The 144,179-nt window shown below is 45.9% G+C and overlaps 5 protein-coding genes and 3 long non-coding RNA genes across 8 annotated transcripts; 3 read left to right on the top strand and 5 right to left on the bottom strand.

The window, feature by feature from the left end:
• Positions 1 to 3,995: 3,995 nt before the first annotated feature.
• Positions 3,996 to 5,728, bottom strand: LOC125721576 (uncharacterized). Its single transcript, XR_007385839.1, has 3 exons — positions 5,716 to 5,728; positions 5,131 to 5,167; positions 3,996 to 4,095 (listed from the first exon to the last, which is right to left on the bottom strand). It is a non-coding gene; the product is annotated as an uncharacterized LOC125721576 (long non-coding RNA).
• Positions 5,729 to 6,026: 298 nt separating this feature from the next.
• Positions 6,027 to 6,933, bottom strand: LOC125721572 (uncharacterized). The gene is made up of 4 exons (XR_007385835.1): positions 6,860 to 6,933; positions 6,712 to 6,783; positions 6,303 to 6,536; positions 6,027 to 6,094 (listed from the first exon to the last, which is right to left on the bottom strand). It is a non-coding gene; the product is annotated as an uncharacterized LOC125721572 (long non-coding RNA).
• A 6,746-nt stretch (positions 6,934 to 13,679) lies between these two features.
• On the top strand, positions 13,680 to 15,226 carry LOC125721549 (uncharacterized). The gene is made up of 2 exons (XM_048997517.1): positions 13,680 to 13,758; positions 14,084 to 15,226. The coding sequence occupies exon 2, from the start codon at positions 14,091 to 14,093 to the stop codon at positions 15,120 to 15,122; it is 1,032 nt and encodes a 343-aa protein (XP_048853474.1). The 5' UTR covers positions 13,680 to 13,758; positions 14,084 to 14,090; the 3' UTR covers positions 15,123 to 15,226.
• Positions 15,227 to 53,211: 37,985 nt separating this feature from the next.
• On the top strand, positions 53,212 to 93,379 carry LOC125721537 (NACHT, LRR and PYD domains-containing protein 12-like). The gene is made up of 13 exons (XM_048997463.1): positions 53,212 to 53,323; positions 68,763 to 68,876; positions 69,992 to 70,105; positions 80,160 to 80,223; positions 80,407 to 80,635; positions 80,804 to 82,586; positions 87,072 to 87,245; positions 88,040 to 88,213; positions 89,769 to 89,942; positions 91,276 to 91,449; positions 91,597 to 91,770; positions 91,885 to 91,931; positions 92,607 to 93,379. The coding sequence occupies exons 2-13, from the start codon at positions 68,770 to 68,772 to the stop codon at positions 93,146 to 93,148; spliced, it is 3,756 nt and encodes a 1,251-aa protein (XP_048853420.1). The 5' UTR covers positions 53,212 to 53,323; positions 68,763 to 68,769; the 3' UTR covers positions 93,149 to 93,379.
• LOC125721578 (uncharacterized) lies at positions 59,015 to 65,244 on the bottom strand. Its single transcript, XM_048997536.1, has 3 exons — positions 65,151 to 65,244; positions 64,472 to 64,708; positions 59,015 to 64,388 (listed from the first exon to the last, which is right to left on the bottom strand). Exons 1-3 carry the CDS (start codon positions 65,242 to 65,244, stop codon positions 60,259 to 60,261), a joined length of 4,461 nt encoding a protein of 1,486 aa, XP_048853493.1. The 3' UTR covers positions 59,015 to 60,258.
• Positions 93,380 to 102,188: 8,809 nt separating the features above from the next.
• On the bottom strand, positions 102,189 to 103,494 carry LOC125721562 (uncharacterized). The gene is made up of 4 exons (XR_007385819.1): positions 103,325 to 103,494; positions 103,025 to 103,198; positions 102,861 to 102,907; positions 102,189 to 102,379 (listed from the first exon to the last, which is right to left on the bottom strand). It is a non-coding gene; the product is annotated as an uncharacterized LOC125721562 (long non-coding RNA).
• Positions 103,495 to 103,865: 371 nt separating this feature from the next.
• Positions 103,866 to 109,400, bottom strand: LOC125721577 (uncharacterized). Its single transcript, XM_048997535.1, has 4 exons — positions 109,027 to 109,400; positions 105,936 to 108,823; positions 105,340 to 105,521; positions 103,866 to 103,931 (listed from the first exon to the last, which is right to left on the bottom strand). The coding sequence occupies exons 1-4, from the start codon at positions 109,398 to 109,400 to the stop codon at positions 103,866 to 103,868; spliced, it is 3,510 nt and encodes a 1,169-aa protein (XP_048853492.1).
• A 4,850-nt stretch (positions 109,401 to 114,250) lies between these two features.
• On the top strand, positions 114,251 to 115,214 carry LOC125721553 (G-protein coupled receptor family C group 5 member B-like). Its single transcript, XM_048997524.1, has one exon. It carries the CDS (start codon positions 114,291 to 114,293, stop codon positions 115,200 to 115,202), a length of 912 nt encoding a protein of 303 aa, XP_048853481.1. The 5' UTR covers positions 114,251 to 114,290; the 3' UTR covers positions 115,203 to 115,214.
• The last annotated feature ends 28,965 nt before the right edge of the window (positions 115,215 to 144,179 follow it).

Genomic DNA, 144,179 nt, shown 5'->3' with positions numbered 1-144,179 from the left:
CCTGGGGTCCTGCCTGGTGTGGTAGACCCCAGCCTCTATTGATCTTGTACTTAGAGCTTGTTCCTGTGCTGCCATGATTAATGCCTCTGTGCTGTCTTTCAGTCCAGCTTTGTCCAGCCACTGGTAGGATTTTTCAATGTCAGCCACTTCCTCTATCTGCCGGTGGTACATGCCGTGCAGGGGTTTATCTTTCCATGATGGTTCCTGCTCTTGCTCCTCTTCCTTCTTGGGTTTCTGTTGCCTGAGGTATTCACTGAGCACGTCATCAGTCGGGGCCATCTTCCTGATGTAATCATGGATCTTCGATGTTTCATCCTGGATAGTGGCTTTGACGCTCACTAGTCCTCTGCCTCCTTTGCATGTATAGTCTCAGTGTGCTGGATTTGGGGTGAAACCCACCATGCATTGTGAGGAGCTTCCTTGTCTTGATGTCAGTGGCTTCCATCTCCTCCTTTGGCCAGCTTATAACGCCAGCGGGGTATCTGATGACTGGTAGGGCGTAGGTATTGATTGCCCGGATCTTGTTCCTCCCATTCAGCTGACTTCTCAGGACTTGCCTTACTCGTTGCAGGTATTTGGTTGTTGCTGCTTTCCTTGTGGCCTCTTCATGGTTCCTGTTTGCCTGCGGGATTCCAAGGTACTTGTAGCTATCCTCAATGTCTGCTATGTTGCCCTCTGGCAGTACGATCCCCTCGGTTCTGACTACTTTCCCCCTCTTTGTTACCATTCGACTACACTTATCCAGCCCGAATGACATTCCGATGTCATTGCTGTAGATCCTGGTGGTGTGGATCAGTGAATCGATGTCTCGTTCACTCTTGGCATACAGCTTGATGTCATCCATGTAGAGGAGGTGGCTGATGTTCGCCCCATTCCGTAGTCGGTATCCGTAGCCAGTCTTGTTGATGATCTGGCTGAGAGGGTTAAGGCCTATGCAGAACAGCAACGGGGACAGGGCATCTCCTTGGTAAATCCCGCACTTAATGGTAACCTGTGCTATTGGCTTGAAGTTGGCCTCTAGAGTTGTTTTCCACAGCCCCATTGAATTCCTGATGAAGGCTCTTAGAGTCCTGTTGATCTTGTACAGTTCCAAGCATTCTAGGATCCATGTGTGAGGCATTGAGTCATAGGCTTTCTTGTAATCAATCCAGGCGGTGCTCAGGTTGGTATGTCTGGTCTTACAGTCTTGAGTGACTGCTCTATCTACCAGTAGCTGGTGTTTTGCTCCTCTGGTATCTCTACCAATTCCTTTCTGGGTCCCGCTCATGTATTGATCCATGTGCCTATTCATCTTAGCCGCTATGATGCCTGATAGGAGCTTCCATGTTGTGCAGAGGCAGGTTATTGGCCGGTAGTTGGATGGGACCGGTCCCTTCTGGGGGTCCTTCGGTATCAGGACTGTCCTACCTTTGGTCAGCCATTCCGGGTGGGTCCCATCCATTAGCAGCTGGTTCATCTGTGCTGCCAGGCGCTCATGGAGTGCAGTTAACTTCTTTAGCCAGTAGGCGTGGATCATGTCAGGACCTGGTGCTTTCCAGTTCTTCATGTTTGAGACTCTTTCTTGGATGTCTGCCAATGTGATGGTTACTGGGGCTTGTTCAGGGAGGTTGCTGTGGTCTGCTCTTAGTTCCACAAGCCACTGTGCATTGTTGTTATGTGATGCCTCTTTCTCCCATATGTTCTTCCAGTATTGCTCAGTCTCCAGCCTTGGTGGGTCTATCTTCATGCTATTACCCTGCCACTGAGAGTACACCTTGGATGGTTCAGTGGAGAAGGTCCGGTTTATTCTCCTGGCTTCTATATCTCTGGTGTACCTCTTCAGATGGGTAGCCAAGGCTGTGAGTCTTTGCTTGGCAGTTTCTAAGGCCTCAGCTATGGACAGCTTGTTATACTTCTTAGGTACCTCTTTTTTCTACACACCTTTCTGTAATTCCGATAGCTGGCTAACTTCCCTCCGTGCTGCCTTGATTTTAGCCTCTAACCTTCTCTTCCATGGGGGATACTGCTCCTTGCGGCTGTTGTTCATCTTATAGCCAAGCACCTCAAGGATCACTGTTGCTGTGGTGTAGATCAGCTGGTTGGTGTCAGTGATGGTTGTAGTAGGGATTGTCCGTAGTGCTGCATTCACATCTTCTAGTAGACCTTCTGAGGGTACTTCACGCATTCTTGGTAATCGGTGTCGGAGGGTCCAGGTTTCCAGCTTAGCCATGATCTTATTTCTCAGGTCAGCTGCTCTTGTATTCAGCCTACTAGGGCTTGTAGTTCTTGGGGCTTGGTACCCAATTCGGAATGTGGGGATGATGATGATGATATCTCCCCCCTGACCTGTCGTCCTGGCTCCCCCTTGCCGTAACATTCGTGTTGTACCTCATCAATCTCTAGTTGTGATAGCAGTTGTTTCTTGCGGATGTTGGAACATTGAGCTACGACAAAAATGTACCATGACCTGCAAAAATGTACCATTTCAATTAGTCAATTAGCTTTTGTCAGCATCGCCTTCCAACATGGAGCAAATGACACAGTAGTCCAATGCCTTGCCTACACACACAGAAGTTCCCATAAGCTTTTTGTGCTTTTATTATGAAATGTGTATGACTGAAGCAACACAGTTAGATGATTATTGTGGATATTTAATTACTCTAGAACCCACCCTGATATTCCAGGAGGGAACAGGCTATTTCCAATCGGGCATTTGTCACGAAATCTGAAGTCGTCTGAACTCGACTGATGTCTCCCTCTGAAAGGAGATGTTCAGCAAACTGCAAAAAAGAATAAACAAGTATATCAATATCACTATAAATTTGTCACAATATGAGTACATATCCTCAACTCTAAACTGAGGTTCAGCATAAATCTTTTCATGTCAGCATATGCAATACACCATGAAATGCAATGCTGGTGGCATAGAACTAAAGCTGAAGAAATCAATAGAACAACTACAAATATTTATTTAAATGTGCTTTTTGGGTATTGCAAGGTCACTGTACACAACAACAAATAAATAACACACAGCAGTGATAGCTGTCTCATTATTATTCCTTCTGCAAAACCAACACCTGTATACAACAAATTGCGTAAAAACTGGAATAGGTTTACAAGCATCAATGAAAAGTTTTTAAAACATTTACCTTCAAAATGAAAACGCCACAACTGCTACCATCTCTCTGCTTGTTGTGTTGCAGGGTTGCTACTGTCCATGTTGCTCTGTTCTCATCATCCCCTCTCTGTTTCATAAAATTCCTAAAACATAAAGGTCATTACATTCACATATAACAAGGTAAAGACATTATAATTTTTCCAAAAGAAAATATTCAATATACTTGAACTGTGATACCTCCAGTTGCGCAAAATTCTCCTCTCATAGGAGGCTTCATTTCCAAATGGGTCCATCAGAATGATTTTTTTGAGGGGAATGTCGACAACCTAGAAATATTTGGATGCAATCAAACATACATAATATTAGTTATGATATTTTTAATAATATAAAAAATATGTAATTGTAATATTTATTGTTTCAGAATGATATAGTGTTCCTAATTCCCACTCACAAGTATCCAATGGGCTCCAACATTCACGGGGCATGCCCACTTCTCCACCACAGGAAATTTCATCTGTGGTAAGTGGTAAGAGTAAGTTAGTAATACTTAATCATGCAAGATATAAAATGTTACACTATGTTATGTTATGATGATGGTAACCTTCATGAGAGTTCGGAATTTGCCAGTAAACAAAGATGTTGCCACAACTGCACACATCTGGTGTATTGGTTTCTGTAAAAAAGAAATAATCTTGTCTTTTATAGATTGAATATGTAGTTTAAAAATGGACAAATGTTAACTGTTGTCATAATTGATACTTGCCTGTTGTTTCTCCAAAATGTAGTGCACATATGCATCAATAACCTGTAGACAGCAGGTTTATAAGCAACATGCTAAACTACAGTATTAATATGTTGGACAACTTATTTTCCTTCTCTTACTTCATCCAAAAGCCACTCATTCCCCTGCAGGGTGCGAAAAGAATGATCATACAGTTTGTTTGGGCCAACAACTGCTTCAACTCTCCCAGTGTCCTTTGCAGCCCAAAGCATCATCACTAAAAAGCAAATGTAAAACAGTTAGTGTTACAATAAAGAGGTCCATCAGACCAACAGTCAAAAGCAAGAAATATCTAAAGAATTTGTAATGAAGCAGACAAACTGAACTCATGCAAACATAAAACATGGAATATACGGAGGGTGGACTAAATAGTCAGTTGGGCTGCTCACCCTTTCCTAATTTTTAAAACTGTTTATACATAAACATATTTTTGGCATTGTTTAGAGATTAACTATTTTGTGTATAGTTATCTGATCATGCTGTTATTTTGTTCACCGATCTGTAATTCAAGCAACAAACTTGTGACCAACCGGTCAAACAGGCAAAAAGTAAATGTAACACACAAAACGATGGACAGGGCTATACTGGCCAACTGGACAGGGCCAAACTGGCCAACTGGGAGCTTTGTAGTTACAAGACAAGACCTTCTTCTTGGGGTGTTCTCTTTGATATAGGGTTTTTGTCCCGTGTTGGTATTTTGCCTGTGGTGCCTGTGTTCTTTTTGTCAGGGGGAGGGGTGCTGTCATCTGAGCCATCAATATGTTTTTGGCAAAAACAATAACAGAGGGTCTCTTCAAGTTGTGCTTGATTACCTCTGGGTCATTGTCCTTGTCCAAAGACTGCTGAGGTCTTAGCGTGGGCTTGACTCGTTCCACACAAGGAGGGTCGTTGGATGGATCAGTGGGTTGTGTAGTGGGTTGTGAGCTCCTTCTGTATGGCTTCAGGTGGCTGATGTTATATTTGTTTCTCAATATTGCTCCTTCGCGATTTTTTAGTGTTACAATTTTCCCACTGATTTCTCTGGACCATACACTATAGAGACAATCAGGTTCCATTCTGCCACCCTTCCTTCCATATTTTCTTATGTTGGCCAAAAGAACTTCATCTCCAACTTTGTACACAACATTTTTGTATTTCTTTTGCACCCTTTTCACATAAGCTGCCTGTTGCTTTTCCTGTGATTTCTTTATATTTTCTTCTGTGGTAGCTTTAATGCCCTCCATTGTTTTGTTTTTCAACTGTTTGAACTCACCGTAACTTGCTTCATCAGGGAGGATGATTGTGGAAAGCTAACAAGTAAGACCACAATGGAAAGACAGAAATCACAATTTATGATTAACATTTTCCCTGTCCTGCATGGCCTTAACATGAAGTGAAATAAAACAGGTTGAAAAGTCATACAAATTATAACAATTGTGCACAGGGAGAACAAACTCCCCAAAGAAAGGCCCCATTCAAACGGATTTGAAACCAGGACCTTATTGCTGTGAGGCAACAGTGCCAACCACTAACCCATCGTGCTGCCCCTAAATGTAAACAATTTAAGAAATAAAAAGGTGAAAACATCTACACCCCCTGTATGTACATAGAAAGCTGTGGAAAACTTTCAAGACATAGTTCTACCACAGGACAGTTTGCAAAAACAGCACAAACACCTGCATTGAAACTACAAGACCTTATATGTGATTATAAAATAGATATATAAAAAACGGAACATGTCGTAGCTGTTTTCAGAAGCAATTGCCATGGCTGTTCAAGCCCCAATTCATTAGCTTGCAATCACCTTGTCACAAGAAACTATGCTAAACTATGTCAAGATATGAGTAATTGTACTTACTGGCAATTTAATGGGAACCTGTGAAGGAAACACTGCCTCTCTTCCGTACACAAGCAGAAATGGTGAATGTTTAGTGGTTCTATGGACCTTTGACCTTAAATAAAATAATGTTGCATCCAGATAGATGTCCCAGTCATTCTGCTGGTTGTTAACCAGTTTCTTCAGAGCTCTTAACAGATAATTTAAAGTAAAAAAATAATAAAATTAGTAAATATAACAAATCTGGTCACAACACACAAAAAATAAAACATCCAAAAAAATAAAACACCAACCATTTTATATTGTCGTTTGTTTTTTCATCCAGTCCATCTGTTTGTGGATGGTAGGCTGCAGTTACACTTCTCTCAATGTGCAACATCTCACACAGGCTGCGGTTGAGCTTTAAAAGAAAAACAAAGTTATTAAATACTAAATAAATAAATTTGTGAATAAACAAAGAAAGAAATGTGTTCTCAATGGTACTGAATAAAGCTTAGTTACAGTGATAATACTACTTTTTGGTCATAAACATCTTAAAGCTACTGGTCTACTCCAAACCCAATATCTGACTGCCTGCACTTTAAAAGGACACTTCATTACTTCATTACTTCATTGACAAATTCTCTTCCTTGATCTGACAGAATTCTTTTCGGACATCCGTGTCTGTAAATCATGGAACAGAGATGCCTTCCAACTTCAGTTGCAGACTTTCCTTTCAAAGGAAATGCTTCAACCCATTTAGAGAAGTAATCTGTCGCTGTAAGGATATACTGGTAGCCATCAGTGGTTTTGGGCAATGGTCCAGTCAAATCTATTCCAACCAGCTCCCACACAGCAGATACCTACATTATCACTATGTTTGTGTGTATTTACTCTTGGGGTAAATACTAGTAAATACAATTTGAAATTTGTAAAAGTACATGTAGAGATTGGAGTATGAACTGTATATACATACTGCATGCATTTATTTATAGCCATTTAGCATCTTAATGTCTCTAAAAAAAATTTACGGATTACCTTAATACACTCCAGTGTCTGTACAGCTGTCAAAGGCCTCCCTACCTTTTGGCACTCATCACATTCCAAGATCTAAAGGATATAAAAACATTTCATGCCTGTAGAGTCTTCACATTCATTTGAAGAAAATACATCAACTCATACATACCCAGTTTTCAATGTCCACTGACATGCCATACCAGTAGAATCTGGAACATATGGCATTCCGTGTCTTGTTGATCCTGGTGTGCCCTCCCAAAGGTGATGAATGGAACTCACTGAAGATTGACCTGGTCTCCTCCTTTGTTTTGATCACTCTCCTTGTTCCATATTGAAGTTCTCCATCTAGGTTTGCACAGTAACATTGGTTATAGGGACATGGTTAAAACGGGGGCAAGGGGTTCACGACTGCAGGTTCAATTCCCCACCTGGGGCTCTGTGTGCAGAGTTTGCATGTTGTCCCTGTGTTTGGTGGGTTTACTCAAAGTGCTATGGTTTTCTCCTATAGTCACATGCATTGTAGCCTGACTGGTGGCCAAACTGATAATAGTGTGTGAATGTGACCATTAAAATTAAGTTTTATTTAACCTTCCTATTATCTACAGAATCATATGAACACTTAAGTATCATTTGATTGTCTTTGGTGCATTGATTTTTAGAGTCTAGGTGTTTTCGCTGCCATGAAAACTAGTTAGGTAGCTAGTTAAATTGTTAGTAATTATTTGTATAGCGAAAACAATATAAAATAAATCCACACAAACGGTAAAAATGTGTACAACGTGTACGACTAGGACAAGCTACTACAGGTTAGCATAAAAAATAACGTTATACATGTGTTCTGTCATAAAATATACTAATAGTATATTCATAAACTGTTACAGTTACATTATATGTACAATCAAAGTTAACATAAAATCACTCAAACAAGAAAACGTTACCATAAAATCTGACAAACAAGAAAAAAATATATATATACTCACCGCAGGTAACGTTAACCACAAGAGCAGCACGGATTTATGGGCGTTCCGCAAAAGTGGAAAAATATTCAGAAGCGCATGCGCGGTGAGTGTAAGTAGGACGGATTCACAGGTAGGATGAATTTATAGAACACCGGTCTGAATGCATTTCATACTGCAACGTCATACTGTATCTACTGATCCGGGAGAAACACTGCAGTGTCAAGCGGGGCGGAATAGGTGCCGCGCAAAGCCGGCAAACTAATGATAATACCATCTACAAACCATCAATAAAAGCGGATTAAACTACACAGATCGTGCATCATGAAAAACAGAAAGGATTCATTAACTCAGAAAAATATTGCTCAGAAAAACGGGATTATTATCTCATTAACTCGGAAAAACAGAACTGATTTCTTCTCAGATGAATGCAATACGCTTCCATAGAGAACCGCTTACCGCGCGCGTGACTGTAGATGCGGCGCCGCTGCCGCGAGCTTGAGCCCCGCATCTCGCGCACGCACGCGGCCGCTCTAATCTGTTAACATGGGCGCCGAAATGAAATTTTATATTTTCCGCCTCACTTCCAGTGCGTCCAGGGTGCAAATTTAACAAGGTGGATCAGGAGAATCTTTTAATATTCATGAGTGAAGCCCTACATGATTGGCTGGCTGATTAATATTTATGAGAAAGGCACTACCTGATTGGCCAGTTAACATCAACATGTGCTGCCTGTTTCTTCTGCCTAAGGAAGGGGTGTCCAAATCCAGTCCTGGGGGGTCGGAGCCCTGTGCAGCTTAGTTCTTTCCCTGATCCACCATAAATGATTCAGTTCAAGAGCTGTGTGGTTATTAGCACAAGGAGATGAATCAGGTGTGTTAAATGAGGGGAAACCCAAAAATGTGCAGGACTCTGGCCCCCCAGGATTGGATTTGGGCTCCCCTGGTTTAAGGCATTCAGTGACTAATCAGTAATATTCTCTCATGAATATTAATGATGGTTCCAGAACAACCCTGTAAAAGTGCAAATTCACATTTTGCACTTGAGGAGAGAGTCCGGTCTCACTGCATACAGGTGCCTCCTTAGGACAATACTAACGAATCTCGCACAGAAAACACATACACTCACGGCATCTGTCACGCCTAGCTCGTCCGCTCCTCCTGTGTGCCACGCCCCCTGCTTACCCACGTGTGTTTCCCGAATCGTACCCAGCTGGTTCCGTTTATTTTCAATCAGTCCTGTGTATTTCAGTCAGTGTCTTACCCGAGTCCAGTGTCCGTCATTGATGTTTGTATGCGTGAGATGTTTCCCCGTCCGCGCTTCCTAATTAAACTCCCGTTTTGCCCCGTTTTTGCCTGTCCGCTTGCTTTTTCCACACCTGCCAGCACGATCGCCGCTTGCCTCCGCGACCTATCGTGACAGAATGACGGACCTCAAAAAGAAAAGCAAGCGGGCAAGACGGATCACGAAGGAGCCGGAGATCTGCCTGGGAGCCTGCGCGCTAGCCAGGCTATGGCTCCCGTCTGAAGACGAGGAGGAGGAACCCCTCCTACTCGCGGACTCCGAGCGGAGAAGTCCAGTCCTCCTACCGCCCCTAGAGCGGTGCACCTACCGGCCGGAACGCCTGGACAATTGGGGAGGAATCCGGACGGGAAGAGACGCTATTCCGCGAGTACCCCGGCGCCTTAAAGGGGCCAAGCCTGTCTCGCCTGCGCGCGACCTGCCCGCCCCGCCGCCTGCGGCAGCGGCGCTCCCGCAGGAGGTGATCGCTACGCCCCTTAACCTCGCCACCCAGTTCTTCACCCTCCAGGGGTTATACTGGAGGGTGATGGATGAACTGGCCGGGCAGGGGTCGCCTGAGGTGGACCAGCTCGCCAGGCAGCTTGGGGAGGAGTTCGCCGCGTTCACTCCCGCTTCCCCTCCAGCTGACCTGGAGAAACTAACAGAGGATCTCCGGAGGCTGATCCAGCTCCGGAGAGCTGCGGACCCCGCTCCCGTGCGACCGCCGCCGCCCTCGGACTTTGCTCCCGAGCAGCCGCCTACGCCGCTCGTGCAGCCGCCTTCGCAGCCGCTCCCCTCTCCTCTTGCTGCAGCCGCTCCTGAGGCGCTCCCGTCTTCGCCTGCTGCAGCTGATCCTGAGGCGCTCCTGTCTTCGCCTGCTGCAGCCGCTCCCGAGGCGCCCCCACTGCAGTCACCTGCAGTTCCCGGGCCGGCGCCCCCTCTGCAGCCACCTGCAGCTCCCGGGCCGGCGCCCCCACTGCAGCCACCTGCAGCTCCTGTCCCGGCGCCCCCGCAGCCTGACCGTGTTCCTGTCCCGGCGCCCCCTCTCCCTGCTGCAGCTCCAGTGGCGCCCCCTCTCCCTGCTGCAGCTCCAGTGGCGCCCCCTCTCCCTGCTGCAGCTCCAGAGGCGCCCCCTCCGCCTGTTGACCCTATTCGGGTCCCTGTCCCTGGCCCCGCTACTGTCCCTGGCCCCGCTACTGTCCGTGGCCCCGCTCCTGTGACCCCTTGTCCCTCGCTCCGGCGAACTCGACCCCGACCGAGGGTCATAATGTCTGTGTCCCGTAAGGGGAGGGGACACAGACGCAGGACGGGGGTCCTGCCCGCCCTGCCCCCTGGCTCGCCCTCCGTCGCCTGCGCTGGGGCTCGGGGGGCGCCTGCGGTTCCTGGCCCTCCGGGTCGGCTGTCGCCTGCGGGTCCCCCTCCGATGCCTCGTCGCCCTGCCTCGCTCCCCCCTCCGGTGCCTGGTCGGTCGCCTGGGGGTTCCCCGACGGCGGCTCCTCGGTCGCCTGCGGGGCCCCTACCTGCGGCCCGTCGGAGGACGTCGCCGCCTGCAGCGGCTCCCCCCCTCGCCTTGCCTTTGCCATGGCCCCTTCCAGCTCCCTCGTCCCCTTCCCTGGTGCTCCCTCCTGCTCCCTCCCTGGCCCCTCCGCGGGTCCCTCGCCCTGTCTCCTCGGCCCCTCCGAGGTCCCCTCCGGCTCCGGCCTCCCGGCCGCCTGCGGCCCCTCCGGCTGCCTCCCGTCGCCCACTTGGGCTCCCTCGGGCTCCCCTTAATTCCCCCTCCTTCTCTCCCTTTCCTGCCCCGGTCCCGCCAGTGTTTGTCCCTCCTCCTGCCTCTGTCCCGCTGTCCTCTGTTCTTGGTCCCTTTGTTCTGCCCCGCTCCGCTCCTGGTTTCCTGTCGTTCCCTCCCATCACTCCCGCTCCTTTTGTTCCTCCTGTTCCCTCTGTTTCTCCCTTCCTGATCTGTCTCTCTGCCTTTCCTGTCCTGTGTCGTGTCTTGTCCTGGCTTCTGCCTCTGTGTCAGTTTTGCCTGTCTGTCTTGTTCCCTGTCCCTTGATGGTTTTGGTTCTTGTTTTTCAGGTTTTGGTTCCCCGGTCTCGTCCCGTCCTTCGCCTCCTCCCGGGCGCGCCCGGTGAAGCGCGCCTTTGGGGGGGGGGTTCTGTCACGCCCGGCTCGTCCGCTCCTCCTGTGTGCCACGCCCCCTGCTTACCCACGTGTGTTTCCCGAATCGTACCCAGCTGGTTCCGTTTATTTTCAATCAGTCCTGTGTATTTCAGTCAGTGTCTTACCCGAGTCCAGTGTCCGTCATTGATGTTTGTATGCGTGAGATGTTTCCCCGTCCGCGCTTCCTAATTAAACTCCCGTTTTGCCCCGTTTTTGCCTGTCCGCTTACTTTTTCCACACCTGCCAGCCGCTTGCCTCCGCGACCTATCGTGACAGCATCCGCAAAAAGAACAAATGCAAAGCAATCTTTTTTTTGTGAAATTAAAGATGTATAACTAATTCAGAATATATTTTCACCATCCTACACTCCCACACAAACACAAAGACAATATGAGAAGCTATAAAGCATTTGTAAAAAAGATTGTTTTGAATGATTAATTGAAATGATAGTGTTTTTGGTGATGATTTTGATATTTCGTGTTTGTTGTCTAAATGTTGTCTAAAATTACATGAAACTGTAAGGACATAAAACTTATAGGCCCCGCAGGCGCCAACTCTGATCAGCCTGCATCAGTCCATTTCAGAGTCTAAGAAAAGGATCCGTGACCCTGACCAGACTGGACTCCACTCATCAGACCTCCCCTTTTAAGGAAGGCAAAGGCCTGCCGGCTCCTGAGAGACTGGATAAAAATAACTGGAGCAACACAGGAAAAGCAAGACCTTTCACCCCTGGAGTGGCCGGAGCCCTACAGTCAACTCACAGCAACAACAGCCGTCAGCCTCAAGACACAGACACCTGAATGGGCATGAGGCGGCGAGTATTATACTCTCAAAGTTAAGGAATATAGACAAATTTGGCTAAACCCACCAAAATGAGAGAACCTCTCACATGGTAGAACAAGGGAATTATAACCGCCCCCTAAAGTGATCTGATTGGGTGGGGACTTGAGAACCAAGGTCAGCAATGTCCCTAAAATTAACCATTGACCGAAATTGGTCAGTCTTCAGAGACATGCCATCACCTGGTTTGGATACTTAAGGAAGGGCCTCAGAAGAGGTCAGGGAGTCACTCTGTAATCAGAGCTCCCACAGAGAACTGTGCGAAAGTCCATCTGTAGTCTGTAGACTTTCCGGGCTGCCCCCCGGCTGAGCCCCTGAGAACTTTGTGCACTCTCAGCTGAGATATGTGATTGTTTAATATTGTATGTGTCCTAATGTATTTCAGAATATGTGGCCACATGTCAATGATTGTATATTGTAGTATGTTTAATAAATGTTCTGATTACTTTACGACTGTCTGATTTGCTAACTTCTTTATAAACTTTACAGATTGGATTTCTATCCTGATTAGGACTAAAGTGGTAAATACTATCTTGCAGCCTCTGGGTTAAATTCCCTTTATCCGGGTCCCAAACTCGACTGCCCAGGTTAAGTTAGGTGGATACCAAAACTACACCTCTGGAGTTCGCACAAGCTCAGTTATGGGCCGACGTAACCTCTGAGGTCAACACATGCTGATGAAAGGTTCGGTATCTACCCTCTGAGGGGCGTACACACTATGTTCCTAGGCACCGGGCATAGTCCCTGAGACGCTCACAAGGTAGATACCGGGTAGCATCGGTGGAGTCCCTGAGACAGGCCCAAAGTAAGCCTCGTACAAACTACCTATTCGAAACGTGCGCCTTCACAGCCGCTGAGGTTGACACATGTTATGATATGGGCTGCCCCCGGCTGAGCCTCTGAGGTGGACGTACATGTGGTTTGGGTAAACATCGGCTTAATCTCCAAGGCGCCCACAAGCTCAGTGATTGGCGGATACTGAGCCTTTGGGTAATTATATAGATCGAGGGACCCGAATAATCAGAGGCTGACATTGTCTTAAATGGTGGCGATTTCCATACCTCTAAGACAAACCCTGTGGAACAGGTCCGCGGATCGCCCTGTCGGCCGAGGCGAATCTGGCGGACTCCTCCGTCAGGGGTAAATTAGAGTTGGTAATATAAAGGAGAGTCCCTAAGTAATCCGAACAACATAAACATCATGACTACAATATACTGAAATAAGGTCTTTAATAAAATGGAGTCAGATATGTGTCTAATAGAATACTTTATATAGTAAAAAGGGTAAGTAATTTCCAGGAGCGCTCGGAAGAAACAACACGCATTCATAGCCTTCGGCTGCGCCATTGGATTCCGCCATTGGGCCAGTGGGCGGCTCCCTATACCCCACAGTCCAAATACATGCTGAAGCTAATTGTACTTGCTAAATTGCCCGTAGGTGTGCATGTGTGAGTGAATGGTGTGTGAGTGTGTAATGCGATGGGCTGGCCCCCCATCCTGGGTTGTTCCCTGGCTCGTGCCCATTGCTTCCGGGATAGGCTCCAGACCCCCCGTGACCCAGTAGGATAAGCGGTTTAGAAAATGGATGGATGGATAGATGAATATTTTGCTGAATAAGAAATAACTCTACAGATAAAGGTCCAGTCAGCCCAACCCATACCCTCCCTCATGCAAAGGCCATGAGGAAACATTTTTCAAAAGAATTTCGCAATGGTATCACAATTGTGAAATCATTTCCCTATACAGTATATATAGAGGCTCTTCTAATCATCTATCACTGCTTATTCTTGTAGAACACTGTGCTTCACTGTATTTTGCAGTCCAGCTTAACTGTAAGTATCCTTGTGAATTTTATTGCCTTGTTTTCTGTTAAAGCCACTTAATTCTATGTCATTTAATTTCACTTTGACATATGATGAATATTACTTTCTCAGAATGGCTCACCTTCATGCTGCTTAACTGTGTGACCATGCCTCAGTCAGTGAAAGTGTGTTTCCTACTCCAAGACCCCAGAGGGTTAACCAATGTTTCATTTTTATTTGTTTCCTTATGTATAACTCTCTGTAGTTTGTTCCAATTTCCTCCCGTCCGGTGCTGTAGAATGCATGAAAATACTGATGCTTTTGATGACAACCATCCTGTTAACTCATTTTTCAGAAAAAAGATGGCCGATATCCTCCCAAAGACCAAAGCCAAAGGGGTTGATTTCTGTGCTGTAGATAAGAATTATTATATAATTCGCTCTGATCTTGGCTGTTTCATGTACTCAACAGATTTCCACGGAGGCTCTGACCTCACGATTTACAGCTTGCACCCCTGCTGTCAGGGTGGAGACCACTATCTGGCCACTCACAATAACAAATTTTACGTCATCAAAGGCAACACTTACCGATGTGTGTCCGATATGAGCAAAGATCTTAATGCTGTGGTGTATAACCTGCACCCAAACTGTCAAGGGGGTGATCACTATCTGTCTGCTAATGGTGATTTCTACATAATATTTAAGAGCAAAGGTGTGTATCACAAAACATCCAATATGAACAAGGATAGTGATGCAGCTGAATACCAACTGCCTCCCAACTGCAAGGATGGCCTGTTCTACTGGGGCACAAAGAGCTACTCCTACTTTCTCAAGCCAAAAGATGAGTGGGGGATCCAGTATCACAAAACTGATAATCTTAACAAAGATACCCATGCAGACACATTCTCAGTTCATCCAGATGTTCTTAACTTCCTTCCTGGAGGGCTTGGTCAGACACATGGCCCAGCCTTTGGAAAATGGGATCTCATTAAGATGATTTCCAATGATTTAGAAATTCCCGTAACCTGGGAAAAGAAGATAACCCGGAAAGTGGGCTTTACCAAATCCAAGTCATCGAGTATTGAGCACAACTGGAAAGTGAATATAAGCAGCACATATGAGTCAGGTGCTCTGACAGCGGCGATTGCCAAATACCAGTTCTCTCTGTCAGCAGAATATGGAGGGATCAGCGTCAACACAGAAAGTGAAAACTGGGAAGAAGCAACTCAGGTGGCAGAGACCATGACCCTGACTCTGCAGCCCCACACTAAAATGTACATCTGGCAGTACAAGCTCGGCCTTGGCAAGGAAGATGTCCTCTTCTGCCGTGACATGGTACTTAATGACAATCCTAACCCCCCTTCCATCATTCCACTTCCACCTACTAACAAGTAGTGTGTTGATTCTATGGATGAGATGTATTTTGTTGGCTAGGCATGTTATATTTTACATGGGCTTGAATCAATAGCAAATATGATTATGTAATAGAAATGCTTTTGGGTACTACATCATTTTTTTACTTGTTTGTCTTTCTTATTTTAATTTGGGAAGTTACAGTACAACAAAGAAAAACACAATAATCTTATCAAGAACTAAATCAACCTCTATAACGATATACTGATTTTTAAACCGGATCATATGCCAGATTTGATAAATCCATAAATACTGTATAAGATCCATGTACTCAAATATGATTTTTCCATGTCAGTATTCTTCAATAAAATTTGATTTTATATAAACATTTAAAATAATTTCAAATGAATAAATAATAGACATGAGGACTTATTTGTTGTAAAATATACCATTTCAGCTCCTCCACTTTGCTGAATTGAATGCATTGTTTTGTAGACATGTGGATGAATAAATAAAAAAGTTTTTAAATGATTCTGAAACTATTCTGTGTGTCTAAGGAAGATAATAGGCACAGCCAATATGTGTTTTATGTGTTTTAACTTTATGGCTACAATGCATGACTCCATTATTTAATTCACATCAGCATGTGACTCCAAAGTCACTCAAAAATGTAGATATTGTAGATATTGGAAGTATCAGTCCCAAGGTTCAGTTATGCCTTTACTCTAAAACTGCTTCCTTACTGAGCATTCAGTAGAAAGTATGTTTTTATAGACCCTGCTTACTGAACAGCTTTCCCATTAGCTCAGAGGTTTCTATAGACATGCAAGCCCAGCCTTTCCTATTTACACATCGGAGGCTTTTATTTATAAGTATTATCCTTTAATCTAAAACAGCTTCCTTACTGAGCGTTCAGTAGAAAGTATGTTTTTATAGACCCTGCTTACTGAACAGCTTTCCCATTAACTCAGAGGTTTCTATAGACATGCAAGCCCAGCCTTTCCTATTTACATATCAGAGGCTTTTATTTATAAGTATTATCCTTTTCTGCTTGCTAGTCACATTTCACATGGATATTTCTTCTTCCTTTATTTCATTTGCATTACTGTTAAGTCTCGACCATTTTACATCTTATTTTCCGCATTTTAAGGCAAACAATACAAAGAAGTATCAATATAAACAATACAAACAAGGAAAATTCATGTAATTTTTTAGGTACACGCTGAAATTCTGAGCATATCTGACCCAAGGTAGATAGTTGGGCGACATTGTCATGCTTTCTGCTTCATGTTGAAAAGAACTGTCTCTGATGCAAGAGTTAAATGTTAAGTTCTGAGCACAATGATATACATACTGTCACGATCACAGCAGAGGTATGCGGCGATCGTGCGGGTAAACAGGCAAGCATGAAGCAGGAAGGCAGGATACGAGGCAAAACGGGAGTTTAATTTGGAAGTCCAGGAAACGGGGATACAGGACGGCAACAGACATCATACGACATCAATGACGGACGAAGGACTCAGGTAAGACACGGACTGAAATACACAGGACTGAGCAAATGAACTAGACACAGCTGGGTACAATCGGGAGAAAACACGTGGGTAGGCAGGGGGCGTGGCACACAGGAGGAGCGGACGAGCCGGGCATGACTCATACATAATATATACATATTAATTCTATGGCAGTTTAAAAATGAACTTTTCTTTTAAAAATAACACTATTATAATTGTTTTAATAATCTTATAGACACACAAAAACTGTTAGATCTATATCTATCTTTAGATAAAAAAAGCACACATACAGTATATGTCAGAGTGTGGGATACGCAGGCGGGCTGGGAGGACGGTACAGACATCTACTGACGCTAACCAACATCAATGACGGCAAAAACCAGGGGAAGACACGGACTGAAATAGACAAGACTGGGCGAAAATAATCAGACACAACTGGGCGAAGGTCTGGTCACGTGACGCTCGTCGCTAATGGCTGCCTAACTCTGCTCGTCCGCGCGTCCCATCCACCTATTTGCCCTTTAGTCAGTCCCCTTGCCACTTACCCGTTCGCAATTCTATACGAATTCGGCGCTCATTCTTTTATGCTTCCTGATGGCTGCTAATCAGCGCAGACCTCGCCCAGCTCTTCCCAGTCCGGAGCAGAAAGTGCCTCGCTCTGATGGCGGCGCTTCTGAAGAGGCCCTTTCCCCTCTCCTGGCACCTTTTCTTGAGGAAATGAAGAACTTCCTTTCCGAACAGGTGAACTCCTTAAATGGCACGCTCCAGCAACACCATTCGGAGCTCCGCGCTGACCTGAACTCGCTGAGGGCGGACCTTAAATCTATTCAAAAAGAAGTCGCCTCTGTGAAGTCTGTGACCGATCGACACTCCAGGGAGCTGGCTGATTTTAATAAGGGCCTACTTTCCCTGGATGATAAAATCACTGAGATTGAGGACCGCAGCCCCATCGCCTCAATCTTAAAGTAGTTGGGATTAAACTAGGGCGCGAAGGGGGCGATATGCGGTCTTTTCTTAACAGCCTCTGGCCAGCTATTTTCCCCCATCTCCCTAATTTCCAGCCAGCCATTGACCGTGCCCACAGGCTGTATGGCCGGTCCGATACCTCTTCTTGTTCGCCTCCCATCCTCATGCACTTCATCGACTTCCGTGACCGGCAGGCTGTGGTGCGTGAAGCCCACAAAGTCCAGGACCTCAGCTTTGAAGGTGGGAGAATTTTCTTCTTTCAAGACTTTAGCGCCAAGACGGCTGCAGCCAGGAAGGCGATGAACGCGCCGATCCGGAGAGCGAAGGAGTTGGGTCTTTCTCCTTTCCTGATTTTCCCTGCGCGCCTGAAGCTGTCTTTTGGAAGCCAGCAGGTCATGTCCGCTACTCCGGAGGACGTGAACACCGCCATGGATCATTTCCAGTCTCTTGGGACTCTTCCCGTATAATTATTTCGCTCCCCTTTGGGTTTGCCGGTTTCTTTTTTTAATATATGTATTATTATTATTATTATTATTCATTTATTTTTATTTTTTCATTTATTTTAATTTTTCTGCGATCACTGTGGGTCCTGTGTATTGTAATGTACTGTTATGGGATGCTTTTGTTTTTGTTTACTTTGCACTTTTCGCCTGCTTCTATTAGTTTATTAATTGGATGTCTGCTTTAGTGCTATTGCCTGACTACTCCCATTTGCCGTTTTTCCTGCTCTGTACACGGGGCAGCAGCAGTGGCACGGGGTCTGTTTTATCTGTGTCTCTGTTACTCAGAATGGGCTGGGGGACGTGTGCGCGGAGTTAGTGTGTTTTGTGGCTTAGCTTCGGGCGCCACATGCGCGCAGTTTCTGACTTCGGTCGGAGGGGGCGGGAGGGTGGTTGTTCTGGACCTGGCCGCAGTCCCGATTACTTTTTTAATGTCTTCTATGTTACTGCTGCGTTGCCTGTCCGGAGCATGGGTCTGGGGGATTTTTGTGTCTGCTTGGGGGGGTGGGAAGGGGTTTTTCCCTGAGACTTACTTCCTGAAGTCACGGTTCACCGACCGGCACATTCAGCTTCTGGTTCATGTCTGGTATATTGAGACTTTGTTTTTTTCCCTTGTTTACTCCTTACTGTCTGTTTTGTTTTGATCATGGCCAATATAAATATAGCTTCCTGGAATGTTAGGGCTCTGAATACTCCCAAAAAACGGTCCAGTGTGACAGATTTTTTGAAGAGGCAGCACGTTGACCTTGCCTTTTTAATTGAGACCCACCTTCTCCAGCGAGATGCACTGCGGGCGGCCTCCAGGTTCTACAGGGTTATCTCCACTTCATCAGCTTCCTCACGTAGATGTGGAGTAGCCATATTAGTCAAGCGGTCCCTTCAGATTCATATTCTTAACTCAGGGGGGGATGCTGACGGCAGGTACTGTTACGCCCTCTCTGACCTGGGGGGTAGGAAGGTCTGCTTTGTTGCCGCATACGCTCCCACTCCCCCACGCGCCTCATTCTTTCGGGATCTTTCTGACCACCTTCTTAAATTTCAGGAATTTGACCTTGTTATTGGGACTGATGCTAACGCTGTCCACAACCCTGTCCTTGATAAATCTCCCTCTCTCGTGGGTAGCCGGGTGCCTCCCTCCACACGTTCCCTGTGTAAATTCGTGGAGGACTTGAATTTGGTCGACTCATTCCGCCTAATTAACCCCTCCGCCAGAGGATTTTCCTTCTTCTCACCTCGCTTCAAATCCCAGTCTCGCATAGACTACATCTTTGTTTCTCACTCTCTTGCCTCTGCTGTTTCTAATGCTTCTCTGATTTCTTCCTCTGTGTCTGACCACAAGTGTGCTCTCCTCCACTTAGCTGTACTTTCTGTCTCTCCTCAGGCCCCACGATGGAAGCTCAATACTTCTTTGCTTCAAAACTCTAAATATATAGCCTATCTGACTCCTAGACTTGAAGAATTTATTTCAATTAATACAGGCTCAACTGATGACCCAGTCTACTGCTGGATGGCAATAAAGGGCTTTCTCCACGATGCCACGGTTGCTTTTGCCAGTAGCCTACTTAGCGAACGTCACCGGAAGATCTGTGATCACGAAAGGCGGCTAGCTCACTTAGAGAGTGCTCGTCCTGTAGTGGTTGATCTGGATCATGAGACCCTCATTTTAAACATCAGGGCGGAGCTAAATGTCCTTCTGTCACACCGCGCTGAGTTTATGGTTCATCGCACTAGGTCACGATATTATGTCTCGGGTGCTAGGCCCAGTAAGTTGTTGGCTCTCAGACTTCAGCAATGTGACTCTTTCTCCACAATTTCTGTTAGAACCAAGGACGGAGCTCTCACCACTGACCCAGAGGAAATTAACAGTAGCTTTTTTCAATTTTGCTCAGATGTATTCTCCCCTCCCACTGTCTTTCCACCCTCTGACCCTGATTCGATTCTTGACTCTGTACCACTTTCTTGTCTCTCAGGCCCAGAAGCCTCTATGCTCGAGGCTCCCCTTTCAATGTCAGAACTTAAAGAGGCTCTGGACTCCATGAGCCTGGGAAGACTCCAGGGCCCGATGGCCTCCCCCCTGAACTCCTTTCTGCCTTCTGGAAGCAGCTCTCTACTCCTCTCTTCCACATGCTGAATTCTGCCATTTCTGCCTCCCATCTCCATCCTTCTCTTAATCAGTCCTTGATGACTTTGTTGCTCAAAGAAGGTAAGGACCCTACAGATTGCTCCAGCTATCGCCCGTTGTCCCTTATGAATTCAGACATCAAAGTGCTAGCCAAGGTGCTTGCCCGTCGACTGCAGGCGGTGATTTCCAAATTGATTCACCCAGACCAACCTGGTTTCATTAAATCCCGTCATGCGGCTGACAACATCCGTCGCCTCCTCCATGTACTTCACACTGCTCCTTCCTTTCCCTTCCCTGCCGCCCTTCTCTCTTTAGACGCAGAGAAGGCTTTCGATAGGATGAATTGGTCATTTTTGTGGAGGGTCCTGCATAGAATGGGTTTTGGCTCTTATTTTATCAACCTAGTCCAGACCCTTTACTCCTCCCCCTCTTCTGTCCTTTTGACTAATGCCAACATTTCTCCTCCTTTTCGGCTTCTTCAGGGGGCCAGGCAGGGCTGTCCCCTCTCCCCCCTACTCTTTAATCTGTCGTTGGAGCCTCTGGCTGCCGCTCTCCGTCACTCAGATGTTATTTCCCCCATCCTAGTGAAAGGTGTCCCTCAGTCAGTTTCTTTATATGCTGATGATCTGCTTCTTTACCTCGGCAATGCTCCTGTGGATCTCCCTCATGTCCTTAACCTGTTTCAATCATATGAATCCCTGTCTGGCTATTGGATTAACTGGGCAAAATCTTCTCTCCTTCCGTTGAATCCTACCTGCCGCTCCTCTTCACTTCCTCCTTCTATTCCTCAGGCAGGGTCTTTCAGATACCTGGGGTTGGACATTTACCCATCAGTTGCAGAGCTCACAGCTGCTGGCTTCCGCTGCACTCTCGAGGGCATTAAAGCCTCGATCTCCTCGTGGTCTTCTCTTCCCCTCTCATTTCGGGCTAGGCTGGCTGTTATTTTATGAGTTCCATGCTTCCCCTCTCCCCTCCACCTGGGTACTGGGCCTGTCAAGTCTACTATTTCTGTTTTTCTTTGGGATGGCAAGAGACCCTCCGTCAGACACTCTACCCTAATCCGTGACCGGTTGGATGGGGTCGTCTCTCTCCCGGACTTCGAAATTTACCACCTTGCTTTTACTCTAAGGCCGGTTTGGAGCTGGATCAGTCCTCCCCAGCATCCCCCTGCCTGGCTTCCTATCGAAGCAGAATATGTTCTCCCCCATCATCTAGCCTCGCTTCCTTTCCTCCCTGTTAAATTCAAATCCATCTCTGCCTCCGTCGGTCTGATTATCTGTCAGGCCCTTCGCACATGGAGAAGGGTTGAGAAATTGTTGGGCCCCTTCCCAAAATGGCACCCCAGTGTTCCGTTGCTCCACAATCCTGTCCTGAACATTGGAGGCCGTCCCATCTCTTCCTCGCCGTGGTCTCAGTCAGGTATCTCCACCCTGGGTGACATTTTTGATAACTCAGGTCTCAAATCGTTCCAGTCTCTTAAGGTCACGTTTAATCTTCCCTCTTCTTCATATTTTTTCTACCTCCAGCTGAGGTCCATGCTTAGGACCTGTAATATCTCCTTTTATAATAAATATAATAATAAATCATAAATCTAATAAAAATTTGGTCACAAAAAAAAAACACCTTAACAGGTAATATAAATATGTCCACACTGAGAGTCACATGGAATGTATGTGGAATTGGTTCCAGGAAAAAGAGGCTAAAAATTGCTAATCAGTTAAATAACTTGTAGGCAGACATTGTCTTTTTACAAGAGACTCATATGGCCAAAACATCTGAATATATGCATACCTTCCCACAGTTCCCTCACACGTACTCAGCCTGTTACAACTCAAAACAAAGAGGAGTAACCATATTGATTAACAAAAGGATTCACTTCACCATTAGCAACACTATAATAGATGCAGAAGGTAGATTTATAATATTAAATTTATATATTCAAAATATGGATTTCTGCATTGCTAGTGTATATGGACGGAACATTGACAACCCCTCCTTTTTCATGCTCTCTTCACTTCACTTTCTGATCACTCGGACACCACTCTCATTATAGGAGGAGACTTCAACTTGGTATTGAACCGAGAAATGGACAGGCTCAGCACGGCAGTGAACCAAAGGAATTGGCTATCTGTAGATATTCTTAAACAATACATGAATGATTTTGGTCTTTATGATGCCTGTCGTTCACATCACCCCACTTCCAGGGATTACACCTTCTTTTCTCCAGTACATCACTCACATTCTCGCTTAGATTATTTTTTAATTAGCAGCTCCATGATGAGGCACGTCACAGAAACTCAGATACATTCTATCCTTATCAGTGATCACTCACCGGTGTCTTTGGTTAAGGACAGAGTCACACCAACGAGCAGGAACTGGAGACTCAATACATCTTTACTTAAAGATCAAGATTTTATTAATTATTTAAAAAATGAATGGGCAATGTATCTGGATAACAATGATCTACCAGAAATCTCACCATGTGTTATCTGGGAAGCAGGAAAGGCACTAATGAGAGGAAAAATAATATCTTATTGCTCACATAAAAAAATAAAGAAAAAGCACATTTAGCAGAATTAGAACAGAATATTAAATCATTAGAAACAGCTTATGCTTCCTCACCGCAAGAGCATATAATTAGCAACTTGAGGAAACTCAAATTGGAATTTAATGGAAAACGTTGAACAAGGTAATAAATCTGGAAGATTCCTGGCTAACCAGTTAAAACTAAATAAAGAAAAATCAACAATTTGTTCTATTAAAAACTCGAGGGGGAATATAACGATCCCCAACAAATTAATAAATCCATCCATCCATTTTCCAAACCGTTTATCCTACTGGGTCGCGGGGGTCCGGAGCCTATCCCGGAAACAATGGGCATGAGGCAGGGAACAAGCCTGGATGGGGGGCCAGCCCATCGCGGGGCACACTCACACACCAGTCACTCACGCATGCACACCTACGGGCAATTTAGCAACTCCAATCAGCCTCAGCATGTTATAATGACATAAAACGTATAGGTCCTGCAGGCCCCAACTCTGATCAGCCTGCATCAGTCCATTTCAGAGCTCCGCTGGCCCAGGCAAGACTGGACTCCACTCATCAGACCTCCCCTTTTAAGGAAGGCAAAGGCCTGCCAGCTCCTGAGAGACTGGACAGGAATAACTGGAGCAACACAGGAAAAGCAAGACCTTTCACCCCCGGAGTGACCGGAGTTCCACAGTCAATCCACAGCAACAACAGCTGTCAGTCTCCATACACAGACACCTTTTCCACTATAAACAGGATAACTCACCACACATAGATGTTAGGGACAAATACACGCATGTTTGGTCTCGTTTGAATAGGCATGAGACGGCGAGTGTTATACTCTCAGATTTAAGGCAGTATAACTTTCCCTAAGAGAACTACAGAAACTTCGGCTAAACCCACCAAAATGAGAGAGCCTCTCACATGGTAGTACAAGGGAATTACAACAACCCCCTAAAGTGATCTGATTGGCTGGGGACCTGAGAACCAAGGCCAACATCCATCCATCCATCCAATATCCAAACCGCTTATCCTAGTGGGTCACGGGTGGTCTGGAGCCTATCCTGGAAGCAATGGGCACGAGGCAGGGAACAACCCAGGATGGGGGGCCAGCCCATCGCAGGGCACACTCACACACCATTCACTCACACATGCACACCTATGGGCAATTTAGCGACTCCAATTAGCCTCAGCATGTTTTTGGACTGTGGGGGGAAACCGGAGTACCCGGAGGAAACCCCACGATGACATGGGGAGAACATGCAAACTCCACACACATGTGACCCAGGCGGAGACTCGAACCCAGGTCCCAGAGGTGTGAGGCAACAGTGCTAACCACTACACCACCATGCCGCCCCAAATTAATAAATCTTTTGCAGAATTTTATGAAGCTTTATAATCATCACAGAATAATATATCTGATGCTGACATCAACACATTTCTTAGCAATATAAATCTGCCAGAGCTCGATATTGGAAGAGATTACTGTTTTAGACTCTCCTCTATCAGTATCTGAATTCAATGAAGCCATACAGCATCTTCCAAATAATAAAGTCCCAGGTCCCGATGGTTTCCCAGCAGAATTCTACAAAGTATTTTGGCCAACGCTAGCACCCGTTTTTATCAGAATGGTTACTCAAATTCAGAATGATCACTCGCTATCTCCAAACATGAACTATTAGCCTGCTTCTGAAACCTGGTAAAGACCCAACGCTGACATTCAGTTACCGCCCAATCTCCCTCATAAATGTAGATCTTAAAATAATTTGCAAAGTCATTGCCAAAAGATTAGAGAAAGTTCGTCCATTTCTTATACATCCTGACCAAACAGGTTTTATCAAGGGTAGGCACTCAGCCAATAATACACGTAGACTACTGAATGTTATAGACTACAGCTCCATTAACAAATTAGAAACCACGATTATATCTCTAGGTGCAGAGAAAGCATTTGACAAAGTAAATTGGAAATTTCTATTTGCAGTTCTACATAAATTTGGATTTGGTTCATCCTTCATAAACTGGATTAAAACACTATACAGCTCTCCAGATGCACGTGTTAGGACAAATGAACTAATTTCTCGAAGCCTCCGTTTGCAGAGGGGCACCAGGCAGGGCTGCCCGCTCTCTCCCTCGCTTTTTGTTATCTTCATTCAGCCACTAGCAGCGGCGATTACACAAAATGTACATATTAAAGGAATTCAAACAGAAAAAATAGACCATAAGATAAGCCTGTATGCAGATGACGTATTACTCTTTCTTAGGAACTCACCAGCCTCTCTTCTTAAGACAATATCACTTATAGATAAGTTCTCACCTATATCAGACTACTCCGTCAACTGGAGCAGATCAACAGTTCTGCCTTTGAATTGTAATTTCCAAAACACAAGTGCTACTCCGTTGCAGTCAGGTAACCTCAGATACTTAGGCATACATTTTTCCACCAGGCTCTCAGACTTGGTACAGATGAATCACATTCCAGTATTAAAAAAGGTAGAAGATGATTTCATGCGATGGAAAACTCTACCTGTATCACTCATGGGTAGAATTGCAACCATTAAAATGAAGATCCTGCCTAAAATCAATTACTTGTTCTCAATGATCCCCAATAAACCCTCTATTGCTTGGTTTATATCACTAGACTCAAGCATCTCATCATTTTTATGGAAGAATAAACCATCGCGACTAAGATTAAAAACCCTACAAAAAGCTAAAGGTAATGGTAGTCTAGAACTACCAAATTTCTTTCACTACTTCTTAGTCAACAGATTGCAGTATGTATCAAATTGGATTAAATCAAGCCCAGTAGACAGTCCATGGCTGGACTTAGAACAATCAATCAGTGGAGAAGTAAAAATCTCCGAACTACCCTTTATACTGTAAGTCCTAGCATTAAGCATTATAACTGTTTTAAAAGCCTTAGTATTAACACCTCATTGACAGCCTGGTGGGAATTTTTTAAAATAACCAGGTCTGCACTTACCCCTGCAATCTAACATTTGGAACAATCCAGATATTAGCCAAAAAAAGAAAGCATTGAACTTTCCCATATGGCGCGATAAAGGGATTATAAATCTATAAATAGATGACTCAATTTCCCTCGCAACCTCAAAATGGGAGCAGGATCTATGCATTCATCCAGAGCAAAACTTTTGGAATCAAATATGTTTAAACACTTTCAAAATTACTAAAAGTTCCAACTTGCAACTTGTACAATACAAAACTCTCCATAGAATACACTACACAGGACAAAGGATGTTCCAAATGGGCCTTATACACTCAAACTTATGTTCCCACTGCTCAGGTAACTTTGTGGAGAACTACAGTACATGCATGCAATATGGTCCTGCACACCGGTGCAGAAGTTCTGGCAGATGATATGTGAAGATCTATCAGTATGGTTTAACTGTCATATCCAAACCTCACCCACACTGTATATTTTAGGAGATTTATTTATTTAGGAGTGAATTAGATATGGAAGAAAATAAGGCACACATAATCCTTACTGGGGCGGCATGGTGGTGCAGTGGTTAGCACTGTTGCCTCACACCTCTGGGACCCGGGTTCGAGTCTCCGCCTGGGTCACATGTGTGCGGAGTTTGCATGTTCTCCCCATGTCGTCGTGGGGTTTCCTCCGGGTACTCCGGTTTCCCCCCACAGTCCAAAAAAAACATGCTGAGGCTAATTGGAGTCGCTAAATTGCCCATAGGTGTGAATGTGTGAGTGGATGGTGTGTGAGTGTGCCCTGCGATGGGCTGGCCCCCCATCCTGGGTTGTTCCCTGCCTCGTGCCCATTGCTTCCGGGATAGGCTCCGGACCCCCCGCGACCCAATAGGATAAGCGGTTTGGAAAATGGATGGATGGATGGATAATCCTTACTGCCTTAGGCATTGCAAAGAAAATCTTCATGAACTGGAAATCAAAAAATAATTCTTGTATTACTCAGTATAGGGGGCGGCATGGTGGTGCAGTGGTTAGCACTGTTGCCTCACACCTCTGGGACCCGGGTTCGAATCTCCGCCTGGGTCACATGTGTGTGGAGTTTGCATGTTCTCCCCATGTCGTCGTGGGGTTTCCTCCGGGTACTCCGGTTTCCCCCCACAGTCTAAAAACATGCTGAGTCTACTTGGGCTTGCTAAATTGCCCGTAGGAATGCATGTGAGAGTGCATGGTGTGTGAGTGTGCCCTGCGATGGGCTGGCCCCCCATCCTGGGTTGTTCCCAGCCTCGTGCCCATTGCTTCCGGGATAGGCTCCGGACCTCCCGCGACCCGGTAGGATAAGCGGTTTGGAAAATGGATGGATGGATGGATTACTCAGTATAGAAATTTACTGTTTGACCACTTAAGTATGGAGAGAATATCTGCTCCCATCCGAAATAAACAATTAGGTGAATTGGATTCTCTCTGTTCCACTCTGACCAATTCCGTTATATAGGAGGGGTGGTCGGATGTGGTCTCATCTCCTCGGGATCCTGGCGGGTGACGGGGTTGGGCCCTCGAGCTATGGGCGTCTAGTAGCTTTTTGGGGCTGGGGGGCTGTGGCTGCAGTCTTATGATGTCTGGGTGTTTGCCCTGGCTGTGGGTGGTGGAGGGGAGCTTGGGCTGGTGCTGCCTGGTGGGCGTGGGGTCTGGAGTGCTGGTGGTGGCGGGGGCTGGCCCTGGGAGGGGCGGTTGGCCTCTTCGGTGCGGGCCTGGGTATGGGGTCCGAGGCTGTGGCGCCCGGGGCCTGGCCATCTCCTTGGTGGGTGCCTCCCTGCGCCGGGGTGGCCTGTGCTTCCCCCGGGCTGCCGCGGGTGGGTGGCTTTTGGTGCTGGCGGTGCCCTGGGGGCCCCGGGTCCGCTCCTTCCCGCTCCGCGTTGGGGGGCTGGGGTGTCTACTGAGCCAGCTGGTTAGCTCATTAGCCCCTCATTCACAACATGCCACACACACACACGTAGGACCTCTGGGGGGGGGGGGGGCGTATGCCATGCATACTACGGTGGGGAGGGCCATTTACGTGGCCTTACTCACTGTGCTGTGCGGCCTTCTGCCTCCCCCTGTTTTAATTGCACTTTAGTCATCACATGCCAGTATACACACAGGGCCTTGGGGGCCGGGGGCACTACTCAGAGGCTGTTGGTATCACTCGCCTCTGTGTAGCTGACGCCCCCCAATTTTACTCACATCATATACATTGAGGGTCTTGATGGGGAGGAGATGTGGAGGAGAGCTGTTCACAAGCAGCGCTGCTCTACGCTTCCCCCGTCAATTTTAAATTCATCTTAGTTTCTCAACAGTCATACTCACCCCTACACTACATACAGTCTCATACATCTCCACACGCATCCAACACTCTACCTTTCACACAGGTGCATGGGGGAGGAGAGTGGGAGTGTCTTCCTACACCCCTGCTTCCTGCCGAGGGTTGGGGGGGGTGCGCTTGTGTAGTCGCTCGGCTGGTGGCGCCCTGGGGTCGCGGCTGGTTGCATTCTCCCGCACGTCGGAGGGCAGTTCGGAGTGAATGGGCCTATGTCTCTGTGTCTCTGTGTGTGGGTGTCTGTGTATGTTGTGGGGATGTGTGTATGGTGTATATGCATGGCTGCGAGGTGTGTTTGCGGAGTGTCTGTGTGGATGGTGGCGGCCTGGGTCCGTGATTGCTGCTCCGTCCTGGGTGCGGTTGGTCTCCTGGGCATGGTTGCTGGCCCCTTTCCTCTGGCTGGTGGCCCAGGTGGGGGGGGCTCGGGCCTCTCTGGTGTGGGTGGGGCTCTCTACTGGGGGCTGGTCGGCCCCCGGCCGCCTGGGGTCCTAGGGGCCCTGGCCTTGGCTCATACAGTAGCGGCCACGCCCTCGCATATGGGAACCCACCTCTGGTTCCTTGGGGCTCATGCCCTTTTGGCTGCGGGGGCTGCGTCTGGGACCTCCCTCCCCCCCCCCGGCTGGAGTGGAGGCACAGCTGTGCATTCAGACCATGATTCTGCTAAAGCTGCCGGACAGGAGAAGGGGGGAAAAATGGATAAAGAAGTTGCCAAACAAGTGTTGAAACAACGTTGAATCCTTATCACAAATGGCTGATTTTCCAGCATTGGATAGACGGCCTTTTCAACAAGCAAGATCAATGCTAAATCAACATTGAAGATCAACGTTGTTTAATATGGAATCAATGTCATTTCAACATATGTGTGCTATCTGGGACCTATGAGTTATGGGTCAAAAAATGGGTAATTCTTAACTCCTGTGAAATAACCAAGACGTTTGTGTGTCATTTTTATATACAGGCAGTAATGAGCACATGAACAAGGCTGCAGTGAATTTGTATTTATTTCATTTATTGTGGAAGTTGTGAGTGATGATAATTTGCAGTAATGATCCTAAGAACTCTGAGGTCAGCAAATTGAGGGGGGTGGTGGTGGTGTTGTCCATCCTTTGGCTCAGTGTGTGGTACAGCAGGATAGGACTCTAAATTTAACCTTTTAATAAAATTTGCTTCATCTCCTCGGGATCCTGACGGGTGGTGGGGTTGGGCCCTCGAGCTATGGGCGTCTAGTGGCTTCTTGGGGCTGGGGGGCTGTGGCTGCAGTCTTATGATGTCTGGGTGTTTGCCCTGGCTGGGGGTGGTGGGGGGGAGCTTGGGCGGGTGCTGCCTGGTGGTCATGGGGCGTGGGGTCTGGAGTGCTGGTGGTGGCAGGGGCTGGCCCTGGGAGGGGCGGTTGGCCTCTTCGGTGCAGACCTGGGTACGGGGTCCGAGGCTGTGGCGCCCGGGGCTTGGCCATCTCCTCGGTGGGTGCCTCCCTGCGCCGGGGTGGCCTGTGCTTCCCCCGGGCTGCCGCGGGTGGGTGGCTTTTGGTGCTGGCGGTGCCCTGGGGGCCCCGGGTCCGCTCCTTCCCGCTCCGCGTTGGGGGGCTGGGGTGTCTACTGAGCCAGCTGGTTAGCTCATTAGCCCCTCATTCACAACATGCCACATACACACACATAGGACCTCTGGGGGGGGGGGGGGGGGCGTATGCCATGCATACTACGGTGGGGAGGGCCATTTACGTGGCCTTACTCACTGTGCTGTGCGGCCTTCTGCCTCCCCCTGTTTTAATTGCACTTTAGTCATCACATGCCAGTATACACACAGGGCCTTGGGGGGCGGGGGCACTACTCAGAGGCTGGTGGTATCACTCGCCTCTGTGCTGCTGCCACCCCCCAATTTTACTCAGACCATATACATTCAGGGTCTTGATGGGGGAGTGATGTGGAGGAGAGCTGTTCACAAGCAGCGCCCGTCAATTTTAAATTCATCTTAGTTTCTCAACAGTCATACTCACCCCTACACTACATACAGTCTCATACATCTCCACACGCATCCAACACTCTACCTTTCACACAGGTGCATGGGGGAGGAGAGTGGGAGGGTCTTCCTACACCCCTGCTTCCTGCCGGGGGTGGGGGGGCGCTTGTGTGGTCGCTCGGCTGGTGGCGCCCTGGGGTCGCGGCTGGTTGCATCCGTTCTCCCGCACGTTGTAGGGCAGTTCGGAGTGAATGGGCCTATGTCCTTTTGTCTGTGTGTGTGGGTGTCTGTGTATGTTGTGGGGATGTGTGTATGGTGTATGTGCATGGCTGCGCATATGGGAACCCACCTCTGGTTCCTTGGGGCTCATGCCCTTTTGGCTGCGGGGGCTGCGTCTGGGACCTCCCTCCCCCCCCCGGCTGGAGTGGAGGCACAGCTGTGCATTCAGACCATGATTCTGCTAAAGCTGCCGGACAGGAGAAGGGGGGAAAAAATGGATAAAGAAGTTGCCAAACAAGTGTTGAAACAACGTTGAATCCTTATCACAAATGGCTGATTTTCCAGCATTGGATAGACGGCCTTTTCAACAAGCAAGATCAATGCTAAATCAACATTGAAGATCAACGTTGTTTAATATGGAATCAATGTCATTTCAACATATGTGTGCTATCTGGGACCTATGAGTTATGGGTCAAAAAATGGGTAATTCTTAACTCCTGTGAAATAACCAAGACGTTTGTGTGTCATTTTTATATACAGGCAGTATAGAGCACATGAACAAGGCTGCAGTGAATTTGTATTTATTTCATTTACTGTGGAAGTTGTGAGTGATGATAATTTGCAGTAATGATCCTAAGAACTCTGAGGTCAGCAAAGTGGGGGGGGGTGGTGGTGTTGTCCATCCTTTGGCTCAGTGTGTGGTACAGCAGGATAGGGGGGGTGGTGATGTTGTCCATCCTTTGGCTCAGTGTGTGGTACAGCAGGATAGGGGGGGTGGTGATGTTGTCCATCCTTTGGCTCAGTGTGTGGTACAGCAGGATAGGGGGTGTGGTGGTGATGTTGTCCATCCTTTGGCTCAGTGTGTGGTACAGCAGGATAGGACTCTAAATTTAACCTTTTAATAAAATTTGCTTCATCTCCTCGGGATCCTGACGGGTGGTGGGGTTGGGCCCTCGAGCTATGGGCGTCTAGTGGCTTCTTGGGGCTGGGGGGCTGTGGCTGCAGTCTTATGATGTCTGGGTGTTTGCCCTGGTTTATGTCCTTTTGTCTCTGTGTGTGGGTGTCTGTGTATGTTGTGGGGATGTGTGTATGGTGTATGTGCATGGCTGCGCATATGGGAACCCACCTCTGGTTCTTTGGGGCTCATGCCCTTTTGGCTGCGGGGGCTGCGTCTGGGACCTCCCTCCCCCCCCGGCTGGAGTGGAGGCACAGCTGTGCATTCAGACCATGATTCTGCTAAAGCTGCCGGACAGGAGAAGGGGGGAAAAAATGGATAAAGAAGTTGCCAAACAACGTTGAATCCTTATCATTAAATTTAACCTTTTAATAAAATTTGCTTGGACATTGAATATCATTTGTGTGTCTTCATAGTGGACACAGGTAGGCCCCATTAAGTTATCACACATTGGGAATATAAAACTTTGAACTGTAATAAAGTGTACCGACACTACCTGCACATTAATGCTGCAAGAAGATCTCACAATGCAGTGAGCCAACTTTAAACAGTTTCATTATTTCCCCCCTAAATGACTGTAGTGCAACAGGCAAAGTTATGTAATAACTGGGAATAATCATCAGTGCCATCTTCAGGTCTTGGTTTTTTTTTATCCAGTTAAGGGTCCAGGTGAGTCATCTGCTCTGCATCAGCACCAAAATGGGGGGAGCTGCTTCTGAAATGAGTCTCTCTGTGGACTGTAATGAGAAAGGAGCTGTTTCTGAAATGAGCCCTGTTCTGCAGTGTAAGGAGAGAGGAGCTGCTTCTGAAATGAGTCTCTCTGTGGACTGTAATGAGAAAGGAGCTGTTTCTGAAATGAGCCCTGTTCTGCAGTGTAAGGAGAGAGGAGCTGCTTCTGAAATGAGTCCCTCTGTGGACTGTAATGAGAAAGGAGCTGTTTCTGAAATGAGCCCTGTTCTGCAGTGTAAGGAGAGAGGAGCTGTTTCTGAAATGAGTCCCTCTGTGGACTGTAATGAGAAAGGAGCTGTTTCTGAAATGAGCCCTGTTCTGCAGTGTAAGGAGAGAGGAGCTGCTTCTGAAATGAGTCCCTCTGTGGACTGTAATGAGAAAGGAGCTGTTTCTGAAATGAGCCCTGTTCTGCAGTGTAAGGAGAGAGGAGCTGCTTCTGAAATGAGTCCCTCTGTGGACTGTAATGAGAAAGGAGCTGTTTCTGAAATGAGCCCTGTTCTGCAGTGTAAGGAGAGAGGAGCTGCTTCTGAAATGAGTCCCTCTGTGGACTGTAATGAGAAAGGAGCTGTTTCTGAAATGAGCCCTGTTCTGCAGTGTAAGGAGAGAGGAGCTGTTTCTGAAATGAGTCCCTCTGTGGACTGTAATGAGAAAGGAGCTGTTTCTGAAATGAGCCCTGTTCTGCAGTGTAAGGAGAGAGGAGCTGCTTCTGAAATGAATCCCTCTGTGGACTGTAAGGACAAAGGAGCTGTTTCTGAAATGAGCCCTGTTCTGTAGTGTAAGGAGAGAAGAGCTGCTTCTGAAATGAGTCCCTCTGTGGACTGTAAGGACAAAGGAGCTGTTTCTGAAATGAGCCCTGTTCTGCAGTGTAAGGAGAGAGGAGCTGCTTCTGAAATAATCCTCACGGTGGAGATTAAGGAGACAGCAATTGTTTCTGAAATGAACCCCCTGAGGAGTGTAAGGAGGGAGGAGCTGCATCTGAAATGATCCCCTCTGTGGACTGTAAGGAGGGAGGAGTTGTGAGCCCCCCTGTGGAGTGAAAGGAGAGAGGAGCTGCATCTGAAATGATCCCCTCTGTGGAGTGTAAGGAGAGAGGAGCTGCATCTGAAATTATCCCCTCTGTGGACTGTAAGGAGAGAGGAGCTGCATCTGAAATTATCCCCTCTGTGGACTGTAAGGAGAGAGGAGCTGCATCTGAACTGAGCCTCACTATGGAGATTAAGGAGAGAAGAGCTGTTTCTGAAATGAGCCCCCTGTGGAGTGTAAGGAGAGAGGAGCTGCATCTGAAATTATCCCCTCTGTGGACTGTAAGGAGAGAGGAGCTGCATCTGAACTGAGCCTCACTATGGAGATTAAGGAGAGAAGAGCTGTTTCTGAAATGAGCCCCCCTGTGGAGTGAAAGGAGAGAGAAGCTGCATCTGAAATGATCCCCTCTGTGGACTGTAAGGAGGGAGGAGCTGCATCTGAAATGATCCCCTCTGTGGAGTGTAAGGAGAGAGGAGCTGCATCTGAAATTATCCCCTCTGTGGACTGTAAGGAGAGAGGAGCTGCATCTGAACTGAGCCTCACTATGCAGATTAAGGAGAGAAGAGCTGTTTCTGAAATGAGCCCCCTGTGGAGTGTAAGGAGAGAGGAGCTGCATCTGAAATTATCCCCTCTGTGGACTGTAAGGAGAGAGGAGCTGCATCTGAACTGAGCCTCACTATGGAGATTAAGGAGAGAGTAGCTGCATCTGAATGAGCCCCCTGTGGAGTGTTAAAGCCAGTTTACTTTACTTTTCCATGTGTAGTTTTGATTGTGCAAAGGAAGTGACGTAAACTACATCACCAGGGTTGGCTGCAGACAGCTGCAGACAGCTGCAGTCAGTGTGTGTGAAGCTCTGATATTTATGTCTACTGGAAACCGTACACATCCACTGCACATGTGCTAAATAACTGATTAGGTATATCCAGTAGGTGGCAGCACCAACTTCACAGATCAGCAGATTAGCGTTCAATGAAGACAAGGTTCTGGTAGTTAGTAGTAGTCATGGACACTTTCAATGAGCAGCATATACATAATTTGACGCAGAGACATCTTTAGGTTTTCATATTCATGGAAAGAAATTGCGAAAACACTAGGCAAAGAAGATCATGTATGCAGGCAAAGATGTAAATATCAGCAGGACAGATACATAAAGGCAAAACGAAAGATGGTTGGAAGGTGCGTTGATGTGGGTGGGAGTGGTAATGACTTCTCCTTTGGAAAATATGTAGGCCAGATACTAGTAAGAATGTGCACAGACCTAGAGCTCAGCTGAAGGTCGAGCTCACTGAGGTGCTGTTCAAGTGGAACACAGAGAGCCACCATGAGGATTTTGCTCGTGAGGATATTGTTTGATGTGCTGCTGAGGTACTTTTCATACACCTTTGACAGTTATACTTGTTATACTTGTACTGCTATTTGTGGCACTGACAATTTTAACATTCAATAAAAAAATTCTATTTCATTCTTTTCTGTCTACTATCTATAATGATGCACACATACACACAGGGAGTTCAATTGCAAAGTTGCTGTTTTATTGACATTAAAACCCTTGTTTTCAATCTTTCTTTAAAAAAAATCAAAGCAGATTACTTTGCCAGCCTGGGATTCATTGTCCTTGGCCCATTCTCTATAAAGAGCATGTTAAGCTGATATCATTTGGTTGTTGTTCTAGTGCTCTAAACACATGTAGCAAGAAGACTTGAAACTTGAATGCTCTTCCTGCTTTTGCATAAACTTCATTCAGATCAAGTGCACATCTGCCCTCTGCTGGAGGAATATTATTGCAGGTACACATGCGTCGACCGCAACCATGCTCATCCACAGCAAATGTAGTATGAACACGAGAGATATGAAAACCTAGATGCCTTATTGGGAAATTTGGAGTTACGTCATCAGGGCCACCATATTGGAGCGGTAATTGTGAAGTATAACACTCTTAGAGAGAGAGAGTATTAGAGAGAGTTAGTAAACTGAGTATTTTTGAGGCAAACGTGAAAAATTGCCTAATACTGTGCAGCCTCTGGCTGCAACAACGTGATATTACAGCTAGAAAACAGGGAATCACATTTCACAGGTAAATAAAATGTATATTTTCTTAAGTTCCCATGATGTCTGTCAGTCTAATGCAGTGGTTCTCAAACTCGGTCCTCAGGACCCACTGCCCTGCTTGTTTTCCAGCTATTCCTGCCCTACACACTGCTGATTACCTGGATCAGGTGTGTTCAGTCAATCAGAAGCTGAAAGACAGCTGGAGATCAAGCAGGGCAGTGGGTCCCGAGGACAGAGTTTGAGAACCCCTGGTCTAATGCATACCATACCAGCCTGTGACACTGACGGGATACTAGCATCACTCATCATATTTGCATTAATGCAAGAAGTACATTAATAAAACAATTTATATGATGGTTTTCATAATAGGGGGCGGCATGGTGGTGCAGTGGTTAGCACTGTCGCCTCACACCTCTGGGACCCAGGTTCGAGTCTCCGCCTGGGTCACATGTGTGCGGAGTTTGCATGTTCTCCCCGTGTCGTCGTGGGGTTTCCTCCGGGTACTCCGGTTTCCCCCCACAGTCCAAAAACATGCTGAGGCTAATTGGAGTTGCTGAATTGCCCATAGGTGTGCATGTGTGAGTGACTGGTGTGTGAGTGTGCCCTGCGATGGGCTGGCCCCCCATCCTGGGTTGTTCCCTGCCTCGTGCCCATTGATTCCGGGATAGGCTCCGGACCCCCCGCGACCCAATAGGATAAGCGGTTTGGAAAATGGATGGATGGATGGATGGATTTTCATAATACATCATTATTTTTCACAGTCAAATGAAAGTACTGTGGCTATGAACGTTGAATATTGTCTTCTACACCAATGTGACATCAGACTTGAAATGTCAGAATGATCAATTCTAATATGACTGCACAATAATATTCATCATTTTAATGTAGGTTTCCATGTGGGAAGGAGATCAGGAGAAAGTGGCAGGTTGCTTCGAAGCCATGGACCATTCAGCTTCACTGTGAAGCAGCATCTATATGAGTAACTGGAATTAAAGTCCATATAGGTACAGAAGATACCTGTTATTTATGTGCTTTATTTATTCATTTAAATTAATTTATTTGTACCTTATGTTCTCTGTTGATGCTGATTTTCATTACTGATATTTGAGAGAATAGTGTCAACAGCACAATATACATGGGTGGGGGGGTAGGAATAAATTGTGGGCTGTGATGGTGGGCTTGCTTAATTAACATGTTTAATAAAAATGTATTTAACAGCCTAATGTATTGACTTCTTGTACATCAATGACTACAAATGTATTGATTATTCCAGTACTGCACAATGCAGTAGTAATGATAACAAAGGTACCAACAGCACTAAAGTGCATGTGTTTGAATGCTGGATGTTACAAATGAATTATCCATCCATCCATTATTGGAACCACTTATTCCCCACTGGAGTCGCGGGGGGCCCTGAGCCTAACCCGGGAACGATGGGTGCAGGCGGGAACCAACTCTGGGGGGTCGCCAAGACACCACAGGGCGCAAATGAATTATCCATCCATCCATCCATCCATCCATCCATCCATCCATTATTGAAGCTGCTTATTCCCCACTGGGGTCACAGGGGGCCCTGAGCCTAACCCGGGAATGATGGGCGCAGGCGGGAACCAACTCTGGGCGAGCGCCAACACACCACAGGGCGCAAATGAATTATAACCATGATATGAAAGTAATGATATTTAAGCTTAATTGTTGTCATTGAACAAACATGTTATTTAAAATGTTAATGTGCTTGACACGATTATTAACTACAAAAAATAATGATGTCTAATGTTTCTAAGACAATCATCATAAAAAAAAAAAAAACCTCATGTAATACTTCTCTTGACCTATATTGAGTTTTAACCTCAGGATTCATTAATTCTACTGCTGTTAAAAAGGTAGTTTTTATTGCTAATCAAATCATTGTTTCATAGTGCCTGGCTATGTTACAATAAAGACCATTTGTGGTGCCATTGAGCTTTAAATTGAGTCGCTACATAAGAAAATATGTTTATTATTAAGGACGTTGTGGCCAAAATATGCCTGGCATGTTGTTTGTTTACAACTTGAATTCCGCTCCAAGATGGTGGCGCTGCTGACGCGTGGTCACAGTAAGCGAACAGCAGGATGGCATCTTTCATATCTATGGGTGAATCGGAATACCAAGAACCCAAATACCGTACTTGCCCTGGTGAGACCGGTCTTGCTGTCTTGTCTTTTAAGAATGAACTTCGGCCAAAATGACTCATGGGCCTTATCTCCTTTGGTGAGGATGCAACCAGTGCATCCTTGATATTTGGGGTGAAGCAAGACCAACATCTGCTATGCGTGCCTGGCTGCAGGAGTGGCCTGAGAGTACGTGCTGTCTGTCAGGACCCAGATTACTATCAAGCCACAATATGTCATTCTATGACGCCATTTTGACTTCTTATTGTGTCTTGGTCGCTCTAAGAGCAATCTTGTTTTTGTATCTGTCATGCTATTATTCTGAGACTGCAAGATGAAGTAACAACATGTCGTCACTGTTCTGAAGGGTAGATGTAGCCATGTATTTACTGTCAGTTATGATTGTGACTTTATCATACTTCTAAAAAATGGAATGTGCCATGGAATGGCAACAAAATATAGCCTATGTATATTTTTTTTATTGTTTTCTTGTCTCGTATTTATAAAAAGTGCAATTCAGTCTTACCAGCATTTAAATATTTGTATGGAGACTATAAACAGTAAAAATATAATAAAAAATATTCTATAAATATATAAATTGTGCATATTACCTGGTAAACAACAAAATGTATTTGTTTCATCCAAGATGTGCCATGTAATAACTTCATTTTTAAATCACAAAATAAATCTAGAGTATAATGTAGTAAGTAAATCTATTATACAACCAATCTGGTCTTTATTTATATTACATTATACTGAAATAAAAAATTTGTAATTATTTAAATTTATGACTACATAGTAATTCATTTTTAATCAATTACAACATGGCACGTGTTTAGCTTTAATCACACTGTGAACCTCTCAAGAATTATAATATAATGATAAGATACACAAGCAATAGTGATACAGGCGACAGCACGTGCTGCGTCCGTTTATTTCAGGCAATGATACAGGCGACAGCATGTGCTGCATCCGTTTATTTTAGGCAGTGATACAGGCGACAGCACGTGCTGCATCCGTTTATTTCAGGCAGTGATACAGGCGACAGCACGTGCTGCATCCGTTTATTTCAGGCAGTGATACAGGCGACAGCATGTGCTGCATCCTTTTATTTCAGGCAGTATTACAGGCGACAGCACGTGCTGCGTCCGTTTATTTCAGGCAATGATACAGGCGACAGCATGTGCTGCATCCGTTTATTTTAGGCAGTGATACAGGCGACAGCACGTGCTGCATCCGTTTATTTCAGGCAGTGATACAGGCGACAGCACGTGCTGCATCCGTTTATTTCAGGCAGTGATACAGGCGACAGCACGTGCTGCATCCTTTTATTTCAGGCAGTGATACAGGCGACAGCATGTGCTGCATCCTTTTATTTCAGGCAGTGATACAGGCAACAGCATGTGCTGCATCCGTTTATTTTAGGCAGTGATACAGGCGACAGCACGTGCTGCATCCGTTTATTTCAGGCAGTGATACAGGCGACAGCACGTGCTGCATCCGTTTATTTCAGGCAGTGATACAGGCGACAGCATGTGCTGCATCCTTTTATTTCAGGCAGTATTACAGGCGACAGCATGTGCTGCGTCCGTTTATTTCAGGCAATGATACAGGCGACAGCATGTGCTGCATCCGTTTATTTTAGGCAGTGATACAGGCGACAGCACGTGCTGCATCCGTTTATTTCAGGCAGTGATACAGGCGACAGCACGTGCTGCATCCGTTTATTTCAGGCAGTGATACAGGCGACAGCACGTGCTGCGTCCGTTTATTTCAGGCAATGATACAGGCGACAGCACGTGCTGCATCCATTTATTTCAGGCAGTGATACAGGCGACAGCACGTGCTGCATCCGTTTATTTCAGGCAGTGATACAGGCGACAGCACGTGCTGCATCCGTTTATTTCAGGCAATGATACAGGCGACATCACATGTTGTATCCGTTTATTTTCAGGTGGCCTGAGACAAGGCTTACCCTGGTATGAGAGGTACACATTGGTCTAGGCACAGAAGGGGGGTTAGTGACCCCAAACACACAAACATACTTAAACACACAGATAATAAGGCAGGTCAGCACTCCAACTTTTATGGCCCTAAGATTTAGGGGCCTACAGACAGCACAGTGGACCTCAAGGACAGGGGTGCCTCAACTTGGCACACAACCCCCTCCCCAGACATCTTGCCTTTCTTACCACTCTACCAAAAGACCAACACCCTAAAGAAAGTTTCTTCTAAGTCAGCTTGTGTATCCCCTGTATATTTCTTTGCTTATGATTGCTAGTCTAAATATACAGGTCATCTGTGTGTGTGTGTCCTTAGACAGTCTTAGTTTTGTGTGCCACCCTTATAACCATGTTTACAGAGTATCAACTATTTTACCCCTCACACTTAAACACTTATATAAATTTGAATAAACAAACATATATGTTTTCATGGTTATACCAGAAGAATCTTGAAAATTAAATAGTGTAACCAGGTATCTTAGGGTGTTCTAACTTTCAGAAGTTTGTCTTTCTTTGTTTAACAACCAACTCGTCTTTCCACATTCCTCTGTGGGCCTTAACTGATCTTTGTGGCCCGTTAACAAGCTCTTTGTGTTCTACCATGCTACATTAAAATAACTGAATTAAGGTGTACATTATCCATTCTGGAGAGCATACCAATTGGGATAAGCCACACCAACCAAAATATGTTGTTCCCAGATGTGCAATTTAAATTGGTATGACCACAGACTAATGGCCAAGCCTATCTAAGGGTAAGATACATCCATCCATCCATCCATCCATCCATCCATCCATCCATCATCTCCCGCTTAATCCGAGGTCGGGTTGCGGGGGCAGCAGTCTCAGCAGGGAGGCCCAGACTTCCCTCTCCCCAGCAACTTCATCCAGCTCCTCTGGGGGGATCCCGAGGCGTTCCCAGGCCAGCCGAGAGACATAGTCCCTCCAGCGTGTCCTGGGTCTTCCCCGGGGCCTCCCCCAAGTGGGACATGCCCGGAACACCTCACCAGGGAGGCATCCAGGGGGCATCCTAATTAAATGCCCAAGCCACCTCATCTGGCTCTTCTCAATGCGGAGGAGCAGCAGCTCTACTCTCTCTAGTCCCTCCCGAATGACTGACCTCCTCACCCTATCTCTAAGGGAGAGCCCAGCCACCCTGCGGAGGAAACCCATTTCGGCCGCTTGCACTCGCGATCTTGTTCTTTCGGTCACTACCCATAGCTCGTGACCATAGGTGGGGGTAGGAATGTAGATCGACTGGTAAATCGAGAGCTTTGCCTTTTGGCTCAGCTCTTTCTTCACCATGACAGACCGATGCAGCGCCCACATCACTGCTGACGCTGCACCGATCCGCCAGTCGACCTCCCGTTCCATCGTTCCCTCACTCGTGAACAAGACCCCGAGATACTTAAACTCCTCCACTTGGGAGAGGACCCCATCCCCAACCCAGAGAGAGCACTCCACCCTTTTCCGGCTGAGGACCATGGTCTCGGATTTGGAGGTGCTGATTCTCATCCCAGCCGCTTCACACTCGGCTGCGAACTGTCCCAGTGAGAGCCGAAGGTCACGGTCCGATGAAGCCAACAGAACCACATCATCTGCAAAAAGCAGAGACCTAATCCTGAGGTCACCAAACTGGACACCCTCAATGCCCTGGCTGCGCCTAGAAATTCTGTCCATAAAAACTATGAACAGAATCGGTGACCATAAACAGTGTTGATGTTGCACCGCTTTCCCGCCCTGAGCCGCCGGATGGTGGACCAGAATCTCCTCAAAGCCGTCTGGAAGTTGTTTTCCATGGCCTCACCAAACTCCTCCCACACCCGAGTTTTTCCTTCAGCAACCGCCAAAGCTGTATCCCGCTTGGCCTGCCGGTACCTATCAGCTGCCTCCAGAGTCCCACAGGCCAAAAAGGCCCGATAAGACTCCTTCTTCAGCTTGACGGCATCCTTCACCACTGGTTCCACCAGCGGGTTCGGGGATTACCGCCGCGACAGGCACCGACCACCTTACGGCCGCAGCTCCGGTCAGCCGCCTCCACAATGGAGGCACGGAACATGGCCCTTTCGGACTCAATGTCCCCCGCCTCCCCCGGGATATGGGAGAAGTTCTGCTGGAGGTAGGAGTTGAAACTCCTCTTGACAGGGGATTCCGCCAGACGTTCCCAGCAGACCCTCACTATACGCTTGGGCCTGCCAGTCCTGGCCGGCTTCCTCCCCCACCAGCGGAGCCAACCCACCACCAGGTAGTGATCAGTTGACAGCTCCGCCCCTCTCTTCACCTGAGTGTCCAAGAAAGACATGCGGCCGCAAGTCCGACGACACGACTACAAAGTTGATCATCAAACTGTGGTCTAGGGTGTCCTGGTGCCAAGTGCACATATGGACACCCTTATGCTTGAACATGGTGTTCATTATGGACAGTCCGTGACGAGCACAGAAGTCCAATAATAAAGCACCGCTCGGGTTCAGATCGGGGGGGCCGTTCCTCCCGATCACGCCACTCCAGGTCTCACTGTCATTGCCCACGTGAGCATTGAAGTCCCCCAGCAGAACAAGAGAGTCCCCAGGAGGAGCTCTCTCCAACACCCCTTCCAAGGACTCCAAAAAGGGTGGGTATTCTGAACTGCCGTTTGGCGCATAAGCGCAAACAACAGTCAGGACCCGTCCCCCCACCCGAAGGCGGAGGGAGGCTACCCTCTCGTCTACTGCGGTAAACCCCAACGTACAGGCCCCCAGCCAGGGGGCAATAAGTATGCCCACCCCCACTCGGGCGCCTCTCCCCATGGGCAACTCCAGAGTGGAAAAGGGTCCAACCCCCCTCAAGGAGACTGGTTCCAGAGCCCAAGCTGTGTGTCGAGGTGAGTCCGACTATATCTAGCCGGAACTTCACAACCTCGCGCACCAGCTCAGGGTCCTTCCCCATCAGAGAGGTGACATTCCATGTGCCTAGAGCTAGCTTCTGCAGCCGAGAATCAGACCGCCAAGGTCCCCGCCTTTGGCTGCTGCCCAACTCACATTGCACCCGACCCCTATGGCCTCTCCTATAGGTGGTGAGCCTATTGGAGGGCGACCCCACGTGCCTTGTTCGGGTTGTGCCCGACCAGGCCCCATGAGTGTAGGCCTGGCCACCATGCGCACACCATCGAGCCCCACCTCCAGGCCTGGCTCCAGGGGGGGGGCCCGGTGACCCGCGTCCGGGCAAGGGAAACCGCAGATTCAAAATGTTGTCCATCATTAAAGGTCTTGTGAACCGTACTTTGTCTGGTTCCTCACCCAGGACCTGTTTGCCTTGAGTGACCCTACCAGGGGCATAAAGCCCCGGGCAACGTAGCTCCTGGGATCATTGGAACATGCAAACCCCTCTACCACGATAAGGTGTCGGCTCCAGGAGAGGTCTAAGGGTAAGATGTGCTATTTAAATGTGAATATGTCATGTAATGTCTGTATAAAGTGTAACATCTGTGGAGGTGCAACCCAAACCACTTATACCATATACTGATGTGAGTTAGTAACATACAACATATAAATAATTGTTAATTAATTATTACAGATGGTATGAGGTGAGGGTGGTGCAGTGATTAGCACTGTTGCCTCACACCTCTGGGACCCGGGTTCGAGTCTCCGCCTGGGTCACATGTGTGTGGAGTTTGCATTTTCTCCCCATGTCATCGTGGGGTTTCCCCCGGGTACTCCGGTTTCCCCCCCACAGTCCAAATACATGCTGAGGATAATTGGACTTGCTAAATTGCCCGTAGGTGTGCATGTGTGGTTGAATGGTGTGTGAGTGTGCCCTGCGATGGGCTGCTCCCCATCCTGGGTCGTTCCCTGCCTCGTGCCCATTGCTTCCGGGATAGGCTCCGGACCCTCCGCGGCCCAGTAGGAAAATGGATGGATGGATGGGTATGAGGTGTGACCCCCCAGGCTGGTATGGCATGTTTGGTGTCAAACTGATGGAAAATCACTGCTGATTCCAAATATGGTCAGTGGTTACTATGAAAGTGTATGTATCAAAAGTTACACCAACTTAATGAAAATCATCAGTAAAGGGAGCATCAGTCTGGTCATAAATCCCAAATGGACTGATACAGACCCCCTTCCGAAAGCCCGCCAAATGGATGGGCAGCCATTGGTTCAGGAGCCGAATTCCTGGTCATCCCTATTCATGAACTTTAGACCATAAAACCTGGCACCTCAGAATAAGGGAGGAGCAGAAAACACATCAGCCCGAAGAAAGAGGCAGAGAACATCAGCCCAGGAGAAGAGAAGCCCACAAGAAGCCCTCCTGAAGCCTGCCAGCGAAGGCCCAGCTGGACAGAGAACTGCAACCAAGTCAAAGCTTCACAAGGAGAGAGAATCAGAGGGGCTCCACTCCAACAACTGCTGCAAACGCCACGCCTCCCTGAATGCCATCACCCGTCAGCTCATCAGCCTCTGCAACCAACTGCCAAGACCTCCCCCCCACTCCTCACTCTGCAACCAAGTAAACCAACTTCCATTCATTCTAGGAACCATAGTTGTTCTGTTAACCTGCACTACGACTTTAGGTTTCTGTTTCCACAAACTGCTTGCTTTGCAGAACAGTATTTCCCTTTTAAGTTAACTAATTTAAATCCGGTCATTGCATTTCCATTGTAGGATCACACATGCACATATCACAGAGCTTAAATTCCAGGGCCAGCACTCCAACTTTCATTGCCCAAAGATTTAGGGACCTTCAGACAGCAGAGTGGACCTCAAGGACAGGGGTCCCTCGACTTGGCACACAACCCCCTCCCCAGACATCCTGCCTTACATATCACTCACCCAATAGACCAACACCCTAAAGAAAGTTTCTTTTAAGTTTGGCTTTTGTATATCTGTATATTTATTTACTCATGACTACTAGTCTCAATATACAGATTGTTATGTCAGGTTATGTTTGTAATGTGTCCTAACTTTCAGAGATTCTTTCTTTGTTTGACAAACACCCCCCCCCCCCTTTTCTCTTCCACATTCCTCAGTGGCCTTTCTGTATCTGATCTTTGTGGCCGTTAGCAAGCTCTTTGTGTTCTACATGCTATATTAACAGAACTGAATTAAGGTGTACATTATCCACTCGGAGGAGAGGATCAATTGGGATAATCCACACCAAGCAAAATATGTTGTTCCCAGATGTGCAATTTAAATTGGTATGACCACAGACTAACGGCCACGTCTGTCTAAGGGTAAGATGTGCTGTTGGAATGTGAATATGTCATGTAATATCTGTATAAAGTGTAACATCTGTTGAGATGCAACCTAAACACTTATACTATATACTGATGTCAGTCAGTAACACACATGATATAAGTGATTGTTAATTCATTAATACAGATGGTATGAGGTGTGAACCGCCAGGCTGGTATGGCATGTTTGGTATCAAACTGATGGAAAATCACTCCTGATTCCAAATATGGTCAGTGGTTACCATGAAAGTGGATGTATCAAAATTTACACCAGCTTAACGAAAATCATCAACAAAGGGGAAATCAGTTTGGTCATAAATCCCGAAAGGACTGATACAGACCCCCTTCCGCACCTCCCTGAATGCCATCATCCGCAACCCACTTCCAAGACCCCCCCCCCCCCCCCCCCCCCCCCCCCCGCTACTCTACAACCAAGTAAACCAACTTCCTTTCATTTCTAACAACCTAAGCTGTTCTGTTAACCTGCTATATGACTTTAGGGTCGTGCTTCCACAAACTGCTTGCTTTGCAGAACAGTATTTCCCTTTTAAGGTTACTCATTTAAATCAGGTCATTGCATTTCCATAATTACATTGTTTGTGTCTATTCCGTTATTCTGTGTTTGTTGTTTATGTTAAGTGTAATGTCTGTCTTAGTTGTAGGAATAAATGCATGTCTTTCACACAACGTCAGCCTCCGTTCACTGAGTGCTCACAATAGTCCCTGACTCTGTGCAATCTGGCTACTAAGCTCTGAAACCTCAAACTCGCCTGAAATATCGGGAGACTCCCTCTCATTGGCCGTGAGGGGAGCTTCGCTACTAATCGTTTACATTACCTGGTGATGCAGCTCGCTGGACGAGCCTACTAACCCAGGTTACTAAGCGATACTGGTAACTAGTGAATCCCATGTAAGTCTCACATTAACAGACTCACAGGTATTCGCAATTGAGTTTGGAGGAGCCAACCATTCGGCATGACAATTGGTTAATAATCAGCATTAAATAATAATTAATTAAAAGTTAATTAATTTCAAAACATATTGGTGGAGATATTAAAATTTACCTGAGCTAATAATTCCTGATTCCGTGATTCTAATGTGAGACTTATCCACAAACTTGTCCATCAGTTTTACACCAAACATGCCATACCAGCTTCACAGGTTCACACCTCATACCATCTGTATTAATTGATTAACAATAACTTATATTATGTATGTTACTGACTCATGTATGATATCAGTATACAGTAGGTGTTTTGGGTGGCACCTCAACAGATGTTACACTTTATTCAGACATTACCTGACATATTCACATTCCAACAGCACATCTTACCCTTAGATAGTTGTGGCCGTTAGTCTGTGGTCATGCCAATTTACATTGCACATCTGGGAACAACATATTTTGCTTGGTGTGGATTATCTCAATTCAGTTCTATTAATATAGCATGTAGAACACAAAGAGCTTGCAAACAGGCCACAAAGATCAGATAAGGGCCACAGAGGAATGTGGAAGAGAAGGGGGGGGTTGTTAAACAAAGAAGAATCTCTGAAACTTAGAACACACTGGTTGCACTATTTAATTAAGATTCTTCTGGTATAACCCTGAGAACACAGATGCAGGGGTAGCTATATATATTTGTTTATTCAAATTTATATAAGTGTTCAAGTGTAAAGGGGTAAAATAGGTGATACTCTGTGAACATGGTTATAAGGGTGGCACACAAAACTAAGACTGTCTAAGGACACACACAAACATGACCTGTATATCGAGACTAGCAATCATAAGCAAAGAAATATACAGGGGATACACAAGCCGACTTAGGAGAAACTTTCTTTAGGGTGTTGGTCTATTGGGTGAGTGATATGTAAGGCAGGATGTCTGGGGAGGGGGTTGTGTGCCAAGTCGAGGGACCCCTGTCCTTGAGGTCCACTCTGCTGTCTGTAGGCCCCTAAATATTTGGGCAATGAAAGTTGGAGTGCTGGCCTCCCTTGTTATCTGTGTGTGTGTGTGTGTGTGTGTGTGCGTGTGTGCGTGTGTTTGTGTGTCTGGGGTCACTAACCCCCCTTGTGTGCCTAGGCCAACGTGTACCTCTCGTACCAGCGTAGGCCTTGTCTCAGGGCACCTGGAATTTAAGCTCTGTCATATCTGCATGTGTGATCCTACACGGGGATACCGCAATTGAGTTTGGAGGAACCAACCATTCAGCATAACAATTAGATAATAATCAGTATTAAATAATAATTAATTAAAAAACATATTGGTGGAGATATAAAAATTTACCTGAGCTAATAATTCCTACAACATTTTAAATTTAAGATGTGTTTTCTGGAGTGGGGAGAGCTGTTCGACATGTAAAATATGATATGATGATTTATTTAATAAATTATTAAGCCAGACATCTCACACACATTTAAAGAATGTCAGGCACGACAGGTATAGTGGCAAAACATAAACAACATATCTTCTTTAAGTCTTTCGGAATGACGTATTGGAACTTGAGAGTGTTCCATCCATCCATCCATCATCTTCCGCTTATCCAAGGTCGAGTCGCGGGGGCAGCAGTCTCAGCAGGGAAACCCAGACTTCCCTCTCCCCGGCCACTTCATCTAGCTCCTCCAGGGGAATCCCGAGGCGTTCCCAGGCCAGCCGGGAGACATAGTCCCTCCAGCGTGTCCTGGGTCTTCCCCGTGGCCTCCTCCCAGTGGAACATGCCCAGAACACCTCACCAGGGAGACATCCAGGAGGCATCCTAAGTAGATGCCCGAGCCACCTCATCTGACTCCTCTCAATGCGGAGGAGCAGCGGCTCTACTCTGAGTCCCTCCCGAATGACCGAGCCTAGCCACCCTGCGGAGGAAACCCATTTCGGCTGCTTGTACTCGCAATCTCATTCTTTCGGTCACAGCTCATGGCTCATTACCAGAGGTGAGGAACGTAGATCAACTGGTAAATCGAGAGCTTTGCCTTTTGGCTCAGCTCCTTCTTCTCCATGACAGACTGATGCAGCGCCCGCATCACTGGTGATGGCGCATCGATCCGCCTGTCAATCTCACACTCCATCCTTCCCTCAATCGTGAACAAGACCCCAAGATACTTAAATTCCTCAACTTGGGGAAGGACCTCCTCCCTGACCCGGAGAGAACACTCCACCCTTTTCTGGCTGAGGACCAAGATCTCGGATTTGGAGGTGCTGATTTTTATCCCAGCCGCTTCATACTCAGCTGTGAACTGCTCCAGTGAGAGCTGAATATCACGGTCTGAAGAGGCCATACTCCTGGAGCACTCCCCACAGGACTCCCCGAGGGATGCGGTCGAATGCCTTCTCCAAGTCCACAAAGCAGGTGTAGACTGGTTGGGCAAACTCCCATGCACCCTCCAGGACCCTGCCGAGAGTATAGAGTTGGTCCACTGTTCCACGACCAGGGCGAAAACCACACTGCTCCACCTGAATCCGACGTTCGACTAGCTGGCGAACCCTCCTCTCCAACACCCCCGAATAGACCTTACCAGGGAGGCTGAGGAGTATGATCCCTCTATAGTTGGAATACACCCTCCTTTCCGCTTTCTTGAAGAGGGGGACCACCACCCCGGTCTGCCAATCCAGAGACACCGCCCCTGTCAACCAAGACAGCTCCGCAACATCCAGATCCTTGAGGAACTCCGGGTGGATCTCATCCACCCCTGGGGCCTGGCCACCAAGGAGCTTTTTAACAGTTCAAACAACAGTCAGGACCCGTCCCCCCACCTGAGGGCGAAGGGAGGCTACCCTCTCGTCCACTGTGGTAAACCTCGATGTACAGGCACCCAGCCAGGGGGCAATAAGTATGCCCACCCCTGCTCACCGCCTCTCCCCGTGAGCAACTCCAGAGTGGAAGAGGGTCCAACCCCCTTCAAGGAGACTGGTTCCAGAGCCGAAGCCGTGTGTCGAGGTGAGCCTGACTATATTTAGTCAGAATCTCGCAACCTCGCACACCAGTTTGGGTTCCTTCCCCACCAGAGAGATGACATTCCATGTCCCTAGAGCCAGCTTCTGCAGTCGAGGATCAGACCGCCAAGGTCCCCACCTTTGGTCACTGCCCAACTCGCACTGCACCCGACCTCTTTGGCCCCTCCTACAGGTGGTGAGCCCATTGGAGGGGGGACCCATGTGCCTTCTTCAGGCTGTGCCTGACCAGGGCATAAAGGCCCAGGCAACTGGGATCCCTCCAGCGTGTCCTGGGTCTTCCCCGTGGCCTCCTCCCAGTGGGAGCTCCTGGGATCATTGGAACAAGCAAACCCCTCCACCACGATAAGGTGTCGCTCCATGAGAGGTTCAGAGTCTTTTGGGAGTAAATATCAATATGCGTACTACACAGTACTAGTGTTCTTGTCTACTAGTGTTACATCATCTTCCATTGCCAAAGACCAGTTCCAATAATAAGAACAGAGGATGGTACATGTTCCTGGATGTTGGTCTTGCTCTGCCCCAACTATCAAGTATACATTGATTGCATCCTCACCAAACGCGACCAATACCATGCTTCATTGCATCCGAAGTTCATTCTTGGAAGGTAAGACCACAAGTATGGTCTTTATATTTGGCATTGAGATTCACCCTGGATGCTGTCAGAGAACACACGCTTTCAGGTTCCTACTGCAGCCATATGCCTCTCACATCTGGGGATGTTTACTCTCTGTAGTACTTATGTCCTTGAGTACTGGAAATGGTCTTTGGCAATGGAAGATTATGAAAAATTGGTACACGAGAACACAAGTACGCATATGGATATTCATCCTATGATATATCAATATTATATCGCACATGCGTAATAATCACCAGGGCTTCAGATGACAGCCGAAACATTTGCTAGCTTTTTGGTACTATATGGACGTTTATTTATTTATATAGAGAACCGTCCACTGGCCCAATGGCACAATACAATTGGACAGCCAAAGGCTTGGAAAGCGTGTGGGTCCTTCCAAACGCTCCTGTAAAGTTACCCTATTTAGGTTAAACCGAATTATACCTGACTCCTATTTTATTAAAGATTTTTTATGGCATTTTAGTCATGACATTTATGTTATTCAGATTACTCCTGGGCTGTGTCTTCTATTGCTGAACTCCCACTAATCCCGGACGGTGGGGTACACCAGATTCGCCTCGGCCGATAGGGCGATACGCGGATCTGCTACTGTAAGTAACGACTCGGTTCAGAAGTTGGGAAATCACTACAATGTAATACAGTGTCAGCCTGGACAACCGTCAGGACCCGGTGACCCATAACGCCTCAGAGGCTCAGCTGAAACTTGCCAAATCTGAGCTAGTGAGGGCCACAGAGGTTAAGTCAGTGTTCGCCATAACACCACGAGTGCGCGGCTCAGAGGCTGGGCCTGCCTTTTTCCGTAACCCAGTATGTGGGCGTCTCAGAGACTGGCCCGGACTTTATGCCGTAACTCAGCGTGTGCGCGCCTCAGAGGCTGGGCCGGACTTTGCTGTAACCCAGTGTGTGCACGCCTCAGAGGCTGGGCCGGACTTTGTTGTAACCCAGTGTGTGCCTCAGAGGCTGAGCAGGTATTCACCATAACTCAACTTGGGCAGTCACATTGAGTCTCAGAGAAACGGGGGTCGAGCCAGAGGTTGCAAGAGAGTGTTAGAATAACCCCAGTCTATGAGAAACATGCAGAGGTTAGCAAAGTCAGATAGCCAAGAAGTAATCAAAAACAGTTTATTCACAATTAATACATGACACATCAATTTAACCAAATATAGCATTAAGGTACTTTTAACATGTGGTCACAAGTCCTAAACTATGTCATCCAGTCAAAACAGTGCAACAATTCCATACCTCAGCTGAGTGGACACAGAATGACTGCAGAAAATATCTCATTACAGATGTAGATTCACACAGCACTATGTGGGAGCTCCGATTACAGAGTATCTCCCCTTGCTACTCTGGAGCTCTTCCTTAAGTATTCCATGTCAAGTGACAGAATGTCACTTGGAAGTCCTGAGAATAAATCCCCGTTTACCCCGAGATTTGCCTGCCTGTGTGCTCCTTGCCCACTTACCTGCCCGAATGGCCGCCCGCTTCACCCAGCGAGAGCGGCAATTGTGACAATCAGTAGTACAGCTGAAAAAATAATGTGTTTTGTGAAATGTGTTTATAAAAGGTTTACAAGTTGTGAAATGTTCACTCTGTTCCCAATAGCGATATAAAACAAAAATGATACAGCTGAATTCTGTTAAGGCATTACCAATGTGATCTTCCATGTTGTGGTTTACATATTGCAGAGGTGTTTACGTTGATATGATAATCAAAACATTTTCCTCAATAATATAGTGAAACAACTGAGACAGTTACCTTGCAAGCTAAATTCACTTTGGGATTGCTGAAGTTAGCATTATTCATAAATATTGTGACGCCAGTGAGAGATTGCTCCACTGAGCATGCTGGAAGATATTGTAAATAGCCTTTGTGTTATTGTTAGGGAAATTCCACACAAATATTAACACTTGTGTACTTTTACCTGTGTTGTATATGTGAGCAGGAGGAGATGTGTTGCAGCTGGGAGGCCTGGCTAGTTCAGAAGCACCACCAGTGGGGCCAGCAGGACCGGGAGCAGCTGTGGAAGTCCTATAGGCAGGAGTGACAGGACCCGGAGCAGCTGTGGAAGTCCTATAGGCAGGAGTGACAGGACCCGGAGCAGCTGTGGAAGTCCTATAGGCAGGAGTGACAGGACCCGGAGCAGCTGTGGAAGTCCTATAGGCAGGAGTGACAGGACCGGGAGCAGCTGTGGAAGTCCTATAAGCAGGAGTGACAGGACCAGGAGCAGCTATGGAAGTCCTATAGGCAGGAGTGACAGGACCTGGAGCAGCTGCACATCGAGCTGGCCAGCTAGGAGCAAGAACACAACCACCAGAAGTGTCTGGCTGAGGCAGCTTGGAAGCCCAGCTGGCCCAGGAGGACTGGAAGCTGACCAGGAGCATAGAAAAGCTGCGCCAGCAGACAGCCCATGTGTGCAACCTCCAGAAGCAGGCAGAGGAGTCTGCAGTGCACGACTACAAGGAGGCGTGTTATGAATGGGAGGTTGCACTTGCCAGAAGTGCATCAGGCTGGAGAAGCGCACGTGAACTCCGGAATCCCAGCTGGCACAGAAGCACCACAAGCAGGCAGCCTGTGGGGAGCGGCGGCGCAAGGCCACCCGTTCCAGGGAGCAGGAGGGGCAGAAGGTGCCCTTTAAGTCACGTAAAGGAAAGGGTCAGCAGCCAGGGGGGACCTGTGAAACCAACAACCACCAGCAGCCCAGTGTCCAATAACTTCAACAGCATTTCCAAGCGGCAAGCTCCCCACTCCGTTTGGAGATGGCGCTGTGCAGTCCTCGGACCAAAGAGCAGCTTTATGTCAATCTGCCTTCACCTCATCTTTACTCACCAACACTGCGATGCCTCCATCTGCTCAGCGCAACAATATGAATGGTAGCTGGGTTACATGTTACGCCTATGTTTTGGTTTTCAAAAGAAAGAGGGTGTAATATCATGAGGACATTTGAGTAATAAATGCACCTCAGTGTGTAAAGCAGAATTCAAGTAAAAAAAGTTGGCAGTACCGAGTTCAGTAAGCCTACTAATATGTATACTATTTACTATCGATAATGCAAAGAACATTATACACAGGATTTATTTTCAGTGCACCCTTAAAATAAGTCAAAGTGAAACACTTAACTGTAAATACTTTCTAAAAGTTGGCATATACTTCACTAAAAAACGTTTGAATTTACCTCCAAAAGTGACTGCAAATTCTTGCCTCCTTTTGAGTAAATTCTATAGTTTTTTTCCGTGTACAGAAATAGAGGGATCTGTTTATAGCAGCTGTAGCATAACGACAAATGTGAACAGTGAATCGTGATTAAGACCGTGTTAATGATTTAAATGTCACTGTAGTCCGGCTTTTTATATGAACAAATACAATGCCGAATATGCGCTATAACATATACTTCTTGGCGGAGGGAGGTTGTCTCCTTTCTCTTATTGTTACAGTAATTTTTAAGTCATATGAATAATATTCCACAAAATCATACGCGGTGCCTTAGACCGCTTCCGCGTTTGGTACTGCAATATGTTTAGCGTATTCTGAATAGTATAGGTAACACTACAACTTATTTTGGAGGCTACAGTGGTAACTACTTCCACCACCTTTTTATAATTTCTCTGGGGAGGTACAGACAAAGGAGACAGGGATAAAAATAGGAAATATTTATAATGAATACATGCAGCTGGGGGGCTACAGCCTTTGCTAAAGGGCAGTAGCAAATATCGAGAGATATTATACGTGACCACACACGTATACACAAATCACAACATTACGTATCACACCCGAAACGTATACAATTAACACTACGAACTCTAGTCAATTAAATAAGCCCTACATACTATTAAAAGTTACCCCCGTAACTATCCTTCCCCGTCCTGAGCACACGCTGCCGCAGCCTAAAAACCTCATCAACGCCCAGCCACATACACATCCACAATAAAGTCCGACTTCATGAAGGACGCTTACTTCCCTGTACTGTGGCAACACCAGACTCCCCGTCCTCCTCCAGAGAAGGGAGAGGATCCGCCCCGCTGTGTCGTACCGACCACAAGCCCCGGCATCAGAGCTCGACCCGCCCCGCTGCCAGTCCTACCGACAACACGGAGCCCATCTTCCCTACACATTTACCGCCCCCCGCTATCTTCGTCTTCCACACTGCATCCCCCACTTCGAATCGGCAACCAGTGAAAGGGGGGGTCGCTGTGTTAAACACCCACGCTTCCTATTTCGCATGGTCCCGAAACCCCCCTCTTATCTGTCTCAGAATCCTCATTCCTCCGCCCCCTCCAGGTGCAGCTCGTCAGTTACCGGAGGGCAGGTAATCTCCACAACCCCCACCACAGGGCGAAGCTGATAATGCCGACTCTGTCCGTAAATGAAAGTGAAAGATTTAAAGCCAGAGTTGGCAGTTCAGCAAGAAACACGAATAGGATTCTGGAATAATAAGATATTTACATTGCAAGGTAAGACTAAATCCAACAGATGCAATTAATAATATGATAAACGTGTTTTACCCGTGGCGTATGCAGAAACATTTGATGGGGGTGGCCATCAGGGGACAGTTATATTTATAGGGTTATGGTTAGCACCGCACCGTATCTGCTATATGGTTTCACTTAGAAAATAAAATAATCCATATTCAGTTTTTTATTATTTTGATGTGAGGTGGCGGCTCCTTAAACCCGCCCCTGTTTAACACACATACAGGGATTTGACAGCATAATTCTCAGCACAATTCGACGTTTTTTTGTAATTCGATACACTGTAATTAAGTGCATGGAGTAAATGCCATAGAATATTTTGCCTAATGTTAATTAAGTGAATTAACACGTTTATATAGACTAATATTTAATAACTTAAGCACAATTATGAGTTCCCCTTAAACAGAATATTGCCTAAACATGGAGCGTGGGACACTACGGGAATAAACTAGACAGTATTTGAAGCTGTACGGTAAGGAGCCCCATAGGGTGACTTCTTTCTTGTGCAAAAAAGTTGTAACTGCCCTTTGGTTTGGACGAAATGACTAATCCGGAGAGTCTCAATGGGTGATCCATCCATCCATCCATTTTCCAAACCGCTTATCCTACTGGGACGAGGGGGTCCGGAGCCTATGGGTGATATGAGCGTTTATTGCTTCCGTGTTGAAAACCGTGAAAACAGCAGAAAAGAAAAGAAAATGAATAAACAAAAATAAAACCAAACGCTCAAATGCAAATATGCTCAGTTGCAGCTTCACAGAAAACAATTAATATTTACATTTCAATAATAAAGGAATCCACTCATACATACAGTATTAGAGTCTCATACCTCGCTCCGCTCTCCCAAAGGTGCAGTCAAGTAATTTAGCCAAGGATGTGAATTCACAGTCTTTAAACCTTAAAAACGATCCTCACAGAAGGTCAGCGAGTAATACACAGGATAATCTAGTAGAATAACTTAAATTCTCATTAAAGAAATAAGGAAATATTCTGGGAACAAGATAAATAACTTGTGCACACAAGGAAATCTGTATGCGTCTCTAACGGTTTCAGATACATACTGAGATCGTATAATGGACAGAATTCAGATAATAAAGGTTCATTTTCATTAGCCTCTTAGCAGGAGTGTTAGTGTAAAAGCAGTGCTTATTGACACAGGTAATAAAGCTTGTTAGACTGCATATCATAATTATTAGCAGGGCTCAGAGAAGGTGAGGGCTCCCCTAGTGGCTACAGGAGTGCATTTTCCCCAAAGCAGATATAATGGGTGGTGGCCTTACTGCTGTTAGAGTACAACTTGGGATAGAAGAACAAATCAAATTATTTCGCTCATTTAATATTCAGATTTTTATTGGGCTTAAATTTTAGAACACGCCGTGGTCTAGGATGGTATGTCATGGATATTAGTCTCCCTGACTTTACCTGAAGGTGGGCCTTTTTTATGCTTTAGTGTACCTGTTCAGTGACAGGTTGCTTCTCCCAAAGACAAGAACCAACAGACTTAAAAACTCCTTTGTCCCATACGCCATCAAGCTGTTTAACTCCTCTCTGGAGGGGAGAGGGAGGGGAAACAGGTGGACAAAGGAGGGGGGGACAACTAAGCTGTAGTGCCTCTTCACTTCACTGTGCAATACTCTTGTGCAATACCTTTGGTTTTTGGTTCAATACTGGAAATGTGCAATACTTTTGGTCTTTTTGGTTCAATACTGGGAATGTGCAATTCCCTTGTATTCTCTTATTCCTATTTATTCTATTTATCCCTTTGTATTTTATTTTTCTTGTATCTATATATGTATATATATGTATATATATAACATTTGCTCACGTTGTTATTTTTATTTTTTGTAACTTCTGTCGGTGCTGTGCTCTTGGAATCCGAATTTCCCAGAGGAATCTACCCGAGGGATTAATAAAGTTTTCTATCTATCTATCTATCTATCTACATATGCCATGTTGGTTATAACTGATGTGTGATGCCAAAGGAGCTTATGTCTGTTGCATTTTCACTAGCTCAAGCAAACCCTATTGCTGTCTTTGTACCGGAAGCTGATTTTACTAAGGTTACTTATACTTGCCTTATTTGACACTGTCAGGGTGAATTAATAAGAAAAAGAAAAAAAAAGCTAGAGCTCTGTTAAAGGTCATGATATGCAAATAAACATCCAGCATCATTGGTTTACAAGGTAGTGGGCGGTACCAGGAGCTGCATCGCAAAGGTGCCACAACTCTTATAACACATACAAAACCCAACCAAGGTCATAAAAGGCAACCAAAATGGCATTAGGTCAACAAATACACACCACCACCCATTAAAATATATACAATTATATTTTTAAAAAATACATGCAAGACATGGCTTTGTTTAACTTATTAACACACAGTTAGCTAATCATCAAAAAATAATCAAAATTCTGGTATGCAGTAAGAAAAGGCTGAGAGATCCTTTTTGGTCAGAGTCTTTCTCGTGATGTTTGGTAAATCGGGATGGCTCTTATGGTCCTTATACACAGCGAATGTGCCAGTGTGAAATTAACACTGTATGGTGTTTATGCAGATGTAGCCACTTGAATTTTCCCCAGTTTCCATGATGGGGCCTTGGCTGGTCCTTGCTGGTCCATGACAGGTCCCTGCTGGGTTCTGGTTGGGACCTTGACTCTAATGAGATGATGTAATGAACAAGGGTGCCGGCATGATCTGCCCCTTACCTCTCTGTGTGTAAAGTATTTGCAGTGATTTATCCATCCACCAGGGAGAGCAGTGATTATGAAAGCTGAAGTGACTTACCTGAAATCAGGTATTGTAGCTCCACTCCAAAAAATGAAAATCTAAGCAAGTATAATTTTGTTATATTTAGACAAAATTCCAATTCCATTAATAAACTGACTACACTGCAATAAATGGCCTGTGAAATTTAAGAAATTGTTTCTGTTGTGAGGCAAATATGGCCTAAAACTAGCAATATGTGTTTTAGTCAGTTTACTGATGAAATTAGAATTTTGTATTTTACTTCCCCTTTTGGAGATGAGGTGGACCCAAGATGTGTGCAATACAATAATTACAGGCCTAACCAAAGTAATAAGACTGATATTGTCAAGCAATAAGGGACAGTGGTATATGACAATTAAATATGTTTGAAGCCCATCGAGCTTGTTTGGCACATGATGAAATACTTCATCCGCAAGGAGGCAAAGCCAGGTACAAAGCAGCAGCGTGTCCAAGCAATAGAGTTATTTTGGGAGAGGAGAGTGACCCTAGATGTGTGTAACAGACTAATTACAGGTCTAATATGGTTCTGTACTGTGCTTGAATAAAACAGACACATTCCTTAGTGTGTTCTGTCTGGCTAACATTCTGAAAGGCTGCTGATGGCTCCACATTCACAAGGGGGGTGGGGGGGGGGGCAGTCACGTGTGAATGTGTCATTAACTTCTCTGCTTGGCCACAATGAAAAGAGATATGTTTGCAGGGTTCAAGGTGAGATTGTCTTCTAAACCTAAGAACACTGAACCAACGGTCAAGCAGGGTGGTGGTAGGATCATGCTGTTTTGCTGACAGTACTGTACATCAGTACATTACACAAAGAGGATGGAATAATGTATATTAGAAATTGAAAGATTATAGTAAAAAAAAGTATGGTCATCTACCAAAAATTTTTGTATACTGCACGGTTATGACTAATAACTAATATGTAACAGAGTCACGGAAGAATATTCATTCTGCCTCATCACCAGGTCTCAGGGCTGGGACTAGTGATTCTATCCCTTGTTGGGTGATGCAAAAAGAATCCTCTGTGTGGCTCATTTGTACCTTGATGTTGAAATTCAGCTCCTATTCACCTGTGGCACGTATTCTATGTTCTAGTCACTCTGACTTCTTCAAATGTTTAGAAATGTGTATGAACAATATTTAAATAACTACTGTGTGCTGGCTGCGCTTAACCTCTGTGGCCTGTGTTTTCCATTTTCACCAAAGTTCACCAAAGCGCAAAATGTGTTTTGATGAATGAGAATGTATTTCAAGTTTTGCAAAAAAGATGACTGAGATCTGCAAGTTGTGTCTAACTAGGTGAGCATGGTTTAAAGTTTCACCAAACAAGTGACTGATTCAATAAATGACTTTTGGAAATTGGCAGTTTTGTTCCCAAAATGATTTTTAATATTTCAACAATTTGGAAAAACTGTAAAATATTTCACTTATATAAAAAACATTTATCCCAAATTGCTACAAATGCTTTTATTCAGCACCAAAAATCTGAGATCATTTAGAATGTGATTATTCTATTTTTTTGTTAAACATCCATCCATCCATTTTCCAAACCGCTTATCCTACTGGGTCACAGGGGGTCCAGAGCCTATCCCAGAAGCAATGGGCACGAGGCAGGGAACAACCAAGGATGGGGGGCCAGCCCATTGCAGGGCACACTCACACACCATTCACTCACACATGCACACTGAAGGCAGCTAGACCCTGTGCTAAACTTTGTCACCCTGAGAAATGGGAACAAACTGGAACATAGGCAGGAAAGAGAAGGGGGGCGCTGGGCCGCCTCGTAATGCCAGTACATTTCGGAAAGCCAAAGGCACACGGATAGGGTTAGGGTGACATTAAGCTGATGCTGCAGAATTGGAACATAACAAGATAAGAGAGAAGGAAGGGAGTGGGGACTAATGCCAGAACTCTCCAAACAATAGTTGTATGTTACGCCACCTGGAATGGTACCAACAAGAAGGCAGACGCCCTGTTTGGGTTATAAAAACCAGACACTAACCATAGAGAGAGAGCTTCCTTTGGTATGTACTGTTTGTGCATCTGAGTGTGGCTCCCAGATTGCAATCTGTGCTGAGAATAAAGAGAGCTGACTTGCAACCATCCTTTGCCTCCAGAGTGCATCTTTTCCTCATCAACAGACTCAGTGGAGTCGTACTCCAACAACACCTATGAGCAATTTAGCAATTCCAATTAGCCTCAGCATGTTTTTGGACTGTGGGGGAAAACCGGAGTACCCGGAGGAACCAACATGGGGAGAACATGCAAGCATATGACCCAGGCGGAGACTTGAACCTGGGTCCCAGAGGTGTGAGGCAACAGAGCTAACCACTACACCACCATGCCACCCTTTGTTAAACATATACTTTTCAAAAACCTGTTTTCATTGGTGCTGACAAATTGTAAAAAAAACACATTATAAACATTTCTAGCCAAGACGTTTGAGCTCTGAAGCTTATAGACATAGGGGCTGACTACACAAAGGTGAATGAGACATTCAAAGAATTGTGTGAGGTTTGATTACTAAAGTGTTACAACTTTGAAGTGACTTTGGAGTCACCAGACCTTTGCATACTGTCAATGGCCCATCAGTCTGGAATGTCTGTCACTGCTCCTCACACCAATCAGTTTGGAAAGGCAGTGTGAATTTTACAGTTTTTTTCAATTGCTAAGACAGATACTGCAATACTGAAGTTGCTTTCTCAAAACTCTTCATACAGTCACCACAACATTAGCTTATGTGGGATAAACTGTTAACCATTTTGCTTTGCTCATACAAAATGCAATCAATAACTAAATGCTTCAAAAACATGGATTCCTGTCTCACTCACAACATTACATTTTCAGAAGCCACTTTGCACATAAGTACATACTGACCCTAAAACTGCTAATAAAACAGTCAAAACTGTGTTGGAGTTAGACTCCACCGAGTCCGTTGATGAGGGAAGGATGCAGTCTGAGGCGAAGGTTGGTTGCAAGTCAGCTCTCTTTAATGACGTCACAGATTGCAATCCGGGAGCACACTTAGATGCACAAAACAGTACATACCAAGAGTAGCTCAATATCTCTTGTCAGGGTCTGGTTTTTATACCCCGTTTAGGGCGTCTACTGTTCTTGTTGGTATTTTTCCAGTTGACGTAACATACAAGTGTTGTTTTGAAATTGCTGGCGTTAGTCCCCACACCCGTTCCCTTTTACCTTGTCTTGTTATGTTGCAATTTAGCAGTGTCAGCGACCCCCTCCCTTGTTATGTCCCCGCACGTCAAGCGTAAGCTTAATGTTACCGCGACCCTGTCAATGTACCTTCTGCTTTTCTAAATTTACTTGCACTTCGAGGAGGGCCGGAGCCCCCCTTTTTGTCCTGCCTATGTTCCAGTTCCAGTTAGTTCCCCATTCTCAGTGTGACAGAGGTTAGCACGCGGCCTAGCCCCCCTTCAATTCCCCCTTTTGATCTCTACTAAGAGATCATTACTGGTTTTAATGATTACATTGCTTTGCGCGAAAATTTGCGGTATCCCCCTTTTGATCTCCGCAAGGAGATCACTACAGGTTCTAATGATTGGATGGCTTTGTGCGAAATTTTGCGGTATCCCCCTTTTGATCTCCGCAAGGAGATCACCTATCAAGGAGGACACTCTAAACAGGCAATGGTACCTCCACCGGCCCTCCTTCCTCTGCGGTCGCAAGGAGGGGCACTGTTAACATGTACGTGTGGGAGTCCCTGTCCTTGTTCCCTATAGTGGATGTGATCAGCCGAATTGCAAGAGCACATAGGCAGGGAATACAACAACAGCCACAAGTGACCAGTGCATGTAGCACTCGATATTAGTATCAAAGCAATTAGCCCCTTACACTGCCCAAACTTGGAGGCTATCCAGTCGTCCCAAAGGTTCCCTATGCCAGACTGCTCATGTAGGGTGTAAGAGAGGGTGTGGAGACCTTCTAGCGCCTTGGTGACAGAACCGTACATTTTCACCATCGGCATGTTAGTCACGTTATACGTCATACACATTACTTGTTTTCCCCCCGCAGTCCCCCTTTTTATCTTGATCATCGTCATCCTGGTCCCGATCTTTCTCTGGTGGATGAGGTGTAGTCGTCTTCTTTCAGTCAGGGGTGGACTACCCTGCTGGTTGCCTCAGGTCAGGGGATTATTCTGCCCCTACTGCTGGGACCTGAGTTACTGCCGGTTCAGCCGAACCGGGTTGCTTTGCGCTGTCGGCGAGGTCCTCCTGGATCTCGGCGAGTGATCTGCTGGGCTCTGCTACCGCTGCGCACTGGCTCCAATGGTACCAGGTTTCACCTTTGCCTTTCAGCCGCACTGCGTGAGACGTCCGTTCCGTGACTTGGAAGGGGCCGGTCCACCTGGGCTCTGACCACTTCCTTTTGATGACCTTCAGAAGGACCCACTCCGCTGTATGTGGCTTGGCTGGCTGGGCCCCTGGTCTCGTTTCCTGGACCTGCTTGGAGAAATCTTTCACCAGCACTTGTAACTCCTCATAATATGCTTTGGCCGTGCTTACCCCTCCTTGTTCTGGTTTCCCCTCGAGTCCTCCGTAGGGCCCTGGGAATTGTCGTCCTGTCTGCAACTCGAACGGAGTGAACCCGGTTCCCCGATTTATGAAGCACCTGATTGACATTAGTGCCAGGGGTAATGCCTCAACCCAATTCAATTTAGTCTGTGCACAGATTTTTGCCAATTTTTGTTTGACCGTCTGGTTCATGCGTTCCACCTTCCCCTGGGACTGAGGATGATACACTGTCCCGAACGCATGTTTAAGTCCCAACGCCCTTTCTGCCTTCTGCAGATCCTCGCTTTTGAAATGTGAACCATTGTCTGACCTCACCCTCTCGGGGAACCCATGCTTGGGTATATAATGGTTTACTAGGAACTTCACCACCGAGGCCCCGTCTTCTCTCCTAGTGGGCCAGGCTTCTGGCCACCCTGAGAATGCATCCACACACATCAGCACATATCGCATCCCACGCACCGGTATTATCATGTCGGTGTAGTCTAGGACTATTTCCTCTCCAGTCCTATGACATGCTGGAAACTGACCCTTTTCTGGTTTTACCGTGGGTCTTGGGTTGTGCAGCGCACATATCTCACAGCTTCTCACAAACTCCTTTACCATATCCTTCAGGAACGGATGCCACCATGCTCTCAAATTGTGAAGCATCTGTCCTGTCCCCACGTGCCCCACACCGTGTGCCTCCTCTATGACCTGTTGCCTAATTCCCATAGGGAGGGCTGGCTTCCCCTCCCTATTACACCACAGGCCCTCTGTTTCTATGCCCCCCTTTTCTGCCCACATGTTCTTCTCCTCTGGGGAGGCTTGCGCCTGCATGACTCGGATCCTGCTTGAGGTCAGCCTGCCCTGTCCCTCCAGTTCCTCTTCTACTGTAACCATCTGTCTGCTTACCTCATACCCCGCTGCCACTTTTGCTTCCGCATCTGCTGCTTGATTGCCTTGTGCTATCACTGTCCCTGACCCCTCATGTCCTTTGCACTTTACCACAGCTATTTTCTCCGGAAGCATCAATGCCTCTGCTAACTCTCTCATATCTGCCTCATGCTTAATCGGTTTGTTTCCTGCCGTTAAGAACCCAGCCCTCAGCCACTGGCTGAGTTCCACATGCACAGCCCCCACCGCATACGCTGAGTCTGAATAGAGGGTGACTTCTTTACCTTCTGCCACTTTCAAAGCTTCGATGACTGCCCTGATCTCCGCTCTCTGGGCCGATTGGGCCCCCTCCAGTCTCTCTGCTTTCAGTGTCCTGAATCCCAGGCCTTCTCTCGCTACCACTGCAAACCCTGCTTGCAAACTTCCACTCTCTGTTCGAAAACAACATCCATCAGTAAACCACTCCTCCGTACCTTCTATCTGTTCGGCTGCTAGGTCCTCCCTGACCTTTTCCTCTTTCCTAACCCTGGCCTCACATTCGTGGGGTGCCCCTCCCCCCATTCGATCAGCCATGTTGATGCCCTCATGGACAAAAGTTAAATGTGGCGCCTCTAAAATTTTGCTGAGCCTCTGCTGTCTTAGAGACGTCATTGTGAACGTTTGTGAGTTCACATAGGCCACCACACTGTGCGTGGTCAGGATGTGTAGGGCATGGCCCATCACAATGTGTGCTGTTTTCTGCACGGCCTTTGCCACTCCTGCCACATGTCTGGTGCATGACGGATGTCGCTGTTCTGTGGTGTCGAGTTTGGTGCTAATATACATCAATACCTTCCTCTCTCCCCCCTTTTTCTGAAACAAGACGGCGTTCACGACGTCTCCAGTTTCAGAAACATCTAAATGAAACGGGAGAGAATAATCAGGTAACGCCAAATCAGCTGCTTGGGCCAACCTCTGCTTGAGAGTGATGAAAGCCTCCTCTGCAGGTTGATCCCACGTCAGAGTGGCGCTGAGGCTCCGCAGGCCATGTGGCCGCACCAGAGCCCTCAGTGGTTGCGTCAGACCTGTGTAATCTGCAATGTAAGTTCGGCTGTATCCGGTCAGTCCCAAAAAGGACAACATGTCCTTCACAATAATTGGTTTAGGGTGACTCAGGATGGCTGACCGATGGGCCGGAGAGAGCCCTGTTCCCTTACCTGACAGGACCCTCCCCAGGAAGGACACCACCGTCCGGGCCACCTGTATCTTATCCTTACTGACCTTAAATCCTTTTTCTGCCAGCCAGAGGAGCACTGACCGCGTTGCCTCGAGTGCCGCCTCCGCTGTCGGGGCCGCGATAAGCAAGTCATCGACGTACTGGACGAGGGTGACCCCATCCGGGAGATGGCAGCCCTGCAACGACTGCTTCAACACCTGGTTGAAAATCCCAGGAGACAGAGCAAATCCCTGTGGGAGTCGCGTGTACCTGAACTGGCATCCCCTGTACGTGAACGAGAATACGTCCCTGCAGTGGGGTGCTAGTGGTACAGAAAAGAAAGCATTAGCCAGATCAATGCAAGTGAACCATGTTTGGGACGGCGTAAGATTGGTGAGAGCGACGTAGGGATTAGGAACCGGAACAGTGGGAGTCAGCAGCAGCTCATTGATAGCGCGCAAGTCGTGCGCCATACGATACTTGCCTGTTCCTGCCTTCTCTACTGGGAGTATAGGAGTATTCCACTGAGAGGTGGACCCTTCTAATACACCCGCCCGTAAGAGACCGGCTACAGTCTCTGCTATCCCTTCCTCTGCCGCTGGTTTGTGTTGATATTGCTTGACCCAAAGGGGTCCAGCACTGGGGTGCAGTAGGAAGTCGACGGGCGTGCAGTCCACCAAACCAACATCAGTGGGGCTGGTGGACCACAGTGAGTTTGGCAGAGAAGCCAGTAGTGCTGCTGCACCGGGATGATCCATCTTTTCCCTACCATGGTCCCTAGACAATTGTTCATGCTGTAACCTGGCTGTGTCTGTCACCTTAGTTTGAATACAGTAGGAACTGCAGGAGGGGGAGTACGAGATTTGAGGGATCTGGGTGAGAACCCAGTCCGTAGCTGAAGTGGCTCTTTTCACCATTGGGCCTAAATCTTTAGCCTGATGCTTAGGATGTAGGGCGAGAGAGACGTGTGGCACCGCCTCCTCTCCCATCCTGTACCAGGGCAGTTGCTCAGGAGACAGGTGGACTGCTGAGGCCACCCCCTCGGGACCTACATAAATGTTTTGGGAAGCAACTTGCCACTCGTGGCCTTCCAGTTGCTCAGAAAACAGGTCCCCATACCATTCTGTGGAATTTCGGTCATAAAACAGTGTCACATGTGGGGGGTCGGGCGGAGGAACGTAGGGTTCCAGGAGGGAGATCCAGGAGCGCCACGCGGAGTACACCGCCAGGATACCCGCCGGGCTAGGCTGCAGGAGGCCCCAGTAGATGTCAGCCACCGGATGTTGTGACACAGGTTGCATCAGCCACTGCCCGGTGCCGCCTGTCGCTCCGTCACATGGCAGGCGGGTCCCTTCGGGGAGGGTGACAACCAAACCATCAGCATTACACAGAATTGAAGCCCCCAGCTTCACCAGCATGTCCCGCCCCAGAAGGTTCACAGGCACTGCAGCGGAGACCACAAACGGGTGTAGAAAGGTCTGTCCCCCCAACCGCACTCTCACAGGCTTAGTCACTGGCAGTTTCTGCTCCTCCCCGGAGAAGCCCACAACGGTCACTGTAGTGGTGGAAAGATGTTGTTGGTTAGGCATCACATTCAAAGTCGAATATGTGGCCCCTGTGTCCACCAAGAACGGCAGTTCTTTGTCCATGACCTTTAGGGACAGCATGGGGTCTGCCCCCCCTGCGTCCCGGGCCACCCGTGGGCACCGTCACTGGGAGGGGTCTCCCCACTCCCAGTCCTCGGATCCTGTAAGGGTGGGGTACTGCCCTCCTCCGGGAACAGCCTGTGGATTGGGTGCAGTCGCTTGTCCTGCTGGGGGTCCTCCTTGGGCCTGTCCTGCTCCGCACTCCCTGGCCCAATGACCCACAGCCCCACACCGGAAACAAGCTCCCTGCGGTGGCCACCTCTGCGACATACCCCGGCCCCATCCCCAGTTCCCGGCTCCCCGGCCTCGGCCCCCACGGCCTCTTCCCCATTGCTGGGGACCCCAACCTCGATTACTGTAATTGGTATTTTGTCCGACCCATGGGCCGAACTGGGGAGGTGGTGCTCCTGCCACCATCTGTCTCCCCTGCCCTTTCTTTTTGTAAGTCTGTGCTTTTTGTCTCGCTTCTCCCACCTGCAGTTTCAACAACTGTGTCTGTAAATCTTTCAGACCTCCTTCCTCTTTTGTGGCCTCGTCCCTCGCTCTCTGAAGATGATGCAACACATGTCTATCCCACACGGGGGACTCAGCGCCTGGGAGGTCAGGATTAGCTAACATAGCTGCTTTCACTTGCTCAGGGACACCTTCCAGGACCGCTCGCCGGAACCACTCCTGCTGAACCCCCGCCTGCCCCGGGTGACACCCAGTTCTCCGCGTCCAATCCTCCTTACATTTGTCCAGATATTCTCTGGGGGGTGTTTTAGGCTCCCACGAAAATTTTGGCATGCTAGCCCCACTTGGAGCGGGGAACATCTCCCGCATGGCTTCCCCCAAGCCCAGCACTACGTCTGTTAGAATCACACCGTCGCTGCGAGTAAGTGTCCCTGCCATTTCCTCTATTTCCTGCAGAGAATGTTTAGTGAGGCACCTCGCAGCCACTGCTCTGAAATCACCCAAGGCCAACTTTGTTCCCTGCGTCAGCTGGTCTAATTTATCCATCCAGTGACCTCCCCCGTCTGCAGGAGGGGGCATCTTGTCTGCTAGTGCCTGCACGTCTCCTAAGGAGAACGGCTTGTATCTCTCTGGGCCCCCTGAAGCCCCCCTTAATAGGGGAAACTGCTTAGACTTCAGGCTAGGTCGCCGCTGTAGTATGCGGGACCTGAGAATCAGTTTCCCTGAGGATTCCCTTCTCTCAGGCTCTACCCCCTCGCCTTGTTCCCCGTCCAAATCAATCAACACTTTCTCATCCTCATCTTCCTCACAATACCCCGACAATTCACCGATAATCTCAACTTCCCCTCTCCTAACCCGTCCCCGGTCTCGGAGAGGGGTGAGGCTGCCCCTATTACCCCGGGCTGCCTCCTCCTTTTGCTCTCTGATCACCCTTTCCTGGAAGGCTTGCTTAGTGCTGCCTTTACCAGGGGTGCCCGTACTTTCTCCCTCGGAATCCCTAGCGGTTTCACAATCCGAGTCTCTTTCCTCCACACTACCGCCATCCCTTCCCAGGAGGTTCCCTTCCCCCTGGGATTGAACCTGGACCGTTCCCCTGTAACATGTCTCCACTTTCCCTATGCAGGTGATCGATCCCTTGCCAGAAAATGGCTAGGCGAGCCCACGCTTGCCTCTCCGGCTCCTGTTTCACTCCCTCTTTTCTCCACTTTCCCCGTTGTAACACCCCTGCTTTTTCCAGCTGACATCCTGCCTCATCTTTCAGGCCTCTATGCTCCCTTTCCTTACGCCATAAAAGTGCTCCTAATGATTGCCTCTCCTCTGGTTTGTATCCAGCACTTTTCACTGCAATACCCATACGCTTCCACGCATCTGCCGTCTCTCTCTCTGCCCTTTTCCTGTGCTGCTTTACCCACTGCTATTTTTAGCAACTGCATTTGTTCAGACAGAGGCTTCCACCGCCCGCGCACTGGTGGACCCCAGCCTCCGTCATCCAATTCTCTATCAAATTCGTGCTCCATGTTTTACCTTATCCGACCTACGCTTTTCCTGATCTAATAGCCCTTGCTCCTCAGGACCCCCAACAAACCCTCGCCCCAATATTGGTTGACAGATCCTGAGACACTTCCAGCCACTTTTTAGGAATAGCCAATATGCAGAGTTTGATAAAACAGGCTCTGCCTACCTTTTTCTCTGGGCCCCGTGGCTGTCCGCGTCCGCAAGACCTCGTCTCTGGTTCCAATTAGCACAACCTCCTCCTCATCCCGGACGAGCCCCCAAATTGTTGGAGTTAGACTCCACCGAGTCCGTTGATGAGGGAAGGATGCAGTCTGAGGCGAAGGTTGGTTGCAAGTCAGCTCTCTTTAATGACGTCACAGATTGCAATCCGGGAGCACACTTAGATGCACAAAACAGTACATACCAAGAGTAGCTCAATATCTCTTGTCAGGGTCTGGTTTTTATACCCCGTTTAGGGCGTCTACTGTTCTTGTTGGTATTTTTCCAGTTGACGTAACATACAAGTGTTGTTTTGAAATTGCTGGCGTTAGTCCCCACACCCGTTCCCTTTTACCTTGTCTTGTTATGTTGCAATTTAGCAGTGTCAGCGACCCCCTCCCTTGTTATGTCCCCGCACGTCAAGCGTAAGCTTAATGTTACCGCGACCCTGTCAATGTACCTTCTGCTTTTCTAAATTTACTTGCACTTCGAGGAGGGCCGGAGCCCCCCTTTTTGTCCTGCCTATGTTCCAGTTCCAGTTAGTTCCCCATTCTCAGTGTGACAGAGGTTAGCACGCGGCCTAGCCCCCCTTCAATTGAAATATGTCATTTTGCTAAATTACTATCAAGACCCTTTGTAAAATAGATAAACAAATTATGTCAATTGACACAAGATCAAACAATGAATGCTACATGCCAAGATATTTCTCCAGAGCAATGCCAAGGATGGATCATGTATGTGAAGAGATAGTACCGTAGATTCTCCTCTATCTTAGCAATTGAAAAAAACTGTAAGAAAAGACACAATACTAGCCTTTTTACAGTTTATAACATGCAACAGATTAAACGTTGATGTATAAAATGTGCAATCACATTATATTACAGGAATAGTACAAAACAATAAATGAATATTAGAACAACAAATTAGTTAGCTATTAGTTGCTGAGCTATTAGTTAAGTTCTCCTCAAACGACCTTGATGAGCCGAATTCCTTCCTCTCATTTGTAAATTTCTTATGTTCTTATGTCTTAATGTAAATTGTCACTCCTGATCAGGATGCCAAGCTTCAAAACAGTTGTGGGTTATGCTGAAAAGCCAGGTCTGTGCCAGGAACCCAACTAGTTTAAATGAACTAGAAATTCTGCAAAGAAGAGTGGTCAAATATTCAGCCAGAATTATCCAGAAGCTTGCTAATGGCTACCTTGTCTTCCCAGATTACAAGCCCATATGGGTGGCACACAGGTACAACATGGGTGGCCCATATCTGCCCCATTTTAATGTTCTCTCATTTAAACTCATTTGGGCATTCAGCTGCTGTGTTTTACTAACCCACCATAATAAGAAAGAATCAAACTAATATGGCCTTTTCTGTTTTCATGCAAGCTTTGTTTTTATGTCAGTTCTTGTTAATGGAACAGCTAGCTGGTCTTCATGATGAATTTATTCAGGATCAGTCCTGTGATGGTGCTGGCCATCGTAATGAGTTTGTTCTGGATCAGTTCTGTGATGGAGCTGGTCTTCCTGATGAGTTTATTCAGGATCAGTCCTGTGATGGAGCTGGTCTTCCTGATGAGTTTATTCAGGATCAGTCCTGTGATGGAGCTGGTCTTCCTGATGAGTATATTCAGGATCAGTCCTGTGATGGAGCTGGTCAACCTGATGAGTTTATTCAGGATCAGTCCTGTGATGGAGCTGGTCTTCCTGATGAGTTTATTCAGGATCAGTCCTGTGATGGAGCTGGTCTTCCTGATGAGTTTATTCAGGATCAGTCCTGTGATGGAGCTGGTCTTCCTGATGAGTTTATTCAGGATCAGTCCTGCGATGGAGCTGGTCTTCCTGATGTGTTTATTCAGGATCAGTCCTGTGATGGAGCTGGTCTTCCTGATGAGTTTATTCAGGATCAGTCCTGTGATGGAGCTGGTCTTCCTGATGAGTTTATTCAGGATCAGTCCTGTGATGGAGCTCGCCTTATATATATAGACAAACAAAAACACTAGGAAAAATCAACAACAGCCAAGTCTAGAACCTGTGACAGTGATAACTAAAACTTTCATGCCAAAATTTAAATTTTATGTCAGACAGTTTATTTTACATGATGTCTAACTGTAAACAAGCCTGTTTACATGAAGAGCTTCACAGCAGGTTAAGCAGAAGACTGATCAACTGAAGATTTAATATGATGCTGATCACAGTATATGAATCATATTTATATAATGAAGATTTGTTCCCTTTCGCTGTCCACAGTGTCCCGATGGAGAGAGCAGACTCCCCTGTACCCAGCTGTGTTTCCATGAAGAGTGACAGGTCAATGGATCGACCAGTCAAATTCAGAGAGGGACCTTTTCCTACAGATCTAAGGTAAATGTGCATTTAAACAAACACTGTTATTGACACTCAAACACTCAGTCAAAAGGAATACAGGCACATAAAATATGTAAAGAAAATAGGTTTTTGAAAAATACATCTTTTTAACTTTTACAAATCTCATTGTCTTTGAAAATTAAAACAGATGTTTGGTCTGTATTCGATATTAAATTCATCTGAGGTAAAAGAATGAGGATTACTGTACATATACTGAAAATTGCATTTTAAGTTTACATGTTCAGTATATAGCTGGAAGAAGCAGTCTGACCTATACACTGCTGTATATCCATTGAGAACGAGTGGACAATATACTGTTTTCTTCTGGGATGGATGTTTCTATTTCAGTAAGAAATAAATGCACTCATGGACTCATTATATCATCCTCTCAGAGTAAGGCTTCAGGTTTGACATGTTTAATGGAACAGCTAGCTGGCCTTCCTGATGAGTTTCTTCAGGATCAGCCCTGTGATGGTGCTGGCCATCGTCATGAGTTTGTTCAGGATCAGTCCTGTGATGGAGCTGGCCATCGTCATGAGTTTGTTCAGGATCAGCCCTGTGATGGTGCTGGCCATCGTCATGAGTTTGTTCAGGATCAGCCCTGTGATGGTGCTGGCCATCGTGATGAGTTTGTTCAGGATCAGCCCTGTGATGGTGCTGGCCATCGTCATGAGTTTGTTCAGGATCAGCCCTGTGATGGTGCTGGCCATCGTCATGAGTTTGTTCAGGATCAGCCCTGTGATGGTGCTGGCCATCGTGATGAGTTTGTTCAGGATCAGTCCTGTGATGGAGCTGGTCTTCCTGATGAGTTTATTCAGGATCAGTCCTGTGATGGTGCTCGCCTTATATATATAGACAAACAAACACACTGGGAAAAATCAACAACAGCCAAGTCTAGAACCTGTGAAATTAAAACTTTCATACCAAAATTAAAATTTTATGTCAGACAGTTTATTTCACATGATGTCTAACTGTAAACAAGCCTGTTTTCATGAAGAGCTTCACAGCAGGTTAAGCAGTAGACTGATCAACTGAAGATTTAATGTGATGCTGCTCACAGTATATGAATCATATTTATATAATGAAGATTTGTTCCCTTTCGCTGTCCACAGTGTCCTGGTGGAGGGCGCAGATATAACTGCACCCTGCTGTGTTTCCATTAAGAGAGGCAGGTCAATGGGGCAACCACCCATATTCACAGATGGACCTTTTCCTGCAGATCAAAGGTAAATGTCCATGTAAACAAACACTGTTTAAAACATTGAAACACGCAGTCAAAAAGTATAGGCACAGGCACATACAATATATGACGAAAATAGCTTTTTGAAGAATACATCTTTTTTAACTTTCACAAATCTCATTGTCTTTGAAAATTAAAACAGATGTTTGGTCTGTATTCAGTATGAAATTCATCCATCCACCCATTATCTACCGTTTTCCGGGTCGGGTCGTGGGGGCAGCAGTCTATGCAGGGAAACCCAGACTTTCTTCTCCCTGACCACTTCATCTAGCTCCTCTGGGGGAGACATAGTCTCTCCAGCGTGTCCTGGGTCTTCCTCGGGGCCTCCTCCCAGTGGGACATACCCCGATCACCTCACCAGGGAGGTGTCCAGGAGGCATCCTGACCAGATGCCCGAGCCACCTCATCTGGCTCCTCTCAATGCAGAGGAGCAGCAGCTCTACTCTGAGTCCCTCCCAAATGACCGAGCTTCTCACCCTATCTCTAAGGGAGAGCCCAGCCACCCTGCGGAGGAAACCCATTTCGGCCGCTGGTATTCGCGACCTCGTTCTTTCGGTCACTACCCATAGCTCATGACCATAAGTGAGGGTAGGAACGTAGATCGACTGGTAAATGGAGAGCTTCGCCTTTTGGCTCAGCTCTCTCTTCACCATGACAGACCGATGCAGCGCCCGCATCACTGCTGTCCTCCTGTCGATCCTCCTGTCGATCTCCCGCTCCATCCTTCCCTCACTCATGAACAAGACCCCAAGATACTTAAACTCCTCCACTTGGGGAAGGACCCCCGACCCGGAGAGAGCACTCCACCCTTTTCCAGCTGAGGACCATGGTCTCGGATTTGGAGGTGCTGATTTTCATCCCTGCCGCTTCACACTCGGCTGCGAACTGCTCCAGTGAGAGCCGAAGGTCACGGTCCGATGAGGCCAACAGAACCACATCATCTGTAAAAAGCAGAGACCCAATCCTGAGGTCACCAAACCGGACACCTTCAACACCCTGCCTGCACCTAAAAATTCTGTCCATAAAAGTTATGAACAGAATCGGGGACAAAGGACAGCCCTAGCAGAGTCCAACCCTCACCGGAAATGAGTGTGACTTACTGCAATAACTGCAATACAGACCAAGCTCTGACACTGGTCATACGCGTACAGGGACCGAACAGCTCTTTTAAGGTAGCCTGGCACCCCATACTAACAGAGCACTCCCCACAGTACTCCCCGAGGGACACGATCGAATGCCTTTTCCAAGTCCACAAAGCACATGTAGACTGGTTGGGCAAACTCCCATGCACCTTCCAGGACCCTGCCGAGAGTATAGAGCTGGTTCACTGTTCCACGGCCAGGGTAAACACGACATGCTCCTCCTGAATCTGAGGTTCGACTATGAGCCGGATCCACCTCTCCAGCACCCCTGCATAGACCTTACCAGGGAGGCTGAGGAGTGTGATCCCCCTATAGTTGGAACACACCCTCCGGTCCCCCTTCTTTAAGAGGGGGACCACCACCCCGGTCTGCCAATCCAGAGGCACCGCCCCCGATGCCCACATGATGCTGCAGATGCATGTCAACCAAGACAGCCCTGCAATATCCAGATCCTTGAGGAACTCTGGGCGGATCTCATCCATTCCCAGGGCCCGGCCATCAAGGAGCTTTTTAAGCACCTCAGCAACCTCTGCCCCAGAGATAAGTAAGTCCACCCCCAAGTCCCCAGACTTTGCTTCTTCATTGGAAGGTGGGATTGAGGAGGTATTCGAAGTATTCCTTCCACCGACCCACAATGTCCCGAGCTGAGGTCAGCAGCGCACCATCCCCACTATAAACAGTATTGATGCTGCACCGCTTTCCTGCCCTGAGCTGCCGGATGGTGGACCAGAATCTCCTCGAAGCCGTCTGGAAGTCATTCTCCATGGCCCAAGTTTTTGCCTCAGCGACTGCCGAAGCCGCGTTCCGTTTGGCCTGCTAGTACTCATAAGCTGCCTCTGGAGTCCCACAGGCTAAAATGGCCCGATAGGACTCCTTCAGCTTGATGGCATCCCTCCCCTGTTCAGGGTCAGTGTTGTGATGGAGCTGACCTTCCTGATGAGTCTGTTCAGGGTCAGTCCTGTGATGGAGGTCGCCTTTCGGATTCATTTTTTCAAACAATTGAGAGTTTGAACTGAAGCTGCTTCCAAAAGAGACTTGATCCTTCTTGGAAAGTGGAATGATCTGGCCTTTCTTGTACATTGATAGTGTGCTGTCCACTCAGTCCGGTCTGCTGTTTAGGTGGATCCCCAGGTAAGTCAGGTAACACTGCCCCATCCCCACTCCCTGATCCTGGATGGTGACTAGCCTCAGGGACTAGCATAAAGATCTTACAGCATCTGTTTCCAGCTCAGTTCCTTTGTATGTCTCCCTGTACATTGACTCTTCTGCATTCCTCATGCATCCTACAATGAAGGAAGCACTGACATCTCTGTTAATGGCAATAGCTGGTGTTGTTCTGGGAGGCCGATGCATAGAGATTAAACAGGAAGGGGAAGAGGACAGTTCCTTAAGGTGCCCGAGGGCCTTGTTAGTCAGGTAGTCCATAATCCAAGAGACTGTGGGGATATCAAGCTGCTGTGTCTGAGTTTGTGCCTAAATCTGAGAGGCTGGATGGTGTTAAAGGCACTGGAGAAGTCAAAGAGCATGATGCTGGCTGTGGTGCTGGCTTTGTCTACACAGCAAATGTGCCAGTGTTAAATTAACACTGCATGGTGTTTATATGGGTCCACACCATTCAGTGTTGTCTTTCACCCTTTACAGTGTGCCTTAACATTAGAATCCCTGAAGTCGACGGAATTTCTCGAACGCAGCTCGGGTGGAGCCCCCCCCCTCACTCCCCACACAAGCTGCCCGCCCCCTCATCAGCGCCAATCAACACCTATTGTTTTGCAAATGAAAGCGAGTTTCACGGTTTCAGCTTCGGTTCTGCACAGAAACGTTTTTCTAACAGCGTGGTCCGAGGAATCGTAAAATACATGCATTAATATGTCGTAATTTGAAATACATTTCTCTTGATTCGGCAATTGCGATTTCAGTTTCCCCAAAGTTTTTGATGGAGTCATGCATTTGCTTACTGTCTGTAACAATCGGTGTTAATCTGTTTTTTAGTTTTAAACTTTGATCAAGGCTAAAAGACAAATTAATTAATGTATGTCGTTAATATTACCCTGGCATTAGCGTGATATATGCAAATATAAATGTGTTGACAGACAAAGCATTTTATAGGTAATGAAGAAAAAATGGAACTTGCAACTTAGAATGTGTAAAGACCGTATGAAGTCCAAGTATCTTACATAATACAGTAAAGGCATGTGCTGAAACACACATTCAACCTGTTAGAAAATGGCACAGTGTACCTTGCAGGGACACTCTGTATGCTACATGTGAAATATTGGGTAGTTATGAGCACACAAAAGACTGCTGATAACTATGTCCATCTGTTATGAGATGGTACAATGCACTTTGCATGTAAACACTGATGTCGCTATGTCCGAAAAAGACTGCGATGTTATGAGCGCACAAAAACTATACATTACTGCGGACGTGTGTGCATTTGTGTGTGGGAGTATGAGATGCCACGGTGAACTTCACACGGAAACACTTCACATGTTACATGGGAAACATTGTGCTGTTATGAGCTAATTACTGAGGAACAGATTGCGGTCCAAATATATAATTATGGCACGATAAAAAAGACTTTTGCGTGCGTGTGTATGTTTACGTATCACATTCAAGCGGTTATATTTAATATAATAAATAGATACAGTTGACGTTTGCAACAATCTGTGTAACCTTATTCAGTTGAAAGAGTTTGAGCTAAAAGATAAATTGATTTACGTATATCAGTAAAGGGACCCTGGCATGACATTAGCGAGATATATGCATTATAAATGAATCACTAATTGAAAATGAAATATTGTTAATTTGAGGGGTGCCAAAATGTAATGTGTAAAGTTCAACCTTTTGTTATAAAATGTGTATATATATATATATATACACACACAGATAAAGCTGAATCAATTGATTTCTTCTTGGTACCGCGTGGAGTGAACAGACACTACAATGGCAGAAAGATCATCTGCAAAACCTAATATTTGTTATTTCATCATAAATTTACACATATAGTTGTAGACACAGAACATATATGAAATATATGTATTCGTTATATAAAATATATTTGTGTAATTGACACCACGGTTACCGTAGTAGATTTGGGGGTTCCACTGTATTTCAAATTATGCCATATTGCCATATCAAAGCATGTATATGATTCCTTACAACACACTGCTAGATAAACTCTTTAGTGCAGACCTGAGTTGAAGAAGTGACTTCAGGCTGGGGGGCGACTTCAGCTGAGTCACTGTGATTCATTTGCAAAACCAAAGGTGTTAATGGTGCTGGAGAGGGGGCGGGCAGCTTGTGTGGGGAGTAAGAGGGGGGCTCGTTGTGAGGAGAGCCTAATTTTTCCAGGAATTCTAGTGTTAAGTGTTGATTTACAGTGTTAATCTGAATTAACTCAGTGTTCAATTTACACCATAAGGTGTTAAGTCAATGAGTCTCCACCTCCACATATCTGCCCCATTTTAATATGCGCACAAGAAGTCATGAGGACCAGAAGAGCCATCCCACATTTACCCACCATCATGAGAAAGACTCTGACTAAAAAGGACCTTACAGCTTTTTCCTGTGTTTCATGCCATAAGAGTTCTGGAGATGTGTATGAAGCACTTCAGTCTTCTGGCTCATGTTCCATTCACTCACTACTGCAGCATCAGCCTGCCTCCTGATTCCCAGCCACGTTCTCTGAACACTCCCAGCTATGCTTTTTCTGCCCTCTGACCCAAGTTTCTGATTCTTTGCTTTGCCCATTTTTGTACCTTTGCTTTCAGTTTGGTTGTTTTCTGGTTTTGACCTCTTGCTTAGCTCCTGACTGCTCTCTTTGTCTCGCCCCTATGGATACCGTGCTTCAGCCTGTGTCTTTTCTGTGCATGTCTGTTAGGTGCATAAGGAATGACTACATTTTTGTTTATGCAAACGTGGTGTGTACTACTGTTTTGGTTAGGGAGTTAGTCTTTGTCCTTTCGTTTCCTCTTGATTTCATTAGACTTAGAATTAGCTTAGTTTGGGACATGTGCGTTAGCTGTTTTGGTTATTTTGGCCTGGGTCACTCCCGAAGTTTGTTGCAACTCGTATTTGTTAGTGTGAATAAATATAAAAACCTACCAAAAAAGATCCTTTTGTTTCCCATGTTCCCTTTTCCTGTTCCCTGCTTGTCTTGTCTCCCTCTCTACCTTTCCCTTAGCTTTCTGGCTATCCTCAACCCTAGATTGGGGATCGTAACAGAAATTGGGGGCTCATCTGTTCCTCTTTTGTTTTTCAGTGCATGTGCCTCTGTGAATTTTGGGCTCATCCTTTCCTCGTTTTTGTTACCATTCTGTCTGCCGTTTTCTGGACTTTGTGGGTTTGTCGATTCCTCACAAATGAAAAAAAAAACACTGAAACGGTTCTTGTGCGCTAGCGGAAATGTACTCCTTCAACCATTAAGATAGCTCTCCCCTTTTCTCAACCCTGCTAAATAATTGAGTTAGGCAGTATAACACAACGCAGCTTCCTAATCTGTGTTTGGTGCCATACTCTTTACTCACTTTTACACCACAGGCAGTTTCCAGCTGAGCTTGATTGTTTCTTTCTTATTCTGATTAATCTTATTCGTGCTTAAGTACATACAGTTACAAAGACAGCTTTTCAATGTTTTTCAGCTTACATGAGCACAGCTCTTTGGTTATCAAAAAAAAGTCTTTCTTATTATGGTGGGTCAGTAAAAGACAGCAGCTGAATGCCCAAATGAGTTTAAATGAGAGGATATTAAAATGGTGCAGATATGGGCCACCCATGTTATACCTGTGTGCCACACATATGGGCTTGTAAACTGGGAAGAGGTGGAGACACATTGACTTAACACTCTAGGTTGTACATTGAACACTGTAAGAGTTAATAAATATTAACACTGTAAAAACAACACTCACTGCACACTCTAGAGTGTTAAAGGTATCACTGAATGGTGTGGACCCATATACATACCACGCAGTGTTAATTTAACACTGGCACATTTGCTGTGTAGATGAGTGTCGGCTCTGTGGAGCATGTGGATCATAGCATCGTCCACACTTGCGCCTGCCTGGTAGGAAAACTGCAGGGGATCCAGCTGGGCTGTAACCTGGCCTCAGGGCTGTTTCAGTACCCGACTGTCAAATTTCAAAAAGATAAGTAAAGTGGGAATAACTGGTCTGAAGTCCTTAAGGGAACTGCAGTATGTCGCAGTATCATTCTTAGCATATGAGGGACGTAAACTGCTCTAATGTTTGAGTTCACACACTACTAAAAAATAATCAGTTGCAGCACACTCATACACAGCAAATGTGCCCGTATTAAATTAACACTGCATGGTGTTTATATAATTCTCACCAATCAGTGTGACACTTTAAAACATTGCCTGAAAGTTATGGAATCCCAGATTTCCTTGATACTTGCTGTCAGCTCTTCTTTGCTTTTGGGTCTGTTGGACCTCATTTTCCTCTTGATAATACTCCATAGATTCTCAGTGGGGTTTAGGTCCTGAGAGTTGGCTGGCCAGGCAAGCACTGTGATGGCATGGCCATCAAACCAAGTTTTGGTGCTTCTGGCGGTATGGACAGGGGCCAGGTCCTGCTGGAAGATGAAACCTGCATCTCCATACAGATCCTCAGCAGAAGGAATCACAAAGTCCTCTAAAACATTCTGATAGACTGTTGCGGTGACCTTGGATATTTAGAAAGCAGAGTTTACCAACACCTGCACCGCACATTGCACCCCAAATCATGACTGACTGTGGATATTTCACACTGGACCTCAGGCAGCTTGGGTTCTGTTCCTCACCCGTCTTCCTCCAAACCCTTGGACCTTGATTCCAGAATGAAAGGCACACTTTACTTTCATCGGAAAAGAGGACCTTGGACCACTGGCCAACAGTCCAGTCCTTCTTCTCCTTGGCCCAGTTGAGACGCTTCCGGCGTTGGCTCAGGCTCAGAAGTGGTTTGACCCGAGGAACCCGACAGTTGTAGCCCATCCCCCGGATCCCGTCTGAATGTGGTGGTTTTTGAAACTGTGACTCCTGCCTCATTCCACTCTTTCTGGATCTCTGCCATATTCTTGAATCTTCTCTGTTTCATTTTGCCCTTCCAATATACTTTCCATCGATATGCTTGGACACAGCACTCTGTGAACAGCCAGCCTCCTTAGCTATGAACTTTTGTGGCTTACCCATCCTATGGAGGGTATCAATGATCTTCTGGCCAGTTGTCAAGTCTGCAGTCTTCCCCATATTGAACCTAACTGAGACAACTGAACCAAAGTGAAGCGATTTAATGACACCTGGGGAAACCTGTGCAGGTGCTTTGAGTTTAGTTTGAGTTGTGTGTGACACTCAGTTTAAAACATTCATGCCCTGTAGGATTTGGGCTGATGTCTTCACAGTATTCAAATTTTTTGAATTCCTGTTTTCGTGGGTTTTATGAGCTGGAAGCCCAAATTATGTACAAATAAACAACTAAGTACTTTAAATCATTTAAGGTATAGGCCCTGAATCTATAATCTATGAAAGTTTAATGTTTTAAATGGAATTATGAAAATAAATCAACTTTTCCATGATAGTCTAACTTTTTTTAAAGGGTCCGTATTATAATGGCTACGAGTCGCACTAAATGGTGAATAAATCCTGCTAAGATTCAGTTTACCTATCGCAGGTATATATGACTATACAAGCACGCGAGCTGCCATCACCATCTCTCCAACTACAAAGAAACAAACCACTTAATGTTGGTAGTTTTGTAATTGCCGGGAAATCTTTATTAAAAAAAAAAAACGGCAATACAACACAGCTTCCCGCACGCGTGTATACTTACTGCCGAACCCCTGGTGTACACCATGTCAACTTCTGAGGGATGGCAGAGAGTGCACCAACTGACCACACTACGCACTCACCCAACTATTACCGCCTCCGCAACCAGCATCGAGAACAGCTTGAGCGCCATTCCTACCTCACCGCCCCCTTTATATTAGAAACTAAACCCCACCCCCCGGAATGAGGTGAGCCAACAGAGATGCAAACTGATCCAAACTTCAATTTGCTACACAGGGATATAAAATAAACACTATTTTGCATCTTGTTAGGTCTGTCTTCGCTACTTTTATACTCCATGCTAGTGTGTACCTCACTGTCAAAATGTGTTTGTGAAAATTCTGATGTTAAACTTCCTATCAAATACCATCATAAGTTCTCAGGCTGTTTACCCAATTTGTTGACTGAGGATGGTGAATCAAATGCTGTTAGATAGCTCTGCTAATAAAGCAGAAATCTATTTGAAATCAAGTTAATCTTTCTAAAAGTCATTGGGTACAAAGGACTACAAAGCAAACTTTCTGTCCTGCCTGCTGAGTCCCTCTGTATGGTGGAGCAGGATGTCCCTGCTGAGTCTCTCTGTATGGTGGAGCAGGATGTCCCTGCCGAGTCCCTCTGTATGGTGGAGCAGGATGTCCCTGCCGAGTCTCTCTGTATGGTGGAGCAGGATGTCCCTGCCGAGTCCCTCTGTATGGTGGAGCAGGATGTCCCTGCCGAGTCTCTCTGTATGGTGGAGCAGGATGTCCCTGCCGAGTCCCTCTGTATGGTGGAGCAGGATGTCCCTGCTGAGTCCCTCTGTATGGTGGAGCAGGATGTCCCTGCCGAGTCCCTCTGTATGGTGGAGCAGGATGTCCCTGCTGAGTCCCTCTGTATGGTGGAGCAGGATGTCCCTGCTGAGTCTCTCTGTATGGTGTAGCAGGATGTCCCTGCTGAGTCTCTCTGTATGGTGGAGCAGGATGTCCCTGCTGAGTCTCTCTGTATGGTGGAGCAGGATGTCCCTGCTGAGTCCCTCTGTATGGTGGAGCAGGATGTCCCTGCTGAGTCCCTCTGTATGGTGGAGCAGGATGTCCCTGCTGAGTCCCTCTGTATAGTGGAGCAGGATGTCCCTGCTGAGTCCCTCTGTATGGTGGAGCAGGATGTCCCTGCTGAGTCCCTCTGTATGGTGGAGCAGGATGTCCCTGCCGAGTCTCTCTGTATGGTGGAGCAGGATGTCCCTGCCGAGTCCCTCTGTATGGTGGAGCAGGATGTCCCTGCCGAGTCTCTCTGTATGGTGGAGCAGGATGTCCCTGCCGAGTCTCTCTGTATGGTGGAGCAGGATGTCCCTGCCGAGTCCCTCTGTATGGTGGAGCAGGATGTCCCTGCTGAGTCCCTCTGTATGGTGGAGCAGGATGTCCCTGCTGAGTCCCTCTGTATGGTGGAGCAGGATGTCCCTGCTGAGTCCCTCTGTATGGTGGAGCAGGATGTCCCTGCTGAGTCTCTCTGTATGGTGGAGCAGGATGTCCCTGCTGAGTCTCTCTGTATGGTGGAGCAGGATGTCCCTGCTGAGTCCCTCTGTATGGTGGAGCAGGATGTCCCTGCTGAGTCCCTCTGTATGGTGGAGCAGGATGTCCCTGCTGAGTCCCTCTGTATGGTGGAGCAGGATGTCCCTGCTGAGTCTCTCTGTATGGTGGAGCAGGATGTCCCTGCTGAGTCTCTCTGTATGGTGGAGCAGGATGTCCCTGCTGAGTCCCTCTGTATGGTGGAGCAGGATGTCCCTGCTGAGTCCCTCTGTATGGTGGAGCAGGATGTCCCTGCTGAGTCCCTCTGTATGGTGGAGCAGGATGTCCCTGCTGAGTCCCTCTGTATGGTGGAGCAGGATGTCCCTGCTTCTCTTCTGCTGTTTATTAATTATGTTAATTAATGTTATGAAGCTGCTGTAAAGAATAAAACTTAAAAAGGCATCATACCTCTTTATAAAGTAAAATATACCTCTAGATTATTCTTTGCCAGCAGCAAGAGCACTTTTAATGGGGACCATTCCAGAATTTCTTTTACACTTGTTTAGATGATTTGAGGTCTTTATATTTCTGCCTTATTCACAGAGTCCAAATGGAAGGATGCAGTTCAGATATACAGGATAAACCGGGTTTATCTTCCATATTGAAGGTATGCATTTATTTCTGATATATATTTTCTGAAGTGCTGTGTGAGTTGGCTTACATTTTATACACCTGTACAATAAGAAACTAATCATGTTACAGGAAATATATTCAAAGCCATGATTCACAAATGAAACTGTGAAAAGTTTTGGTGCAATAAGACATAATTAACTGTAACTGTGGATTTTAGTCACTAGAGGAAAATGCTGTGAGGTTCCTGAAGGATGAGCTGAAGAAGATCACGAGGTACCTAGATCAGAATTACCCAGAATGCTCTGAGCCTCAGCTGGAGGAGGACAATGACCTGGATAGTGATGGTCAGATGCAGAAGACCAATGTTAGAGAGGGAGCCCTGAAGATCACACTGTACATCCTGAAGACCATGGAGCAAAATGATCTTGCTGACATGCTGGAGAAGAGTAAGAGCCGTATCTCATTCTGTGTGTTTGTTTGACAGATAAAAATAGTCTATAATAAAGATGTGCAATAAACCTCAGTTTCTCGTTTAACTTCATTTGATATAATTTTGCTTTTATAAGTAAAAAATCTGTTTTTTGAAAAGTCTGAGTATTTACTTCTCATTTCAGGGCATCTTCTGTCACAATGTCAGCGCAGAATCAAATGCAACCTGAAGAAGAAATGTGAGAGTGTATATGAAGGGCAAGCTAAGGAAGGACAGCCAATACTTCTCAGTGAGATTTACACAGAACTCTACATAACTGAAGGTAGAACTGAAGGAGTCAATGATGAACATGAAGTGAGACAGATTGAAACAGCATCCAAGAAAAGGCGAACAGAAGATACTACAGTCAAGTGCAATGAAATATTTAAACCCTTATGTGGGCGTGTGACACCTATCAGAACTGTACTCACTAAAGGGGTGGCAGGTATCGGGAAAACAGTCTCTGTGCAGAAATTTATTCTCGACTGGGCAGAAGGAAAAGCAAACCAGGATGTTCACTTCATATTTGCTCTTCCATTCCGGGACCTGAATTTGATTAAGGGTGAATACAGTCTGATTGAACTGCTTCACCGCTTTGTCCCAGAACTGAAGTCATTTGAGTCCACTGAGTTGTTTAAGTTCAAATTCTTGTTCATCTTTGATGGTTTGGATGAGTGTCGCTTGCCCCTAGATTTTCCGAACAATGAGAGCTGGTTTGATGTAACAAAGAAAATGTCACTGGATGCGCTGTTGACAAACCTCATTAAGAGGAATCTGCTCCCATCTGCCCTCCTCTGGATAACCTCTCGGCCAGCAGCAGCGAATCTGATACCTCCTGAGCATGTCCACCAGGTGACAGAGATACGAGGGTTCAGTGATGCCCAAAAGGAGGAGTATTTCAGGAGGAGATTCAGTGATCAGAGCCTGGCCAGCAGGATTATTACACATGTGAAATCATCAAGGAGCCTCTTCATCATGTGCCACATACCTGTGTTCTGCTGGATTTCTGCCACTGTGCTTAAGAGGTTTTTTAGTGAGACTGACAGGGGAGAAATTCCAAGGACTCTGACTGAAATGTACACACACTTCATGATCTTCCAGACAAGTTTAAAAAATGACAAGTATAGGCTACGGACCTCCGCAACCTTGAGTTGGACAAATTGGCACAGGAAAATGGTGGTGAGAAGGATGAAAATCCATGAAAATGAGTTTAATAAATCTGGAAAGGAATTCCTTTTAAAACTTGGTAAACTGGCTTTTGACAACCTTGAGAAAGGCAGTCTCATTTTTTATGAGCAAGATCTTTCAGAGAATGACATTGATATCGCTGAAGCTTCAGTTTACTCTGGAGTGTGCACAGAAGTCTTTAAAGAGGAGTATGGGTTGTACCAGGAGAAGGTGTACTGCTTTGTGCATCTGACCATCCAGGAGTATCTCGCTGCTTTATACGTGTTTCTGTCAAACTCATCAGCTGACCTGCTGAAGACTGCAGTGGATCAGGCATTAAAGAGCAAGAATGGACACTTGGACCTCTACCTCCGCTTCCTCCTGGGCCTCTCAACAGACTCCAGTAAGACTCTGTTACGAAGGCTACTGGCACAGACAGGAACCAGCTCACATAACATTAAGATAATAACCAAATACATCAAGGAAAAAATACAGGAGAGTTTGTCTCCTGAAAGGACCATCAACCTGTTCCACTGTTTAAATGAATTGGGTGACAATTCTCTAGTAGAGGAAGTACAAAGATACCTGAATTCAGGAAACATTTCAGCAGATGACCTCTCACCTGCTCAGTACTCAGCTCTGGCCTTTGTGATGCTGATGTCAGATGAGGAGCTGGATGTGTTTGATCTGAAGAAATTCATCAGATCAGATAAGGAGCACTGGAGGCTGCTGCCTGTGGTCAAGACATCTAGGACAGCACTGTAAGTGAGGATGTGAAAATGTATCTTGCTTTGCAGTAACACATTAACATTTTAAACATATGAACAGTTTCAAATAAATAGAATATGCAGTATATTCCTCCTCATGGCTTAATAACTGGGCTGGATTTGTTTTTTATAATCTGGAAGCCAGATTTTATAATGACTAAGAGTAATGATGTAGTTAAAAAAACAAAAAGTTACATTTCCATTACCATCCAGTATACATCCTATAAATAAAGGGGGCTCTCTTCTCATTCTCCATGAGACACATGGGCACTCACAGCACAGGGTCAGCTGGCATCCAGCATCCCTGGAGCTGGGGGTTAAGGGCCTTGCTCAAGTGCCAACGGACATGTGACTATCCTGCCGAGCCAGCAATCTTCCTACCACGGGCACAGAGGCTTAGCCTATTGAGCCACACACCAGCCCCACAAACATGATGTGTGAGTGTTACTGTCAGCAGGTGTGTCCATGTGATGGACCCCAGAGCTGAGAGCTTCCAAAAGGCTGCTGTCTCTGGCTGCTCACTGATGCCCTCTGCTGGCCACAGCTGATCCGGGCTGAGAATGTGACAACATACATAGTCTGGCAATCATAGATTAACAATGTTTTACATATATAATATTAAATATATAATGAAGCTGTGTAAATATATTATTTATTTCCACTTTTGGATTAATAACCAGGCTGGATTTTGGTGGAACCCAGATTTTATAATGGTGTATAGTGGTGTCATTAAACAACACAGGATTTCCATAACCATCCTTTCTGTAATAACCAACTAAGGGCCCCAATTTTACAGAATGTTCCAGTTTGCCTTAATACTTGGGAAAACCACTCAGAAAGTCTTTTTTATTTCTCTGTGGTACGTGACTCTGTGGGTTCAGACTGTGCCCGTGAGTGGAAGGCCGCTGGTTCAGATCTCCTGGCTGGCAGTGTGATGTCATTGTTGGGACCTTCTGCAAGGCCCTTAATGTCAATCACTGCAGGGCCACTGGATGCTGGGAAACCCTGCGCTGTGACCCCCAACTTCCTCTCACCTGTGTCTGTGTGTCTCATGGATAGCAAGATGGCATGAGCAAAAAGACAATTATCCCACTGGGATGAGTGAAGTATAAAGCCTTAAAATAACCCTCCCCCATGCTCGAGTCTCCGCCTAGGTTACATGTGTGTGGAGTTTGCATGTTCTCCCTATGCATGTCGTCATGGGGTTTCCTCCGGGTACTCCTGTTTCCCCCCACAGTCCAAAAACATGCTAAGGCTAATTGGAGTTACTAAATTGCCCATAGGTGTGCCTGTGTGAGTGCATGGTGTGTGAGTGTGCCCTGCGATGGGATGGCCTCCCATCCTGGGTTGTTCCCTGCCTCGTGCCCATTGCTTCCAGGATAGGCTCCAGACCCCCCGCGACCCAGTAGGATAAGCGGTTTGGAAAATGGATGGATGAAAGGATATATATATTCTACATATTTGTATATATTCCATTACGTACCGAGAGAGAGAGATGTGTGTGTGTGTATATCCAGGAGCTTTACCTTCCCCTGAATGGTGCTGGCGCTTAGGCTCACTACTATCAGAGGGCTTAGAACATGCTGGACGCTTGGGAGCCATCGTAGGGCTTAGAACAAAACAAAAACAATCAGACCACAAGCAAGGTACGCGATACGCAGCGAACTGCGAGGCGTCGGGGAAAAATATAGTGGGGGCGCGATAGCTGAATTGTGATATACCAGGGTTGCGTTAGCTGAACAGTGTTATAGCGGGGGCGTGATAGCTGAACTGTGATATAGAGGGGGCGTGATAGCTGAACTGTGATATACCGGGGTTGCGATAGCTGAACAGTGTTATAGCAGGGGCACGATAGCTGAACTGTGATATAGAAGGGGCGCGATAGCTGAACAGTGTTATAGCGGGGGCGCGATAGCTGAACTGTGATATAGAGGGGGCGCGATAGCTGAACTGTGATATAGAGGGGGCGCGATAGCTGAACTGTGATATAGAGGGGGTGCGATAACTGAATTGTGATATAGCAGGGGCGCGATAGCTGAACAGTGTTATAGCGGGGGCACGATAGCTGAACTGTGATATAGAGGGGGCGCGATAACTGAATTGTGATATAGAGGGGGCGCGATAGCTGAACTGTGATATAGCAGGGGATCACTGTAGTCCCAGAAATGAATTTTGCTGGGATTTGCTTTTGTAGGCTATTGAATGATTGATGCTTTCTGTGGAAGCTTTTTAGAGCTGGAGAGAGATGCCATAACAAAGCAAAGGTTAAGGAACAACAAATTTGAGTGACACTATTTTCCCTCAGCATTGTATGTATTTGTCACGTGGATATAATCAATGCAAATGCTTTTAGGATCACGCACCCACCAATACTACTCAGACCACCCGACATACATCAATTCAAGCAGGGGGAAAAAGCCCAGATTTCAGAGCATTTAAATATGGTAGAGACTAATAACCATGACATACAATCCTAGAACACAGTGTGTTCTAAAATTTAAGCCCAATAAAAATCTGAATATTAAATAAGCAAAATAATATGATTTGTCCTTCTAACCCAAGTTGTGGTCTAAAAGCAATACCGCCACCACCCACTATATCTGCTTTAGGGAAAATGCACTCCTGTAGCCACTAGGCGAGCTCTCACCTTCTCTGAGCCCTGCTAATAATTATGTTATGCATTCTAACAAACTTTATTATCTGTGCCAATAAGCACTGCTTTTACACTAACACTTCTTCTGAAAGGCTAGTTTGATTACTTTGGCCTTATCATAAGGAACACATGACAATTTGCACAGTGCTGTTACACAGTGGATTGGTTCCATACATTTTATTTACTCATACCACAGGTGATTGCGAGAGGGCTCAATTGGTTTTCTCTTATTCTAGTGCAAGGAAAATATTTTTTTCATGCTTAAAAAAGAATCTAATCATGAAAACATTCTTTCTCTAACTCTATCCCAACTTTAAAGCACAAGTAAGATAAGATTCGGGAAGAAGAAGCACGTGTTCAGCTTACAGCTATATGCGCTTAGAATCTGGGAAGAGGTGGAGTTGCAGTGATCTAACACTCTGTGGTGTCAACTGAACACTATAACAGTTAATTCAATTTAACACTATACAACAACACTCATTACACTCTGTAAAGTGTCAAATGTAACACTAGTTTGGTGATAATTATATAAACACAATGCAGTGTTAACTTGACACTGGCAAATTTGCTGTGTAGATTTGCTATAATTAATTTCGAACTATGCACTGTGCCATCTAATTATACTGGAAAAAAATGTTAATTTTGTATCACTGCAATCACTGATGTGTAGAATATGCACTATCCGGACAAAATTATTTGGAGACACCTCTTAATCCTTGAATTCAGGTGTTTCATTCATACCCATTGCCAGTGGTGTATAAAATCAAGCACCTAGCCATGCAGTGAAATTTACAATCATTTGTGAAGGAAATGGTAATTCCTAAAAACTCAGTGAATTCAAGGGTGGTACCCTTGCAATAGGTCAGTTTCTTTCCAGCTAGATATTCCACAGTTTATTGCAAATAAAGTAACAGATCAGGGTCTGTGCAGGGTCAAGTGCTGAGCTGCATAGTGAGTAAAAGTCTCCAGTGCTCTGTTGTAACTGCAGAGTTCCAAACTTTAACATTAAGCCCAGTACAAAAACTGTGTGCCGGGAGCTTAATGGAATGAACTTTCATGGCCAAGCAGGTGCATGCAAGCCTCACATCACCAAGCGTACAGCCAAACATCGGATGCTTCCACTAGACTCGAAAACAGTGGAAATGTGTTCTGTGGAGTGACAAATCACGCTTCTCTAACTGGCAGTCTGATGGACAAGTCTGGGTTTGGTGGATCCCAGGAGAATGTTACCTGCCTGACTGTATTGTGTCAACTGTAAAGTTTGGTGGAGGAGGGATAATGGTATGGGGTTGTTTTTCAGAGGTTGGGTTAGGCCCCATAGTTCTAGTAAGGGAACACTTAATGCTTAAGCATACCAAGTCATTTTGCACAAGAGAAGGAAGGCCCCTTTCTGTTCCAGCATGACTGTGCCCCAGTGCACAAAGCAAGGTCCATAAATGATATGGTTGGGTGAGTTTTGTGGAAGTACTTGACTGTCTCCACAGAGCCTTGATTTTAACCCCACCGAACACCTTTGGGATGAACTAGAACAGATTGCATGAGCCAGGACTTTACATCCAACATCAGTGCCTGACCTCACAAATGTTCTTCTGGATGAATTGACAAAAATTCGCACAGACACTCTCCAAAATCTTGTGGAAAGCCTCCCCAGAAGAGTGGCAGCTGTTATAGCTGCAAATGGGGAACCAACTCCATATTGATGCCTATTGATTTAGGATGGGATGTCATAAAAGTTCCTGGAGGTGTAATGACCAGGTGTCCAAATATTTTTGTCCATATACTGTATGCCCGTCTGTGTGTGAATAATAACTCAGTTCCTTTTTCAGGCTGAACGGCTGTAAACTCACAGAGAAATGCTGTGAGATGCTGTCTTCAGCTCTCAGATCAAACTCCTCACCCCTGAGAAAGCTGGACCTGAGTAACAATGATCTGCAGGATTCAGGAGTGAATCTGCTCTCCGCTGGACTGGGGGATTCACACTGTAAACTGGGGATACTGAGGTCAGTATTACTGGGTATTCCACACTGTAAACTGGAGATACTGGGGTCAGTATTACTGGGTATTCCACATTGTAAATTGGACATATTGGGGTCAGTGTTATTGGGTTTTTATTCCACACTGTAAACTGTAGATTACTGGGTATTCCACACCCTAAATTCTTTACTAAGGACAGTGCTTTCTGACACTCCACATAATGGCCCAGTGATTAAATCAGCTGATCCTGAATGCAAGCTGTCCAGTCATGGCCTGTTCCAATATTTTAATGCTATAAAGCACTTTACATCAAAGAAACACAAATCAAACTACCCTGTTTTAAAATAATTCACCAAATAATACATCCCTTTATTTTGGGTACCTACTGCATGGGCACCTTCCTGTGTCACATCAGCCGACTGTCAGCTATGAGAGATGAATCTCTCCTGTAATCAGATCTCACTGTACTGTACAGATCTGTGTGGACCACAGGCTTTAAAATATCTGTATATTAAGGTCCCTCAAACATAATTCCTTATGTTTGTGTTGCATCCATATATGTTCTTTCATTTTGTTTTTAACTTTTAAAATTTGTTAAATTTAAATATAAACCAAGCCATACATCAGCCAGGCTGGAACGAGACCTAACACAGCCTGACAGGCCTGCATTAGCTGGTGGGGATGTTCACATCTCCTCCTTTTATTCATATTTACTAGTTAGTTTGGGGGCACCTGGCAGAAAGATGGCTGACAACATAGTATTTTGGCATACATTGTTAATAGTACAATGTATTATGTCTTAAAATGTTTTATTTTCCAGGTTGAACAGTTGTAATCTCACAGATAAATGTTGTGAGGCACTGGCTTCAGCTCTCAGATCAAACTCCTCACACCCGAGTGAGCTGGACCTGATTGACAATAACCTGCAGGATTCAGGAGTGGAGCTGCTCTCTGCTGGACTGGAGGATTCACACTGTAAACTGGAGATGCTGAGGTCAGTATTACTGGGTATTCCACACTGTAAACTGGAGATACTGAGGTCAGTATTACTGGGTGTTCCACACTGTAAACTGGAGATACTGAGGTCAGTATTACTGGGTGTTCCACACTGTAAACTGGAGGTGCTGAGGTCAGTATTACTGGGTCTTCCACACTGTAAACTGGAGATACTGAGGTCAGTATTACTGGGTGTTCCACACTGTAAACTGGAGATACTGAGGTCAGTATTACTGGGTGTTCCACACTGTAAACTGGAGATGCTGAGGTCAGTATTACTGGGTGTTCCACACTGTAAACTGGAGATGCTGAGGTCAGTATTACTGGGTATTCCACACTGTAAACTGGAGATACTGAGGTCAGTATTACTGGGTGTTCCTCACTGTAAACTGGAGATACTGAGGTCAGTATTACTGGGTGTTCCACACTCTAAACTGGAGATACTGAGGTCAGTATTGCTGGGTATTCCACACTGTAAACTGGAGATACTGAGGTCAGTATTACTGGGTGTTCCTCACTGTAAACTGGAGATGCTGATGTCAGTATTACTGGGTGTTCCACACTGTAAACTGGAGATGCTGAGGTCAGTATTACTGGGTGTTCCACACTGTAAACTGGATATACTGAGGTCAGTATTGCTGGGTATTCCACACTGTAAACTGGAGATGCTGAGGTCAGTATTACTGGGTGTTCCACACTGTAAACTGGAGATGCTGAGGTCAGTATTACTGGGTGTTCCACACTATAAACTGGAGATGCTGAGGTCAGTATTACTGGGTATTCCACACTGTAAACTGGAGATGCTGAGGTCAGTATTACTGGGTATTCCCCACTGAGGATTCTAGGACAGTGCTTTCTGACACTCCACAGAATGGCTTAGTGAGTAAATCAGCTGATCCTGAATGCAAGCTGTCCAATCATGGCCTGTACCAATATCTTAATACTATAAAGCGCTTTATATCAAAGAATCACAAAATACCATTACCCTGTTTTTAAATAATTCACCCAATAATACATCCTTTTATTTTGGTTACCTGCTGCATGGGCACCTTCCTGTGTCACATCAGCTGCTTGTCAGCTATGAGAGATGAATCTCTCCTGTAATCAGCTCTCACTGCACTGTACAGATCTGTGTGCACCACAGTATTGAAAATGTTCATGTGCTAAGGTTTCTCAAACAGACTTACTCTAAATTGTGTTGTATCCATATGTTTTGTTCTATTTTACTTTTAGCGTTCAGTTTTAACATAAAATACGCCATGTATCACCCAGTCTGTAAGGAGGCCTAACACAGCCTGACAGGCCTGCATTAGCTGCTGGGGATGTTCACATCTCCTCCTTTCATTCAGATTTACTAGTCACTTTGGGGACAGCTGGCAGAAAGATGGCTGTCAACTGTAATGGAAGTTATTTCATTGGTCTGACTATGTTATGGGGGAATTTACATATAATTTTCACATAGTATTTTCACATACATTGTTAATAGTACACATAACTATTAACAATCTGCAGGCTATGTATGTGATTGTGTCTTAAAATGTTTTCATTTCCAGGCTGAAAAGCTGTAATCTCACAGAGAAATGCTGTGAGGCGCTGGCATCAGCTCTCAGATCAAACTTCTCACACCTGAGAGAGCTGGACCTGAGTAACAATGACCTGCAGGATTCAGGAGTGAAGCTGCTCTCTGCTGCACTGGGGGATTCACACTGTAAACTGGAGATACTGAGGTCAGTATTACTGGGTATTCCACACTGTAACCTGGAGATACTGAGGTCAGTCCTATTTGACAGTTCAAGCACTGATCTGGTACTTTAGTACAAAATGTGATGGCTACAAGGCAAATCACATAAGCGAACCACTGCAGTCACACCATTTCATTCCCAATAAGCAGGTATTGATTTCAGCTTTTTTTTCCCCCAGAAAATAGTATAATATGCTCTGGTGCCATGTATGGGCTGGACTTTTCACAGTTTCTTAGCAGAGGAAGCTAAATCACATTTCCTCAGGTGGAGTTACACCAAATAAAATACTCCTTTATTTTGGGTACCTGCTGCATGGGCACCTTCCTGTGTCACATCAGCCGCCTGTCAGCTACAGTATGAGAGATGAATCTCTCCTGTAATCAGATCTCACTGTACTGGGCCACAGCGTTTAAAATGTCTGTATGCTAAGGCCCCTCAAACAGATAAGTTGTGTTGCATCCATATATTTTGTTCTATTTCACTTTTAACTTAGCAATTTGTTCAATTTAAATATTAACCAAGCCATACATCAGCCAGGCTGGAACGAGAACTAACACAGCCTGACTGGCCTGCATTGGCTGCTGGGGATGTTCACATCTCCTCCATTCAGAGTAACTAGTCAGTTTGGGGACAGCTGGCGGAAAGATGGCTGATGACCGCAGTGGAAGCTATTTCATTGGTCTGAATTTGTTACAGGATTCACGTATAATTTTCACATTGCTTAATTAAATCATATATCTGCATTTGCTGAAATGCCACCTTCTTTGTATGTAAAGGCTGAAATGAAAACAAACAATATTCTTTATGTTTGTGTGGAAAAGAAGAGAAACTATTTCAAGAAAATTGATAAGCTGTAGGTCAGACTCCAAATATAATAGGGGTGTGTAAACCTTTGACATCCACTATAGACATATTCACTTTGCTGCCAGTGTTTTCACAGCCAGAACATAGCAGACTCTGTACCCCCCTCTCCATGGGGGGATCGTCAGTGATTCTCCTAGGCAGTAAGATGGTGGTGTTTCCCAGTTCTGTTCTGATCAAGGTTTTGGATGTGAAGGTTAATCTTTCCCAGGTTAATCCCTTGTGGTGGGTAAAGAGGCAGGAGACACAGGGTTGCAGTGAACACCCCCAAAGGGCCAGTGTTTATTTCAGGGGTAAATCAAAACCAGGGTGACTGTTAATATGCTTTTTTATGTGCTGTACAATAAATTCACTGCTACACAAAAATCTCTTGTCATCACTGTGATGGCTCACTTTAATGTAATAAAACAGTGCACCAATAGAAAAAGAAGTTTTATAAATGTTTCATTTTCATAAGGGTGGACTGGTGTGAACTCACAGAGAAATGCTGTGAGGCACTGGCTTCAGCTCTCAGATCAAACCCCTCACCCCTGAGAGAGCTGGACCTGAGTGACAATGACCTGCAGGATTCAGGAGTGAAGCTGCTCTCTGCTGGACTGGGGGATTCACACTGTAAGCTGAAGATACTGAGGTCAGTATTACTGGGTATTCAAGATTGTAAACTGTAATTATTGAAAGGAGTCACAGTATATGAAAGTAGTCACATTTACTTAAAATTAATACTTGTATTGCTGAGGTGATCTTATTTATCAGAGTGTTTTTGTCTGTCTCTCTGCAGGCTGTCAGGCTGTAGAGTCACAGAGGAAGGCTGTTCTGGCCTGGCTTCAGCTTTGAGGTCAAACCCCTCACACCTGAGAGAGCTGGACCTGAGCTACAATCACCCAGGAGACTCAGGAGTGAAGCTGCTCTCTGCTGTACTGGAGGATCCCAGCTGTAAACTGGAGAAGCTGCAGTGAGTACAGAGTGTGTGTCTGACACGCTACAGATACTTATGCATGTATGTGAAGAAGAGGCACCAATTAATAAATGGATACAGCAGTACTATGTCATTCTGCTTCTCCTCTAGTGTGGATCACGGTGGAGAGTGCAGGACCAGACCAGGCTTACAGAAATGTAAGTGTCTTTGCATGTTTTTACTACTATTAACACTACTATACTACTATTATTACTACTAAATAATACTACAGTATGAATGTATTCATTGTGCTGAGTGTGTGTTTTGTACTGTATGCAGATACATTTCCATGTTTGTGTTTTGGTGAGTTTCTATATATATATATATTATTTTAGATAAGATTCAAATCAGACATCACTAAAATACCATTCTTATTACTTTATGACTGCATTCCCATAATTGTTGTAAATATGTTTGTGGTGAGTACATGTGATGATGAGGTTATTTTGTAATTTTCATCTGTATAAGCCGTTTGCAGCGTTTTTGCAGCTCTTCCCACTGGGAAGAGGTATTTGTGAGGTATTTCACATACAGGCAGGTCGCACGTTACGGATGAGATCCGTTCCCGATGTCTGCCTTTAGATCGAGCTTGTAGGTAAATCGGAAAATAATTGTGGCACATAATAATGATAATGAGTAATAATAATTATTATGCAATAAAAATAAAAGTAAATATGGTACTGTACTGTACCTCGAGCTGACGAACCGCGTCACAAAGTAGCTCGTGTTTTCGTTATTACATACCATTGTATATGTGTTGTACAGAAGAATAAAGTACAGGCTAAAGTACTGCTCTGCCTGACAGTATTAGTGGCTTTTCCTCCTGCCTACAGACTTCTGCCAGCTGACGCTGGACCCCAACACAGCACACAGACGCCTGTCTCTGTCAGAGGAGAACAGGAAGGTGACACATGAGTGGGGGGCTGAGGAGCAGCCATATCCTGATCATCCAGAGAGATTTGACTGGTGGGACCAAGTTCTGTGCAGAGAGAGTCTGACTGGCCGCTGTTACTGGGAGGCTGAGTGGGAAGGAGATGAAGTTCGAATAGGAGTGACTTATAAAAGAATCGGGAGGAAAGGACTGTGTGATGACTGTTTGCTTGGATGCAATGACAAGTCATGGAGTCTGTACTGTAATCCTCACCGTTATTCTCTCTGGCACAATAAGGAACAGACTCTCATACCCATAGAGCCCTTAGATTCCCGCAGAGTAGGAGTGTATCTGGACTGGGAGGCTGGTGCTCTGACCTTCTACAGAGTCTCCTCTGATGGACTGACCCCCCTGCACAGATTCACCTCCTCATTCACTGAGCCCCTCTATCCAGGATTTGGGGCTTATTATACAGACTGCACAGTGTCGCTGACGCTGGGATAGCTCACTGCATAAAGAGGAATCATTTTTTATTGGTCCACTGTGTGCTATGTTACTGCTTCTCCACTGTAAATCCCTGATTTTTAACCTGTATAAACCTTTTTACTCTGAAATGTATGTTTGACAGAAATAAATGACGGGGTTCAGGGATGAACAAACATGCAAAATAACTGTTTTTCACTCTGACTAAAAAGTAATGTACATTATATATATTTATGTCTATATATTATATTTACTAACCGTATAATGACAATAAAGTCTTTCTGTTCTATCCTATTAATGTCCTGCTTAACCAGTGCCTGAGTATCATAATTAAACGGCATTCTGGTGAATTTAATTAAAATCACTTTACTTCTTACAACTGAACACAGCTAATTACATTAAATCACCATATATAATGACCGTTTAGCAGGAGACATTGCTGTGAAAGCAAAAATAAAAAAACTATAGAGTTGGAAACATACGAAAAAAATCACATTAGTAGCGCACATTACATTCAATGACTAAAATACAACAAGCAGGAATAAAACTATCCCAGCTAATTCAGTGAACTTTCATACCTGAAAACCGACAAGCTAATTAGCAAATGGCTATGATCTTTCTCACCCCTACTAAAACAAGGGGAAAGGATAATTGAAGGCAAACTACCATAAACAAATGCATAAATGAATGCCAAAAATGAGCGATTAAATTTTAAAAGTGAACTAAGGTTTAACTTGAGAGAGTAAAACTCTGTGCATGCGACCTACAGTGACTGATGGTTTCCCACCGGATGCAAGATGTGAGACACCATATTCCCTCAATTACCATCCCCACCGCAACATGGCAGTAACGGGAAATATCATCATGCCAGCATACGCCAGCTTGTCGGTCTGGTAATCCAGTGTCTGGTATTTTTCCATTTTCTTCTGCTGACTTTCCATCTTGTAGACCTGCAGGGGGGTCTCACACTTCTCCAACAGTTCCTCGAACCGGACAGGGCAGAACTGAGAGACAGCATGGAGATGACACTACATACAAGTTCCTGTCCTCTGATCCAACCTTCAAATTTCTTGATGAGATAAAATCCAAGTTAAAAATAGCTTGTTGAGATGGCCACATTGACCATAATGAGTATAACTATGTTCCAGAAACATCTGGTCAGACCAGTTATTTACACTCTGCCTAAATTCACAAAAGTTTGGTTAATCCACCTGGCCATCATATTATATCTGGCAATGAGTGCATGACTGAGTCACTGTCCCAGTTTCTTGATTATCATATCAAAGATTTATCACCTGCCCTTTTTTATTCAAAGACACGTCTGATCTTTCACAAAAATTGGATGAATTCAGTGAGGTGAATTCTGTGGAGGTTTTATGTACAATAGATGTTACTAGTCTTCATACAAATATTCCTCATCAAGCTGGTTTAAATGGACTGCATTATAATTTACAAAAATCTAATGTGCCACATTCAGCCTTTTTACTTTCTTTTATTCCAGGTGTCCTTACCAAAAATATTTGATGTTCCAGGACGACTTTCTGCAAATTCAGGGTACAGTGATGTGTTCACCTACACAGCAAATGTACCAGTGTTAAATTAACACTACATGGTGTTTATATGGGTCCACGCCATTGAATGTTACCTTTAACATTTTACAGTGTGCAGTGAGTTTTGTTTTTACAGTGTTAATCTTTATTACGTCCAAACAATAATATGCAAGTATAAAAAACCTTGGCAGTATGCAGCTGTCATACTGATCAAGAAGGAGATGGATTCCAAGTCCCAAAAATGAACGTGATTTGGTGTGAAATGTACAAATGAACCTCAGGACAACAGCAAAAGACTTTGTGAAGGTGCTAGCTGACACTGGTAAGATAGCATAATTATCCACAGTAAAACGAATCCTGTAATAACATGACCAGAAAGGCCACTCGGTAAGGAGGAAGCCATTGCTTCAAAACCAACATAAAAAGTCAGACTACAGTTTGTAACTGCACATCAGGACACAGATATAAATTTTTTGAGATATGTCCTGTGGTCTCATGAAACTGAAAATTGAACTGTTTGGCCATAATGGTATATTTGGAGGAAAAAATGGTGAAGCTTGCAAGCCTTATAAAACCATCCCAACTATGAAGTATGGAGGTGGCAGCATCATGTTGCTATGCTGTAGGAGGGACTGGTGCACTTCACAAAATACATGGATCATGCCGGCCCCCTTGTTCATTACATCATCGTGGGGACCAGCCAAGGCCCCATCATGGGAACAGGGGAAAATTCAAGTGGCTACATCTGTATATGTTTGTTTTTTCATGTTGATAATACAGAGACTGAAGCTGATTTAAAGTGGGATTTAGTGGGTTTCAATATTATATCCTTCAAAGGTTGAACAACTGTAAACTGACAGTGAGATGCTGTGAAGCGCTGGCCTCATCTGTCACCTCAGGCTCCCCCCAGTTGAGAGAACTGCACCTGAGTGACAATAAAATTCATGATTCTGGAGTAGAACTGCCTTCTGATGGACTGAAAAATCCACACTGTAAAGTAGTAACATTAAGCTCACTCTGTGTGACATTAAGATTTAACTGTTTTTTCAAGCCATGATTTGATTTACATAAAATCTTTGTTCAAGAAATTTGGACAAATTTATAACCCAGCAGTGCTAACCACTGTGCCACCATGCCACCCATTTTTTTAACACACACACACACACACACACTCACACATGTAGGGCATACCTATCCTTATGGGGCCTGGTCATTCACTTCTATGGGAAAAATGCTAATGCTAACTATGACAACCTTAACCCCCACCCTGCCCTAACCATAACCATAAGTAACCAAGCAAAATACAAGAGTTTTTACAATTTAAGTTTCATAGCAGTCACTAATTTTTATAAAATAGAGTTTTCCCTTATGGGGACCGGTTTCCTGGTCCCCATAGGGGAGAAAATGGATATTTATCACGCTATAGGGACATTGTGTCCCCATAAGGATAGATATACCGCTCACACACACACACACACACACACACACACACACACACACAGTCTGCTGTACTAAACATTACTTTGTAATATTGTTTCCCAATTCACTGGCAAATCAGTTGCAAATGCCACAGTTTCGGGGATGGGACCTGAGACCATAAAAACAGGCAATATTTAATATATAAGCACAGTACCGTATTTTTTAGAGACTAAAATCTTGGTATAATTACACTTTAATTTTATTTCTCTTGCATAACAGGTTGCATCATTGCAAACTCACAGAGAAATGCTGTGAGGCACTGGCTTCAGCTCTCAGATCAAACTCCTCACCCCTGAGAGAGCTGGACCTGAGTAACAATGACCTGCAGGACTCAGGAGTGAAGCTGCTCTCTGCTGGACTGAAGAATCATCTTCCATGTAAACTGGTGACACTGAGGTCAGTATTACTGGGCAATTCAATCCAGTTTATTTTTTATAGCGCCTTCCACAACAGAGTCGCCTCAAGGTGCTTTACATAGGTGTGTTGTGACGTGTCACAACACCATTAAGACAGAATAATACAGAAACAGGGAAAGGGGAAGACAAAGGAATGAAAAAGAAAGCCAGATGACAATGGAGGAGAGAAACCAAAAATGATCAAGTAGGGAGAAAAAAAAATATCTGGGGGTCCAAGGTCAACTGACTGGCCACCCCCTGGGCATGCTAACATTATACTGTAAAAAATATTACCTCCGTCCAGTTCAAAATTCTTAAGTAATTGGTAGCACTTTTGAGTTTGCCCAACATTTTAATGACTAATTTTAGTATTACATCTAAATTAGAAGGAAATGCTGTACTTTTGGATTCACAAATAAATTCCAATTGACCTGAGTAAAATCAGTTAATACAGCCAACACCAGCTAATGTACAGTACACAGCTTTAATTACACAGAGGTCTGTACCTGTTTGAGGGTGCGGAAGACCCACACCACCCCTCTTCACCCGCAGAGTGACGGCCTGGTGGAGCACAACCGGACCCTTGCCACGCAGCTCACCATGTTGACCAGCCAACACCAGAGGGACTGGGATCGCCACCTGCCGCTGGTGCTGTGGTCGTACCGTACCGCGGTCCAGGAATCAACACGATCTACCCCGGTGGCACTGATGTTCGGGAGAGAGCTGAGGACGCCTGTGGACTTGGTGTTTGGTTCCCCGCCTGAGCCAGAGGTGCCTGGTAAGCCGGGTTTGGAGTACCTATATCACCTGCGTGAGAGGCTGCGGGTGGTGTATAGGCTCACCCACCAGGCGCTGGCAGAGGCTGGTTCCAAACAGCGGCGGGCGTATGATGTGCGTACCCAGGGCAGGGACTTTGGGGTTGGGGAGATGGTTTGGGTGTACAGTCCTGTGAGAAAGAGGGGGCTGTCTCCTAAGCTCATGTCCCACTGGGAAGGACTCTGCACTGTCTTGGAAAAACTTTCATAGGTGACTTATCTGGTGCGGCTGAACAGAAGGGCAAGGTTGGTGGTGCTACACCGGGACCGTCTTGCGCCTTACCAGTCTATGGGTGTGATTCAGGTGGGGGCGCGGGGTGAGGACGAGCCCCAGCCCCAGCCTCCTGTTTGTTCTCCTGCTGTTGAAAGTGCCGGAGGCCGGCCACGGAGGTGGTAACGTCGGCCTCGGCACCTCACAGGCTTTGTGTTGGGTTAAGTGTCTGGGGACATCCACAGCTGAGGTGGGGGCAGTGTAACGGAGTTGAGACGGGGGGTGACTTCCAGTATGCACTGCCCCTGCCGAGTTTTGTTCGGGTTGTTTTGGGTCTGTTTTAGGGGTAAAATGAGTTATCGTTAAAGTTCTTGTGTTTCGTGCTATGGGGAATGTGTAGGAGATAATTTCAGTTAGTTTCATTTAAGGTGTGACGGTTACCGTCGGTGAAATGCCGTGTTGTTTGTATGCCTTGGGGCAAGTTTTAAGCCAATGGGGGAAGTGGGTGTTGGGCATAAAATTGTTCCAATTTACATGCTCGGTACTAGTTACAAAAATAAAACTTGGGGATTCTCTCCTTTAGATCCTTTGCTCTAGTGTTGTCATTATTCTTGCATTGACGTATAAAACAAGCAGAACCGTCGCAGTGTGGAGGATAGGGACAGGTTCGGCAACACAGAAAAGCGAAAATGAAACAGGAAACTCAAGTATGCAAATCAGGTGCTGAATGTAAGAAATCCTCCCTGGTCTTGAATAACATTTACTTTGTTGTATGTATCAAATAAAACTTTAATTAATCAAATTAAACCTAAATTTTTAAGGTCTGGAATTTTACGTTACATAAACATATTGTTATTTGTAATTAAATGTATTTATTTATATCAATCTACCTACTTAAACAAAAAAAAAATATTGATGATGTAATTAATTTTATTAAGACAAGTGGTTACACAAAATCAATGTATCTAAGAATAGATACAAATTCTAAGTTCATAGTTCAATTATATGTTATATGAACTAATTCATTTCAATTAAATTTGAATTAAACTCAACTTGTAGCATCGACTTTGTTGATGTAAGGCCAACTGATTACCAGTCCTGGCCTTGTGGCCATGGGTGATGAGTAATATGTGCAGCAAGGTGTTAGGAGAGCTGTAATGCCCTTAGCTTGGCAGCTCCTCTTGGTGGCATCTGCTCTTGTGTCCTGGTCAATGGTTGGTTGAGAGGCTTTGGCTTCCTGAGGGGTAACCTGTGTGGGGATTGGATCACTAAGGTTTACTTATTGGGTGGTGCCATGGGACAGATAGGGGCAACTCATTTTGTACCTGTGTGTCATCCATATCGGCTAGCAACCTGTAACGAGGTGTAGTCACAGTGATGTAACACTTTATGGTGTAAATTGAACACTAAAAGAGTTAATAAATTTTAACACTGTACAAAAACACTCACTGTACTTTGTAGAGTGTTAAATTTAACACTGATTGGTGTGGACCATATAAACACTGCAGTGTTAATTTAAGTCTGCACATATGCTTTCTGTACATGGCAAATATGCCAGTGTTAAATTAACACTGCATGGTGTTTATATGGGTTCACACCATTCAGTGTTACCTGTAACACTTTACAGTGTGTAGTGAGTGTTGTTTTTAGACCATTAATATTAACTCAGGGGGCGGCATGGTGGTGCAGTGGTTAGCACTGTTGCCTCACACCTCTGGGACCCGGGTTCGAGTCTCTGCCTGGGTCACGTGTGTGGAGTTTGCATGTTCTCCCCATGTCATCGTGGGGTTTCCTCCGGGTACTCCGGTTTCCCCCCACAGTCCAAAAACATGCTGAGGCTAATTGGACTTGCTAAATTGCCCATAGGAGTGCATGCGTAAGTGACTGGTGTGTGAATGTGCCCTGCGATAGGCTGGCCCCCCATCCTGGGTTGTTCCCTGCCTCGTGCCCATTGATTCCGGGGTAGGCTCCGGACCCCCCGTGACCCAGTAGGATAAGCGGTTTGTAAAATGGATGGATGGATGGATGGATGGATATTAACTCATATAGTGTTTGATTTACACAAAAGGGTAAGTCACTGAGTCTCCACCTCCACATATCTGCCCCATTTTAATATGTGCACAAGAAGTCATGAGGATCAGAAGAGCCGTCCCACATTTACCCACCATCATGAGAAAGACTCCAAAGAGGACCTTAGAGCTTTTTCATAGTTTGCATTGACGTTTCGATGGCTTAGTTCTGACTGATCTTGATGAGTAGGGAGCTGTGGTTTTTTTCTTGATATGCAGTTTTATAACATGTCGAATTCAACTCTTGGAGGTGTACAGGACACTTCTCCAAAGTGGTGTATATTTTAGTGGTTTGGGGGTGTTTTTGAGTACCAGCCCTGCTCTTGTATGATAACAAACTAGGCAGTACTGATAAATAATTATCCAAAAAATCCTAAACTTTCTGTAAGGTACGGTCACCAACCATGCCCAGACCGTACAGGTGCCACGCCCACTTCAATCAGACAGCTGTATCTCAGGCCTGCCTCAGCCAATCATCACCAAACTTCAATATATCCTGTAGGACGGTAGTGGGAAAGGGCCCTCCAAATTTGATCCCGATAGGTCAAACGGGGGCGCTACAGCAATGCAACATGTGTCTCAAACCTGCAAAACCAGTGAAACTGACATTTATCTCATTTCTGTGACATAATACTGGTCAAAATCCTTTGTACTGCAAGTTCTGTGAGTCATGCCAAATCAAGATATATGTATTTTTTAATGACAGCCATTTGCATTCCCTTATGATATTTAAAAACTGAATAAATGACATAATCCTATAACTCCAACAATCTGCACCCCAACTAGGTGATTCTGGTATCAAGTCAATCAGCCTTCATGGATGATTCATAAACAATACTTGACCTGTCTGTATAATATGGCCACCAGCCACACCCAACCTGCACCATTTCCATGCCCATTTCAATCAAACAGCTAAATCTCAGGCATGCTTTATCGAATCCTCACAAAATTTGATCCACTAATGTAGCACTAGACCACAGAATTACTCTCCAACTTTGTTGCCGATTGGTCAAACTGGGGCGCTACGGCCACTATCCATATACGTCTAAGACACACCTTAGCAAATTTAGCTGAAATTTCCTATAAAACCTTCAAAAAATTGTTACCTTTCCCTTCATCTGAATCCAGATTTTTAATTGCCTGTCACTTTCCTGCCATTTCACTCATTATTATTAGTATCATTATCATCAGACTTCTTTTATAACATAGGCAGTGTGTACTGCAGATTTCAGTACACTGTTTCATAAATGCTATTCCACCTTTTCAGGCCTTCTCATGTCTTATAGATCAGCTTACAAAAAAAGCATGATATTACTGCTGGTGTATGCAGTATTCCCTCAAATAAGCAGTTGTTATGAATATTTAAGACAGCTTATATTCACACAGGTACTATAAACTAAGCTTAACCTGCAAGATCTACACTTACCACGTTAGGTAGGCAGGTGCCAATTTCTACATACTACTACATCTGACAGAAGCCACACATTCTTTTGGGCTCAGGCACTCCACCAGAGGGTTCTGCATTCTGTCCAACATCTACTGACCTGTTACGCCTACACTAAAACCATCTCCATCCTAATTTCTACCTACTACTCAGACTATCTCACCCAAACCAGTCCTGTTTTGTCCTACATCTACTGACCTGTCAGACCTACAATTAACAATCTCCACCCTGTTACGAGACTATGCAGTTCTGTCTGACTCTTTACTATCCTCGCTGCTCGTGTCAGTCAGTCCTCCTGTTCTCTGCCGTTCTTCCTCTATTACTTGTCCTACCTGTCCGAACGTCTTATGCTTTGGACCCTTCAGTCACTGCCTGCAGTTACTAGTTTTAATTTGTATTTACAGTGATTTTTGTAACTGTAGATCAAACAGTTCAGCTGTGTACTGTTGATAAATTAACTGTAAATTTCTAGCTTTGTTAAATCTTTAATGACAGATTATTTTCTCTTCAATATCAGAAGCTCTACAACACCACTACAAGTGGCCTGGGTTATAAATGAAGTAAAGTTAAGTTAAGTTAAAGATAGACGGTTGCCGTGGGCTAATTAGCCTGTCGGTTTCAAGTACATTTCAGGTGACTTAGTTTGGAAATTTTTATTTCTGCTTCTTGTAATTTGCTTATAGAAAAGCAGAGTTACCATGAAGAACCAGCAACATGCGTGATACAGTAAAAATGATTTCTCCAGCACACAGTGAGCTATCCCAGCATGCACAGTGATACTGAGCAGTTTATATAAAGCCCAAATCTTGGACAGAGGGGTTCAGTGAATGAGGAGGTGAATCTGTGCAGGAGGGTCAGTCCATCAGAGGAGACTCTGTAGAAGGACAGAGCACCAGCCCCCCAGTCCAGATACACTCCTACTCTGCGGGAGCCTGAGGGCTCTATGGGTATGACAGTCTGTTTATTATTGTGCAGGACAGAGTAACTGTGAGGATCACAGATCAGAATCCATGACTTGTCACTGGCTCCAAGTGCACAGTCAGTACTCTGTCCTTTCCTCCTGATCCCTTTATAAGTCACTCCTATCCCAGCTCCAGCTCCACTCCACTCAGCCTCCCAATAGCACCGACCAGTCAGACTCTCTCTGCACAGAACTTGGTAACAGCGGTCAAATCTCTCTGGATGATCAGGATATGGCTCCTCTGTCCCCCATGTCGCCTTCCTGTTCCCCTCTGACAGAGACAGGCGTCTGTGTGCTGTCCTGAGGTCCAGTATCAGCTGGCAGGAGTCTGTAGGCAGGAGGAAGAGCCACTAATACCATCAGGCAGAGCAGTGTTTTAGTCTGTACTTTATTTTTCTGTACAACACAAAAACAGCACAGCTTCCCCTGAGGAAACGGGAATTCAGGTCCAGACAGCCCCAGAGTTAAGAATGCCCGACTGATGGACAGCTCGTACTTACAAACAGACAGCGTCTTATGTCAAAAATGCATACGCTACTTTGTGAAACTTGTGAAAACATTGAGTGGTAGTTTGTTTTTTTGTTTTTTTAACTGTTTTTGGTGATGTTTGTTTTGTTTGTTTGTTTGTGTTTGTTTGTTTTTATCTTTTGAATGTTGTTCTAAATGACACACAGAAACTCACCTAAACACAAACATGGAAATCCATCTACACATAGTGCAAAGAGCCACACTCATCACAGCAATTGTGTGAATACAACCATAACATAGTATTAATGGTATTATTAATAAAAACATGCAAACACACTTACATTTCTGTAAGCCTGGTCTGGTCCTGCACTCTCCACCGTAATCCACACTACAGGAGAAGCAGAATGACATAGTACTACTGCTGTATCCATTTATTTATTGGTCCCTCTTCTTCACATACATGCATAAGTATCTGTAGTGTGTCAGACACACACTCTGTACTCACTTCAGCTTCTCCAGTTTACAGCTGGGATCCTCCAGTACAGCAGAGAGCAGCTTCACTCCTGAGTCTCCTGGGTGATTGTAGCTCAGGTCCAGCTCTCTCAGGTGTGAGGGGTTTGACCTCAGAGCTGAAGCCAGGCCAGAACAGCCTTCTTCTGTGACTCTACAGCCTGACAGCCTGCAGAGAGACGGACAAAAACACTGATAAATAAGATCACCTCACCAATACAAGTATTACTTTTAAGTAAATGCAACTTCTTCCAGTAATTACAGTTTACAGTGTGGAATACCCAATAATACTGACCTCAGAGTCTCCAGTTTACAGTGCAAATCCCCCAGTCCAGCAGAGAGCAGCTTCACTCCTGAATCCTGCAGGTCATTGTCACTCAGGTCCAGCTCTCTCAGGGGTGAGGAGTTTGATCTGAGAGCTGAAGCCAGTGACTCACAGCATTTCTCTGTGAGATTACAGCTGTTCAGCCTGAAACAGGAGCCGAGTTATTATTCACACACAGACCAGAATATACTACATGGACAAAAGTATTGGGACACCTGGTCATTACACCTACAGGAGCTTTTTTGACGTCCCATTCTAAATCCAGAGGCATCAATATGGAGCTGGTCCCCCCTGTGCAGCTACTGTTACCATAGGGCACCAGGACCCTCCAATTTGGTTCCAACTGGTTGTGCTGGTATGAGTTGCTCCACAGACACCCAAACACCCGAGGGTTGGTATTTTACCAATTTATTTTACAAAAAGAGTAAAAACACACTTTAAAACGCCAAGGCTAGCCGATGGCATACAAAAACGTCATAAAAATTTAGTCCGTTCAGGGCCCACTATCAGATCAGCGGGGCCAGGCAATGTCCGTGCAAAAGATGATCCCCACAAGCCCGGTTCCGTCTGCCCCAGCCTATAAGGGTGACACAAACACAAGGCGAGCAAACAGATTCTACCACAGCACGACCCACAATCGCCGTATAGGGATACCGAGAGTATCGCGACAAAGGCACACTACCGCACACTTATCACCCCCACAGGGCACCGCAATAATCACACACACACAAATCGAAACACCCGTACACACCCACTACAAACGACACCATATCACGGTATCCACTACAGGGAGGATTGATAACCTGGTTTCGAACACCCGCCACTACATCAGCCTAAAACAGACCGCAGATCCGACGCCGGCCCGATATTTGGCTCTGTCCAAGCGAGCAGAGTTTTCACTTAACTCGCTGCGGGGGGGATGCCCAGTTACTCTCCCCCGCTCCGGCATCCCAGCGACTCCTTCCCCGACAGAGCGTCTCGAGACGCGATCGCCACTCGGGGTGCTCCGCTCTCCAGTATCGGCTCCCCTGTCCGCTCTCCAGTATCGGCTCCCCTGTCCGCTCTCCAGTATCGGCTCCCCTGTCCGCTCTCCAGTATCGGCTCCCCTGTCCGCTCTCCAGTATCGGCTCCCCTGTCCACTCTCCGGTGCGTCTTTTCCCGATGCCTCGTCCGGTGTCTCTTCTGTCCACTCCCTGGTGCGCCTTTTTCCGGTGTCTCCTCCGGGTCTCTGCTGTCCTACCTTCCAGGGTGCCTTTTCTGTAATGCGATCCTCCCCCTTCACTTTCCCAACCAATCCCAACCATTGTTCCAGCGCCGCAATTGTCAAGGCAATTAATTAGTCCCGCGATCCCGGCTGACGTACCAAAGGCACAAGGATATAAACAAAACCCACATGCCCATAATATCCACGTGACACTCCTCCCTACTTTTTCATAGGCACGTCCTCGAGCCTGCTCCCAGTGGTACATTAAAACTTCCCCAAAAAAACACACCATGCATCAATCATACCCCATAGCATGCCTTCAGGTATACCGCACTGGTTTCTTTCCAAAATTAGCCCGCTGTGACCTGCGTACTGTTTCCACACCCCCACCAACACTACTTCCTGGTCCTTGGGAGTACTCCCGTCTATGCCCAGGAGCTGGCCCTTTGGGCAAATACGGGGCACCCCAACAGGGCCACCCCATCCACCTGGGTCCCTACTGAGAACGTGGTGGCTCAACCTGAGGCTCCACCACTGGCTTCGGAGTAAACTTACAGGTACGTAATCGGTTCCTATGCACTGTCCTTAAAGGCCCATCTCTGCCTTCCGGCCTCACCTGGTAGACTGGAATCCCAGACGGTAACTGCCCTACCACCACACAAGGGGTTCTTTCCCACCGATTAGCAAGTTTACCCAGCCCCATCCTCCTAAAGGTACGTATCAGCACCCTTTCCCCAGGTAAGAGGGGCTCCCCCTGCACCTTCTTGGAATGAAGCTGTACCTGGTGATCACTGGCCCTGGCAGAATGCTCAATCACTTTCTGATAGGCCCTGACCAACCGCTGGTGATGCTGCTGTACCCACCCCTCTACAGACACCTGCTCCTGCCCGGTCCACGTTCCTAACACTAAATCCAACGGGAGCCGCGCCTGGGTGCCAAACATGACATAATGAGGAGTGAAACCTGTGGATGCATGGACAGTAGTGTTATAAGCCTTCACCAACTCTGGCAAAGCTTCCACCCACCTGCTCTGTCGCTCTTCATTTAGCGTACCCAACAGGTTTAAAAGAGTCTGGTTAAAACGTTCGCAGGTCCCATTACCCTGAGGGTGATAGGCACTAGTCCTACTCTTCCTACATCCATAATACCTGCACAACTCTGCTACCAATTCAGACTCGAAATTGGCCCCCTGATCAGAATGGAAGCGCTGTGGGCAACTGAATGGCTGTATGACAGTATGCCAAAGGGCTTGTGCAACAGTGCGTGCAGTCTGGTCCTTGGTGGGAATCGCCCACGCAAATCTGGAAAACAGGTCAGTCACAACCAGCAGGTTCTGGTAATCATCACAGGGTCGACCCAATGTTAAAAAATCCATACCCACCACCTCCAAGGGAGCAGAGGTCACAATGGGGACCAGGGGGGCCTTGCCTTCAGTCCGGGACTTGCCGACGACACACCTCTCACACGCAGCAATCCAATCTCTATTGTCCGTTTCCATGTTCAGCCAAAAGAATCGCCTACGGAGGACTGAAAGGGTCTTCTCTCCTCCCAAATGGCCTACCTGGACATGGACCTCCTCCCATACTGCCTTCCTCCCAGAGAGGGGAACCAGTATCTGCCCATGAACCTCCAGAGTGGCGGAGTCCTGGATTCTCCTCATCAATACCCCTTCCCTCAATGACAAGCGGGGCCAGTGTCTCAATAGTTTACGCACCACCTCACCTGCCCGCTTCCTCTCAGTCCCATCAGGAAGATGTCCTCTGGACACATACTCTGCCAACTGCCTCAGAGCCACGTCTTGACTTTGAAGCTTTTTCCATCGTGCGGGGTCCCACCCCCAGCTTGGCTCCTCCTCCACCTGTATACTTCTCTGCTGGACTTGGACTCTTGGCAATGGAGTCGCTCCATCATCTTCCACTGCATCCGGCCTCCGGGACAACACATCTGCATTAACATTCTCCTTCCCCGGCCGATACTTGAGGTCAAAGGTGTAATTCTCCAACTGGGCCATCCAACGTTGTTCCGTCGCCCCTAATCGAGCCGTTCTCAGGTGTGCCAAAGGATTATTGTCAGTGTACACAGTAAACTGAGCCCCCCATAGATAGTCCTTAAACTTCTCCGTCACAGCCCATTTCAGGGCCAGGAGCTCCAGTTTAAACGAACTATAATTTGAGTCCTTCTTCTCGGCCGGGTGCAAACTACGGCTAGCATACGCTATAACGTGCTCTTGTCCATCCTGGACTTGGGCCAATACCGCCCCTAGGCCTTCAAGGCTCGCATCGGTGTACAGCCGGAAAGGTAATGAAAAATCTGCGAAGGCCAGCACAGGCGCTTGGGTCAACCTCTCCTTCAAACTAACAAAGGCCTGACTGCACTCCTCAGTCCACACAACGGGTGCCTGCCCCTTTTTTGCCATTCCAACTAACAATGCGTGCAGGGGTCGAGCAATCTTTGCAAATCCCTTGATAAACCTTCGATAGTACCCCGCAAAGCCCAGGAAAGACCTCACCTCCCGCACTGTCTTTGGGGGTTGCCACTCTGTCACGGCCCTGATCTTCTCTGGATCCGGATGGACCCCAGCCTCGTCCACCACATGGCCTAGGAGCTGGACCTGGTGCTGAAACAGCTTACACTTCTGCGGCTTCAACTTTAGCCCATAGCCACCAAGCCGGCTCAACACCTTCTCTAAAAGTCCCAGGTGTTCCTTGAATGTGACAGAAAATATTATCACATCATCAAGGTATACCAACACTTTATCAGTCCCCAGGTCCCCCAAACATCGCTGCATGAGTCGCTGAAAGGTTGCCGGGGCATTGCACAAGCCAAAGGCCATCTTCTCAAATTCGAACAGACCCATAGGGGTGGCAAACGCAGTCTTCTCCCGGTCCCCTTGGTCCATTGCTACTTGCCAATAGCCGCTGGCCAAATCCAAGGTTGAGAAGTACTTTGCCTGCTTAAGGTTGGTGAGGGCCTCCTCGATTCGGGGCAGGGGATAAGCATCCTTGTGAGTGATTGCATTTAGCTTCCTATAATCGACACAGAAGCGCAGTGCACCATCCTTCTTACGGACCAGGACTACGGGTGCTGCCCACGGGCTGCTGCTCTCTCGAATCACACCTGTGGATAACATGCCCTGCAACAGCTGGTTCATTTCCTGATACAGGGTAGGTGGAACTGGACGATATCTTTCCCGAACAGGGGCGCCATTACCTGTGGGAATCGTGTGCCGTACCGCATCTGTACTACCCAGGTCGTGGTCTCCTGAGGAGAACACACCTGCCCACGTAGTCACCAGCCCTTGTACTTGTTCCCGTTCTTCCTCCATCAATCCCTCACACCGATCAATCAATTCCTGCAACAAAGGCATCATCCCCGCCGGCTCCACATTCGCTGCCCTTACACCTACCTCAATCACACCTCCCTCTACCTCTCGCAGGGTGACCACCGGGTCAACAATATCTGCAGGCCTCAGCTGGGTCACTCGCGCCAACTTCTGATGCCTGTGGAGCTGTACTGGAGCCGGGTGCAGGTTCCTTACCTGGAGGAGGACCCTACCGCCTTCGATCTTAACTACACTCCGGGCAACATCCACTGATCCCCCTCCCTCCAATGGCTCCACCAGCCCATACACCCCAGTTTGCACCCTAGGTCCAAACACTCGGGCTGCTAGAACCATCTCGCTCTGGCCGGGCACGATCACACCCTTGCGCTGTCCTATCCATACATGCCCTGGCTGGATGTCCTCCGCCTCCGCTACCACCCTCTTACAATGTGCCAAAGCCTTGGCCCACCCGTGGTGACTTTGGAAGTCCACTTGTCCTGAAAGGAAATCAGACTGAGAGAGGGATTTCGCCAACAGTTCCTTCCAGCATGCCCCAATGATGTTCATCCCCAAAATGGGCTGCTGGCATGATTTTAAATCCTTTACTACTACCACTCCCTTCTTGGGCAGCAATAATCCACCCACCTTCACATCTACAAGGGCATAGCCCACATAAGGGATCTCTAGCCCATTCGCGGCCCGTAAAGTCAACCATGTAGCCTCCCCCACAACCCTCTCATCTCTCCCTGGAAGTTTGTCAAAGACATTCTCAGGCAATAAACTCACCTCTGACCCTGTATCCAATAAACATTCTACCTCCATCCCATTAAAACCAACCGTCACCAAAGGGCAAGTCCCAACTAAAACCTCTGAAGACTGACTGAGGCCCTGCAACTCCACTCCAGACACCTGGGCCCTGGTGTCTGGACGATCTAGTTTAAAGCTGGGGAGGTGGCACCACAATTCCGTGCAATATGCCCTGCCTGTTTACAACGGCCACAAATGGGACGTCCCTGCTCATCCCATTGAAATCGATGACGTGGTAGCTGGGTCCTGGGGTTCTGGGCTGCTGTTCGAGGGGCCAGCACCTGTGTGGGTTGAGCATGCCCAATACGATCCTGGGCACCACTTGGCCGTCCTGGTAACATCCCTTGGGGCATTGGCTCAATCCCCTGCATCCTAGAGTCCGCTCCAGCCCTTAGGTCCCGCAGCTCCGACATCACTTTGTTCTGCAGTTCTTCAAACTGCCCACGAACTTCCTGTAGCAGCTCCTCCTGCAACTTTGCCTTCCAATCATCTTCTCTCCCATCCAGAGCCCTGTTAGCTGAAACCTGTGCACAAGCCGGTGGCTGCCAAACCATGGCCTGACGATCCTCCTCTGCCCAGAGAACCTCGGTTCGCACCTGATCAAACGTCTTAAGTTCCCTCCGGCGGATCAAGCGGTTCAAATTCTGCCTTAAATCTGCATCCTGCAACCCTGTCACAAACTGGTCCCTCAGCACTTGATCTGCATTCCCCATCATAACCGGGTCCCGCTGCTGTAAGCGCTGATGTAATTCCCGCAGCCGCAAGGCAAAGGCCCTCCCCGCCTCACCAGCTTTCTGCCTACAATCAAAAAACATACCCCTCAAATGGGCCACAGGCACACGATCACCATAGAGCTCATCCAGGTAGGCAAATATCCCTTCAGGGGTATTCCTTAAAGGCTCCTCCAAAACTACTACCTCTCTCCTGGCACCACCTTCTAAAGCCCCCACTATAAAATCACTTTGCTGCTGCAGATCCCAGGACTCATTCCTCAACATTGCCTTAATTCTATTCTTCCATTCCCCATATGAGACAGCTGACTCACTACCCCCAAATCTAGGCACCCAAGGCGACCCAATAAAAAAAGGCGACATCGCTACTACATTAATCCCCGAGTAAGGGCCCTGAGCAGCTCCTGAACGCGGTTGGCCAGAGGCCTCCATCATAGGTGTGGGGTATATGGACTCCACTCACCCAGCACGAACCAGTAATATCCTGCCGACTACGCCACCTGATGTTCCCATAGGGCACCAGGACCCTCCAATTTGGTTCCAACTGGTTGTGCTGGTATGAGTTGCTCCACAGACACCCAAACACCCAAGGGTTGGTATTTTACCAATTTATTTTACAACAAGAGTAAAAACACACTTTAAAACGCCAAAGCTAGCCGATGGCATACAAAAACGTCATAAAAATTTAGTCCGTTCAGGGCCCACTATCGGATCAGCGGGGCCAGGCGATGTCCGTGCAAAAGATGATCCCCACAAGCCCGGTTCCGTCCGCCCCAGCCTATAAGGGTGACACAAACACAAGGCGAGCAAACAGATTCTACCACAGCACGACCCACAATCGCCGTATAGGGATACCGAGAGTATCGCGACAAAGGCACACTACCGCACACTTATCACCCCCACAGGGCACCGCAATAATCACACACACACAAATCGAAACACCCGTACACACCCACTACAAACGACACCATATCACGGTATCCACTACAGGGAGGATTGATAACCTGGTTTCGAACACCCGCCACTACATCAGCCTAAAACAGACCGCAGATCCGACGCCGGCCCGATATTTGGCTCTGTCCAAGCGAGCAGAGTTTTCACTTAACTCGCTGCGGGGGGGATGCCCAGTTACTCTCCCCCGCTCCGGCATCCCAGCGACTCCTTCCCCGACAGAGCGTCTCGAGACGCGATCGCCACTCGGGGTGCTCCGCTCTCCAGTATCGGCTCCCCTGTCCGCTCTCCAGTATCGGCTCCCCTGTCCACTCTCCGGTGCGTCTTCTCCCGGTCTCTCCTCCGGGTCTCTGCTGTCCACTCCCTGGTGCGCCTTTTTCCGGTCTCTCCTCCGGGTCTCTGCTGTCCACTCCCTGGTGCGCCTTTTTCCGGTGTCTCCTCCGGATCTCTGCTGTCCTAACCTCCAGGGTGCCTTTTCTGTAATGCGATCCTCCCCCTTCACTTTCCCAACCAATCCCAACCATTGTTCCAACGCCGCAATTGTCAAGGCAATTAATTAGTCCTGCGATCCCGGCTGACGTACCAAAGGCACAAGGATATAAACAAAACCCACATGCCCATAATACCCACGTGACACATGCATTACTGACTATCAGACAACTTCAACAAGTTACCAAATGGATGCAAAATCAAAGATATTCCTTTGCGCCTGGCACTAACCATGTACTCCTTCACAGTACTAAGCCATAGAAAGGTCCCCAATGAAACCCCTGCATTCCTGCATCGTAGAAACTCTAATCTCAGCATTTATAAGATTCTATTTGTTTCTACTGTGCAAAATTATTTGTAACACAAATGTCTAAACTGGCATGAGAGACAGATTCAGCTCTTGTGAAGACTGGCATGTGAAACTGGAACAGGCACTGGATAAATTCAGTGCACATAAAGACAGGCAGTGCCACAGATTAGCACTGATGACATGGATTCAGAAGATCAATCCTGTTAATACTCAACCTTCAGATGAGCTGGAAAGAGCAGCAGCAAGTGAGGAAAAATCTTCTGAAGTTAAGTACTTGGCACGGCAAGGCCTGGCTTTTCGAGGTGTTGGTAAGGAGAGTGGGAATTTCAAGCAGCTTCTAATGCAAACAGCAGAGGGCCATGCAGAGCTGACCATGTGGCTGAAAGGCCACTTTGATTTCACCAGTGCTGTTTAACTGTAACGCCTGTTCCTGGGTTGCCCTCAGTCCTTGTTATTAGTTATGATTCTCACTGTCCTGCATTGTGTCTTGTTAGCTGTGAATTTAAGTGCCTGTTCTGCTTCTGTTCTTTGATGCTTCATTATAGCTGTATGTTGTATGTATGTATATAGTTCTCTAGTTGTGTTTATTCCACCATTTAGTTCATTCCAGGTCATTTGCTGTTTATTTTGGATCCATCCTGATCCTTTTGGTTTTGATGTGTGTGTTGTAAAAAACCCTATTTTCCACCCGTGTCATGCACTGCCACAACCAGAAAAGGGCAGAAGATATGGCACAAAAACGGAAGAAGCCTAACTTTAAAAAGAACAAAAAACATCAAGACTCATCCAGCATGGGGTGGTGGGTTAACGAATAACACAAACAATCAAAGAATAAGCAAACAAATGAGAGAAAAGATGCAGAGATGACTGAGAAGCAGGGGATGACTGGAGAAAAGACGACAGGACCAGAAGACAGGAGGGATACAGGGAGAGCGGAGAAGACAGTATAACTGAAGAATGGGAGAAGAGGAGAGACCACAGAGGAAGGAGAACATAGATGACTGGAGGGGAGGGAATATAGGAGCAACAGAGAGAAGGAGGAAGGGCTGCGGAGGAGAAGACAGGATAAGAGGGCAAAATGTGAGCAGAGAAGGACAAACACCCCCACTGCCCAGCAAAGTGCACTTGTAAGTAAACCACAATTTTAGCCTTGGGCTCAATATCTGGACTTGTCTCTGTGTAGCGATGCATAGAATCCTTGACACTGGTTATGACTGTACTGTATTAGTCCTAAACCTGCCATTATAGTGTAAGGAGAAAAGATTTTTTTTTTAAATAGTTTTTTTTTTAAGGTAGAGCGATGTAGCCCCAGGAGAAGTCCACCCCCCAAAGCCCTGTTTGTTCCCTTCTAGCTACCAGATGAAACTCACAATGCACCCCAACGCCACCTAACTTCTCTTCCACATGATGCACCTTATTTACCCTTTGAATCCTGTCCATTATTGAGCGTTTTTCAATCCATTTGATTATAAGCTTATTACACTGTATGTACATTAGTCAGCCACATATGCTGTATGGCTTTGTTTTCCGGACAGTCTGGGCTACTCAGATGTGTCATAATTCGATTTGTAAATGCTGACAGTCTTGATATTATCCTTCTTTTCAGGAAAAACTACTTGTGTATATAGATATTTCTCAATTTTTAGTTTCATCTAATATAAAAATTGGCAGGCAGTACAAATAGAATCTTATTATCCTTCCCAGAGCAGCCCTCGTCCCTGAACCTCCCGTCCTGCCTTCCCTGCCAGCCCCAGGATCTCTCGTCTCCCCTTCCCTTCGTCTCCGTGTCCTGTGCCTGCCTGTTGGACTGGATCTCCCCGGCTACCGAATCTACCTTCTGTCCCCGACCATTCTTCTTGCCTGGCCCATTGAAAGCCTGTTACCTGCTCGATCTAATAAAGATCGCTCTGTTCCGCATTCCTGGGTCCGCGTTTCCCTGCCGAGGGTGTCCTAACAATTATGTCTCCAGTAATAATTTTCTGCTAATAGCATTAATTCTCTTATTTCGGTATCGGTGTACTGCATGTATATATTATCACCATCAAAGAAAAAAACGCGTTATGACTTATCAGTCATTATTATTGTTTTTGTCGTTTATTTAATCGTGTAGCAATACTGCCACTTGTCATATTATTAATTGCGTATTTATATAATATTAACCAATGACCAATCTCTGTATCTTACTAGCATCTTTTGCGCATTTGTCTTTGTATCAGCCGTAGCGGTCTGCAGGGGGAATCGCAGAAGCTGGAGTTTCTTAGAGCGCTGCATGGGTTTGGACAAACATTAGGTATTGGTAATATTACTGGACAAAAATATATCGTTATTGGTGTCCACCAAAGTTTCCAGCACTAGCTACAAGAAATGAGATTGAATGCATTTGCTCGTTTTTATTTGTATTTATTTTTTTAAAAGTTTCTTGCATTATATCCGTGCTTTTTAAAGGTTATATCTCAATTTTTCAAAAGTAAACACAAAAAGGATTACACTTAATGCCCCCACCCTATTTAGAACGTTAGGCGTTCCATTACGTAAAAATGCAGTACTACGTCATGATGCACGGCTTATAAATAATCTGTTTGATAAGGGAGAAGCAAACACAAACGATTTGTGAGTGCATCGTACGTGTTGTAGGAGCAAGTGAAGCTGAAAGACATTGACAGTTAAGGTAAGGCCTCCCCTTCAAAATGTATACTTCACTTAGATCAAAGGTCTTAAACTAAAAAAAACGCTGGGAGATGCTAAACTCCCGACCGCAAAACGTGCAGACTGGCGGATGTCAATTGCGCTGGAATGACATTACAAGGTTTTAATTTTTCTCTGATATCGGCCGGCCAGATACAGTAATTTCTTTGAGACCCCTGAATTTAAATAATAATTAATTTTTACAATGATGGTGACCTATATAATGTGCCAATTTGCTTGTGAAGTTGTTCAGCTGGTTGACATGGCATTGATTACTGCTTTTTAAGAAAGTGCATGTAGTCTCACACTGCAGAAGTCCATTGCTCAGTTGTCAGCATGCTCAGCGTGTCGCCTGCACAGCAGCAGGCTACATTGCGTTTAATGGACTAATACTTCTTCAACCCATTAAATGATTCCTTTCTCTCTCCCTGCCAGTGATGGCTCCCTCTATCAATCTCTTCACCTTCCTCGTCCTGTCCCTGGTGGGGGGCAGCTCTTCATGGGACGAAGCTTCGCCTTGCGGATCCGGCTCCATCCTGACAAGGCCCTACACGGCCTTGTGTGAGCTGGATGCGGTGTGGGGCTTGGTGGTGGTGGTGGCGGCAGCGGCGGCGGCCCTCGCCTCGCTGATCCTGCTCCTGGTGGTACTGTGTCGCCTGCGGAAGATCACAGAGGCTGAGGAGCGCAGCGGGGTGGCGCCGCTACTCCTGCTGCTCGCTGCCATATTTGGGCTCTGTGGCCTCAGCCTGGGATACATCGCTGAGCACCAAGAGAGCCTCTGCTTCGCCCGGCGTGTCCTGAGGGGGGTGTTGCTTGCTGTCTGCAACACCTGCCTAGTGTTCCAGGGTCTGCGACTGCGCCGGTTGGGACAAGGTGCTCATAGCCCCAGCACAGGTCAACTGATGGGGCTGGCGGTGGCCTTGGCCGTGTTGGATCCGGAGTGGATCCTTCTAGCCACGATGTCCACGTGCCAGCCAGCCTGTGAATACCAGCCGCTGGACTTTGCGCTGGCCACCACGTATGTGCTGGTCCTGCTCCTGGCAGCACTGGTGGGGGCGGCCTGCAGTCTGTGGAGGCAGCAGCCACGGTGGAGGTGCAGGACCACGTGGCTGCTCATAACCTGCCTGGCCTCAGTCCTGCTGTGGGTGGCCTGGATCACCTTCTGCCTGTATGGCAACGCGGCGCTTGGCCTGTCCCCAACATGGGACAACCGGGTACAGGCAGTGGTGCTGCTGGCACAGGCATGGCTGCTCATACTGCTGCACGCTGCTCCTGAGCTCCACGCCACCTTACGGCCCCCGTCCCGCATGAGAGAGGCCAGTTTAGAGGAGGGCCTTTCTCACGTGTAGTTTGGAGCAAACTGGGACTTCGTGTTCAGTGACAACAACTCAGGTATGGTACTTTGTTTTCGCTTCTTTGACCTACTCTGTGACTCTGTGTGTACTTGAGAGAGAGCATAGCCCTCGCTCTTTCCTCACATGGAGCCCCTACTGGAAGTCTGTGGAACAGCAGCATATAAACAAGGTCTATGGACCTTTCCCTGTAACACAGATCTCACTTGAGCAGAGCTTAGGTACCATGGCTGCATGTGCCCCCCCCCCCCCCCAACAATCCCAATAAAAAATGTGAAGTATGACTACTGCACTGCTGAAGGATGTTTACATGATCAATATCTGTCTCTCTCCTGCAGGTGTCCTCCCCAGCCCCCAGGAAACACTACATTTTAAATAAATTATATATATATATATCATCTCTGGAAGTGGTGTGTTTTTTTACGGTTAAGAAGTTGAGAAACATTCAATGGTCATCATCATACCATATATCAGTAGCTCAGCCACTGGTCAGTTCCTTCACTCTACTGTTACAGACTTTCATAAAAACATTTTTTTAATGTGGGTGTTTTACCTGTGTGATATGCTTGCCTTTTGTACTTTATGAAGGACATAAAATAGAATTTAATTTTTACATTATATTACTCATACAACAGGCGGCATGGTCCTGCAGTGGTTAGCACTGTTGCCTCACACCTCTGGGACCCGGGTTCGAGTCTCCGCCTGTGTCACATGTGTGTGGAGTTTGCATGTTCTCCCCATATCGTCGTGGGGTTTCCTCCAGGTACTCCGGTTTCCCCCCACAGCCCAAAAACATGCTGAGGCTAATTGGAGTTGGTAAATTGCCCATAGGTGTGCATGTGTGAGTGAATGGTGTGTGAGTGTGCCCTGCGATGGGCTGGCCCCCCATCCTGGGTTGTTCCCTGCTTCGTGCCCATTGCTTCCGGGATAGGCTCCAGACGCCCGTGACCCAGTAGGATAAGCGGTTTGGAAAATGGATGGATGGATGGATGATGATGATGCGTAACTTTCCAATGAGCCCCCCCCCCCCCCCCACTTGTAACTGCCCTCAATCACGAACACAAGTTGATCTCCGATCACGGGCATTTATTCGCATATCCATCCGGTCAGGCATGCCATGAAAACTAGATAAAAAAAGCACATAAATCATAAAATTAATCAGCAAAAACACAGGCATCCTCCTAAAAATAACCAAAGACAAACAAGAATACAGCTCGCTCACGCCATTAACTTGCAAATTGGACATAAAATCTCATACCTCATTGGCCGTGATAATTCAAGAGGAGTTAAAGAAAGAAAACTTATGACTGCAGCTTATACAATAACTCCAATCTCCATGAATATTGACACTTATAAATTAAAACACTTTCTCTGCCGCATAACACGTCCCGCGTTTACCTGAGCGAAACGAAAATGTCACCAGCAAAACTGACCAGACCGCAACTCAAACGCCAGATTAGTTCCTCTATAGAAATACTAGAAAGCTCCTTACAAACGTATGCCTTTAATTATAATCATGTTAATTACTAAATTCTTCATTTAAATCAAATAATGCTACGGATTCAGTTATGTTTATATCATTCTTATATTTAAATTAATTAAATAAATTTAAAGCAGCATAACTGATCCTAACGGCAATTACACTCCTCCGTCTATTAGTTTTTAAGTTAGGGCACTGTCTTATTATTTAATTTAGGTTTACATTCATTCGGTTTACATGTGCAGCATTTAACAGACGCTTCTATACAAAATGACTTCAATTTCTTAACTACTATATAACGTGGTAACATCATCAAAATCACACTTTAGCTAGTTGATTTTTTAAAGACTGAACTGCACTTTAAAGTGTGACCAAGTGCTACTCTGTACTTCTGTACTACTGGTAGAATCTGGAGGCCGTTAGCTGGGAAAGATGAAAAGAATTAAGGTATGAACATTATGTAGTGAAGGCTTTGCAAATAAATCTGCTGATCAGCTGGCTGTCATGACTTTCACAGTCACAAATAATCCATGTTGTTGCACATTTAAAGCTATGCATAAGATTACATTTGCCATGGCTGAGACTGAATCACTTTCAATCACTACATGATGGTTATTAGGCATTTAATTACTAGCGGCTGTCAGTGATTGTTAATTGCTGTATAGTAACTTGGGAGAATGACACTGTGGATGCTGGAGCAACCGATTCTGTGTGCAGACTCACCCCTTTAATACGATGACAGTGTAGTTCTGCTTTAGCGGGATGATTACTGTGCATCTGGTGACAAAGATTTCCGATGGATAATTTAAAACCCAAGTACTGGAATACTTTGCCAAACAGAACATCCTGATGAGCAAATTAATTTCATTATGAAACTTTAAAATAAAAGTTATTTTTGGTGATGGTAACTTTCAATTCCCCACGATTCCCCAGTTCCAGTCCTGCAGGCCTAGTCTGCACCCAGATTTTAATACTCAAACACCTTATTCAGCTCACCAGCCAATTGCCAGGTTTAGTAGGTGTATTTGACAGGTCCTTGCAAACTGGTTCTCCAGGACTGGAATTGGGGAACCCTGATATATAGCATTATATACTGTATATAAAAAAATTTAATCATAATTGTGGGGTGTATTTTTCTAAATCAGATTTTCAGGAACTGGACTGATGTTTTTGTTTGTGTCATTTTTTTTTTTAAATATATGTATCATACTACTGTGTTTATTTCTCCCACAGTAAAATAAAGGACATTCTTTTTTGTCAAGAAGAGCAAATAAAGCTGAACAATGCATCATTGAAGTAATATAGTTTGTCCGTTTTATCAGTACAGATGCAACTTAATTGTGAAGTTGGACTTTACTTAGGAATACCATTTCTATGCTGTTATACTCGTATGGGTCATTTGTCTTTGTTGTGTAGCTGTTAATTGTCTCCAAATATCATAAACTCTACTTCAGAGAAAATGAAGCTCTGATAACAGTGTGTGAATTGCATGTTTGTGGTGTTCTGCTTTCCATGTACAGTTGAAGTGCTTTTCATACATTTGTTATTAATTCATTTTGGGTAACTTGGGAAATTCATGTTTAAAATCAGTTTTTTAAACAAGCCTGGCTCTGAGCACATAACATTTTGCATTTATACATTTATAGTGTCACTTGTTTGCATTTTTTTCCCCTTATATAACATGTGGTAACATCATCAAAATCGCACTTTAGCTAGTTGATTTTTTAAAGACTGAACTGCACTTTAAAGTGTGACCAAGTGCTACTCTGTACTTCTGTACTACTGGTAGAATCTGGAGGCCATTAGCTGGGAAAGATGAAAAGAATTGAGGTATGAACATTATGTAGTGAAGGCTTTGCAAATAAATTTGCCGATCAGCTGGCTGTCATGACTTTCACAGTCACAAATAATCCATGTTGTTGCACATTTAAAAACGATGTCTATGAATAGATATGAAGGTGATCAAAAGGCTACAAAAAACACTGACAAATCCTGACAATCCCCAGTCATAGCAACTACTTTTGAAAGGCCAATACATCAAAATGTATTAGAAAAAATATTGTAGGTCAATGAAACGTGTCCCACCCCAGTGGTTAAATGACACAGAATTTGATGCACTCCCCAAAGGTGTGGCCCCAAGTAAAAATACCAAGTTTGGCCTCAAACGACCAAAGAATTGCTGAGATATGTTAATACACAGTGATTGGCGGCATCACCATCAAAATCATTTGAATGTGATGGACAAATCGCTTTGCAAGTCAAAAGTTCCTCAGGTTTCACTTATGAGGCTGGGTACTAAGACTATCTGTTGGGGAAAGCGCCCGGCGTTTCCACCCCAACTCCACATTTATGAGACACACACAGGTTACAGTTTTACTTACAAGGGTACCCACACTCTCTGCAATGCAAACTACAGCAGAATGTGTTACAAAGGGTGGTTCCCCTTGGCTTCTTTATTTATAGTCAATGGGGGGCGCAAGAGAGGGAAGTGAGATTCTTATCTAAGTAGGCAGCTGTTAACCACTTACTTAGAGTACAATAGCTAAGAGTATGTGGCTAGAAGATAAGAAATAACGTATACATATATATTTACACTCATTGCTGATCATACAGAAATGATTAACAACTGTTTCTTCAACCTAACAGTCCCTCCTGTTTATCATGACAGTATGATCAGAAGCATCAACATTGTACAAGTTGCAAAAGCACTTTAGGTACAACCTTCATTTAGACCACATTGTCATTATCCTGGAAAACATTTAATTCCGTTTCTTCAGGTCCGAGCCCTGCACGGGTGCTTTCGGCTCGGCCATCATTATGAATTATATGTCTTCTTCATCGCCATCGCTGGAAACAGGCTCTGTCTCTATAGTTTGGGTAAGGGAGAGAAACATTGTACTGCGTGTCCGAAAAGCAGCATTAAGAGCTTGATTAATAAACATTTTCAAACATGGTATAACAGTAATAAAACAACAGAAAAATAAAATGAAAAACAAAAGAAGAGGTAGGCATGTTTTCATCAGTATTGACCACCATGTTCCTGTAATAAACCAGTCTAACCAGGATGAGGAGGACTGCGGTCGACTGTCCATGGCCATCACTTTTTGTAAGTTTCGGAGGCGGTCTAAGGCAGATGTCATATTGGGTGAGTGCACATTGTCAGGTTTGTAAGTGCAGCACGTTTGGTTCAGGAGGACACATACTCCTCCTTGTGCAGCTGTCAGTAGGTCTAATGCCATACGATTCTGGATTACCATCTGTCTGGTTATGTCTAATTGTTCATTTTGTTTTTGGTTAATCAGTATCGAATCATTCATAAATAGACCTAGTCTATAATTTAGAGTTTCTACGCGTAGCATGAGTTTTCCGATTCCTAGCCCAGGGAACAGGGCCAGCATAACTTTACTTGTCTCCAGATCCTTTAACGGATACAGAGAAGGGTTAGACCCTCGGGTCATCATTCGAGATGATTCCCCTCCTCCTATTTGTCGTCTATTTACAGCTGGAACTGGTGCAGGCGCAATCATTGGAATTTGTGGGGGCAGTAAAGGAACTGGAGCGGCGGAAGATTTTGTTGCCGTCTCCTCATCTAGTGTGATTAAAGTCGCCTGTAATTTTTTCTCCTTATTTCCCTTTTTTTGCTGTCTTTTATTATCTCTTAATTTACTCTGTTCTAACCATGCATCAGAAAAAACATATTCTTTTTTCTGTCTTTACTTTCTTTCTTATTGGTAGTCTGTAACATCTCCAGTTTTAAGTTTCCCTGTAATTTTAATATATCTGGAGTGTGGAGTTTTCCTTCAAACCCATGTTTTTTCCTCCATCTCTGACTACTTATTTGTCCTGATCCTGGCTTATATCCTTCCATAAACTTCTCATCTCCCTCTAGTTCCATTTGTTTACTTTGATTCTTCCCCATTGTTACCTTTTAATGGATACACTACAAAAAATAAAAAATCCTAAAAGCAAGTCTCTGGCATGAGACCTCAGGAGGACACCAACACGGCCTTCTACTGCTCACTATTAGAGCAGCGGTGTTAGTTTTCAGGGATGAAACCCGTCCTTAATCCTTCAGTCACCAGTATGTTGTTGCTTTTAGGGTGGATCGTGTAGGTTAATCTAAAACCTATAAAAACACATCCACATACATCAATATATATATTTCCAATAACGCTTACTTTCTCTCCCGGTTAATTTCGGCTAACCTCAACCACATGCATGTCTTGGCCACCTACTTATTTAGGTGCCGTATCTCTCACTTGGCCACCTACTCACTTAGGTGCCATATCTCTCACCTGTATAGTGTGCTCTCTGATCCGTCACCGAGGTCCTTCAGACATCACCAGACGTCGAGCGCAGTTCTAACCACCGGCCTGATGACGAATTCACATCACAGGTCTTTCTTGCACCCGACTTCGAGTGGCTGTCGACAGACTTCGGTGTCGCTTCTCTCGGCGTACTGGAGACGTCTTCGGGGTTCCTCGGATCCGGCTCGAAGGACCAAATTCTATGTTGGGGAAAGCGCCCGGCGTTTCCACCCCAACTCCACATTTATGAGACACACACAGGTTACAGTTTTACTTGCAAGGGTACCCACACTCTCTGCAATGCAAACTACAGCAGAATGTGTTACAAAGGGTGGTTCCCCTTGGCTTCTTTATTTATAGTCAATGGGGGGCGCAAGAGAGGGAAGTGAGATTCTTATCTAAGTAGGCAGCTGTTAACCACTTACTTAGAGTACAATAGCTAAGAGTATGTGGCTAGAAGATAAGAAATAACGTATACATATATATTTACACTCATTGCTGATCATACAGAAATGATTAACAACTGTTTCTTCAACCTAACATTTATTTAATTAATTTAAATATAAGAATGATTTAAACATAACTGAATCCACAGCATTATTTGATTTAAATGAAGAATTTAGTAATTAACATAATTATAATTAAAGGCATACGTTTGTAAGGAGCTTTCTAGTATTTCTATAGAGGAACTAATCTGGCGTTTGAGTTGTGGTCTGGTCAGTTTTGCTGGTGACATTTTCGTTTCGATCAGGTAAGCGCGGGACTTGTTATGAGGCTGAGAACGTGTTTTAATTTATAAGTGTCAATATTCATGGAGATTAGAGTTATTGTATAAGCTGCAGTCATAAGTTTTATTTCTTTAACTCCTCTTGAATTATCACGGCCAATGAGGTATGAGATTTTATGTCCAATTTGCGAGTTAATGGCGTGAGCGAGCTGTATTCTTGTTTGTCTTTGGTTATTTTTAGGAGAATGCCTGTGTTTTTGCTGATTAATTTTATGATTTATGTGCTTTTTTTATCTAGTTCTCACGGCATGCTCGACCAAACAGATATGTGAATAAATGCCCGTGATCAGAGATCAACTTGTGTTCGTTATTGAGGGGAGTTACAAGTGGAGGGGGCGCCGCGGTGGCCTCATAGGAAAGTTACGTATCATCATCGTCATCATCGTCATCATCATCATCGTCATCATCATCATCCATCCATCCATCCATTTTCCAAACCGCTTATCCTACTGGGTCACGGGGGTCTGGAGCCTATCCCAGAAGCAATGGGCACGAGGCAGGGAACAACCCAGGATGGGGGGCCAGCCCATCGCAGGGCACACTCACACACCATTCACACACACATGCATTCCTCCGGGCAATTTAGCAAGTCCAATTAGCCTCAGCATGTTTTTGGACTGTGGGGGGAAACCGGAGTACCCGGAGGAAACCCCACGACGACATGGGGAGAACATGCAAACTCCACACACATGTGACTGCGGAGACTCGAACCCGGGTCCCAGAGGTGTGAGGCCACAGTGCTAACCACTGCACCACCATGCCGCCCCATCATCATTATTATTATTATTATTATTATTATTATTATTACTACTACTATGTAATAGGCTTTGCTAAGCAGGTAAATTCATGTGGACTTGTTCTTTTCATATTAAGACATTAATACCAACTAGTTTTAAGAATAGTGGAATGTTACACTTTTTCTCTTTCGTTTGTGGCGCCCCCCCTGGATGGATGTCGCCCTTAGCATTTGCCTATATTGCCTATGCCACGGGCCGCCCTGACTTTAGCCAAAGAGAGTCTCTTCTCATTTTGAGTCTATTTTAAGAAAAAAAATTGCTTTTTCAAGACACTTGATGTTCTTTGTTTGATCCCTGTCTTTATTTTGCTGGTTCTTTGCAGCAGAAAACTTAAGGTAATTTCTAGAGTGTAGTATGGACAATTTCATTCATTTTGCTTGTTGTTTGTTTTCAGCAAAACATTAATGTAATTTCTACCCTCCAATTAAGAAAAAAAATCTTTGTGAAAGTTTTTATTGCCGTGTAAAATGTACGATGTACAGTGGTAAGGGAATGTGATCTCTACATGTTGGTTAATGACATGCATGTATGTTTGCGTCATTTCATTTCTTGGTAAGACATTTTATTATGAATTTATCCTTGAGTGAACTAAGTATGCTTAATAAAAGTTTGCCTATTTCCAGTTACTTAATGACCCGTACCAATAATAATTGATAGTTTGTTAATTAATGATAATTTCATGACTTTACTTGATGGGGCACATCATTATTAACTAATTGATGAAGTAAGTATGTAATTAAAAGTAAAATATGTGTAACAGAGAATGTAGCAATCTAGATCATGGGTATGTGAATGAGAAGCCAAAATTGCCTGTTTTTTGTGTTGGTGGCAGTTGACTATAGTTTGACTTAAAGCAGACGTTTCTGTACAGAACTGCTCCAAGACCTTTGTTTTTGTGCCTTTCCATGTAGCTGATGTGGAACCGTTAAGGGCTGAGTACCAAGTATCTTCCTGTACTAACACATCAAAGCTGCTCTGCACCCTCACAAAGGCTTAAGGTATGATATCTGCAGAAAATCCATCCATTTTCCAAACTGCTTATCCTTCTGGGTCACGGGGGTCCGGAGCCTATCCCGGAAGCAATGGGCACGAGGCAGGGAACAACCCAGGATGGGGGGCCAGCCCATCGCAGGGCACACTCACACACCAGTCACTCACACTTGCACTCCTACGGGCAATTTAGTAACTCCAGTTAGCCTCAGCATGTCTTTGGACTGTGGGGGGAAACTGGAGTACCCGGAGGACCCCCCACGACGACACGGGGAGAACATGTCTGCAGAAAATCTCCCTGGAAATCACCAACTTAGGGCACCGTCTTTAGGTTTACATTCATTCGGTTTACATATGCAGCATTTAACAGATGCTTTTATCCCAAATGATTCCTATTTCCTAACTACAGGGGACAGTCTGGCTGGAGCCACTTGGGGTTAAGGGTCTTGCTCAGGGACCCAATGGTGGTAGTGCTGGACATAGGTTTCAAACCCACCATCACCTGTTAGCCCAGCGGCGAGTATCCTACCACTAGGCCACCACCACCATCTTTAGGTAAAACAACAGAGCAATAGACAATATTGTATTAATTACTAATTAAGTATTATTATTATTTTTTTTGTCAGAAATGTGTTAGTAGGTAAGAAAGACATTAAGTAATGCTTAATCTTGTATGACTTCATTGGGTGTTTAGGGGCATGCTTCAAGATTTACTGATGTGTACATTGTTAATAAATGCATTAACTCATGGTTACTTTGGCATTCATTTATTAATATATGCTTATTTGTTGACCAGTATTGTAAAGTGTTATGGACAAACCTGTCTCTGCCCTGGCCTCACTGAGGTCCATTTTGAAGTGAAGCTCCTCACCAGAATTTTTCACAACACTTTCTCTGAAGAGCTTTACAACCTCTAGTAGATCACTTACCTTCTTCCATCCAACCATCCATCCATCCATTTTCCAAACTGCTTATCCTACTGGGTCGTGGGGGGTCCGGAGCCTATCCCGGAAGCAATGGGCACGAAGCAGGGAACAACCCAGGATGGGGGGCCAGCCCATCGCAGGGCACACTCACAGACTATTCACTCACACATGCACATTTAGCCACTCCAATTAGCCTCAGCATGTTTTTGGACTCTGGGGGGAAACCGGAGTACCCGGAGGAAACCCCACGACGACATGGGGAGAACATGCAAACTCCACACACATGTGACCCAGGCGGAGACTCGAACCCGGGTCCCAGAGGTGTGAGGCAACAGTGCTAACCACTGCACCACAATACCGCCCCTACCTTCTTCCAATTTGAAATAAATGAAGCCTTTTCAGGTTACTGTAATCAGTTTTACACCACACATTTACAAATGAATGAAAACATGAAAACCGTTGTCTGACTGAATCAGTCACATCTATACAGTCAGTCAAAGGCCATTTGGGCTGCTGCCCCTGTCTGCACTTCGGCTGCTACAGCTGCTGCCCTGTTTCATGGTGTGTAGAACAAATTGAGTTATATCAACATATTTATTCAAGCCAAAGCGTTATTGTGATGCCCGGCTTGTACGATCCTCGTGTGTGCCACGCCCCTGATTATCCACGTGTGGTTCCCTGATTGTACCCAGCTGTGTCTTGTTATTTTGCTTCGTTTGGTGTATTTAAGTCTAAGTCTTGCCTCTACCCCTTGTCTGTCATTGATGTTAGTCGGTGTCGAATGTTCCATGTCCTGAGTTTTTCCCCATTAAATCCCCGTTTACCCTGTATCTTGGCTGTTTTGCCTGCTTTCGCTCGCTCTCCGAACCACCCGATCGCCCATCGACCCATCCCGGGCGTGACAGTTATACATCACAGCTCACCTGAAGCCTTTAAATAAGTGATTCTAAAGGCTGAACTCTGCTTTAAACCCTGGGTGTCTAATGAAACTGCACTTAAGAAAACAAGTACATATTTATAAAACTGCGTGTGCACATGGCTCCACATAACTTGTTTATACTTCACCAAAAACTTGAAAATATACACTTTAAAAAAAGCTCAGTCCCACCCAATACACTCCCACACAATTCAATACAAATAGTTATCAATATTAAGGCATTTGTGCTTTTCTATATGTTGATATACATATAAACAAGTTTGCACATTATTGCACTCCAATTACATTAAATGGAAGATCAAAAAATTGTTTTTAAAAAGGTGTTTATGCAATAGTATAAATTTTATTCCCCCCTTCAAAGTACAGCAGGTGTCTGTGTGTAGGAGATATAAAAACAACTGAAGATTAATTCATAAATAAAAACATCTTAAAAACATTACATTTACAGTTGCTGTAAAATTGGTCTTTTTTGCAGTGTAATAGTTGCCGATCCTTATCACGACCACCACAATTTTTGCAAAGTCCTGAACTATCTGTCAGCTTGGTACAATTTTTATGTAAACGCTTCTTCTTCATGGCTCTATGTGTGTGGAGTTTGCACGTTCCCCCCATGTCGTCGTGGGGTTTCCTCTGAGTACTCCGGTTTCCCCCCATGTCGTCGTGGGGTTTCCTCTGAGTACTCCGGTTTCCCCCCATGTCGTTGTGGGGTTTCCTCTGAGTACTCCGGTTTCCCCCCATGTCGTTGTGGGGTTTCCTCTGAGTACTCCGGTTTCCCCCCATGTCGTTGTGGGGTTTCCTCTGAGTACTCCGGTTTCCCCCCATGTCGTTGTGGGGTTTCCTCTGAGTACTCCGGTTTCCCCCCATGTCGCTGTGGGGTTTCCTCTAAGTGCTCCGGTTTCCCCCCATGTCGTCGTGGGGTTTCCTCTGAGTACTCCGGTTTCCCCCCATGTCGTTGTGGGGTTTCCTCTGAGTACTCCGGTTTCCCCCCATGTCGTTGTGGGGTTTCCTCTGAGTACTCCGGTTTCCCCCCATGTCGTTGTGGGGTTTCCTCTGAGTACTCCGGTTTCCCCCCATGTCGCTGTGGGGTTTCCTCTAAGTGCTCCGGTTTCCCCCCATGTCGTCGTGGGGTTTCCTCTGAGTACTCCGGTTTCCCCCCATGTCGTTGTGGGGTTTCCTCTGAGTACTCTGGTTTCCCCCCATGTCGTTGTGGGGTTTCCTCTGAGTACTCCGGTTTCCCCCCATAGTCCAAAAACATGCTGAGGCTTGGAGTTACCAAACTGCCCACAGGTGTGTGTGTGTGTGTGTGTGTGTGTGTGTGTGTGTGTGTGTGAATAGTGCGTGAGGGTGCCCTGCGATGGGCCAGCGTCCCATACTGGGTTGTTCCCTGACTAGCACCCATAGCCTCTGGAATAGGCTCCAGACCCCCTACAATCCTGAATAGGACAATGAATGGATTCTCTTTTGATACCATAGTCATTGTCCGATAGTCATTACAAATCACGATATCAGCATCGGTCGGGTATGTTAGACTTGGCTGATATTACCGGCTGATGTTAAAACATTATCGAAAAAGCATCCATTTTCTGTATTTGCTTGTCCCATTTGTGGTTGTGTTAATTCATCATTTCATCTGGGTTGCACATTGTTCTTACATTTTCCACAGAATAAAAAAAAATGATGTACAGTGAGGGAAATAATTATTTGACCCCCTGCTGAATTCTTAAGTTGACCCATTAATAAAGAAATGAGAAGTCTGTGTGTTTATTTAAACAGCAAAAGATAGATTATTAACAAAACAAACAAGAAAAAATAATTAGGTAACACTTACAAACCAATTTGTCATTTATCTAGGGAAATAAGTATTTGATCCCTTGTAACACAGGCTTTAGTACTTGGCAGAGTAACTATTGTCGGCAAGCACAGCTGTCAGAGTCTCTTGTAGTTGGTCACCAGGTTTGCACACAGCTCAGCAGGAATATTCATCCACTGCTCTTTGCAGGAACATGGGCCCTCATGAACAGGGGTACTTTGCGAGCACTGCAGGATTTCAAACTAACGGCATAATGTGTAACTGATGGTTTTCATGGTGACTGTGGTCCCTACTGCTTTGAGATAATTAACAAGCTCCTCCTATGTAGCTCTGGGGTTAGCCCTCACCATTCTTAAGATCACTGATACTACTCCAGATGAGATCTTCCTTGGGGTCCCTGACCGAGGGTGATTGACAGTTATATTGTCTTTCTTCCATTTGCAAGTAATTGCATCAACAGTTGTCACTTTCTCACCAAGCTGCTTGCTGATGGTCATGTAGCCCATTCCACCTTTGTGAAGGAAAACAATCTTGTCTCTGATACCATTAGACAGCTCTCTGGTATTTCCCATCTTGATAAATTTGAAGATGTAGACAGGTTAGTGACCCAAGAATACTATATAACAAAGTAATGCCATTAAATATGAATGCTGGCTTGTTATCTGCTAATACTTAACTAAGTACTACTTGTGTTGTGTTAGTGCACATGTTAAGCATTTAACCCCTTGAACTCCTGTCTGGGAATCATCACATGATGACAACCAATGTCTGTGTTAGCTATGATCCAGCTGGATATCAAGGTGAAAATCCCTTTAGTTCCCGTCTGTAATTTGTCAAAAAATGTCACCAAACGTGAAGATGAGGAATCATGTAATGGTGAAAACAACTTTGGACCCGTCTGTTTACAAAAAAAAAAAACACTTTCAGACATCATACTGAAGTGATGTTTTTAGTGTCAAAAAACCCTTTAAACTCCAGAGATTCTACTTGGAAAATATCAGATAATATTAACCTTATAAGACGTGATATTTTTGTTTAGATGCCATATTCTGTCATAAAAATGTTTAGGTTCTTGGTCTTTTGATTGAATATGGTAAAGTAATGAAAACCAGTACAGATATGAAAACACATCAGACCTTTTAATGGTTAATAATAAATAGACTTTATTGTTTTCAGAAGTCATTTTTTATCATGCTTAAGTGAATTTCCATTTAATCACAGTATTTTGTTCATACTGGCTTCTGCCTGGAAGTGTTTACATTACAGCATTTAAGGCCTTTGCTCCATGAATTTTGGACCATTCATCAAAAGAAATCACATCAGTTTTATATGTAATACAGAAATGAACATAATAAAATGTATATAATAAAACATTTCAGTACAATGGTATATTGCGTCTAAGGATAAACATTTTTGTTCATTAGTAGAATTATAAGCTACAGAGACGGACAGATAATTCAGAATTGTGTTTCTCGGAGTTTGCGTTTCTCTGTCTCTCTCTCTTTTTTTTTAATAAAGTACACACAAACTATTACTGAAAATGCCCAGATATGTACTTTCCTCAAAGTGGTAACAAGTCAATTCAATTATAATGAATCGAAAGCCAAATTAAGTTCTGACGGTAAGTCAAGGTAAATGAGTCAGGCGCCATCACGTCATTGCATTAGACTGCGCAGCATTTAAGGTGGACCGGAAAATCCTAATAAGGTGTCACCTTCTTAACACTGCAAACTCTAGTCAAGGAAATAGGCACTACACACTGCTAAAAGTTATGGAAGTCTGTAGATGACATGTATAAACTTTTTTTTTCTTTTCGTTATCTCGAGATCACTTATTTTTCTCGTGATCTCGACGTAACCAAAGTCGTTATCTCGAGATCACGACTTATTTTTTTCATATATTTTTTAAGCCGGTAGCCATGGAGAGGTCCCGGACTCTCCGGTTGGTTGATAATGAAACTGACTACTCGTTCATACCTCGATATTTCCCACAGTTTGAAGTCTAACTTGGTTTTACAAACAAGTGCAAAATGCTTTTACTTTACTGGGCAATATACACTTTTACTTTTCCTGTAACCTTTGGACAAAGGTACTTTAGATTCCTGTGCAGAGATTTTATATTTTATTTTATTTAAAAAACAAGTAATTTATTTATTCTAATGTTTAGCAGTGCAGTAATTTGTCTTACACTTAATTCCCATTTCTATACTTATATTGTATTGTTCTTGTCTGCGTGTTTATATGTGATTGTGCAGTCGCAATGTGAGCAATTTCCTCCGGGATTAATAAAGTCTAATGATTATGATTCTGATTGGGACAGTCCACGATCTAAGTAAAATCTGATGCATTCGTCCATGAGGATAATACTGAACCTCGAGATCATGGGAAAGTGACACGGGTTATCTCGACATCACAAGAAAAAAGTCGTGATCTCGAGATAATGAAAAGAAAAAAATATGCATGTCCTCTACAGACTTCCGTAAAAAGTTACCCCCCGTAACTATCCTTCCTCGCCCTCAAAACACATACTGCCGCAGCCTAAAAACCTCATCAACGCACAGCCACATACACATTCACATGAAGTTCGGCTTTTTAAAGGACGTTAACTTGCCCTGGAATGAAGTAACACCAGCGTCCCCGGGAGAGGATCCGCCCCGCTGTGACACACCGACCACAAGTCCCGGCTTCAAAGCTCGACCCGCCCCGCTGCCAGTACTACCGACAACACGGAGCCCCATCTTCCCTATACATTTACCCCCCCCCCCCCCCACTGTCTGTACCGGCGGCCGAACTAATATCGGCGACAGCCACACTGCCACCCCCACTTCGAATCGGCAGCCAGTGAAAAAGGGGTCGCTGTGTTAAACAGCCGCACTTCTTACCGCGCACCGGTCCGGCACCCCGTCTCTGAGATACTGAGATCCTGAGATACTCAGTAGACATTCCCCCGCCACCTCCAAATGCATTAGTCATTTACTGGAGGGCAGGTACTCTCCACACCCGCACCACGGGACGAAGCTGATAATTCCTTTTCTGTAAATGAAAGTGAAAGGGATTTAAAGCCAGATTCACCAAGAAACACGAATAAGATTCTGGAATAATACAAAGGCATTTGCATTGCAAGGTAAGAATATAATCAACAGATAAAACTAATAAAAAAAGTATGTTTAACCTGCGGCGTCTGCGGAAAATTTTGATTGGGTGGCCATCAGGGAACGAGTTATATTTATGGGGGCGGCCGCGCCTCACCGTGTCTGTTCTGTGCTTCCGCTTTGAAAATAAAATAGTTTTTTTATTATTATTTTAATGTGGGGTGGTGGCCCCTTAAATCCGCCCCTGTTTAACACACATACTGGGATATAGCAGCAGAATTAGACGCTTATTATAATTCGATACACTGTAAGTGATTGCATGGAGTAAATGAGTTCGCCTTAAATACAATGTTACCTAAACATGGAGCGTGGGACACTATGGGAATAAACTAGACAGTATTTTGAAACTTTACGGTAAGGAGCCCTAAAGTCCCATAGGGTGACTTTTCCACACAAGTTACGCCTATTTACCTTCCTGTAATAAGATCATTTACTATAAATTTGTATGCATCTGTAAGGACTTCAGATACACACAGACACCATATAATGGGCAGAATTATTTTCACATTGGAATGTAATGCAATGAAATTCTTGCTTCTCTTGTATGGGGCACCAAGTGTGAAGTGCTCATTTTCATGCACAAAACACATTCTGTGCCACAATAGCATTATTTAATGACAAAATCATGTAATGCCTTGCTGTGACTGTTCTCAGGTAAATTCCACCAAACCTGTTATACCTGAAATACCTGTTCCTGGAATGTACCTGAGAACTTGTGGCTCATCAGAAGCCAAGTGAGACAGAAACCTATCGGATAGTAGCTCTCTACGACTGGAGCTGGAGATCTTTAGTGTAGCTGGTTTGTGTGAGGTGTGTGACTCAGCAGGTCAGTACCTGTGACCGAAAGATCGCCGTTTTAAATCCCAGGCTGGGCTCTGTATTTAATCAGTCATTTACGTAGTAGCAGGTCAGTACCTGTGACCGTAAAATCGCCGTTTTAAATCCCAGGCGGGTCTCTGTATTTAATCAGTCATTTACGTAGTAGCAGGTCAGTACCTGTGACCGTAAAATCGCCGTTTTAAATCCCAGGCGGGTCTCTGTATTTAATCAGTCATTTACGTAGTAGCAGGTCAGTACCTGTGACCGTAAAATCGCCGTTTTAAATCCCAGGCGGGTCTCTGTATTTAATCAGTCATTTACGTAGTAGCAGGTCAGTACCTGTGACCGTAAAATCGCCGTTTTAAATCCCAGGCTGGGCTCTGTATTTAATCAGTCATTTACGTAGTAGCAGGTCAGTACCTGTGACCGAAAGATCGCCGTTTTAAATCCCAGGCGGGTCTCTGTATTTAATCAGTCATTTACGTAGTAGCAGGTCAGTACCTGTGACCGAAAGATCGCCGTTTTAAATCCCAGGCTGGGCTCTGTATTTAATCAGTCATTTACGGAGTAGCAGTTCAGATAACTAGATGCTACGGAGCCTGTAGGGGGCACGAACAGTGAGGAAAAGTAAACAATGCTTGATTTAGTATTTCCTGGGCATGATAAATTAAATTGAGTGTATGATGTAGTACATCGTGTGCATGAAAAACAAACCCTGTCTGTGGCACAGGGTCTGTGGCACAGGGTCTGTGGCACAGGGTCTGTGGCACAGGGTCTGTGGCACAGGGTCTGTGGCACAGGGTCTGTGGCGTGGGCGTTGTTAGGTCTGATCACTCGGGCCTATAGTATTTTAAGCTGAACACAGAGTATTTTAGCCTCAATGTCGATATTCTTTCAAAAACAAAAACACTCAAGCCGCAGGTAAACTTGACTTAGTCCCTGATCTTTTCAGTAGCTAGAAACTCCCCTGCAAGTAGCCACACAAAGTTGCATTCAGTTCCATGGTGGAAAGACGGGGTTATAGTCAATCAAACCTATAATTTGTGCATGATAATTAACTACCTGTACATTCCACTGAGCCAATATCTGTATAATAATGCATAATCCATCCATCCATCCATTTTCCAACCCACTTATCCTACTGGGTCGCGGGGGGGTCCGGAGCCTATCCTGGAAGCAATGGGCACGAAGCAGGGAACAACCCAGGATAAGGGGGCAGCCCATCGCAAATAATGCAAAATATGTCTCCTATTTCATCTTTGCCTTATTCTACTAGACCTGCCACATGTACACATAACGTTTCAGACAATTCTGTAGCAGAAATGAGGCGGGAAATACACTATTGTCATTCCAACAGCGTCTAGTTCAATGTAAAAGTGTTGATTATTAGATATTGTATTTTTATGTGTTTATTTCATGTTTCACTTTCATGTTCACAGAGACCTCAGCAAGAAACATCTGCTCTGGATCAGCAACAAAATGGAGGAACCTGCTTCGGAAATGAGCCCCTCTGTGGAGCGTAAAACAAAGGCGACTGAGAGGTAGCAGTGTTACAGCCCATTAGCATGCATGTCTCTCTGGGTCTATAGTCAGGCCATAGTCTCCCTTTCCTCCAAAATCAGCCAGTTCTTCTATTTTAGAGGCAACCATCACATCATCCCTCCTACCCAAAACAACCACATATCGTAAGGTGGTAGAGAACAAATAATAGCGCGTCAACGTGAATTCATTATAACGTGACTATTTTTTTTGATGCCATTAATGCGTGTTGAGTCAGATGGCAGCTCGGGAAAAATAATGAAGAGAGAAAAAGGTATTTTGAATGGCAGGTTCAGCTTCAAAACTATGTCAGATGGGTCCATCGACAAGACCAAAGTTATTTGCAGTTACTGTAGATGTGAAATGAGTTACCACCAAAGTACATCCATCCATCCATTTTCCAAACTGCTTATCCTACTGGGTCGCGGGGGGTCCGGAGCCTATCCCGGAAGCAATGGGCATGAGGCAGGGAACAACCCAGGATGGGGGGCCAGCCCATCACAGGGCACACTCACACACCATTCATACGGGCAATTTAGCAACTCCAATTAGCCTCAGCATGTTTTTGGGCTGTACCCGGAGGAAACCCCACGACAACATGGGGAGAACATGCAAACTCCACACACATGTAACCCAGGCAGAGACTCAAACCCGGGTCCCAGAGGTGTGAGGCAACAGTGCTGACCACTGCACCACCATGCTACCCCACCAAAGTACATCTGGTCTTAAATACCATACCAGGTTGTGGCTCTTCTCAGAACGATAGACACATTTGCATTTTCATGTCTTACCATACTTTCATAAATATAAATAATTTATTTATGGGTTAATGTTATTTTTTATTTAGGTATTTATTTAGCTATATATGAGTGAGGCGCTCCGTCGCGCGCTTCTGTGATGTCTTAACTGCCTAATTCATCTTCCTCAAAGTCATTCTCTACGAGAGTCTGTCTCTGGTCAAATGATGTGGTTTCCGGAGTTTTCCTCAGTGTCCAAGATTGGATGTAGGCTTATTAAGTTTATTGGGATTCCTAATTCTTCCTAATAATATACTTTCCGTAGTAAATCAGCACCACACCTACCCAGATCTTCGTAAAATGATTATATTTTCTCCGATTTACATATTATAGCCAGCTGCGTTCGGAGTGCTGAGGACATTTTGTGCTGCTCAGTCAGCACAGTTATAAGTAGGGAAGTGGAGAGTGAAGGGCAGACGAATGCAGAGCCAAATGAACCTGGCCGAGGGTCAATCTTGGGTCAGACATTTAGGATAAAATGGCTTTTTGCTTTAAAAAGGTTGCCGTCTCGGATCTATTCTTAGTTATATGACTAAGTAATATGTAATATTTAGCAGGTCAATGTGCCGATCTGTTGTTGGGTTTTTCTTAAGTGATGAAGGGTATCTGATGACCTTTGGCCAATCTTTGTTGTTGCTTATTGTTGGTAATTGATTTCCAATAATACATGCATACATTTGCATAACGCAATCATGCCTTACCAACTACAATATTGATAAGAATATTAACACCTGAAAAAATCCCTTTACGGTAAATGTTGAATAAATTCATGATTTAATTTGCGATTAATTTTTGATTAACTATGGACAGTTGTGCGATTAATCACAATTAAATATTGTAATCTTTTGATAGCCCTAAAATATGCAAACTAAAAAACTTGAAAAAAGCAACAGCAGCCAAGTCTAGTAACAGAGGCTGTAATTGTCACATCTGTGTGTGGAGCGAGTGAGCAAGGAGTCAGGATTAGGCAGCAGAGGTGCAGGAAACGGGGTTTATTCAGGATGAATAGACACAACGGCAGAAGCCAGGATAACACCTGACACAGAACGGGAAATGAAGACAAGCGCACCATAAAAGGAGACACCAGGGAAACATTGAGCAGAGGAACCCAGGGACCAAGGGGGAGACACAGAGGACGAGGAGCAGAAACAGGAGGCACAAAACAAGGAGGCAGGAAGGTAGAGGATGGGGGAAAATGGGGAGCCCGAGGGAACAGCAGCGAGTGAGGGTTATGGCTGCAGGCGACCATAAGGCCGGAGCTGAAGGGGACCCCGCAAGGGGCGAGGAGAGAGGCGGAGGGAGCCCCAGCCAAGACGAACGAGGGCGAGTCAAGGGCAGGGTGGGTGGGGCCCGTCCCCTGCGCTTGTGTCCACTTCCCTTTCGGGACACTGAAAGATGGGGACCTGGCCAGGATCCACTGTGCTGGGGTGATGGTGAAGTAGTCGTTCCCCTGGAGGGGTCCATTGGGGCCATCCGGAAAATCCCAAGCGGTTCCATTCGAGCTCCTCCTCTCCCTCCATCAAGGAAGGAGGAGCGATGGTCAGGCAGCCTGGGACCTCTTTGAGGACAGGGACTGGAGTCCTGGGAGCAGGTGGTGCCGGAGCTGGGTCAGGAACTGGGGAGACTGGAGCAGGAGGTACAATGGGTGGATCAGGGATGGGTGGAGCAGAAACGGGCTGAGCCGGGACCTCAGGCACGAGCGGAGCAAGGACCTCAGGTGGCGCGTCAGCTGCCGGGGCCAGAGCCTCCGTGGGAGGCGTGTCAGCAGGCGGGGCCGGAGCCTCCGTGGGAGGCGCGTCAGCTGCCGGGGCCGGAGCCTCTGTGGGAGGCGTGTCAGCCGGAGCCTCTGTGGGAGGCGTGTCAGCAGGCGGGCCGGAGCCTCTGTGGGAGGCGTGTCAGCAGGCGGGGCCAGAGCCTCCGTGGGAGGCGCGTCAGCTGCCGGGGCCGGAGCCTCTGTGGGAGGCGTGTCAGCTGGAGCCTCTGTGGAGGCGTGTCAGCCGCCGGGGCCGGAGCCTCTGTGGGAGACGTGTCAGCTGCCGGGGCCGGAGCCTCTGTGGGAGGCGTGTCAGCAGGCGGGCCGGAGCCTCTGTGGGGGGAGGCGTGTCAGCAGGCGGGCCGGAGCCTCTGTGGGAGGTGTGTCAGCTGCCGGGGCCGGAGCCTCTGTGGGAGGCGTGTCAGCAGGTGGCCGGAGCCTCTGTGGGAGGCGTGTCAGCTGCCGGGGCCGGAGCCTCTGTGGGAGGCGTGTCAGCAGCCGGGGCCGGAGCCTCTGTGGGAGACGTGTCAGCAGGCGGGCCGGAGCCTCTGTGGGAGGTGTGTCAGCAGGTGGGCCGGAGCCTCTGTGGGAGGCGTGTCAGCTGCCGGGGCCGGAGCCTCTGTGGGAGGCGTGTCAGCTGCCGGGGCCGGAGCCTCTGTGGGAGGCGTGTCAGCAGGCGGGGCCGGAGCCTCTGTGGGAGGCGTGTCAGCTGCCGGGGCCGGAGCCTCTGTGGGAGGCGTGTCAGCTGCCGGGGCCGGAGCCTCTGTGGGAGGCGTGTCAGCTGCCGGGGCCGGAGCCTCTGTGGGAGGCGTGTCAGCAGGCGGGCCGGAGCCTCTGTGGGAGGCGTGTCAGCTGCCGGGGCCGGAACCTCTGTGGGAGGCGTGTCAGCAGGCGGGGCCGGAGCCTCTGTGGGAGGCGTGTCAGCAGCCGGGGCCGGAGCCTCTGTGGGAGACGTGTCAGCACACGGCCCGGAGCCTCTGTGGGAGGCGTGTCAGCAGCCGGGGCCGGAGCCTCTGTGGGAGGCGTGTCAGCAGGCGGGCCGGAGCCTCTGTGGGAGGCGTGTCAGCTGCTGGGGCCGGAGCCTCTGTGGGAGGCGTGTCAGCTGCTGGGGCCGGAGCCTCTGTGGGAGGCGTGTCAGCAGGCGGGCCGGAGCCTCTGTGGGAGGCGTGTCAGCAGGCGGGGCCGGAGCCTCTGTGGGAGGCGTGTCAGCAGCCGGGGCCGGAGCCTCTGTGGGAGGCGTGTCAGCCTGCGGGGCCAGAGCCTCTGTGGGCGGTGCATCAGCTGCTGGGACTGGAGCCTCTGTGGGCAGGTCAGGCAGGCCAGGAACCGCGGGGGGCAGAACGTCGGCCACCAGGACTGGAACTCATCAGGCAACGCATCAGAGGCCTCTGAGAATACCGTTGCAGCAGCCGTGACTGGAGCTCCATTGGGGCGGCGCTTAAGCTGCCGGGGTTGGAGCCTCACTGGGTGGTGTGTTAGCCGCCAGGCCTAGCAGGTCAGGAACTTTAGAAACAGGTAGGACAGGCAGGTCAGGAACGGATTGAACAGGCAAGTCACACAGCAAATTTGCCAGTGTTGAATTAACTCTGCATGGTGTTTATATAATTCTTATCAAATCAGTGTTACATTTAACACTTTACAGAGTGCAATGGGTGTTGTTGTAGTGTTGCATTTTATTAGCTCTCATAGTGTTCAATTGACACCATAGAGTGTTAGATCACTGAAACTCCACCTCTTCCCAGATTCCAGGCCCATATAGGTGGCACACAGGTACATAATGGGTGGCTTATGTCTGGGGCAGCCAGCTACTGTGTCTGATTAACTCACCATCATAAGAAAGACTCTGACCAACAAGGCCTTGTCGCTTGTTATGGCAACTTTACATGAGGTTAGCTTTGATTTTCCTGAAGACCAGCACACTGTCTTCCTGTAAGCTGAACACATGCTTCATCTTCCTGACTCTTACCTTACCTGTGCTTTAATGTTGGGACTGACTTAAAGAAAGAACGTTTAAAAAAATCATTATTTAGTTTCTATTTTAAGGATGAGTAAAATAGTTTCCTTGTACCATTATGACATTAAGACTAAACCAATTACGCTCTCTCACAATAACCTGTGGTATGAAACTGAATAAAATGTATGGTACCAAACCAGTGAGAATCCACTGTGAAACAGCACTGTGGAAATTCTCATGTGTTCCTAATGACAAGGGCAAGACTGGTAATCAAACTAGCCTCTTAGCAGGAGTGTTAGTGTAAAAGCAGTGCTTATTGACATAGATAATAAAGCTTGTTAGAATGTGTAACATAATTATTTAGCTGGGTCCAGAAGAGGTGAGAGCTCCCCTAGTGGCCACAGGAGTGTTAATGTAAAAGCAGTGCTTATTGACACAGATAATAAAGCTTGTTAGAATGCGTAACATAATTATTTAGCTGGACCCAGAAGAGGTGAGAGCTCCCCTCGTGGCTACAGGAGTGTTAGTGTAAAAGCAGTGCTTACTGACACAGATAATAAAGCTTGTTAGAATGCGTAACATAATTATTTAGATGGGCCCAGAAGAGGTGAGAGCTCCCCTAGTGGCTGCAGGAGTGCATTTTCCCCAAAGCAGATATAATGGGTGGTGACCTTATTGCTTTTAGACCACAACTTGGGATAGAACAACAAATCAAATTATTTTGCTCATTTAATACTCAGATTTTTATTGGGCTTTAATTTTAGAACACAACGTGTTCTAGGACGGTACACCATGGATATTAGTCTCTACCACATTCTAATGCTATACTGTAAATTTGGGCCTTTTCCTATGCTTGAATTGATGTGTGCTAAGTGGTCTGTGTAGATAGTGACTATGGTAGGTGTGTGATCCCAAAGGAGTTTAGATTAGTTCTGTGTGGCAAATACATACAATGCTGACACGTTCCCCAGAAGACAGTTTAGCTGAGAATTGTCATCCCTTCACATCTGTCTTAGCATGACATCTCTGTCCAGCTCTAGGGAGCCTCCACAGGAAGCACCAATCACTGACTAACCTGCAAAAACAGACGCCAGCAAAATCCATCCCAGTGACTGTTTTCTAAGTTATTTATTCAACACCATTATGGTGGATTAAAAAAAATCTGAAAAAGCCATGAAAATCAAGGCTTTCTTTAACTTATTACCACACAGTTCTCTGATCTTCAAAGTAAATCAGCAATGAGCCAAGAAAAAATGAGTATATAATAAGAAAAGGCTGAGGTGTCCACATTAAATGGGGCAGATAGGGGTCACGCATATGGGCCTGGAATCTGGGAAGAGGTGGAGTTACAGTGATCTAACACTCTGTGGTGTCAATTGAACACTATAAGAGCTAATAAAACTTAACACTATACAGCAACACTCATTGCACTCTGTAAAGTGTTAAATGTAACACTGATTTGGTGAGAATTATATAAACACCATGCAGTGTTAATTTAACACTGGAAAATTTGCTGTGCATCAACTATTGCCTCCAGAGTTGGCACGGTAAGAGTAGGTGCTGCCCCTTTTAGAGCCATCGGGACCCGCAGGATAGTATCCCATACTGCCCCGGCCCCCTAATTAGCCAGGCCTGCCTCCCGGAAGTGGTAAGCTGCTAGCGGCAGCAGCTCTGTGAGGGCGATGTGGGCTTTGGGCACCTGCAGGATAGTATCCCATACTGCCCTAGCCCCCTAATTAGCCAGGCCTGCCTCCCAGAAGTGGTAAGCTGCTAGCGGCAGCAGCTCTGTGAGGGCGATGCGGGCTTTGGGCACCTGCAGGATAGTATCCCATACTGCCCTGGCCCCCTAATCAGCCAGGCCTGCCTCCCGGAAGTGGTAAGCTGCTAGCGGCGGCAGGTCTGTGAGGGCGATGCGGGCTTTGGGCACCTGCAGGATAGTATCCCATACTGCCCCGGCCCCCTAATTAACCAGGCCTGCCTCCCGGAAGTGGTAAGCTGCTAGCGGCGGCAGGTCTGTGAGGGCGATGCGGGCTTTGGGCACCTGCAGGATAGTATCCCATACTGCCCTGGCCCCCTAATTAACCCGGCCTGCCTCCCGGAAGTGGTAAGCTGCTAGCGGCGGCAGGTCTGTGAGGGCGATGCGGGCTTTGGGCACCTGCAGGATAGTACCCCATACTGCCCTGGCCCCCTAATTAACCCGGCCTGCCTCCCGGAAGTGGTAAGCTGCTAGCGGCGGCAGCTCTGTGAGGGCGATGCGGGCTTTGGGCACCTGCAGGATAGTACCCCATACTGCCCTGGCCCCCTAATTAACCCGGCCTGCCTCCCGGAAGTGGTAAGCTGCTAGCGGCGGCAGCTCTGAGGGCGATGCGGGCTTTGGGCACCTGCAGGATAGTATCCCATACTGCCCTGGCCCCCTAATTAGCCAGGCCTGCCTCCCGGAAGTGGTAAGCTGCTAGCGGCGGCAGCTCAGTGAGGGCGATGTGGGCTTTGGGCACCTGCAGGATAGTATCCCATACTGCCCTAGCCCCCTAATTAGCCAGGCCTGCCTCCCGGAAGTGGTAAGCTGCTAGCGGCGGCAGCTCTGAGGGTGATGCGGGCTTTGGGCACCTGCAGGATAGTATCCCATACTGCCCTAGCCCCCTAATTAGCCAGGCCTGCCTCCCGGAAGTGGTAAGCTGCTAGCGGCGGCAGTTCTGAGGGCGATGCAGGCTTTGGGCACCTGCAGGATAGTATCCCATACTGCCCTGGCCCCCTAATTAACCCGGCCTGCCTCCCGGAAGTGGTAAGCTGCTAGCGGCGGCAGGTCTGTGAGGGCGATGCGGGCTTTGGGCACCTGCAGGATAGTACCCCATACTGCCCTGGCCCCCTAATTAACCCGGCCTGCCTCCCGGAAGTGGTAAGCTGCTAGCGGCGGCAGCTCTGAGGGCGATGCGGGCTTTGGGCACCTGCAGGATAGTATCCCATACTGCCCTGGCCCCCTAATTAGCCAGGCATGCCCCCCGGAAGTGGTAAGCTGCTAGCGGCGGCAGCTCAGTGAGGGCGATGTGGGCTTTGGGCACCTGCAGGATAGTATCCCATACTGCCCTAGCCCCCTAATTAGCCAGGCCTGCCTCCCGGAAGTGGTAAGCTGCTAGCGGCGGCAGCTCTGAGGGTGATGCGGGCTTTGGGCACCTGCAGGATAGTATCCCATACTGCCCTAGCCCCCTAATTAGCCAGGCCTGCCTCCCGGAAGTGGTAAGCTGCTAGCGGCGGCAGTTCTGAGGGCGATGCAGGCTTTGGGCACCTGCAGGAGCGCAGCGACGGTGATGTCCGGGGTGAACCCTGCCGGGTTCCGGATTGGGACTGACTTCCTGTGAGCCAGAATTGGAAGTGAAAATTTTAATTCTCAGTATAAAGCTTAAAAAATCAGGCTGACCTGCACACTGCTGGGTGTCCATTACTAAAGACGGGACAATAAATCCTCTTCTTCTGGGGGGGGGGGGTGTTTCTGTTTTAGTTATTAGATGTTCAGTATAGTTGTTTACGTGTGACAGTTACACATGGTCCTGACGTATCTGTATAATTAATATTATACACGCAATTAATTAATTAATACGCAGTTCTACACGGAGGGCCAGGTTAGCGCCAGTTCTACACGGAGGGCCAGGTTAGCGCCAGTTCTACACGGAGGGCCAGGTTAGCGCCAGTTCTACACGGAGGGCCAGGTTAGCGCCAGTTCTACACGGAGGGCCAGGTTAGCGCCAGTTCTACACGGAGGGCCAGGTTAGTGCCAGCTGTTCTGTTGGGGCGACAGATGCATTTGACCATAATGTCCTGCAGTATTTACTTACACTAGATTACCAGCATTTAGAAGCAAAAGACGATCTCAATAACCGACGTTATTTATGCAGTGCTTTGCAGTCACATTTTACGTTGTTTATAAATATGTATCTCATTCTGATTTCTTAATTAGACTGTCTTGCTTCAATGAACTTGATTAATTTATCTGTTTTTAACTTTGCTTTTCACCACCTGAAGCGTCTCCCCCCCCCCAGCATACCCACGTTAAGAGGCCATCAAAAACATGTGCTTACATTTGTGTTATACCTGTTCCCAGCATACAAATTTTTTGCTTGCATATAATATGTCTCCCATTCCAGCTTGGTCTTATTCTGCTAGACCTGCCATATGTACACATAAAGTTTCAGACAATTCTATGGCAGAAATGAGGCAGGAAATACATTGTTGTCATTCCAACAGCGTCTAGTTCAGTGTAAAAGTGTTGTTTGCTGTAGTAGTGATAACCAAACCTTTCATATAGGAAACTTATTTTTATGTCACATAGTTAATTTCACATGAAATCTAACTGTAAACAAGCCTGTTTGCATGAAGAGCTTCATGGCAGGTTAAGCAGAAGACTGATCAACTGAAGATTTAATGTGATGCTGCTCAAAGTATATGAATCATATTTATACCATGAGGGTTTGTTTCCTCTCGCTGCCCACAGTGTCCTGATGGAGAGAGCAGACTCCCCTGTACCCAGCTGTGTTTCCATGAAGAGTGACGGATCAATGGATAAACTACTCACCTTCAGAGAGGGACCTTTTCCTACAGACCACAGGTAAATGTGCATTTAAACAAAAATTGTTTAAAACACCCAGACTCTCACTTAAAAGGCACAGAGGCACATTCAAGCTATGATGAAAATAATTTTAACTTTTACAAATCCTATCATCTTTGAGAATTTAAGGTTAGTCTGTATTCTATACAGTATATAAAGTACATCGGAGGTAAAATGAAGAGGATTACTGTAAAGACTGACTTCCTATGAGCCGGAATTGGAAGTTCGATAATTGGAAGTTCGATTAAAAATTTAAATTCTCAGTATGAACCTTAAAAAATCAGGCTGACCTGCACACTGCTGGGTGTCCATTAAGAAAGACTGGACAATAAGTCCTCTTCTTCTGGGGGGGGGGGGGTGTTTCTGTTTTAGTTGTTAGATGTTCAGTATAGTTGTTTACGTGTGACAGTTACACATGGTCCTGACATATTTGTATAATTAATATTACACCCATAAACTGTCCTTGGAGGCTGATTTTAGTTGTACCAGTTTGATTTTATAAATCTCTATGTGCTTTGGACTCTTAATTATAAATGTTGCAGGTCTAATAAATAAAATATTGTATCAGTTGCGTGATGAAGAGATAATGACAGCGGCAGTTCTACACGGAGGGCCAGATTAGTGCCAGCTGTTCTGTTGGGGCAGTAGATGTATTTGACTTTAATGTCCTCCAGTATTTACTTATACTAGATTACCGGCATTAAGAAACAAAAGACAATTTTGAAAACCGATGTTATTTATGCAGTGCTTTGCAGTCACATTTTACGTTGTTTATAAATATGTATCTCATTCTGATTTCTTAATTAGACTGTCTTGCTTCAATGAACTTGATTAATTTATCTGTTTTTAACTTTGCTTTTCACCACCTGAAGCGTCTCCCCCCCCCAGCATACCCACGTTAAGAGGCCATCAAAAACATGTGCTTACATTTGTGTTATACCTGTTCCCAGCATACAAAATTTTTGCTTGCATATAATATGTCTCCCATTCCAGCTTGGTCTTATTCTGCTAGACCTGCCATATGTACACATAAAGTTTCAGACAATTCTATGGCAGAAATGAGGCAGGAAATACATTGTTGTCATTCCAACAGCGTCTAGTTCAGTGTAAAAGTGTTGTTTGCTGTAGTAGTGATAACCAAACCTTTCATATAGGAAACTTATTTTTATGTCACATAGTTAATTTCACATGAAATCTAACTGTAAACAAGCCTGTTTGCATGAAGAGCTTCATGGCAGGTTAAGCAGAAGACTGATCAACTGAAGATTTAATGTGATGCTGCTCAAAGTATATGAATCATATTTATACCATGAGGGTTTGTTTCCTCTCGCTGCCCACAGTGTCCTGATGGAGAGAGCAGACTCCCCTGTACCCAGCTGTGTTTCCATGAAGAGTGACGGATCAATGGATAAACTACTCACCTTCAGAGAGGGACCTTTTCCTACAGACCACAGGTAAATGTGCATTTAAACAAAAATTGTTTAAAACACCCAGACTCTCACTTAAAAGGCACAGAGGCACATTCAAGCTATGATGAAAATAATTTTAACTTTTACAAATCCTATCATCTTTGAGAATTTAAGGTTAGTCTGTATTCTATACAGTATATAAAGTACATCGGAGGTAAAATGAAGAGGATTACTGTAAAGACTGACTTCCTATGAGCCGGAATTGGAAGTTCGATAATTGGAAGTTCGATTAAAAATTTAAATTCTCAGTATGAACCTTAAAAAATCAGGCTGACCTGCACACTGCTGGGTGTCCATTAAGAAAGACTGGACAATAAGTCCTCTTCTTCTGGGGGGGGGGGGTGTTTCTGTTTTAGTTGTTAGATGTTCAGTATAGTTGTTTACGTGTGACAGTTACACATGGTCCTGACATATTTGTATAATTAATATTACACCCATAAACTGTCCTTGGAGGCTGATTTTAGTTGTACCAGTTTGATTTTATAAATCTCTATGTGCTTTGGACTCTTAATTATAAATGTTGCAGGTCTAATAAATAAAATATTGTATCAGTTGCGTGATGAAGAGATAATGACAGCGGCAGTTCTACACGGAGGGCCAGATTAGTGCCAGCTGTTCTGTTGGGGCAGTAGATGTATTTGACTTTAATGTCCTCCAGTATTTACTTATACTAGATTACCGGCATTAAGAAACAAAAGACAATTTTGAAAACCGATGTTATTTATGCAGTGCTTTGCAGTCACATTTTACGTTGTTTATAAATATGTATCTCATTCTGATTTCTTAATTAGACTGTCTTGCTTCAATGAACTTGATTAATTTATCTGTTTTTAACTTTGCTTTTCACCACCTGAAGCG

This window comes from Brienomyrus brachyistius, unplaced genomic scaffold (assembly GCF_023856365.1).
Source record: "Brienomyrus brachyistius isolate T26 unplaced genomic scaffold, BBRACH_0.4 scaffold34, whole genome shotgun sequence".
In the NCBI taxonomy this organism is placed as follows: domain Eukaryota; kingdom Metazoa; phylum Chordata; class Actinopteri; order Osteoglossiformes; family Mormyridae; genus Brienomyrus; species Brienomyrus brachyistius.
The sequence above is the reverse complement of the archived record's forward strand: the minus strand, read 5'-3'. Positions and strand labels throughout refer to the sequence as shown.

Excerpts from the sequence above, each read along its gene's own strand:
- LOC125721549 (XM_048997517.1), top strand. The coding sequence starts at position 14,091 with ATGGCCGATATCCTCCCAAAGACCAAAGCCAAAGGGGTTGATTTCTGT.
- LOC125721578 (XM_048997536.1), bottom strand. The coding sequence starts at position 65,244 with ATGGCAGGGACACTTACTCGCAGCGACGGTGTGATTCTAACAGACGTA. Across the intron at positions 64,709-65,150 it reads GGAGATGTTCCCCGCTCCAA|TAATCGAGGTTGGGGTCCCC; the intron begins GTGGGGCTAGCA and ends TACCAATTACAG. Across the intron at positions 64,389-64,471 it reads GCTGTTCCCGGAGGAGGGCA|GGGGGGCAGACCCCATGCTG; the intron begins GTACCCCACCCT and ends CCCGGGACGCAG.
- LOC125721537 (XM_048997463.1), top strand. The coding sequence starts at position 68,770 with ATGGAGAGAGCAGACTCCCCTGTACCCAGCTGTGTTTCCATGAAGAGT. Across the intron at positions 82,587-87,071 it reads AAGACATCTAGGACAGCACT|GCTGAACGGCTGTAAACTCA; the intron begins GTAAGTGAGGAT and ends TTCCTTTTTCAG. Across the intron at positions 89,943-91,275 it reads TGTAAACTGGAGATACTGAG|GGTGGACTGGTGTGAACTCA; the intron begins GTCAGTATTACT and ends CATTTTCATAAG.
- LOC125721577 (XM_048997535.1), bottom strand. The coding sequence starts at position 109,400 with ATGGGGAATGCAGATCAAGTGCTGAGGGACCAGTTTGTGACAGGGTTG. Across the intron at positions 105,522-105,935 it reads TGCTCCCTTGGAGGTGGTGG|GTTTCACTCCTCATTATGTC; the intron begins GTATGGATTTTT and ends ATGCATCCACAG. Across the intron at positions 103,932-105,339 it reads CCAGGGCCAGTGATCACCAG|GCTGGGGCAGACGGAACCGG; the intron begins GTACAGCTTCAT and ends TCACCCTTATAG.
- LOC125721553 (XM_048997524.1), top strand. The coding sequence starts at position 114,291 with ATGGCTCCCTCTATCAATCTCTTCACCTTCCTCGTCCTGTCCCTGGTG.